Genomic DNA, 144,179 nt, shown 5'->3' with positions numbered 1-144,179 from the left:
TTTTAAAAACCATCAACTGTTCATGCGTTTGGGTTTGGTTGAGTTTGTGTGCTTTGTTGCTTTCATAGTTTTCTGGACAGGGTTTCTATATAGCCCAGACCAACCTAGAAATTCCTATGGTGTTCCCACTTCAGCCTTCTGAGTGCTGGGACTGCAGGCAGTGCAGTCTCCTCCCAAGTGTCTCCTCTTTTTGTGTCAAAAGAGCAGAGTTTCTGCAGAATCAGACCCCTGGGGTGGGGGTGGGGGACAACATTTAAAGTGCTAGAGAAGGAAAGGTTTAACAAAAGCCCAGCCCAAGCAGGAAAAATGTGAAGCGGCAAGCAGGGAACTGTGTCCCCTGTGTCATGTACCCCCTTTGGTCCTCTGATCTTCCAACTTGCTGGGAAAGAGATGGACACAGAAGCCATCTCTTGACAGGGTCACAGCCTCTAGTTTCCAGTCACAGCATCTAAAGGCTTTGGAAGACTTATTTGTAACTCAGTTATAAACCCTTGCCCTCCACTGATGGGAGGTTATTTTTAGTCTTGATGCTATGCTACATAAATATTCATGAGTTTGGCTGCAGAAATATTAATATGTTGATGATGCCGTTCCTCTCCAGACTCCGCTGGAGGTGACAGGAGCATCCTATACATGCTGAATTGCCTTCCTACACCCCCCCCCCCAAAAATCTGACCTCTGGATATATTGAGGTTTTGAGACAAAGGATTATAGATTTATATTTCACAAAGTCCCCAGTCATCGTATCTCTTTTAAAGATAGTAAACCAGATTCAGAGATGTTAAGGAACTGCACAAGAGTACCCAGTCACGAGCAAAACACAAAATATGACAGAACAAAGAATGTGGATTATAACTCACAGAAAATCAGATGTGGTACTGACAGGGGCTGATTATACCTTAAAGCGAGGCTGGGACTTGGACGTGAGGGCACGTGGCTATATATATGGAAGTCAGAAGTCAGCTAGCTTCTTTAGATATCAAGTCTCAGGGACCTTCTTGTCTCTGCCTCACAACCACTAAGACTGTAAGCCATGCCACCATGCCAGACTTCTTTTAATTGTAAGGGTTCTGGGATTGATTTTACGTTTGCACAACAAACACTTTACTGACTGAGCTATCTCTACAACCCAGGGCTGACACTGGTCAATTGCCACTGGCTAAGTCATACTGTTGGCATTTTGCTCCAGCTCTGAGAGGCCTTCCCACCTGCAGCCTCTGAATCCAAGAAGATGTGTTTCTTCTTGTCCTTTAAAAGCAAAGGAACTTGATAAAGAAGTTGCCTTGTAAAAAAATAAATAAATAAAAATGGAAAATGCCTACTAGACTGGAATCAAAACAAATCATTTTTGCATATTAATCAGGTGCCTGATTGAAACTACACTAGCTGCTTCAAGAGAAGAATATTAAAAGTAGATTACTGCTAATTTGAGCATAACTAATTTAAAAGACATACCTAGAAATAGACATATGGAGAATCTCTTAACTCTATCTACCACCTGCTTTGTTTGATGGGTACCTGGGTTGGGGGTCCTAGTGTCATGGCATTTATCCCTAGAGGGGAAGTGGTAATGTCAACTATCCCTATAGACACAGGACTGTGGATTTCACCAATCTGTCCCAATTCTGCCTCCAGAATAAGCAAAAGGAATCCAAAGGAAAGACCACAAACAGATCCAAGGATCCTGAATCCTACCTCCCGCAACCCTGAGAGGAGTCGCTCCCAGGAATAGGTTCCCATAAGAACAACCACTGACGCTGACTCTGGACAGCTCTTCAGCAGCTGTCCCCACTTGACTCCGAAGCTGAGGGTAAAGGGCAGTCAAGATCGTTCCAGCTCCATGCCTCTGTCCAACATGCTTCATACTCCAGGACCTCTGAACTAAGACAAGACAAATGTAAGCTTCTTCTGAACTCTTTTCCATCTTTTTTTCCTTTTAAAATCTATAGCTGGTAGTGGTGGCACACGCCTTTAATCCCAGCACCCAGGAAGCAGAGTCAGAAGAATCTCTGAGTTCAAGGCCAGCCTGATCTACAGAGTGAGTTCCAGGACAGCCAGGGCTACACAGAGAAACTCTGTCTCAAAAATCCAAAAAAGTATTAATTAATTAATCAAATATTTAAACTTATATTCAGTATGTGTGTCATTGTGTGTGTACATATGTGTGTGTATGTATAGCATGCATGCTTGAGGTCAGAGAACAACTTGTTGATTCTCTCCTATCATGTGGGTCCCAGGAATCAAAATCAGGTTATCACATTTGGTAACAATCACCTTTACCCACTTAGCCAACTCACTGGCCCAAATCTCTCCTTCTGCATTTCCTGCTTCACCCACTCCTCCCTTTCTTATCCTGCCAAAATTAAAAAACAAAAACAAACAAGCAAAATAAAATACCTCTGTGTTCATGTCAGTCTGCCTATGATCACTGCTCCCAGATTTCAACATCTTGAAGCTAAATGGCATGCTTTGAGGTGAATGACAAACTTGGACTAAATTCCATTTCTGGAAAAGACCAACTTAGATCAGCTCTCCCTGGAGAACTCACAGCTCAGTATGTGGGCTGCGTGAGGACAGTAGAAAGGGAAGGGAAAGGAACTGAGCTGACCTCTCTCCGGGGTAAGGGAAAACACAAGGAAGCTGTGGGTGTACTGCAAGGGACAGACAGCTGCCTGAGAAGTCTCCTCTCCATCCTCACCAACAGCAAAAGGCCCAAAGCTATAAACCAGATGTGTCTGCTCAGCTAGCCCCGTCCCTGTGAGATGTAGCTATGCATCTGAGAGGATGGCAGTTTACACACCTCCCTCATGTCCGAGGCAAAGGGAACTGTTCTATACCAAGGAGAAGAAGCCACCTGAGAAAGGAGGAAACGGAGAATGGAGGATCTCTCAACCCAGGTCTCAATGTCACCAAGTCCCAAAGATTGTTTTGGGACCAGAAAAATCACCCCTCACAATAAATCAAGTTGTTTGAGGTTCTGTTGAGTAGTCAGACCAGTAACCCAGCTAATGTGGTTCCTTAGGGTAGAGTGGAATTAGAGTTTTTAACTAGATGGTGAGTGAGAACATAAGAGGCTGCCTTAGCCTGAATCATCTCCAAAGACCCCAATGTGAGGACTAACCAAGTGTTTATCAAAAAACACTCCCAGGACACGGAAGTAGGCAGAGAAGTAAGAGAAATTGGACCACAAACAGCATCAGGCAACCCCTCTCCTAGGGAACTATGAGATCAGCACCTGAGGGAAGTCCTTAGGTCCAGCCAAAGCATGTCAAAAACATGGGCAAAGACCGGCCCTCACTGGTCTGGAGGTAATACAGGGCAAGGACTCTCTCCTCACTTAAGACTTCACTATAAAGCTCTGCCTGCAAGTCTCAGCCAGGGATGGAAGTCACGGATGGATCTCTGAGGACTGAGGTGGATGTCAATGTTACCAGTCGCTTCCTGTTCCTGCTACCACGTGATGGATTGTTCCCTTTCACACTATGAGCAAAACAAATGTTTCTTTGATTAAATTGCTGTTGCCAGACATTTCACATCACCCAAACAGTGACTAACACAGTCTTTCTCCACGGATTTTATTGTTATCTAACAACATTCCTACTTTCCCACCCACCCGATGGGCAATAAATTGTCTTCGTCTGTACCTCCAGGCACCCCACTGGGATGTCTTCTGGAAAATCTCAAGTCTCTGAAAGTAACGCACAATTTGAGGTGGTCAAAACTAATAAACCTCTGTGATAAGGTCTGGACTCAATATAAGTTAGACAATAATTCCAAATGGCCACCTAATGGCACCCTAGATCCAATTGATTTAAGGGATCTTAATACATACTGTCAGCAATCCGGTAAATGGGATTCTATATGTTCAGGCTTTTATCTATCTCAGCTCTAAGCCTTCTCTCTGCGCTGCCTGCTCCCCATCACAGCTTCTCCTAGCCATGAAACCTACCCACCCTCCGCTAGATGGTGCTACTTTTGATCCCGCTGACGAGCCACCATCCACCTGCGCCAGGTCTTTTGGAACTGCGAAATCCCAAACTGCAGTCTCGGTCTCTTCTTCTCACCAGGTCCTGGGGTCTACCAATCCGACCTCCCCAGATTCCTCCTCTCCCTCTGTGCCAGCTACAGGTTACTCCAAACGCCCTGAACTGGTGCCAACCTTTGCCCCTCTGATTACACATTTTAAGGCTACAGCCAAACCCCCAAGTTCTTCTCCTCTGAAAAAACCTGACTCAGCACCAGTCCTTCCTCTGAGGGAAGTGGCTGGAATTGATGGTCTGGTCAGAGTACATGTTCCTTTCTCGTTGAATGAACTTTCTCAAATAGAAAGTAGACTGGGTTCTTATACTTCTAACTCCTCTAACTTTATTAAAGAGTTTCAATACATTACTCAATCTTACAGCTTGATCTTCAATGATATTCATATGATTCTTACTAACAATTTACTTCCTGATGAATGCAGGCAAGTTTGGGAAGAGGCAAGAATGCATGCAGAGGAAATTCACCAGACAGACAAAAGCTATCCAATTGGATCTGAGACAGTGCCTGACCAGGACCTTCAATGGAATTACAATTCCACAGATGGTATTTTAGCCAGAGACAGGTTTGTTATATGCCTTCTGGCTGGTCTCAGAAAGGCAGCCTTAATGCCGGTAAATTTTGAAAAACTCCAAGAGGTTGTCCAGGATAAACAGGAAAACCCATCTCAGTTTTTAGAACGCCTGACAAAGGCTTTGTTACAATACACTAACCTAGATCCCCAAAATCCCGAAGGTAAGCAATTTTTAATGACTTATTTCTTTTCCCAGAGCTACCCTGACATAAGAGCTAAACTTAGGCGCTTGGAGAGGAGGCCTCTAACTCCACAGGTCTTGGCACTGGCCTTCAAGGTATACCATGGGAGAGATGAAAAAGCCTGAAAACAAAAGTACCACATGCTGGCAAAAGCTGTCCAACCAGCTCCATCTACCACCCCGGGCCACTGGCCTTCCGAGGTTCAGGTACCACCAGCTCCCTGCTAAAGATGTGGTCAACAAGGTCACTGGGCAAAGACTTGCCCCACCCCCCGCAAGCCAAAAAGACTATGTCCTAGGTGTCATCCTGAGGGACATTGGGCCATCGATTGCCCTCATGTCATGCAGAACAGAGGGCCATCCCGTCCAGAAACCCCTCTAACTGACCTCCTAGGCTTGGCTATGGACGAATGAAGGGGCCGGAGCTCCCTCCGACCTGACCTCGCCCATCACCAGCAGGGAGCCCCGGGTAACTATGTGGGAGATGGTATGTGGGAGGCCCATCTCTTTCCTTTTGGATACCGGGGCCACTTATTCGGTCCTGGTGGAGTTCTGAGGTCCCACCTCACCCTCGTGTCTTCCCTTAGTCGGGATAGGAGGACAGCCTTACCTTCCTCATCAGACCCCACCACTTAGCTGCACTTTTAGAAATATACCCTTCACCCATTCCTTTTTGGTAATGGCAACTTCTCCCGTTCCCTTATTAGGAAGAGATCTTTTAGTTAAGTTGGGGGCTTTAATTTCTTTTGCTCCCCCCCCCCACTCACCTGAACCCAAGCTCGCTAGCAGTTCCCCTACTTCTCCTTCTAGCCAGTCAACCTACTAACACTAACATGTTATTTCCTCTACCAGCTTCTCAGGTGGACCCCAGAGTTTGGGAAGTCCAGAACCCCTCTGTTGCTAGACATCATTCTCCTGTTGTCATCTAGTTACTGGACCCTACCAGATACATCACCCAAGCTCAATACCATCTCTCTCTCCAGAGCCTCAGGGGACTTAAGCCTATCATTTCTGACCTCTTAAGGAAAAAACTCCTTCGTCCCACTTATTCTCCTTTCAACACCCCGATGCCAGCAGTTAATAAACCTAACGGTACCTATCGCCTGGTTCAAGACCTCAGGCGCATTAATGCTGCAGTGGTTCCTCTCCATCCTGTCGTAGCTAATCCTTACACACTTCTTTCTACTATCCCTTCAGAAACTTCTCATTTCTCAGTCCTAGATCTAAAGGATGCATTTTTCTCTATTCCTCCTCTCGACACCCAGTCACAGAACATATTTGCCTTTACCTGACAGATCCTGACACCCACTTTTCTACCCAACTTACCTGGACTGTTCTACCTCAGGGATTCCGAGACAGCCCACACCTATTTGGCCAGGCTCTAGCTTCTGATTTACTCTATCTCTCCCTAGATCTAAAATTCTTTCTGTAGATGACGTCCTTGTCTGTAGCCCATCTTTAGAGATTAGCCAAGCAGACACCTCTGCTCTTCTAAATTTCCTTTCTAGTCGAGGCTACAGGGTCTCACCTTCTAAAGTTCAACTGTCTACTCCTCAGGTTACCTATTTGGGATTAACAATTATTCCAACCCACAAGGCTATTAACCTTAGATAGAAAGAATCTGATTCAGTCTTTAACTGTTCCTTCTACAAAGGAAGAGATTTTATCATTCCTAGCAATGGCTAGCTTTTTATGTTCTTGGGTTCCTTCCTTCTCCCTCCTCTCTCGACCCTTATATGAGGCAGCATTAGGCCCCACCCATGAACCTCTTCTCAAATCTGTTGCCAAGCCCTTTCAGAGGCTCCAACAGGCTCTCCTTAAGGCCCCAACCTTACATCTCCCTGACCTGACTTGCCCTCTTCCCCACTATGTAACTGAAAAGGAGAGATTTGCCCTTGGAGTCTTAGGTCATCAACTGGGACCTTCTTTTGCACCTGTAGCATACTTGTCAAAAAGACTAGATTTAACCATCCAGGGATGGGCACCTTGTATTCGTGCCTTAGCAGCTGCTGAACTCCTTATTCGAGAATCAAAGAAACTAAGCTTGGGGTCTCCTATAACTGTGTTCTCTTCTCATAACCTGTCACAGCTCCTAACTTACAAAGGCTTGCAGACTCTACCTCCATCCAGAGTTCTTTCTCTCCAGGTAGCGCAGTTCCATGCTCACCTTCCAATCGTGCCCTTCTCTTAATATTTCTAATCTTCTTCTCCATCTTAATACTAACCACTCCCTGTCTTATTCCTGTACTGAGACTTTAGAGCAACTATTACCTCATCCCTCACACATACAGAAGGGCACATTGCCTCAAGCCATTTAAGCTCCTTTCTATATGAAGAGACTAGAAAAACTGGCTATGCCATAGTGTCAGACACCGAGGTGGTAGAGGCACAGGCCCTTCCTGTACATACCATTAATCAACAGGCTGAGCTGATAGCTCTAACTCGTGCCTTTCAACTGGCACAGGGACAATCCCTCAAAGTCTATACAGATTCCAAATATGCTTTCCATATCCTCCTGTCCCACGCTGCTATCTGGAAAGAGCGTGGGTTACTTACCACAACAGGAGGATCAGTAACTAATGCAAACTATATTTTAGCCTTGCTAAAGGCCTCCCATCTCCCCACAGCTATTGGGATTGTCCACTGCAGATCCCACCAGATGGATGACTCTATTGTATCTAAGGGAAACAACCAAGCTGATGAGGCAGCTAGAGCTGCGGCCCTTAGGGGGCTAAACTCATCTCACCTTCCCCAAGACATCCTTACACTACAACCCACATCTCTAGCTCCACCCCCTGACACTCGCCAAACTCTATCCTATCTTCACCAACTCTTTCATCCTAACAGCCAAGCGTTAAGACCAACTTACAGCCTACCCCTGAAGACTTACATTTCTTAAAATCTATCACTGCTTCTTGTAAAATCTGTCAGATGTCAGATTCCAACTCGAGGTATTGTAGTACCCCTTTCCCTACCCATCAGGCTAGAGGTTCCCTTCCTGGAACTGACTGGCAACTTGACTTTACCCATATGCCTACTGTCAAGCATGCCAAGTACCTCCTGGTCTTGGTGGACACCCTCTCAGGGTGGATAGAAGCCTTTCCCACCACTAACAAAAGGGCCCAGACAGTCTCTGATCTCCTCCTCTGAGAGATCATCCCCCGATTTGGTGGTTCAGAACCGACGGGGCCTAGATGTCCTGACAGCTAAAGAAGGTGGTCTTTGCCTGTTCCTCCAAGAAGAATGCTATTTCTATGTCAACCAATCCGAGATAGTGAGAAACAAAATCCAAGAGTTTCAGTCAGACATAAAGAACTTCATAGATCGTGAGACCTCCAGTTCTGGCATTTTCGAAAACCCTATATGGAAATGGACACTCCCTTTTGTAATGCCTTTTCTAGTCATCTTCCTGGGGTTATTGTTTCCTCCCTGCCTAATTAATCTTGTTTCTACATTCCTCCAACGGCAAATACAAAAAATTTCTAACCAAACTATTAATCAGCTTCTGTTACAGAATTACCAGCCGCTGCCCACAGAAGAGCCGCTACCTGCAGAGGTACCTGATGCCAACATGTAACAAGTGGACCCAGGTGATGAAAGTCAGCTACACCCTGAAATTGAAAATGCCCCTAGACAGCAGGAAGTAGTTTAAGAGACACGGCACCCTCACTCCTTTTCATCATCGGGTTCCCCCCTTTTCTTTTCCTTTTCTTTTTAATGGAAGAAATGCAGGGATATTGGTACCGAGACCTGCGAGGCCTGTGACGTCATATAGGCGACAATTAGAACTATAGGCCTGTTGTCAAGGCAACAGCCGCTATATACCCAGAATTCAATGGCCCACCTTTACCTGTAATTTACGTCATCACCTGTATATAACTGGGTAGCGTTTCTCCCCCGCTCTCCCTTTTCTTTCCTTCCTTCTTGCCCACTACCCCTCTCCCCATCTTGAATAAAATCCCAAATGGAACTGTTTAGCCTGGTGTATCTCATTGCGGCCCACATCTCCACTGCATCCATGTGGCGGGCAGACAGGTGACCTGTGCTGCTGAGTAGACAGACAGACCTGTGTAGAAAAACCAACATTGCCAAGCCCTAGATTTAAGGATAACCTTTAAAATAAACAAAGGGCAGTTGTGCTACCCTATCGAGTGGATGCTGGGAGTACCAGGGTGGCAAAGAGAATTGTAGGTGTCCCAAACATTAAAGTGATCACGAAAAAAGAGTGGCTAGGTCAGAAGCACAGCTGTCATTGTTGAGGACTCAAAAGTAGCCAGAGCTGCTTTTGCTGTCTGCAGAGGGCTAGAAGGGGCTGCAGGAGTTAGGACATCTGGAACCTAAACCAGGGCTTCTGGGATGGACTCTGATCCTGACCCCTTGCTACAATCATGCCTACACCTGGACAACACTGCAGCTACCTTGCAAAAGCACTCTGATTCTTTCCCAGGTCACTGCCTGTGTAAGGCAGTCTCATTTTCCAGCTCTCCAGAGTTCCTCATAGTGGTGAACCCTTGACTATTTAAGAAAAAAATGAGCTCTCTCTGGGCTCAGGCCTAGGCCGTGGTGATAAGTCTCTGTGCACCAATAAGTGGTGATAAGTCTCTGTACACCAATAAGTTAGCATCCTTAATAAACACCTGATCCCCTAGGGGGCCTCTGGAAGCCAGCTACAATCGGGTATACTTGGTCCTTCTGTGGGAAGACCATGATGAAGAAATGGGTTGTTGGCATCTGGCACTGTAGTGTCTGCATGGTAACAGTATCTGGTGGGACCTGGACCTGCAATACCACTTCTGCAACCACAGCCAGAAGAGTGGAGGACCTGAGTTGTCCCTAGCCTATAATAAATGGGTTAATTTATGCAGCCAATGGGGGAGCAGTATGTGGTAATAGGACGTCTCATCTGTAGATTTGTTTGTAAGAACTAACATCCTTACTGTGTTAAATCCAACTTTCTACTGTTAAAGCCTTTGATTTCTTGTACCAATATTTTGGTATTTTCAACAAAGAGCTCCTGCACATTCTAGATTTTTACCTAAGTATTTTTTTTAAATGTGATTATAAATAGTATTGCATTTTGTCACTTGAGTTTCCATGTGTTTGTTATTGACATGTGAATTTCAAGTTCTCCTATAGGCTTCTGTCTTACTGAAATCATTTCCTAATTCTGAAAGGTTTTAGTTTTGTCTTTTCTGGTATCTTGTGTTTTTTGTTTGTTTTTTTGTTTTTTGTTTTTTACACAGAATAATGTATCACCTATAAATAAAGACAGTTTTAAATCTTTGTTTCCAATCTGTATTCCTCTCTAAAATTTTAAATATTTATTTTATTATACATTAATTTTATTGTCTATATTAAACAATATAATAAATTAATATATAATAAAATAAAAGGAGAAATCAAAGATGGATATAAAATTTGTAAGATTCAAATATTAGTCCAAGAGACGACACAGATGCCAGTCTCATCAAAGAGGGTGCAGGGCTGAGCCCTGATGGCCACTGATATTTAAAGGGCCCACAAAGCAGCGTATAGGTCTCCTAGTCCCACCGTCACCTCAAAACCTGAGGCTTCCTGACACACCAGTTCCTCCTAATACACTTAGAAACACAACTGGCAGCTTGCTGGGCCCACGGCAGCCAGCCGGCCCTTGTTTCCACTCCGGACAGGGATTTCCCAGCTCACTGTGCTGCAAGTTGCCCAGCCTTCCACTGGCTCAAGTCATCTGACAGCAGTATCTCTTAGGAAATTAAAGCATGAACCTGCACTCTGATGAGCAAACAGAAGGACTCCCCAAAGTCAGCCCTGGGGTACAATGAATGGCAAAGGCTCAAAGGGAGAAGAACCATGTCTTTCTTGCCTCCAAACTCAAGTCCGAGTCCTGCTTCTGGGGGCTGGTTCCTGGGTGATTTCAGGCAACATATTTAACCTCTCAGGAACCACTCTCCCATGTAAGTGGAAACAATGTTGCCTAACAAGGAGATTGTTTCCCTTCTAATGAATGGCTGCAGATCTTTCTCTGCCTGCTGTCCTGGAGACATCTACATATAGATACACAGTAGAAGTTTCAACACACAGACTTGTCTCTCTCTTTGTACTTCTCAAGATCACCTTAAGCCCTCTTTGGACTAACGCAGAATAACAGAGCGAGATTTTAGTAATTACACTGGAGCAGGAGGGGCTTCACTGCCCAGTTGGCTGGGGTCAGAAAGGAATCAGGAATTCAGAGTCAGATTTTATGGTTGCTGTGATCTTCCCACGTATGAAGGTTGTGACTTTGGCAATGTCTTTGGAGGCCTTTATGAAATGGAACTGTGAGTGCACACACTGAGCACTGTTAACAAGGTTGCCGGTCTTATTAGTACACAGGTCACTTGCATACTGATCGCATGGTGTTCTGCTGCAAACATGTCTGAAACATGAAGGCTGGGGAAGACGGTTCCATCCATACTCCAGCAGCACTAACTTCTAGGAGATTCGTGCTTATCCACTGAGGTCTCAAATGGGAATTTCTGCAAGTCTATAACATTTCAAAATGCCTTCCCTTCAAACCTAAAAACTAAGCAAGAAATGTACAGAACCATGGACTTCTCTTTTTAATTCTTTTTAAGTGTGGGCGAGCAAACATGTGTGCATACCACAGCAGATTTGTGGAAGTCAGAGGACAACTTCAGGGTCTCTCCTTCCACTTTGCAGGGCAGGGTCTCCCTTGTTTCTCCCACTGGGCTAATCCAGGCTTATACAGGGGTCCTGGGCTTATGGCTGCATGCCTCCATGTCTGAATTTGTAACGTTGCATGCCACCACATCTGAACCATGGGTTCCAGGGTTAAAAGCAACTATTTTTACCTGTTGAGCCAGCTCACCAGCCCTCTGCAGACTTCACTTTGTTGGGGGCTTTTCTGAGATAGGCTTGCTTCTTACGTTTTTTTTTTTTTTTTTTTTTTTTTTTTTTTTTTTTGTAATTCTTGTTTGATGTCCACTCCCAGGGCCTGCAGTAGGCTAATCATACTGAGGGTTTTGTCCGCTCTCCAGTCACACAGACCCTGGCACGACTCATAGAAATAGCAGATTCAAGATTGTTTCCTTCTCCCAGCCTGGTGGGTGGCAAACACCCACTTATACTGGACCTCAACTCACTCCTGGATCTCAGTGCACTTTCAGTGCAGACAAACCAGGTCGATAGTGTAGGAAAGGGTAAGTGTGACCCAGCTCTGAAACATGCTGGCTGGGAATTCAAGGATGAATGGAAGGGGCACTCCCAGACTCTTAGCACGATGAATGCTGGTTTCTCCTGTCAAAAGGCTGCTTGTAACAGCCAGAGGTCAGAGTTAGGGATGGGTGATGACCAGAGTAACACAGTATCTTCTGAACATGACAGGGACCAGCGCACTCAACCATCAAGAGTTTCTGCAAAGATGACAAGATTAGAGAGAAATGTTCAAGCTGCTGTTTCCAAGCATCTTTCTATAAACAGTGCAGCACAGATGTGTATAGTTTTTACTCATAATGACTGAAGGGAATGCAGAGCGATTTGTGTGGGGTGGTGAGCTGTGCATAAGCAGCCTGGTCTCCAGTGGAGCTCAGGCTTTGAACCCACCTACAAAGGGGTAACAGGTGTTTGGCCAAGGCCCTTGGGCCCCTGGCTCCTATCACAGCTACAGCCTTCCTCAGGCCCCTCCACCCTCCACCCCCACCCCCAGTGTGACCATCGTAGGAGCAGCATCAAGCCCTCCCACATGCAAATAAGGTTTCCCCAAGCTCTCAGATCAAGCCAATGAGAAGTACCTACTGTTAGACCCTGACCCACCCCCAAAACTGTATATAAGAATCCTATCCTATCCTATAAGGTGTGCGAGAACTACTCCATCATTCAAGAGCTTCTGTCATAAGAGCTGTAACACTTGGGAAGAGGTCTGCTCTCTGGAAACACTACCTGAAGCTCTGACACTCTCCTCACTGGATAGTTGGCCTCTGACCAGACTCAGCACAGGGTGATGGTGGAGACAGGTGGAGCCAACTGCAGCAGTAGAAGTGAGGGAAACGACTTTCCCTCCCTGATCACACACACTCCTCATTGCCGGAACTCTCGCACCCAGTTGGGTCAGAGATCTCCAGAGATATCCATGGAAAGCCTCCAGTTCACAGGCCCACAGTTTGCACCATGTTTTTCCTAGCACTGGATGCTTCAGAGAGATAGGGGAAAATCATGATCAAGTAAACAGAACTCTCAGGTCCAGAGAAAGCGTCCTGAAGCTGATCTGAGGAATCACCACGTATCCTCATGTATATACTTCAATCATGATGCCTCTCGTGCTTCTGCTCTTCACTGGACAGCCATTAAACTCTGTGACTGAGAACAAAACTATTTATTTATTTGTTTATTTATTTATGTGTAGCTCTGGCTGTCCTGGAAAATATATATACATATGCGTATGCGTATGCATATGCATATATGTATACATATACATACATACATATATATATGTATACACACACACACACACACACACACAAGCCCTGGCTGTCCTGAAATTTATTTATTTATTTATTCATTCATTCATTCATTCATTTATTTATTTATTTATTTATTTATTTTTAGCCCTGGCTGTCCTGGAACTCACTCTGTAGACCAAGCTAGCCTCAAATTCAGAAATCTGTCTGCATCTGCTTCCCAAGTGCTGCAATTAAAGACATGTGCCACCACTGTGCAGCTAACAATTTAAAAGGTCATGGAGCCACTGAGCTGACTCCGCAGGTAAGAAAAGGTATTTGCCCTTGCCGCCAAGTCTGATAACCTTTTAGTCTGTAGCACTTGCATGGTGTAAGGAGAGAATCTGCAAGCTGACAGCGGACCTAGACGTGAGCCCACACATAAGTGTGAAGAGGGAGTGTGGGAAGACCTCCTTATTCTATGAACAGCAGGGACAAGTTCATGCTCATGAAACACCACGGACTACACCCAGCAGCAAGCTTATTTAATAGAAGGTACCCTTTTATTAGGACCTCATTTTGGGATTTTGCCCTACCTGCAAGCTAACCAATTAGCCTGCCAATGCTTTATGATAGAATTGTGTAATGTAGTCCTCTGAACATAACAGCCACCATATTCATCAGATCAGCTGAGCTTGTTTGCAAGAGGCCTACAGAAACAAGCCTGTGGAGTGCTGACCTGTCATCAGAGAAAGAGGGCAAGGGTAGGGGGGGGGGGGGTCACTGGATCCTCGCCTGAATTTCCAACCACTCCTCCCAGCCATTTTTATACAGTTTTTTCCCTGACTGCATTATAGTCTCTGGATCTCCAGGGGTGCTGCCTTATACCCGCTGAGGAAGGTTAATGGAAGGGGGAAACTCTACCTATGCAGTCACGGGGACGCTGTCACCCATGCTCCCGTCAGTAACTAGAACTACTGCTCTGTGACTTATGTCTGAGGGAGACCCTTCTGGCTGACATGTGGTAGAAAAACAAAACAAAACATAAAGCCCAGGTGTCAGAGTGAAAATTCTGTCAAACGAGAGGTGAAGGAGACCCGATTAGGAGATGGGAAGGATGGAAAGATTTGGGGCAAAATGGAGCTTAAACCAACTAATCTTGCATGTGGACTGGAATAACATTTATTCCTGGAATAAAGGAAAATAAGTGTATTTTTAAAGTTTAAATAAACAAAAGGGAGATGAAGAGATGAGTGAACAGATAAGAGCACTTGCTGTTCTTCTAGAGGACCTGGGTTCAGTTCACAGTTCCCACATAATGGCTTACAACTGCGGGTAACTCTGTCCAGAGCTCTCTTCTGGCTTCCTCAGGCTCCTGAACACATATGGTATATGTGCACATAAAGGGCAAACACTCATACACATAAAATAAAAATTAAATATTTCAAAAAGAAACTCTTTACTCATCTACTTACAAAATAAAGTCATACATTAAAATATACAACAGAGTATTAAACTGCAATTCTGTGTAGTTAAACTGGTTTTCTGTCACTATATATTCTGAGCTTTATTCATTGAACAAAAGTAATCTGTATAAGAGGAAAATAACTCAAGTAATGTAAGCTTCTGCCCCATAGCTCATTTCTGGGGCCAAACCCTCCAAGGAAGTCACGGACAGCATGACATCGGACTCTGTCTTCTCCCAGCATGCCTTGCGTTGCCTGTGGTTCTTATCTCTAGTTGTACATAAATAATGAGTCACAGGGGCGTTTCCTTTCCTAGGCCAGCGCCTAGCTGCTAAAGATGCTGACTTAAATGGCCTGGAAAGTGGCCCAGATGTAACTATTAACTTATTCTGAGCGATTCAGCTGCACAGAAGGTCCTCTAAAACACTGGCAAGACCTGGCTTGGTTCTCCAAAACAGTGTTCTCTGCGTTTACAGAGGAGGGGAAACCATGGAAGTAACATGCAGAGAAAGAGGATCTCTGCTATCGAGGAATGCGGTGTACCATGAAAATCACACCACTTGACCTTACACTAGAGATTTATTGGATGTGGGGATGCAAATTAGCTGCCTCTGGGGCGGGGATGGAGACAGACAGGCAAGCGGGTCCCTGACAGCAGGCTTCACAGGGGCCATGGAGCATGCGCATAGGAAAACAGTGTCACATTGACCACCAGCGATGGAGGTGTGTCCAAGGTAAAAAAAAACTTAGAAATAAATGATAAAAGAGAGATCCAGCCACAATTCAGAGAGGAAAACTGAGAATTCCCACCATCTTGAAACAATAGTTTTATTCATTAGTTCTGAAAATCTGATCCTCAAGTGGAAGTCAACAATTCGAGACCATTCCTGATGTGGCTGAAGCAGATGTTTCTGCCAGGACAGTAAATCTTACTGTGGAAGTTTCCAGGCCTAGGAACTCTTATTCTGTGGCTCTACCATCTGGATAGAATCCCCACTCCATTTCAGGGGCAGCCTGCAGTTTGCATTCTTGCCTAGTGTGTGAATGGAAGGGAAGTGCCTTTGACTGGGCAGCCCAGGGGTCCTCTGCCCTCAAAAGATTCCCTGCGACCCCAGTCCTCTCTAATTGGCCCATGCTGGGGAGAGCGATTGAGACTAAATGGCTGCTTGCTGGGTGGCTGGGAGGAAGGGCTTGTCAGATTAGGTAGGTGTGGTGTTGGTCCCAGACCTGAAGGAGCAACTGCCACTCCGCTCTGGAAGCTTGCTCATGGCTTTGCCTTCAGCCTTGTCAAAGCAGGATCTTTATTTTGGTTTGCAGAACTGCCTCCACAGCCAACGGGGCTCTCAGTGGAGCCAGTCTGGGTGAAGGGACACTACAGCAGAAGCCAGAAGCCATAGAAAGGACCAAGTGGGAGGAAAACTCGGTCCCTGTGCTACTGCCACAAAGATCTAACATCTCCATCCGCCCGGCAACTTCTGGGGGAAAGGTTGTCTCCATTCTGACTTGCTGGTACCAAGACTTATACCTTGGGTTTGCTAATGGGAGACTAGGAAGATGTCTCTGGGACAAAGGGTTTGCACACAAGCACCAGGACTTGAGTTCTAATCCCTGCCACCCATCTAAAAGCCTGCTGTTGCCAGCACATAACTGTAACTCCATCACTAGAGAAGTGGAGGCAGGGGCCACTGAGCTCCTGGTTAATGAGCTCCAGGTTCAGCAAAAGATGCTGTCTCAAAAAAAAATTAGGTGGAGCTGGGCATATAACAGACATTTAATCTCTGCTTGGGAGGCAGGTAATGTCTGTGCGTACAAAGCCAGCAAGTTATAGGCCAACAAAAGCTACGCAGTGAAAGCCTGTCTTTTAAAATATAAGGAAGGAGGATGAAGAGATCACTCAGAGGTAAACAGAGCTTACTAAAATCCTGCAGGGGACCCAGATTCAGCTCCCAACACCCACATGGCAGCTCACAACTGTCTGTAACTCCAGTTCCAGGGAATCTGATGCCTTTGTCTCGCCTCCACAGGATCATGAATACATGTGATACAAAAACACACATATAGGCAAAACACTCATATGTGTAAAATAAAACAAGCATTTGAAAAAAGTTAATAGAATAAAGTAGAAAACACTAGAGGAAGGTAATTAATGTTACCTCTGGCCTTGACACACATGCACACACATGCACAGATCTATACAAACACAAACTATACAACACACACATGCACACACACATCGTGACAGAAAGCATTAACAACAGAAGGCAGTTTACTTCCTCTAGGAGAGTTCCCACAGGGGGCTTCAGGATCCCTGTTCAGATGTGGGTACAGAATGGCAGACAGGGCTCACATCCAGACATCAGCCCCTCGGCAAGTACAAATACTTCCCTCCATGCATGGTTGCTGCTTTCCTAGGCTGGGCTCTTGGACTCAACTCCTTCTACTCCACTCCCACATACATAGACAGACAGACACACACACACATACACAACACATACACAAGCATACATATACGAACACATACACATACAGACACACTGACAAATACACACATATACACACAAAGACACACACAAACACACGCGGATACACACACATATACACTAATACACACAAACACACACAAATATATATACAAACACATACAAACAGACACATACACACACAACACAAACATACACACAAACATGCATATTGGAACACATACACATATATACAAATGCACACACAGATACACACACACAAACACACAGAGACAAACAGATACACACACAGTCACACACACACACACACACACACACACACACACACGCACGCACTGCCACAGTACCTTTGCTCTTGTCTCCTTAATCAAATCTATACTGTGAAGTAAACAGAGTTTTGCAGAAATAAACATTTCAATCTACTACACCTTCCTCTGGCCCCTGACATGAACAACTTACAATGTGCACATAGCAAGACAACTTACTGTGGTTTGAATGAAAATGTGCCCCATTGATGCATGTGTTTGCACACCTGGATCCCAGTTGGGGGCACAATTTGGGGTGGTTATGCACCCCCTAACCATTAGGAGGAGCAGCCTTGCTGGAGAAAATATATCTCGATGGGCCGGCACTGAAGGTTTATAGCTTTGCCCCATTCCGTTCACCCAGCTTCCTGTATGAAAACTGTGATGTCAGCTTCCTGTTTTGGCCACCAGCTACTATGCCTCGCCTGCCATTATGGACTCTTCCTCTGGAACCACGAGCCTCGATAAACTCTTCGTAACTTAAGTTACCTTTGGTTCTGCTGTTTGATCGCAGTAATGGAAAAGTAGCTAATAGACTGCCTATCCAGATTACAAGCTAAAAGCAATCGCATATTGGGGATTGTCAATTGTGCACGATCCTTGAGTTACTGGGAGGCAGGCCTTGAAATCTTAACAGCCTAGCCCCACTTCCGGTCAGCTTTCGGCTTCCTGACTATTGATGCAATATGACCTGCCAATTCCCTCACCACCACCATGACCTCCCCATACCATGGACCGTGTCTCTTCTAAACTGTGAGCCAAACAAGCCTTTCCTCCTTTAAGTTTTCGCTTTTCAGGCATTAACAGATGTGTAAAACAAATACGAACTCTTTGAAACTCCGAAGTGGTGTTTGGTGTTTTAAGCTGCAAGGATCTTCTGTCTGTGTTTTAGCACATTTTGCCTCCACATCAGTAAACGAGATCAACATTGAACTTAACAGAGATGATTGGCCGCTGGGAAGCGCTCAAGCGTGTTGCGGCATGGCATGGCAGGGCGTGGCCTTATCTATTTTTAACAAAGCCAAACAAGGCCCCCACCCCTGTGCTACAAGAGCTCCTGGAGCTTCATATGCAAGGGTAGAACTATGCCCTGCATTGTACGAGTCTGAGCAGGGAAAGTGGTACAGGGAACCAAAACATCAGCAGGGAGGCTCGCTACCTACAGCACTGGAAAAGCCAAGCGTGTTTTAGGCGTCCTGGAAACATAGAGGCAGAACCGCAGGGCCGAGTTGGGTGATTTAAGGTAAAGAACAGTTTCCAAGAGCAGCAAATCTTTGCAAGTCACTATTTTTCCTCCCACTCTTAAAAAAAAAAAAGGCACAGAAGGGGAACATTTGCTGTTTTTTAGTGCTGAGAGCCGTCACATCTGCCCCTTGCCATTTGGAAACTGACAGCGCTGATTGGTAGCCGCCGCTAATCACTTAGTCCCCATCACTCCAAGAGAGAAGCCATTCCATGCAGGAGGGGCACTAAGCTGGGTAGCCCAGTCTTTCAGCTCCACACCTCTGACTGGCATTGTCCCTGTGGATGCTGACGCCATTGGAGGTAACCAGACAGTGAACTCAGGATTGGGAGGGAAGAATGGGGAAACTATGTGGGGTCCGCTCTGGGGACTTCCTGTAGCCTTTCTTCTGAGACTTAAGTCCTTGCTTACTCTATCCTCTTATCAAAGGAGGCATCGTGTAAGTGACTATTTTCTCAATGACCTGCACAACTTCCCTAAACCATAGGTGGTAGTCTATTCACTTGAGTGTGTGTATGTGTGTGTGTGTCGCTAGCTCCCCTCAGACAAAACCACACATGTGTCTATTTCAATGGTAACCTAAAGCTGTTTTTTGAGTGATTCAGCCTTTAACAGTAAGCAGATCTGCTCAAAGTTATTTCCAAATATACCTAAGTTCATTTCCCATCTCCTCCCTGGCCAATGCCCCTAGCACCTGTCAGAGGGCAAAGCAGCCACGAGCAAGGTGAGGAGAGATCTCAGTTCAGGTTTCTGCCACAGCATCATTCACTGAGTGGAGCAAAGAGCTCACAGTTCAGGCTCTTCTCCTTGACCCAAGTCTCTTTTCACTAAGATTTACCTAGTCGTTTCTTTAAATTTTGTGTATGTGTGTGTGCAGGAGTGAGTATGGTTACTTGTACATGAGTGCCAATACTGGGGAAGGCTGCAGAAGGCACTGGAGCTGCTGTAGTTACAGGCAGCTGTGAGCCCACTCAACATGGGTGCTGGGAACTGAACTCAGGTCCTCTGGAAGAGTTGCTTGTACACACTCTTAACCACTGAGCTATCTCTCAGGCTCTTGACTTGATTTTATTAACTTCTACTCTGATACGCTGATTCTGAGGCACTAGGGACTGAACCTCAGGCCTCTCAGACATAGGCAACTACTCTACCCTGGCCCTGATACTATTGACTCCAACAGTTAGAAGAGACAGAAGAAGGAGTGTGGGGGCAGTGATCTTAAATCAATTATCTGAGATTTTGTTAATCAGCTAGAAAAAAAAATAAAGTAGACCCAAAGAGAGTAAGTTAATGAAGTAGATAAAATTAATAGATGGTTTAAAAAATAGAGAAAATGGGGCAGGAGGAGCAGTTGGAGAGATGGCTTAGTGGTTAAGACATAGGCACAGTGTCAAGGGCACAAGACCTTGCTTAGTGGAAGGCCCAGTGGTGCAGCTTGTTTCACAGAAATCTCAGATAAAAGTGTATACAAGCAAGTGCTGAGGACAGAACTCAGTTAGCAGCGTGCTAGCCCAGCATGTGTGAAGCCCTGGTTCTATCCTCAGCACCACATAGACCTGGAGTGTTGATACACATCTGCAATCTCAGTACTCAGGAGTGGAGCAGGAGGACGGACCAGGAGTTCAAGGTCATCCTGGGCTACATAGTAAGTGAAAGTCCAGCCTGGGCTACAAGGATGGCACACTTCTTTGCTCTCAGGAGGCAGAGGCAGGCAGATCTCTGGGTTCAAGGCCAGCCTGGTCTACAGAGCTAGTTTCAGGATAGCCAAGACTACCCAGAGAAACCCTGCCTCAGAAAACTAAAAATAGTAATTAAATAAGTTAAAAGGTTTAAAAATGACAAGTGTATGTTGGCCAGAGGGGTTGAGGCAGAGCTCAATAGTACCAGGCTTAGCATGTGTGAAGCCCTGCATTCAGTCAGCTGTGTGAGGAGGGGAAGGAAAGAGGAAACAGAGGAGAGACAGAGAGAAGAGGAGAACAAAGTGAGTACAGTTCCAGAAAGCTCTTTGGTGCTTATGCCATTTCCAAACAGGACTGTATATTCTGGAAGGTGCAGAACATCAGCTGTAATGTGCTTGTTGATGTGTCTCAGTGAAGTTTATCAGAAACAGGAATTTAATTATTTGAGTTCCATCTATGGGCGCCTTAAATTAGGAATTTGACAGATTAGAATTGAGATATTTTCCATTCAAAAGCTCTTTGCCACTGGTCTGAAAGTGAGTCTCTGAGACTTGAGCAAAGATTTTGTGCAATGGTTCATGCTTCCTGGCATTCCGTTACGCACATTCCAGAAGAAAGAGGGCCCAGCCACTATATGATCCTTTTAAATTCCAGCAAGGAAGACAAGAGGCAGGCAGGGCTCCAGACCCACCATTTAGTATGAGAATATGGATGACTTTAGATGAGGTTCTCAGAGAGCTTTAAGTTGGTGTCTAACCACTAGAAAGGGTGTCACAAAATGCATCTACATCCCTGCTGACATGGTGACAGCCATCAGCACTGTGCCACTGATTAAAGAGAAACTTATGAAATTGCTTCTGGTCTTATCGTAGAAGAACAGCCAGCATTATTAATGGGGGAGGTCTTCCAAGATGCCTGGAAGATATCTGAAAGCCTCAATAGTACCATACCCTGAATATTCTGGGTTTTCCATACACCTACACATCTATGATACTGCTTAATTTCTAAATTAGTCATGGTAAGAGATTAACAATAACTATTACTTATAAAACAGGATAATTACCACAGTCTGCAATCAGAGTTATTTAAAATTTGTGAATTGTTCATTTCTAGAGTTTCCTATTTGAGGGTTTGCCATGGTAACAGAAACAAGAAGGCAAAACTGTAGCTATGCATGGGCTCTGTTCACATAGGGCATTAAACAGGCCAGCTCCTACTGAAGCAAACTGTGCTTTGATTGTTTAGCTACATCTTAGGTGTCTGAACATTAGTCCTGACAGTGAGGAGTACCCAAGCAGGAGCTCTGTAAGACAACAGAGATGGCCCTGATGTCAAGGGGCCTAACTTTTCAGCCCCTCAACATACTCGGCACACACTTGTGAGCTTCACGGCAGAGTTCCTCAGGATTTAGATGCAGGGGAATCTGTGGGCACTGGGGACCTCAGTATGAAACTCTTGAACAAGGACATAGTCAGTCTGCTGCCTGATGGCTCTGCAATTGTAAAACCATAGGGGACAGAGCCCAAGTAGGACGAGAAGTACCATTTAACCAAGAAGCATTTGGCTTCTTGTGCTGGGGCAACTTGTATGCATGTCGAGAGCGTCTGGATGTCAAGAGCGTCTGGGTCAGGGTCCCAGCTCATACATGGAGATCCTGGGTACAAAGTTCTAGAACAAGGTAAAATTGAGGAGCAGTCCTGGGCTAGAAACAGCCTTTGGCATAAGGATTAGCCTTTGGCACACTGCCATCTAGTGGCTACAAAGGAAAACTCACAACACAGAGGGAGGCTTGAGGATTCTATCTAGGTCCTCTCTGAAGAGCAGTGTGCCTGTTTTAAATAAATCCTCTGCCATTCCTTGTTTTGGAGTAGGACAACGGCATCTGTCCCCAAACTGATTTTGAAGATTAAAAACTCGTCCCATGCAAAGCTACACCTGCATCTGGTGATGAACTGAAGCTCACACCCCATCCCAACCTTGATTGTATATCTGCATTAGGGAGACTGAGGCAGAAAGGTTGAGCCTTCAAGGCCAGCCTGGGCTGCACAGGGACTCTACAAAGAACAAATGAAAATAATTTGAAACTAAATACCTACTGTACTTTAGAAATAATCCAACCTGTCTCTCCAGGCTCTTCTGGGTACACTGGCAGACAAAGCCAGACTCCCATTAAGCAAGTGTGGAGGCCACCAAAGTAAGAAGCTTAACATCTTTTGTTTTTGTATGTTTGTGTATGTGTGTATACATGTCCACATAAGTGGGGGTGTGTGGGGTACAGATGCATGTGTGGGGTGTGTTTGTGAACAGGTGCTGTGTGTACATATGCAGCTCCTCTGGAGATCAAAGGACAACCTCTGCTACCATTCCCATCAGCCTGGGATGTTTCTGTTTGTTAAGTCCTTCAGGGGACTTGTGCTGTCTCATTTCTGGTCTCATGAAAAGGCACTCGGCACTTATCTAGATGCTGGGCCTGAGGAGAGAGAGCAGCAGGTGTCTCCTCTCCATGCTGGTGAACCACAGCTTCCACCACAACTGCCTCTGTCTCCACCACAGCCTCCACCACAACTGCCTCTGTCTCCACCACAACTGCCTCTGCCTCCACCACAACTGCCTCTGTCTCTACCACAACTGCCTCTGTCTCCACCACAGCCTCCACCACAACTGCCTCTGTCTCTACCACAACTGCCTCTGCCTCCACCACAACTGCCTCTGTCTCTACCACAACTGCCTCTGTCTCTACCACAACTGCCTCTGTCTCCACCACAACTGCCTCTGTCTCCACCACAGCCTCCACCACAACTGCCTCTGTCTCCACCACAACTGCCTCTGCCTCCACCACAACTGCCTCTGTCTCTACCACAACTGCCTCTGTCTCCACCACAGCCTCCACCACAACTGCCTCTGTCTCTACCACAACTGCCTCTGCCTCCACCACAACTGCCTCAGTCTCTACCACAACTGCCTCTATCTCTACCACAACTGCCTCTGTCTCCACCACAACTGCCTGTCTCCACCACAGCCTCCACCATAACTGCTTCTGTCTCCACCACAACTGCCTCTGTCTCCACCATAACTGCCTTCTGTCTCCACCGCAACTGCCTCTGCCTCCACTACAGCCTCCATCACAACTGCCTGTCTCCACCATAACTGCTTCTGTCTCCACCATAACTGCTTCTGTCTCCACCACAACCTCCACCATAACTGCTTCTGTCTCCACCACAGCCTCCACCACAACTGCCTCTGTCTCCACCATAACTGCCTTCTGTCTCCACCGCAACTGCCTCTGCCTCCACTACAGCCTCCATCACAACTGCCTGTCTCCACCATAACTGCTTCTGTCTCCACCATAACTGCTTCTGTCTCCACCACAACCTCCACCATAACTGCTTCTGTCTCCACCACAGCCTCCACCATAACTGCCTTCTGTCTCCACCACAGGACACTCCTTACATTCCTGGTCACATCCTGAAGAAGTGTGTACTGTTCCTGCTCCTTGGATGGAACAGAAGGGGCAAGATACCTTTCTTTCCTCCACACCTGATGCCAGCAGGGTTCCTTCTGTCTGTCTGTATTCCCCTGAGTTACCTGGGCTTCTAAACAGTTTGAATGTCCATCGTAGCACCAGGGAAATAGCAGTCTTTCCCAAGGCAATGCTGGAAAGAGAATGACGCTGAACCCTCAGGCTTTCCCCTCACATCCTCCCAGCCACCCCACACTGATATGGCCTACATTTCCAGAGTCTCTGCTTCACTGTGAGTGCCAGGCTCCTATAGGCTGCTGCAGACAGAGTCTCCCCACTATGTCGTGAGTTCTAGCTCCTATAGACAGCGCAGATAGAAGGGCACATCTGTTGAAAGAAAGGCTCCAGGGCAAGTTCAGAAGAAACAAATTTCCTAAAGGATGTTATAAAATGAGACCCTTGGCATCCTGCCACAATCTAGAGCTGAGGACCCAAGGAAGGAGACTGGAAACAAGGTGTCTATTGTGATCCATATCTCGTTAAATGTGTCTCCTCACACTGGGGAAACTGAGGGCCTCTGAAGCCAGCATTGTATAGAAATGAATTCCAGATCACTTTTTGTTAAGTATTTATTTATTTACACATGTACTATGGTAAGTTATGTGTATGTGTGTATAGAGACTAGAGAAAAACATCAGACATGTAATGGCTTGAGTGACCATGGCCCCCACAGGCTCATACGTTTGAATGCTTGGTCCCCAGTTGGTGAACCAACATAACCAGAGCCAAAGATTGTGTGTAGATGCACATATGTGTGTGTATTAAATTGTGCTTTATTGAGTTTTCATTTCCAGTATTTCTGAGTTTTCACTCTTAGTCTCGATTACTCTATTGAATTTCTTAGCCACATTACTGGCTTTCTTATTCAGGTTTCATGTTGACTTCTCATCTGCTTATTTATCTGAATTAAAGAAACTTTTTTTTAGGATTTTGGTATCTCACTGAGAAGTCGTGTGCTTTTGGAGGAGTCATACTGCCTGCATTTTTGTATTTCTTGTGTTTCTGTATTGCAATTATGCATTGTTTTGTGGTGGATAAGTGTTTCAGGGGTCTCCTCACTTTCTTCCGTACTATTTACTTTATGAAGGAAGTCCTTTTGGGGGGGCAGGCCTCTCCTGGGTTTATGATCCTTACTACCACTTAGAAGGGAGAAAATGGCTGCAGTATTAAAAATTGCAATTTGGGAACAATCAAGGTATTAAAATGTAACAAAAAGGCAGACAACAGCATGAGCTGTCTCCTCAATAATGTCAGAAAGAAAGAACCAAGATACTAAGCAGGATAGGCCATGACTCTAAAGTTAATAAAGGTTGTAATTATTAAGCTGTCAAAAAAAGAAGTCAAGTGTGGCCATTCATGCTTCTGATCACAGCACTTGAGAGGTTGATAGGGGTCATAAAGCAAGGTCTGTCATTCACCCTATGATTCCAACGCTTGGGGGGTGGGGGTGGGGGGTGAAGAGGGCCAGCGAGGGCTGTATGGTGAGAGGTAGCAGCCTGCTGAGCTACACACACACATACACAGGGCACTCTCAGACAAAACAAAAGAGAAATGAGCATGATAACAAATAACTAAAGCTTTGATGTTAGTACCTATGAGGTAAAGAAGTAAGAGGTAAGTATAAGTCTTCAGAGAGGGTTCAGTGAATAAAAGTGCTTGCTGTGCAAGCGTGAGGACCTAAGTTCAAATTCCAGACCCACATAACAGCCTGACAAATACAGTATTAGTCATCTTGGGGTGCTCCTCATATGGGAGATAATTGCCAGGTAGCCTGACCTATATAGAACAACAAAAGAGAACCTGTCTGGAGAAAAAAATGAAGACTCATACCCAAGACTGTCCTCAGCCCATATTCAGGCCGTGGGTACCTGTTATGTTCACATGTGGCGATAGAGATATAGATATATATGCACACTTAAAGAAAAAACTGTTTAAAGCAATGAATGGAAAATCTATTTCTCTTATATGTGTGACAATGATCAGCTAACATCTCATTTTTAGAACTGAAGTAAACTATTCATTTGCAAATGTATGTATGTTGATGACATTGTTTCAGAAAAACAATGCAGAAGGATACAAGAAGAAAAAAAAGATTCTGGATGGTTCCAACCTGTTTGAGTATTAACTGAGAAGATATTTCAGACAAACATGCAAATATTAAAGAAAATATGTCCATCAGATTGTTAGAAGAAAGGAGGTGCTAAGCTCTGGGATCCTTCTTACTCCAGCTATTATCAGTAGTCTCAGCTACTCATAAGAAACAAAGAAGTTTCTATTCCTGCACAAACATCATGACCAAGAAGCAAGTTGGGGAGGAGAGGGTTTATTGAGCTTACACTTCCACACTGCTGTTCATCACTAAAGGAAGTCAGGACTGGAACTCAAGCAGGTTAGGAAGCAGGAGCTGATGCAGAGGCCATGGAGAGATGTTCCTTACTGGCTTGCTCAGCCTGCTCTCTTATAGAACCCAAGAGCACCAGCCCAAAGATGATACCACCCACAAGGGGCCCTCCCCCTTGATCACTAATTGAGAAAATGCCCCACAGCTGGATCTCATGGAGGCACTTCCCCAACTGAAGTTCCTTTCTCTGTGATAACTCCAGCCTGTGTCAAGTTGACACACAAAACTAGCCAGTACAGGTGTGTAATTAATCCACTGTAAAGGAGAGGATGGGAAGGCTGGCATCAGTACTTCCACATTACAGAAGTCAGATGCAGTTAGAGACCATACTTCCGGCCATGGAGACCTACCATCTCTGTGTTTGCAGAAGGTAATGGAGATGAGTTTGCTGTACCCCACAGAGATGCCGTTTGAAGTTCCAGTGTGCCCAATGGCTCAAGAGGTCTGGTTGAACACCCCAAGCAAATTCTCCATGCAGAAACCTTGTGCATAAAAGATGGTACTTAAGTAGTAAGTGAAAAAAAAAAGGGTGGGTGTGTGGAGGGGGAGAGGGTCTTATTAATGCTTAGTGCCTTCAAGAGACACTGTGTTTCCAGAATGTACTGGTTCCGTAAGAGATTAGGTAGGCAGGCATCTTGGTGAGTTTTTTGTCAACTTGACACCAGCTAGAGTCACCAGGGAAGAAGAATCTCAGTCTATAGGATGGCTGGGAGGCAAATACAAAATGCAAATTTGTAGGGCATTTTCTTAAATAATGATTGATGTGGGAGAGCCCAGCCCACGGGGAACAGAGCTACCCCTGGGCAGATGGTGCCGGGTGACAGACATGAGAAGCAAGCTAGTCTTCCTCCATAGTTTCTGCTTCAGTTCCTGTCACCAGCTTCCTGCCGACTTTACCTCATGATGAGCTGTGAGCTGGAAGCCAGGTAAACTCTTCCTCCTCAAGTTGCTTTTGGTCCCTTATCACAGAAATACAAAGCAAACTAAGGCAGTAGGTGCCGCAAGGGGCTGTGCTGTCGCCTCCTCATGACCCATCAATTTATGGACGGTTTCTATATTCTTCAAAACATCTGAGTCTCGTTTTTTATGGGTTGAGAGAGTAGCTTATTCGCATTAACCCATTGTGCAAAACGACTTGGTGAATGTTGAAAGTCTTGAAGGAGTTAGAGTAATAGGTAACAGAGGCGGCAGGGGCAGGCAGCTCTCCTGGTCACATGACAGCTATGCTTGTCCCACGATGCTTGTCTGGTAACGTGACCGCTGTGCTCACCCACTGGATTCAGGTTACTTTTAATTTTTAAAGGAAAAGGTAACATGGAGGTTATGAATTAATGCACACAGCACCGAGTGTTACCAGTCACTAAGTCACAGGAGAAGACCAGGGATGTGTGTCTCCCACTGAAGAAAAGACAAATGAACACCAAAAAAATGCATTGCCACCTATAACATCTTTTTAAAAAACTGAATAAAGTTCAGAAAACAAAATTAAATGACAAATTAATTACTTCCAAATAATTTAATCACCCAATCCAGTCTGTGGAGAACTTTATAGATCAAATAACTACTTATCTTCACATTATAACAACAGAGAGAGTGAGAGAGTGAGAGGGAGAGGGAGAAGTTGGTAGCAAACTATAGGTTTAGAGAATTTTTTTAAATTACATCTTTTATTTATTTGTATGTACATGTATAAGTGTACATGTGTAGGCGTGTGCATGACATAGCTCACAAGTGGAAGTTAGACAATAGTTTAAAATACAACAAACCCTTTTGCAAAGAAAAGGAGTATTTTTTTAAGTTCAGGTAGCAAGAGAATGTCACAAAGAACTAGAAAGTAATTAATCTTTACTATCATCTTTGTTTAATATATTTTATGTTTAAATAGTTTTTAAAGATTTCGTAATTTTTAATTAAATTTTTTATGAATTTCAATTATATGTGTGTTGTGTGACACGATTTACCTGGGGAGATCCAACACATTCATCTACTCACACCAGAATGTGAGCCCAGGAAGACCAAAGGGAATCTGAATTCCAAATTCCAAATCCAGATTCCACCAAAGTTCTATGTGGCAAATCAATTCAGATTTCTTTTGGGAGGGGAGTCTTACAGGAATATGGGTGAGGGGGTTACTTATAGAGCAGAAATGACTCAAAGACAGCTGCAGCACCAAAACACAAGTCATCATGGGTGACAGCTGGCAACCTGGAGCACACTACACAGCCTGCAGGAGCCTCTGTGGCAGGAGACTGTCCTCTTCAGGTGCCTCAGTTGACCCTTCCAGGCAGCCTGGCTTGTATCTGTCTCTTTCAGGCTGCTTGGAGGGTCTGAGTCTTCTTTGAGCTTGTCTTGTCTGAGTGAGTCTTAGCAGTTTCAGGGGCTTCCTATGGCTGTCTTGAGTTGTTTATTTCCTGCCTGAATGAGCTTCCCTGCAGGATGGAATGCTTTAGTCTCTGAGGAAACTGCTATCTTTCTGTACCCTCTTCTACAATGATCCCTGAGCGATGGAGGGGGTGACCACAGATGCCCGCCTGTAGCAAAAAAATTAGGCCATAGTGCCAGAGCAACCGGAGCATCACTGGTAGTTCTAAGTGGAAGCTGACAACAGTGATCAATAGATATAAACACAAATGTTTGTGTTTGACAGGCATATTCCATCCATATGATAAACAAGCAAAAGTCGGTGGCTTTCCCTCTAGGGCCAGCCACATGTTTTTACACTATGTTCCCATTGATGGATGTAAACATCTCCTTGTGGAGAGAAATTGGGCTTTATATCCAATCATATGGTTGTATGATTGTTGTATCCATAACCATTCTTGCCACCATTGCACTAGATGGCACAGCTTGCCTGGGATTTCCATCATGGACCATGCTCCCACCACCACCACCATTGCACTAGATGGCACAGCTTGCCTGGGATTTCCATCATGGACCATGCTCCCCCCCACCACCACCATCAGCACCCTTTGGCACTTTTGGCACTGCATGAGCTAGCTCATAGTAAGAAGATCTTGCAGGCTGAATTCTAGCTTTATTTCACCAAGTCCTGCAACCAATGTATGCAACGTCCTCAACAACAGGGTCTTATTACTCAGTTCTATAATACAACAAACTATTGTGGCAAAAACCTTCCCCCTTTAGGAACCCCTGGGACTTCCTTTTACAACAACCCCTAGAGGTAACTAAGACTTGCAAGATGCCCTTGTTGACTCTTTGTGAACTAATGCCTCAGACTAATGCCTTCACATGTCTCTCCAGTGGCTTTACAACTGTCTTAGTCAGGGTTTCTATTCCTGCACAAAACATCATGGCCAAAAAGTAAGTTTTGGGTGGGGGGAGGGTTTATTCAGATCACACTTCCACATTGCTCTTCATCACCATAGGAAGTCAGGACTGGAACTCACATAGGTAGGAACTTGGAGGCAGGAGTGGATGCAGAAGCCACAGAGGAATGCTGCTTATGGGCTTGCGTCCCCTGGCTTTCTCAGCAGGCCTTCTTATAGAACCTGGGACTATCACCCACCATGGGCCCTTCCACCTTGAACACTGAGAAAATGCCTTACAGCTGGATCTCATAGAGGCATTTCCTCAGGGGATGCTTCCTTCTCTGTGATAACTCCAACTTGTGTGATATAAAACCAGCCAGCATACCAATCTACCAATCACTGAGGATAGTACTATGTTATCTATATAACAAACTTTTCTCAGAGGATGGGCAGGACAACCCAACAACCTGAATCACAATCTCAACCAAATAGTGAGATCACAAAGATACCCTTGGTGAAGCACTCTGAAAACCTGTGTCATGTGTTCTGAGCAGTGTCAGGTGGCCCCAGAGTTTCACAACTAAAAGATATCAACGTGAAAGATAAGCAACATCTAATACCACACCGAAAGGTGCCATCCACTTGTATCATTTGCTTCCTCCACAGATCAAGGCTGGGTACCAAAGGGTGGATGAGGCAGTAACTTAATTAGTCCTCTGTGCTCCTCAGTCTGAGATGTAATATTTCCATAATCCAGAGTTCTTCCATTAAGACTACCTACACTTGCACCCTGACTGACACAGCAAGCTTGGTTTAATGTGATTAACCCTATCACCTAGATCTAGGGGAGAAAGTGTTCCTGCTCACCCCTGCTGCATCTGCTGGTGTCCTGGGTCAGAGAGACCCTGGCTTGGCACACTGTCTTCCCATTTAGCAACCCTAACTGTTAGGGGAGTTCCTAGCTGGGTAAACCATCACCACTTCCAGCATAACCTTTCCCCAGAGGAAAATGAACCCTCTTAGTCTGGGGGAGGGGAGATAATTAACCACCCTGGGACAGGCTTGATCAACTTCATCTGTACTGTTCTGTCTTCTGTGAATTGCCACTCTGGCTTTAAAGCCATCCAGAAGCCTCTTAGTTTGGGTCTCTCTTCTCCTCAGGTGTCGGCAGTCACTGGCCCATAAGAGAGGAAGGAGCAGAAGTCTCAAGCAGGATTTGGCTGCCTGTGAGTATGAAGGAAGGACTTCGGGAGACAGCTGCAGTGAGGCAGGTCAAGTTTATTGCTCCAGAGGCAGGGTGTATAAGGGCTCCTAGGAGTACTGGAGGGAAGGGCTGGTTGGTTATCATACAGCACCTAATTATCATACGGTGAGAAGCCAGCCTGGGACTTGGGTGCTGAGTCACGCATAGGGCCTTTCTTGAGATCCAGTCAGGGGTCTGTACGCAGAGACACTCTCCAAGTAACGTTAGGGAGAGAAATGGAAACCCCGCTGAGAAAGGGAGTCCTCCGCTTTGCACAGAGCTCTAGAGCTACGTGAGTGTGATTTCAGGGTTCCCCAACACCTTGACACACAGTTTGGCTTTCTATCAATTTTCTCCCGAGGAACTCCAGTTCAACACTAATCTTGCCACACTTATCTTTGGGTAATACCAGCCTCTTCCTCTGTAGCTTCAGTCTGCCAAAGCCTCTTTTGGCATAGAAAGCCTACTTTATAAAGATCTTGCCCCGACAAAAAGAGTTCAGTAAAGCTGCTGAGATCCAAACCAGCCTTGGGTCCTTACTGGACCCACCTTTTCTTTAACTCCTCTGTGAATGTGCTTCTGTATGGCCCAGTGAATTGGAATTCAAACACAGCTTTTCTAATTCCCGCTTCCTTCACTAGCACTTGGCCCCTGGGCCCTAGCCAGTCCATCATCGGGAACTGGCATCCCTTTCACACGGTCTCAGGTTAGGCAGCCCTTGCCTTGAGGAGGAACGGATGTTACATTATTCTGGTTTTATGCCTCCACAGTAGTCAACTGACCCCATCGACTCCTGTGTCCCATGACCTCACAAGCTACACAGTGACAGGCTGTTTCATTTATTGTTTAAAGGACTTCTCCAACCCCAGCAGGTCAGGTGCTGAATGAGTCCTGATCACCCCAGTCTCTTGTGTAGGACAACTGTTAAGGCCGCCATTGTTAGCTGAACTCCTGCTCACTGCTGCACAAGCTGTGAACCCTCACCTGCCCTCCTTCCCCCCTTGAAACATCCTCCCCGATGCTGCCAGCCACCCATGTCCCTGCCTAATGCTCAGCTCCTGAGGCTGTGTGACTTCCTCAGTGAACTCACTCCTAATAAACCTGCCTTTATCTGCTTTAAATCTAGCATCTAGCCTGTGTCTCTGTCACCCAGGGAGAGAAAAGGACTATCATCTTGGTGCCAAAACCAGGAGGATTTAAGCCCTAGCCCAGTAGTCTGGGGCCCCGTGTGTGGTGCCTGCTCCTCTCCCTCCCTCTCCACGCATTAGATTTTCAGTTCAGGGTTTTCTAGACATAGCCTAAGGGGTACTGGGTGCCTCCTTCAGATCCAGAACCCCTGGGATCACCTGCCAAGCAGTCGCTGATGCAGAGCAAACCCATCCATTCCAAAACAAAGACAGCCTTTACTCTGGGTAGCCTTGGGAATTGGGAGGTGTTCTTTCCAAGGCTGCCTCACCCCCCACTGCTCTACTAGAAGCTGTTCCAAGGGACAACTCGAAATAGTCTTTGGTTTCCAGAACAGGCTCGGAGATGGACAATGCCGAGTCTAACCTCAGTCCTCAGCCACCCCCGCGTTGCCTGCTACGAAATTTACCCAACTTCAATTTGTCTCAGACCTTGTGTCCAAAATGCCAAATTCATTCTCCTTTGTTCTGTGACCTGGCTTCAGGACTAGTCTAAGTGGTCACCAGAGGGCACTCTTGATTTTAACACTCTCCATGATCGTACTATTTTTCTGCTTGTTTGTGAGCATTTGGTTTGAACTCTTCTGTCCAGGATTTTTGTGACCCGCGCTCTTGACCCTCCCTCTGTAACCAACCTGAGCCTTCCAAGGCTCAGGTCCTAATAGTAAGGATGGTCACATTAGCATCCCCCTTGCCTCCGAGGACTCACACCCTAAAGCTGAGACCCTCCCCTAACTGAGCTCCGCCTACTCCTCCCCTGTCTTCACCACAGTGTGCTCACCTGTTGTTCTAACTGCAATGGCTGCTCCAAACCAAGCTGCTAACCTAACCACCCTGAGGCATGCTCAGAGCTCGGTGACTGTTTTCCCTTAGGTCATGTAGGGCTACTGCTACAACAACACCCCCCCCCCAGGTACAGCTGCTACAATAACCCCCCATGATAGGGCTGCTACAACAACCCCGCAGCCCCCCCACCCCCAGTGCCATGGATCCCAAAACTTGTTCCAACTGCAACACTTCAACAGTCCCACCTCCTCCTCACTTGCATGGCTCCAAAATGCCCCCTCGTTTCAGCCTGGAATAAGCAACAACGCAGTGTATGGCCTGTGATAGCAGCTCCCTAAGCCAAGGTCCTTGCCATTTCCCCCAACTCATTAACCCTTTCTTGTCCTGCCAACTGCCTTCAGCTTAAACCTAACCATACAGCACTTATAAACTGTAGTGGGTTTGGCCTAATGCTGCTTGTATTCTAATGCTAAGTTGGGGTCCTCAATATGGGTGCCCCAGAGATGAGAGTCTGCACAGTAAGCCACTGAGTGACCCTGATTCCATTTGACTGTGATTGGTAAGTAAAGATGACAACAGCCAATAGCTGGACAGAGGAGACATAGGCGGGGTTTAAGTTTTGTGGGCTTGGAGAGAGGGGACCACGAAGAGGAGGGAAGGAGTAGAAGGAGCTGCCATAGAATACAGAAAGGATGAGCAGGAGGGAGAAGGAGCACTGTGATGGGCTAAGGGCCAAGAGAACATGGCCCAGAGGGCTGCCCAGCTGGAGGCAAGTGCAACCCAGGTGAAATACAGTAGTGATTGATAGGAAGGTAGACTCTAACAGCCTGGAGGGCAGGCAGCAGCCCAGCACTGGGCTGAGGCTATTAAAAAATATAAAAGCTGTGTGTCTTTCATCTGTGAACATAAATGGTCCAAGGCAGGGTAGAAGCCTCAGGCCAGGATTTTTCATATTTTTTACTACAATAAAGTGTTAAAATAATCAAAATAAAATTAATTAACCATCACCTCATAATCATATTCATAATATGCCCATATATACTTATAGTTATGATTAATTACCAACATAGGCTTTATTTGGCCTCCTATATCTCATGTTATATATATATGAGATTCAATTCTCTCTATATATGTTGTAAGGGTCCATGACTCAATGAAGGATGATACCTCAGACTCAAAGAGCATGCAAAAGCAAAGAGCATGTATTCTACATAAATCCAGCATGCAGGGGACTACCATTTATCAAAATGGAAACTAAGAGGTAAGCTCATAGGCTCAGTTTAAAGCCGATTAGGGGAATGCCAGGGAGAGGTAGGTGACCTTTATTATGATTGGTTGGCTTGGTCTCTAGTGCTATGAATGTCTTTGGGATTGGGATTTGGGAAAGTCTGAGAACTTTCTAGAACCCTTGCTGGGACGGCCTGGAAACTGTTGCTGACTCACTCTATGGCTGCTGAAAGCTGCGCTTTTCCTGGGAACTGACCTGCCCAGACTTGACCAGTTCTGGGAAACGGAAACTTAGGCCTAGTCTCCTAAACTGCCCATTTGGGGCCTGTCATGTAGTCAGTCTGACTCAGTCCTCACAATGTAACTTTGATTTAACTAAACATACACACACACCTTGGATCCAACTCTCCTTTACAGAAAAACATATCTACTAAAAACACAAATGTTCTTGAACCTTGTGGCTCTCCTCTACCTTAGCTGGTGACCTCGCCATGATTAAGTGGCCACAGGGCTTGGGACTTCACCATCTTAGGATGACCATATGATATAAAGCAAGAATCACAAAACTTCTTATTCATGGACTCTGTTTATTTTTGTATCTGCTTTTAGACTAAGAAAACAACAAGTCTCAACTATTTTAGATCAATAGATATTTTTATATGATAATAAAAATTCAAACTATACTTGCTACAACATCCTGTATATGATTCAACTCTAATTTAAAAAATATTATATGATAAAAAAATTTTAATTATGAAGATCCATACATTCAAATTAACAAAGGCTAATTTAAGATATATGTCACTACTATGTCTTCACTAATTGTTCAACACCAAATTGCTAAAAATGCAGATAAGTAAACAGTATGTTTGATAAATACATCAAAATGTATAAGCTCTTAAAGTTTTCTCATGTTCATATCAGTATCTGTCTAGCTTCTTAGTCTTTTAAGGTTTAGCTATTTGGATAAATTTCTCCCTTTCACCCACAGAATGGCTATTTTTATTTCTTTACTCTGCTTATTTTCAGGATCAGTAAAGTTGCCAGTTTCCCTAAGGACCTTATCTACGATTAAAAGTTTTATCTTGGTACTAAAAGAATTTCAGTTCAAAGATCGTTATTTTTAAGGCTCAAACTAAACAGAATAAAGCTGAAGAATCCTAACCTTATATAAGCAATTAATTGTTAAGGATTATTAAGACATGCAAGTTAATAGTTACCTTCTAAATGATCATATTCTTTTTTTTTTTTTTATGGTCAGACTATGTTTAGCTTTTTTTTTTATTCGATATATTTTTTATTTACATTTCAAATGATTTCCCCTTTTCTAGCCCCCCACTCCCCGAAAGGCCCGTAAGCCCCCTTCTCTCCCCCTGTCCTCCCACCCACCCCTTCCCACTTCCCGAAAGTCCCGTAAGCCCCCTTCTCTCCCCTTGACCTCCCACCCACCCCTTCCCACTTCCCCGTTCTGGTTTTGTCCAATACTGCTTCACTGAGTCTTTCCAGAACAAGGGGCCACTCCTCCTTTCTTCTTGTACCTCATTTGATGTGTGGATTATGTTTTGGGTATTCCAGTTTTCTAGGTTAATATCCACTTATTAGTGAGTGCATGCCATGATTCACCTTTTGAGTCTGGGTTACCTCACTTAGTATAATGTTCTCTAGCTCCATCCATTTGCCTAAGAATTTCATGAATTCATTGTTTCTAATGGCTGAATAGTACTCCATTGTGTAGATATACCACATCTTTTGCATCCACTCTTCTGTTGAGGGATACCTGGGTTCTTTCCAGCATCTGGCAATTATAAATAGGGCTGCTATGAACATAGTAGAGCATGTATCCTTATTACATGGTGGGGAATCCTCTGGGTATATGCCCAGGAGTGGTATAGCAGGATCTTCTGGAAGTGAGGTGCCCAGTTTTCGGAGGAACCGCCAGACTGATTTCCAGAGTGGTTGTACCAATTTGCAACCCCACCAGCAGTGGAGGAGTGTTCCTCTTTCTCCGCACCCTCTCCAACACCTGCTGTCTCCTGAATTTTTAATCTTAGCCATTCTGACTGGTGTAAGGTGAAATCTCAGGGTTGTTTTGATTTGCATTTCCCTAATGACTAATGAAGTTGAGCATTTTTTAAGATGCTTCTCCGCCATCCGAAGTTCTTCAGGTGAGAATTCTTTGTTTAACTTTGTACCCCATTTTTTAATAGGGTTGTTTGGTTTTCTGGAGTCTAACTTCTTGAGTTCTTTATATATATTTGATATTAGCCCTCTAGCTGATGTAGGATTGGTGAAGATCTTTTCCCAATTTGTTGGTTGCCGATTTGTCCTCTTGATGGTGTCCTTTGCCTTACAGAAACTTTGTAATTTTATGAGGTCCCATTTGTCAATTCTTGCTCTTAGAGCATACGCTATTGGTGTTCTGTTCAGAAACTTTCTCCCTGTACCGATGTCCTCCCCAGTTTCTTTTCTATTAGCTTCAGAGTGTCTGGCTTTATGTGGAGGTCCTTGATCCATTTGGATTTGAGCTTAGTACAAGGAGACAAGGATGGATCAATTCGCATTCTTCTGCATGCTGACCTCCAGTTGAACCAGCACCATTTGTTGAAAAGGCTATCTTTTTTCCATTGGATGTTTTCAGCCTCTTTGTCGAGGATCAAGTGGCCATAGGTGTGTGGGTTCATTTCTGGATCTTCAGTCCTGTTCCATTGATCTGCCTGCCTGTCACTGTACCAATACCATGCAGTTTTTAACACTATTGCTCTGTAGTATGCTTGAGGTCAAGGATACTGATTCCCCCAGACTTTCTTTTGTTGCTGAGAATAGTTTTAGCTATCCTGGGTTTTTTGTTATTCCATATGAATTTGATAATTGCTCTTTCTAACTCTGTGAAGAATTGAGTTGGGATTTTGATGGGTATTGCATTGAATCTGTATATTGCTTTTGGCAAAATGGCCATTTTAACTATATTGATTCTACTGATCCATGAGCATGGGAGGTTTTCCCATTTTTTGAGGTCTTCTTTCATTTCCTTCTTCAGAGTCTTGAAGTTCTTGTCATATAGATCTTTCACATGTTTGGTAAGAGTCACCCCAAGATACTTTATACTGTTTGTGGCTATTGTGAAGGGGGTCATTTCCCTAATTTCTTTCTCAGCCTGCTTATCCTTTGAGTATAGGAAGGCCACTGATTTGCTTGAGTTGATTTTATAACCTGCCACTTTGCTGAAGTTGTTTATCAGCTGTAGGAGTTCTCTAGTGGAGTTTTTTGGGTCACTTAGGTAGACTATCATGTCATCTGCAAATAATGATAGTTTGACTTCTTCCTTTCCAATTTGTATCCCTTTGACCTCCTTATGTTGTCAAATTGCCCAAGCTAGTACCTCAAGAAAGATACCTTGAAAAGATAAGGAGAGAGGGGGCAGCCCTGTCTAGTCCCTAATTTTAGTGGGATTGCTTCAAGTTTCTCTCCATTTAGTTTGATGCTGGCTACCTGTTTGCTGTATATTGCTTTTACTATGTTTAGGTATGGGCCTTGAATTCCTGTTCTTTCCAAGACTTTAAGCATGAAAGGATGCTGAATTTTGTCAAATGCTTTTTAGCATCCAATGAAATGATCATGTGGTTTTTTTTTTCTTTGAGTTTGTTTATGTAGTGGATTGCATTGATGGATTTCCATATATTGAACCAACCCTGCATTCCTGGGATAAAGCCTACTTGATCATGGTGGATGATCGTTTTGATGTGTTCTTGGATCCAGTTGGCAAGAATTTTATTGAGTATTTTTGCATCGATGTTCATAAGGGAAATTGGTCTTAAGTTCTCTTTCTTTGTTGGATCTTTGTGTGGTTTTGGTATCAGCGTAATTGTGGCTTCGTAGAAGGAATTGGGTAGTGTTCCTTCTGTTTCTATTTTCTGGAATAGTTTGAAGAGTATTGGTGTTAACTCTTCCTTGAAGGTCTGATAGAATTCTGCACTGAAACCATCTGGTCCTGTGCTTTTTTTGGTTGGAAGACTTTCTATGACTCCTTCTATTTCTTTAGGCGTTATGGGACTGTTTAGATGATCTGTTTGGTCCTGATTTAATTTTGGTATTTGGTATCTGTCAAGGAAATTGTCCATTTCCTCCAGATTCTACAGTTGTGTTGAGTACAGGCTCTTGTAGTAGGATCTGATGATTTTTTGGATTTCCTCAGTTTCCGTTGTTATATCTCCCTTTTCATTTCTAAGTTTGTTAATTTGGATACTTTCTCTGTGCCCTTTGGTTAGTCTGGCTAAGGGTTTATCTATCTTGTTGATTTTCTCAAAGAACCAGCTCCTGGATTTGTTGATTCTTTGTATGGTTCTCTTTGTTTCTACTTGATTGGTTTCGGCCCTGAGTTTGATGATTTCCTGCCTTCTACTCCTCCTGGGTGAAATAGCTTCTTTTTGTTCCAGGGCTTTCAGGTGTGTCATTAAGCTGGTAATATATGCTCTCTCCATTTTCTTTTTGGAGGCACTCAGGGCTATGAGTTTTCCTCTTAGCGCTGCTTTCATTATGTCCCATAGATTTGGGTATGTTGTGTCTTCATTTTCATTGTGTTCTAAAAAGTCTTTAATTTCTTTCTTTATTTCTTCCTTGACCAAGGTATCATTGAGTAGAATATTGTTCAGTTTCCACGTGTATATGGGTTTTCTGTTGTTTTTGTTGCTATTGAAGACCACTTTTACTCCATAGTGATCTGTTAGGAGGCATGGGATTAGTTCAATATTCTTATATTTGTTGAGGTCTGTCTTGTGACCAATTATATGGTCGATTTTGGAGAAGGTACTATGAGGTGCTGAGAAAAAGGTATATTCTTTTGCTTTAGGATAGAATTATATATATATATATATATATATATATATATATATATATATATATATATATATATATGTTAAATCTAATTGGTCCAAAGCTTTAATTAGTTTCATTGTGTCCCTGTTTAGTTTCTGTTTTCCTGATCGGTCTATTGAGGAAAGTGCAGTGTTGAAGTCACCCACAATTATTGTGTTAGGTGCAATGTGTGCTTTGAGCTTTAATAAAGTTTCTTTTACAAAAGAGGGTGCCCTTGCATTTGGAGCATAGATGTTCAGGATTGAGAGTTCTTCTTGTTGTATTTTTCCTTTGACCAGCAAGAAGTGTCCCTCAGAGTCTCTTTTGATGACTTTGGGTTGAAAGTCAATTTTATCTGATATTAAAATGGCTACTCAAGCTTGTTTCCTGAGACCATTTGCTTGTAAAATTGTCTTCCAGCCTTTTACTCTAAGGTAGTGTTTGTCTTTGACCCTGAGGTGTATTTCCTGTAAGCAGCAAAATGTAGGATCCTGTTTACGTATCCAGTCAGTTGGTCTATGTCTTTTTATTGGGGCATTGAGTCCATTGATGTTAAGAGATATTAAGGAATAGTAATTGTTACTTCCTGTCATTTTTGACGTTATTTTTTAAATTTTATTGGTTAACTTCTTTTGGGTTTGATGAAAGGTTACTATCTTGCTTTTTCCAGGGTGAAGTTTCCCTCCTTGTATTGGTGTTTTCCTCCTATTATCCTTTGTAGGGCTGGGTTTGTGGATAGATATTTGGTAAACTTGGTTTTGTCATGGAATATCTTAGTTTCTCCATCTACGGTGATTGAGAGTTTTGCTGGATATAGTAGTTTTGGCTGGCATTTGTGTTCTCTTAGAGTCTGCATGAGATCTGCCCAGGATCTTCTAGCCTTCATAGTCTCAGGTGAAAAGTCTGCTGTGATTCTGATAGGTCTTCCTTTATATGTTACTTGGCCTTTTTCTCTTACTGCCTTTAATATTCTTTCTTTGTTTAGTACATTTGGTGTTTTGATTATTATGTGACAGGAAGTATTTCTGTTCTGGTCCAGTCTGTTTGGAGTTCTGTAGGCTTCTTGTATATTCATGGGCATCTCTCTCTTTAGGTTAGGGAAGTTTTCTTCCATAATTTTATTGAAGATATTTGCTGGCCCTTTAAGTTGTAAATCTTCACTCTCATCTATGCCTATAATCCTTAGGTTTGGTCTTCTCATTGTGTCCTGGATTTCCTGGATATTTTGGTTTACAAGCTTTTTGCATTTTGCATTTTCTTTAACTGTTGAGTCCATGGTTTCTATGGTATCTTCAGCATCTGAGATTCTTTCTTCTATCTCTTGTATTCTGTTGTTGATATTTGCATCTATGTCCCCTGATTTCTTCCCAAGGCTTTCTATCTCCAAAGTTTTCTCCCTTTAAGTTTTCTTAGTTGTTTCTACTTCTGATTTTAGATCCTGGATGGTTTTGCTTAGCTTCTTCACTTGCTTGTTTGTGCTTTCCTGTAATTCTTTAAGAGATTTTGTTTCCTCTTTCATGACCTCAGCCTGTTGACCAAAGTTCTCCTGTATTTCTTTAAGTGTTTTTTGTGTTTCCTCATTATTGGCTTTTGTATTCTCCTGGATTTCTTTCAATGATTTTTGTGTTTCCCTTGCAAGGGCTTCTAACTTTTGATCCATTTTCTCCTGAATTTCTTTAAGTATGTCCTTCATGTGTTCCTGTACCAGCATCATGACCAGTGATTTTAAATCCAAATCTTGTTTTACTGGTGTGATGGGGTATCCAGGACATGCTGGTAAAGGAGAATTGGGTTCAGATGTTGCCATATTGCCTTGATTTCTGTTAGTGACGTTCCTGCGTTTGCCTTTTGCCATCTAGTTCTCACTGGTGTTAGTTGGTCTTGTCAATGCTGGACTCACCAGTGCAAGCTGCCCCTTCCCAGGTGGCCTCTGGTGCACAGCTTACCTCCTGCACTGCCTGGAGTCAGGGTGCTGTTGCCCAGGCTGTTCAGATCCTGAAGCAGACACCTGAAGGCTCCCGCTGGCGCCCGCAGGATTCACTAGAGCACACCGACTTCTCCCCGCTGGCCGCCCGGAAGCCCCTCTTGCCTCTTGCAGGACTTGGAGATGTGGTGTTGCCGCCCAGGCTGATCTGGATCCGGAAGCGGAGAGATCTGAGTGCTCCCACCAGAGGCCTCAGGACTGGAACCTAAGCTCTGTGCCACAGGAGCAAGCTGTGCTGTGAGCTCCCAGACTGCCTCTGGGTGCACACCAGGTCTCCCGCACTTCCTGGAGACCGAGTGCTGTGGCTCAGGCTGTTCAGATCCCAAAGCAGGCACCTGAAGGCTCCTGCTGGGGCCAGCTGGATTCACCGGAGCACACCGACTTCTCCCCGCTGGCTGCCCGGAAGCCCCTCTTGCCTCTTGCAGGACCTGGGGATGTAGTGTTGCCGCCCAGGCTGATCTGGATCCGGAAGCGGAGAGCGATCATATTCTTTAATGTGTTCAGAAATGTATTTGTAATCACACTAAATACTAATGTAATTAATTGCAAAAATAAGCATTAGTCAGCCTCCTGTATGTGTTTTTAACGTTAAGCCTATGTAAAAGGAATTAAGCATTCTAGCTAGCCCATATAGAAGGCACACAATCTAGGTATTTTATTTACAAGCAGTAATCCTAGATGGAGCAGAACAGATCTATTCTAACATACATCCCAGTCATATGTCCCCCATTACTTGTTGTTTCTCCTGGCTACATGCTTATTGCTTCTCCCATGGGAGCCCCGCATCTAAGGAGACTGGCTGCTCAGAGCAGAATGACACCCTGTTTCATGCTAGCTTTCATGAGCTGCCGTAAGTCTTCCTGGGGCAACCCCATGTTTCAGAGACTCTGTTGACTGCTCAGAGCACCATGATATCCTACTTTATGCTAGCGCTTTATAACTCTTTGCTGCTGGGGACATGCAGCCTGTTCCCCAAGTGGTGGCCTCTGTGACATTGCCAGAGACCCCGCTAGTCTTTGTATTTGCTCGGCTTATAGCAGATTGTCCCAGTTCTGGGCAGAGATGCATCAAGGCTTGATGCATGGTTGGTGCCAAGGGCACAGATGTACCTTAGCTCGTGCTCTGCCTCCTTGGAATCATGTGTGCCAAACTAGCAGTGTGTTCTGACCCTTGTCCTGAACTATGCAAGGTTTGTAGAAAAAGCAGCATTACTAAGGAACCACCGCCCCCCTCACCCCTAGACGCCATCATGGCTTCTATCTTAAAGTGACGACAAGTCTTTTATCTGGGAATCTGAAGTCTTGATTTGGGTTATAAGTAAGTTCTTACCTCATGTTGGTTTGCCAAAATGTTGTGGTAAATATTACTTGGAGGTTTCTACCCCATGATAGCTTCCTTCTTCCCGTGTCCTCTCTTCTCTCCTCTTTGAAGATTACTATCTATATGGATTTATTATTCCTTCCTTTTTCTCTCTTAATTGGTTAGCCATTGTAGGGTAGAAGAATCCTGAGCTCATGGCCATGAGTGCAAGCCTGCTGGAGTAAGAGCAGCCCAGGCAGAACACGGCAAGTGATGTCTCGGGATTATTGACAGGGAAGTAGACAGAATAGCACAGAGGGCTGATATCTGCCCAGCTCTGGTGCTGGAAGGCTTATTATAAATATAGAGATTTTATGTCTTTTACTTGGGAACTAAATTATCAAAGGTGGGATAGAAACCTCCACATAATATTTACCACAACAAGTCTAGGATGGATAATTTAAAACAAGCAAAGTTTGTCTATGCATATATACTTTAGATAGATAGATTGGTCCTCAAATACTTCATGGATCTGCAGAATATGACATCTAAACTGTTTAATAAAAAAGCTTTTCATAACAGACATATATCAGCTTTTGGTAGTACCACTAATCTCCTCCAGAGGGGATAATGATCACAGAAGAACTTCCACCTGATACTCTCTTTAAATGTGATAAAACTGGATACCAGGCTATAAACTGCCCTTTTACCTCAACTGCTGACAGCATACTCTGAAGACCTTGGACAAGCAGGACACTGGAGAGTTGATTGTCCCACTTTGGCAAGACAAGGTGGGACAGTCCCCCATAAGTTTCTAGTCCATGGGAAGATCTGTCAAATCTTCTGGGCCTGGTGACTGAAGACAGATGGATACCCCATCAACCATGGATAACCTTGGGTGACCGACGGTCCAGGTAGCAGTAAGCCTCTGTCATCTTTAACAGACTTGTAAGCTGCTTGGTCTGCACTTCCTGCTTACTCAGGTGAAACTTATCCTTCTCAAGATTTCTGTTGGGTCTGAAACTAGATTAATGAATGATTTTTCAGTTTAACAGCAGAAACCAAGGTTTCAGCTTTCCTAGAGCTGCTACTACTAGGTCTAGGTCTCCTTTATTCATAGACTCAGGAAACTAGTTTCAAAGTAACTCTTTACTATTCCTTTATTTAAAGGAACTTGCTTTACAGTGACCGCTCCCAATAATAACCACCTGTCTCACGGTGAATAATTAAGATAGGAAAAGATGTAAAGTTTATGTAAGTTCTAAGGATACCAAAGCTTATGTTGTCAGGATCTAAGAAAGTGTTTTAGGGTCTAAAAAGTTGTTGTAAGGTTAGTAAACACAAATTATAAAGGTTAGAAGACATAAAAGCTTAAATAGTGATAACATTATTTAAGGTATATTAGAAAAATGAAAAATGCTTCAGATTTCCTCCCCTCTCTATGCTACCCGATCTCCTCTATGCTACTCCACCTCCTCTATGCTACTCCATCTCCTCTATGCTACTCCATCTCCTCTATGCTATTGTTGTATTAAGACTTCAAGCCAGGCGGTGGTGGCACATGCCTTTAATCCCAGAACTTGGGAGGCAGAGGCAGGTGGATTTCTGAATTTGAGGCCAGCCTGGTCTACAGAGTCCCAGGACAGCCAGGGCTACACAGAGAAACCTGTCTCAAAAACAACAACAACAACAAAAAAGACTTCAAAATTTCAAAGTTTTAATATTAACACATAGAGTTCTGATAAACTATTTAATATAGCTCTAGTAGAGTTCTGCTCATATTATCATACTCATAAGCTCAAGATTTTAAATTTCCTTTGATTATCTTTCAAGTATGGGTTTAAAATTACTTCCCGTTGTACTAAATTTATATACATCCAGTCTCCTGGATAAAGGAAAGAAGCCCTCTTTTCATGGTTTGTAGTAATACTAAAATCATGATCAAGCAAAGACGCCCAAATGGTATAAACAATCCCCTTATCCCTTATTCTGATGGCAGTCCCCTCTTTTGCCTAGCTTGTCCATATTATGGGACTGATTGTTGTCATTTGATTATTTTTTCTTCTAGCCCCTTACCTTCTCCCTTTTCTCCAAGAATGGATTCTCAAAGTCTCTGAGATGGCAGTTAACCAAATGTTCCTGCACCATACCTCCCTTTGAACTCCAGCCTACCAACTCCTGACTCCCCTTCCCCATATGGTCCCATGCTAGCAGGAAGTAACCAGATCAGAACCTGTGCTTCATACCTAAATAAAAGAGACAGAAAAAAACCTATCACTTGTTAGGTGATATTAGTCTGTTGGGTCATAGATTTGTCTGACCTCTGTAGGCACCAGGAATACACATGTGTTTTAGTCAGTGTTCTATTGCTGTGAAGAGACACCATAACCATGACAACTCTTACAGTGGAAAGCATTTAATTGGAATGGTTTACAGTTTCAGAGATTTAATCTGTTGTTATCATGGCAGGGAGCATGGCAGCATGCAGGCAGCCAAGGTTCTAGAAAAGGAGCTGAGAGTTCTACATCCAAGTCTGCAGGCAGCCGTAAGAAAGAGAAACTCTGGGCTTAGTATGGGTTTTTTGAAACCTCAAAGCCCATCCCCGGTGACACACTTCTGTAAGGGTTAGGCCAAAAAATAAAAGCCCCCCATTGTAGGGACTCTCCAAGCCACATAGACATGCCAGGTGTGAGTCACGATAAGGAACTAGGCTCAATAGTAAACAGTTCCTAGAAAAAACACAAATACCACAAGAACAGGTGGGGCAGAGCTATGTGTCCAAAAAGATCACCCCACACTGTTCCACCAATGAAAAGGTTGTTTAAACTCACCAATAAAGATTAGACAACTCCAACTTAGACTCCAGCCCTAATCAAAAACTGTATAAAAGATATATGCTTTGTAAGCTTGGGGTTGCTCTTGCCTGTATGCAGGGTGACTCCAACATGCGTTGGATCAATAAACCTCTTGCAGTTTGCAGTGATACCGGCCTCTGTGGTTTTTCTGAGTGAGGGACTTCTAATGGACTCTTAACACTTCTTCCAACAAGACCTCACCTACTCCAACAAGACCACACCTACTCCAATAAGACCACACCCCCAAACCCTTCTCAAGTAGTGCTACTCTCTGATAACTAAGCATTCAAATATATGAACCTATGAAGGCCATTCTTACTCAAACCACCACATGGTACAGAAACAGACAGACAGACAAAAACATCAATACACTTAACAAAAAAGAAAATGGTGTGTTAATGGCCAAAGGGAACTTCTGACCCCTCCAAACATAAAGATGAGGGTAACAGAAAGCTTTTCTGAAAGGTCGAATGTCAAAAAGGGGTGAATTGTAGTTTGCCAGGCACACAAACAGAGGAATCATTTTAAGAACTAGTGCATAGATAGGCTCGAGCCTATAGATGTGGATATGTGTTAATAAGTCTATTTCTCTTATCAGGCATATTTTATGAGTCCACAGCTTCAGTAAGAAGAACAAACACATTTATGGATCAGAATTATTGAAACGGTTATAAAACAATTTAAGTGGAAATGGAAATTAACTTCTTTGCAATAGGATGGGAAATCGATTAAACTATTAGAATTTGCATGTGTATAAACTATTATTTTGCGTTTCTGTTGCTTATTTATCACTTATATAACTTTGAAAGGGAAACAAAAGAGAAAGTGAAAGTTCCCATTAGTTCCCTGTGGTGGCTCAGGCCTGCAGTTCCAGCACTTGGGAGTCAGGCAGGAGAATCATACAAGCTCAAAACCAACCTGAGATACACAGTAAGTTCCAGGGCAGTCTCAAAACAATCACAAAGCTCGATGAATAAGCAACGATTGGAAGCTACCTGTTATATAGTTTTCTGTAATGGTGAATATTGTTTAGAGGAAATATTTACTGTGCTAGGCTTCTAACAACAAATTGTTCTTGTATAAGCAATGAGGAAGTTGCTCCTACCTTGAATGTACCCTGTGAGCTGACCTGAAAATGGACTACTTCCTGGAACAGTTGGGCTAATCTTAAAAGAAAAAAATTGCTGATTGACACAAAATATTTTACTGTCTCCATTATTCTACAAGGATATGGGTCACAGGACTGAACAGGCTAAACTGCTCAAGTCCGGCTCTCTATCAAATGCTTGTTTGGATATCTGAGACAGCTCTGGGATGCCTGTTAGAGAAGCAAGCCTTGCCTGAACCCAGATAGGATATGAGCTAATTTAGCTCCCAAAACTGCTAGTTTATGGTTTTTGCCTTTATAATCCTTAGAATAAATTCTAACTAGAATAACAAATATAACTGGGGCCTTGCCTAGAGAACTCTGGTCCTGGCCAGTCTCTTTTTAATAAAAAGCTTCTAATTTACTAAAACTAAAACTTAAGTAAGACTGGCAAATCTTTGAATGACCACCAGACCCACAACATTCCCAGTCTCTTTTTAATAAAATACTTCTAATTTACTAAAACTAAAACTTCAGTAAGTTTTAGGTGAATCTCTGAATGACCACCAGACCCACAACATTTTCCACCGAAGAACACTCTTCTTTGAGGTCAGTACTGATTAAACAAACACAGTCGACAGGATTTAAAATAACACACAAAAAGGTTAAAGACTCCATTCCAGTCTTTAAGCAAAGGAGGTTTGTGAAGGGTCAAGATGGGGCATACCAGGATCCTCTTCCAATGGAGAGGCATGACCTGACAAGCTGGTCAAAAGATATAAGGATGAAACCATCAATAAAATTAGAACAATGATGTTGTAGGTCAAAGACTGAGGGGCAATAAAGGGAAAGGCAGAGAAGAAGTAACAAACACAGAAAATAGAACCAAGCAGATTTGGTAAATCAACATGCAAGGAATCCAGAAAAACATCTAGAAGTTTCTGTCTGCAAACACTGGAGAAGCAACCTGTTACAGAAATAAATGGTATTTTGCATGTCAGCAGCTGGGGTACTTCTGAGCTATCTGGATAAATGTGACGGTATTGAGAAGTAAGCAACAACAGGCTCCCAGGGGTGTTGGTGGCAGTTAGAAGCCACTGGTAGACAACCACTGTCAGGGTGTGGAGGGGTGGGTGGGTGCTGAGCCCAGGCACCCCCAGATGTCCAGGTCTGGAGGAGGATGAGGAGGCCCAAGGAGGCGCCACCACAAACCTGTGCGGTGTGCACTCCGCCACCTCCGGGTGCAGCCAGGGCTCTTCGAGGGAGCATGTGGACGGGCGACCGCGAGGCCCTCAGCCGGTTGCCCCCAGCCCAGCCGTCCCACTTCCGCTTCCTGTTGTGTCGGGTACAGGGTCGGAAGCCAAGCCAGGCCAGGCCAGGCCAGGCCAGGGTGGGCAGTAGCCTGTGTCCTGCAGGGGGGGAGCAGCGGCCCCGGGGCGCCAGGCTTCCGGGGGAGGCCGACTGGGCGGATGCGGCCGCCCACGACGCCCCCGGGCCCCAGCACGGCATCGGGGCGCAGAGGCACCACCCGAGGCCTGAGGAAGCGGGGAGGCCTTCCGCTGACGCCAGAGCCAGGCGAGGGGGGAGGCTGCAGCCTGGAGGCCAGGGGGCGCGAGGAGGAGAGCAGACCGAAGCGGAGGATGGTGGCCCAGGCTTCTGGGAGAGAAGAGACCGACGGTGACAAGTTGGGTGAGACACCCGCGGCCTGGAAGGCCGCAGCGGGCAGAGGGGTCGGGCACAGGTCGGGCGACCCTGCTCTTGTCGCCTAGAGCCATGAAGGAGGTGGAGCTCCCGGTGGTCACCCCACCCCAAGCCTTTTTTCCTCGGCTGCCTCCATCTTTGCTCTACTGCTAACCTTTAGTTGTATTTGTGTGGTACTTTACCAATGCACTTGATGAGAAGAGGTGAGGTGGAAAGGTTTTTGTTTTGAGGTTTTTTTTTTTTGTTTTTTGTTTTAAATAAGTGTATGCCCATTTAGGAGCCCGTCATTATAATTACTGTCGAAGGAATTAATACTAGTGGTTTGTTTTAACTAGGGAAAATGATGCTATAAAAGGTTTTTCTGCTGCTTTAGAATTTATAGAGGTTTCTTTCTAGTTCTTAATTAGATCTTAAAGCGGGCCTAGGCGATGCACACCCATAATCTGCCAGGTGGGACAGGCTGAAGCAGGAGACTAAAGTTCGAGGTCAGCCTGTGTTATGCAATGAACCCTGTTTAAAAATTTTTTAATGCTTTGTATGAAAATCGGTTTGTATTTCTAAACAGCTCTTCAGGGAAATACAAATGGATGGCTTCGTAGATTTTCTGTTAACTGGTATTGCTTCTTTCTGCCCAGTGTAAAAAAATGTCTTCTGGTATTGTTTTCTTGTTTTGATCAGCCAAAGAGAATGGAAAAATTACTGAAGCTCCAAGGGATGATGATCCACAGCCAGGGACTGACCTGGTAAGAAAGACATCGATAACCAGTTCGGAATCTTTGCAAACAGAGGAGTGCAGTGAATTTCAAAATATGGCTTTCTTACAGTCTTTGGCTAAAGAAGAATTGGTAGAAGGTATTAAAAGAAGAATTCGAATTAAAAAATGTAAAAGTTTAGAAAATCTACCTTTCAAAATAACTAAAAATGAGGCAACACAAAATATTAAAGTTGAATTCCAAGATGAACTGTCTAAGAATACACCAAAATACTCTTGTAACAGCTTATCACCTGGAGTAGAAAAAAATTGCAATTTTGAATCTTCTGATTACAGTTTCCTCCATTCTGAAGGTTGTAATAATGAAAGCAGCTTTGAGGATCAACCTCATGGTGTATGTCTACACACAACAGAGAACTCTTTGAAGTTCAAGAAAGAAAACCTTAGGAATCTTGCAGAGAAAGATGACACAAAAATTACTTCTAAGCTCTTAAAAACTGAAAAAAGTGTAATAGCCAGTAAGTTACTGCTTGAAGAAAGTGATTTATATCAAAATAAAAACAATGGCTTGACTTCTTGTCTTCAAAGTGAAAAAAACAAATGTTCAGTAGAGGAGAACAACACTGGGAGAAAACACAGGAAAAAGATGAAGTTGTCTGAAAAAGAAGAAAAAGTTATTGATCTTCCTTTGTCTAATGTATGTAACAGTTCTGAATTGGTGTTGCAAGAAAACCAAATGGGTATGGAAGGGAAAGAAACAGAGACCTTAGAACCTAAAAAAAGTTTTCTAAAAGCTTTAAGAAAAATAAACCATAATACACTCCCTCCAATGGACCATTTGTGTTTCCCAGAAACAGTGGGGAAAACAACTTCTAGACATCACATAAATGCTGTGCTTCAGAAAACCCTTGAATCAAGTTTGAAAGAGGATATAAAAAATGCTTCAGAGTCCTTAGGATGCAAAAGTATGGAGCCAGAAGAATATTTTAAATCGATGATAAGCACTACAGTGAAATCACCTAGTGATAGCTATCATATGGGAAAGAGATCTCCACGGGGAGATTTGAGAAGCGAAAATGAAGAGTCAAAGGTTAGTTGTCGCAGAATAATACCAATGACTGGTAAACGAGTTTGGCCTTTATATTCTTGTGCTAGAATATCTGCCCAGTGTTGGAAAAAGACTTCCTTGTCAGATTTAAATTACTCGCTTCCAGGGTCACTGGAAAATGTTAGGCAACATGATTCTATAATACACCAAATGAACCAGACTCACTTATCTGACTCCAAACTGTTACAACCATCCTTAATAGAAAGAACCACTGAATCCTCAAGAAAAGAAATGTATGATTCTGATTTAAGTTGTTTGTCTTCAGTTTCTTCAGTAGAACCTACTTTGATGGAGATAAAAGAAGCTATACCCCATGATAAAAAGACAAAGTTAGAGGAACCCAGCAGAAATGGGACAGAGGTAGTTTCTAATGCTACTGAAGACACCCAGTTAAGTAATATAACTCAAAGTTTAACAGGAAATAAGAAAAAGAAAGGGAGTTTATCAAAACTTAATTTAACAGTGGCATCCCAAGAGAGCCAGGAAGCAAATAACAGCACAAATAAAACTGTTCATCGAAAAGCTTGTATTACTAAGCAAACACTTGTGGCTCCAGACTTGGTTAAAATATTAAACACAGGTCGGCTGACTAATTTTAAAATCCCTTTACTAAAGAACAAGACAGGAAAAAGAGAAGTAAGTGCTAGATCATCTGAGAGAGAAGCTTATAGTCCCCTAGAGTTACTTGACAGTTTATCTGGAGCAGAGGCAAAACAAAATAGGAATAAGGAAAATATCTGTGCAACTTCAGGACCACAGTCTTTGAATATACATAGTAGTGTAACTCCAGGGCAAGCTAGTTCTCATCCATTCTACAATACGAATTGCTGCACTTCTCCGAGCTTTACAAAGAAAGGTTATGATGATAAAGCATGTAATCACATCTCTGAACCGGGAAATATTATATCAAATAAGGAGTCTATTTCTATTAAAATTGAAAATAATACTTTTTCTTGTGATCTTGGGTATATTGAGCAAAGTTCCTTCTGCTCTAAGAAACAAGAAGCATTTGTGCCGATTTCCTCTGAAATTAGTGGTAGAAAAATGACTAAAAGCATTTCAGAACTCAAATTGGGGTTTCCAGATATTCTTAAAGCATATGAAGATGATGTCCTCTTGATTGATGTAATTCAAGATGACCCAGAGCTCTTTGGAATCTCCAGTGAGGGGGATCTCTCCTTTGCTTCAGAAGTCTCCAAGATAAGCCAGGAGCCCAGAGTATCTGAAGAACACCCCTCAGCAGACTTTAAGCATTTGCACCATCCAGGGGAAAAAGAACCAGGCGATTTGAGGTATGCATGTTCAAGAATACCTTTGGTTCAGATGATTGGTGGGTTTCAGAGCACACTTTGGTGTTGACATGCCATTTTTAATAGTTATGTTTTTAAATACAGCATATTACTGCTAATTCCTAGAAATGTTATGCTAAAGTTAAAGATAAATATTTCTTGAAACATATAAAGCAGATTAGCTTTTAAAATCAAAGTAATTTATAAAGTGACTTCTTCAGATGAGTTTATTTTCATAGAAATATGTATATAAGCTCATTTTAGCCAGTTTTACTGATGAATTAGCCCATTTTCTGTGGATTTCTTGTTAGATTTGTTTTTTAAATAATCTTTCAGGAAACAGAGAAGCCTTGAAATTTATTTGAAATAAGACTTGCAAGTAGACTCAAAAGTAAAATTAATTATCAGAAGAAAATAGTGTGTTTTCCACTTGATTTCTAAGATAATCATTTTAAATCATCATTGCCCTGACAGCACTCATTTCCTTGAAGCAACTTTGTGGTGGCTACTTTATGCTCAGGAGCATGGCCTGTTCTGACTGGTGCAGAATCTGTGTAATATCACATTTGACTATATTTGTATAATTCTTTAAGCTCTGGGTTGTATTTGCATGCTTTGTTTAAACACTGGAATGTTTCATGAATAGATAAAAAGTAAACATGACCACACTTTCCTTAAAGATTCAGTGACACATGGCTTACCTCTCTAGTATTTATAACTGCTTTTGGGACACTATACTCTTCCAATATTCTTAGTGCTTTTGGGAACTTGTAACTTATCAGCAAATTGAATGTTCTCTACTTTACTATGTAAAGAGTCGGCTCTAAGTAATGCCCATTTTAGAGATGAAAATAATGACGATAAACTGTCATTTGCCCAGGATCACACTACTAGTAAAGGAGACTGGGCTTGAGCCAGGACTTATCTAAATTCTAAAACTAATGTTTAAGATCTTTACCTTTATAGCCTGTCCTACATTTCATAATTTATTTTACCAATGAAGAGCTGTGTAATTTTGTACACAAATTTAATATTATCTGTGAAAAGAGTTTCCATCAGGATTGTGAGGCCTGAATCAAAGAACAAATGGGAAGTGTTACAGCATGGCATGGATAAGCAGCGAGGGGTGTGTTGACATTCTCACATTGTGGGAAGTGTTACAGCATGACATGGAGAAGCAGCGAGGGGTGTGTTGACATTCTCACATTGTGACAAATGCCTAAGAGAAAGTTCAAAGAAGTTTCAGAGGTTTCTTTCAATTTGTAGTTTTGAGCCTGAGGAAGCAGACTCTTAGGTTTATAGGAGCATGTGGGAGAAAACATAACTTACCTTTTGATAGCCAGGAAGCAGAGAGAGTTCAGGACATGATACCAACCTCAAGGGAACTGAGAAGATGGCTTAATATAGGTAAAGTGCTTATCATATAAGCATGAGGACCTGAGTTTGGATCCCTTGCAGCCACATTAAAACAAACAAAACAAAATACAAAACAAAACAACAACAAAAAAAAAGGTGCTGAGGTACATGTCTATCATACACACACTAAAGGTGCAGAGACAGGGTAACCTATGGAGTTCACTGGCCAGCCAGTCTAGCTGAATTGGTGAGCTCCTGGTTCAGTGAAAGACTTTATATCAGAAAATAAGGCAGAGAGTTCAAGAAGACACTGAAGAAAACACCAGCATTGACCTGTGGAATTCTCATATGTGTACACACACAAAATGTATAGACACACACTGTCTATACTGCACACACACTGATGACCTTCCTCTTCCAGCCAAGATCCATTTCCAAACTTTCTACCACCTCCCGATAACACTGAGTCTGTCAGTGAATTAACCCATTGATCAGGTCAACCCTCATCACCTAGTTACTTCTCAATGACGGGATCCAACTGGGGCCCAATCTTTGACCACACAAGCCTTTGAAGTAACACTTCACAGTCCACCCATAACAGGGTTCAGTAAGAGGTAGTTATTAAAGACTTTTTGAAAACATGCTATTCTGTAAGTCATTTGCAAAATACAAAGGAAAATTAAAACAAATCCTACATTTAAAAATAACATCTTGAGTGTGCACAGATAGTTCAACAGTTAAGAGCACCGGCTGCTCTTCTAGAAGACTCAGGTTTGATACCCAGCAGTCACATGGTAACTTGTAGCCATCTGTATCTCCAGTTCTGGAACATCCAAAACCTTCTTTGGGTCTGCTAGACACGCATATAGTACACAGACATGCAGGTAGGCAAAACACCCATACACATAAAATAGCAAATATCTTTGAAGTCTTGGAGATGGAGATAAACATTGTAAACTAAAGTGTGGAACATTTTCTTGTGTTTATTTGATTTGTGGGTATGGTGTTAGGGTACGTATATGCTAGGCAAACATTCTATCACCGAGATATACCCTCAAAAAATTTTTCTCTGGTAACTTTTCTGATTTCTTTTTACTTGATTTGTTCTCAGATAAAGAGCACCAGTTAACACTTTATCCACTCTTTGCCTTTCACATCTGCTTCTAAAAATTCAGTTATTAAATAAACTTAATTTTTTCTTCAGTTACTTAATAATTTTATTTTTGTTCTGCACTGGAAATGTGTTTCCCATTCATCTACAGTGCTGAACTAAACCTTAAAAGAGAAAGAGAAGCAGCTATAGCCAAAGGGTCTGCCGGTTGCACAGAAGGTTAAGTTCTAGAAGTAAACAGTGCTTAAACTATGGCTGTAGGCATAATCTCTGTTCCTTTTTCCTTTTAGTTACTAACTCGTGTGCTTCTTTTCCTGCTATGAGGGTCATACTCTGATCTGCCTCTGCTTGGTAAAGCAAGAGGCACAAGCCTGAGCAGACCTAATGATTGGGTGGTTAGTATTCCCAGACTAAGATGTTTATATTGTGATAGGTTGCTTATTTTGGGCAGTCTCCACAGTGAAGGATGTTTATATTTAAATCCAAAGCATTAAATGCATGTGAGAATTAATTCACCAGACCCTGCACTGGTGAGCTTGCAAGTGGTGATAATGGTTAAAATTGATAAAACTTTTGAACAATAACTTTTGAACAATGATTTGAGGATATTTGTGATAATACAGGATGGTTAATCTGTACTAGCACAAGTATTACATGCTAAAATGTTAGTTGTATGGTTGGTTGGTGCCCTAAGATGGAATATTAAGACTGGCATATGGAGGAGTTTCTGTGTTGCTAGGAATGGAAAGAGTTGAAAATGGCTGAAGCAAAGTTCTAAATACTAAGAAAAACAGAGAAGTAGGAATTGGCAGGAATAAGGCATCCTGCAAGAGCAAAATTATTGGTTCATAAATTCCAGATTGTTTCGGGCTTGGTAGGAGAAGAGGGATTTACTGACACAAAGGGAAAGGTGGATGTGAGCATGATTGTTAGGGAACTTATGAAGGCTTTTCCTCAGTCCCTTAGAGCAGGCAGCTAGGAAGCCCTGCATATTTGCAGAGCACTTGTACTACTTACTTGTTAGGACACCGCTTTGTCGAGTGCTGCTCATTTCTCTTTCTCCTGTTTTACCACTGGGCCTCTCAAGAGTAGGGAATGTCCATGCTTTATTTATCTTTATAAACCCAGCACCTCATGTAGTGAGGGCAAGAAGAGGGAGTCTGACTCAGTGGGTAAGAGTACTTGCTGCACAAGCATGACATCCGCCCAAGTAGGGATTCCTATTATTTACATGGGAAAACTAGGAAATGAGAAGCACCTGTAGCTGCAGCACAGGTGGTGGCAACAGGAGGATCTCTGGAGCTTACTAGCCAGCCAGCCTGACCAAAACCCAGCGACCTCCAAGTTCAGTGACATCTCCCTCTGGCTTTGTATGTTCATGCATAGGCACATGCACACACGTATCAAAGAATACTTTTTCAGTTTCTATATGAGAATATTACAGGCTATTTCTGAACAAACTACATTTTGAGAGAGAGAGATTGAGATTGTGTGTGTGTGTGTGTGTGTGTGTGTGTGTGTGTGTGTGTGTAAATGAAGACAGTGATTCTTTTGTAAGGCAAACCAACATTGAAGAATACTGGGAAGCAAGGTTTCATGAGTGGATAATGTGATGTTGAGACTGATAAGTTAGATAATAAAAATTTGAGTTCTATAGTATAGAATCATTGCTGATCATACCATCTATATCACTTGGGCTTAAATCCATAAGGAATCATAATAGATTCTGGAGCTGATTAATGGATACAAACTTCTAGGAGGGAGATATCTAGGACCACACAGAGAAAATAAAGGTCTATAGGCTGTAGATAGCTTGACAGTTAATAGTCTTTGTTGCTCTTCCAGAGGACCTAGGTTCAATTGCTAACACACATCGGTTCCCAGCACCCACACACACCTGTAGCTCTAGTTCAAGGTATCAGATGACCTCTTCTAACCTCTGCAGGCACCTGGCCACACAGGGCAGGCATGTGCATAAACATAAATAAGTTTTAAAGAAAAGCAAAGCTCTGGCTGTCCAAGAACTCATTTTGTAGACCAGGCTGGCCTCAAACTCACAGAGATCTGCCTGCCTTTGCCTCCCAAGTGCTGGAATTAAATCACTTGGCAAACTGTCTTGTTTTTACGCTAGGGATAAGCTGTGCATGCACACGCCTGAGTGTAGATGCATTGGTGCAGTCCTTTGCTATTTTCCAAATGCCTAGTCTATTTGTTAGGTCCTTCCTCAATAGCACAGTCAGGATAGCATTCTCACCATGGCGGCACACTTTTGAGTAAACAGTCCAGTGAGAACCTGACCCGTCCAGCAGGTCCAGTTATTCTAGGGTCCCGAAGGGGTACTACCTGAGGGTCAAAAGGTGGGGGGAGAGAAAGGAGGCCAGGCAAAGGGGGTTCAATTGTCGAGGCCTCATTTAATGTTCTGGGGTACACAGGTTTTAAGCTCTCAGAGGAAGTTCTCAAGGCAAGAACAAAGGAGGGAGGGGCAATCTTAGCAGTTTTAGCTGGAAGAGATAAGGGTCCTCTGGTGGAGACATCTGATGTTTGCATTGTCTGGAGCACCCCGCAGTTATCTCAGGATTTCCTTCCACCAGCAATCACGGGAGAGGCTCTTCTTTGTTTTACTCAGGACCTTTGCCCTGTCAGCCCTCCGGGCCGAAGTGAGGATCTCTAATGGCTTCCCACAAGAACCCAGGACAGTTGTGCTAGGCTCTGAACCCCACTGTGTCATTCCTTTGTCCTGAAGAACCTGGTGGCTTAGCCAGCCTCAAAAGCAAATGTTACACACACAGTGCTTCATGATTGAGTACTTCTGCTGGAATCTGGTGCAATGTTTGAATTCTGTTTGCTTTATAGTAAAGAAGTTGCCTTGCTGGACCCTGGATTGCTGAAACTGGAGATCTGTCCTTCCTTGTCAGCAGGTAAAATTTGATACTTGAAGAATATTCAGTATTGGAACATCTGTGTATCTCTATTCAGGCCCACTCATTGGATTCAGTGGAATGGGAGGCTTTTTGCCTAGCATCTGCTAGACAAATGTCACAGAGTTTGTCAGTTTTCTTCCATTTTAACTGATAAGTTGACAAATCATATTTTGAGATACATTATATTTTAGTTATTCAATGTATAACTTTGTTATGCATTCTCTACAAGATAGATAGTTGACCTCTGGAGTCTTCCAGGCTTTCTTTGAAATTGAATTAATATGTTTAATTTTACCATTCTTAAACAGTCATTGAAAGTCATAACTAACAGCTAATCATAATTTTAGATGCCCAAGGAACAATGTTGAACTTAACTTTTACTTTGACTCTCAAGTTTTAAAACTACTTTTAGAAGCAGCAAGATGGTTTAGTAGGTGAAGGTACTTGCTGCCTGGCCTTGCAAGTTGCCATCTGACTTCCACAACTGAACCATGACTGCAAGCACACAAAATAAAACATAAATGTGTGCCAGGTGTGGTGTGCACACCTTTACTCTCAGCACAGCAGTCAGAGGCAGGTGGATCTCTGTGAGTTTAAAGCTAGATTGATCTACATAGTGAGTTCCAGGCCAGCCAGAGCAGAGTTACATAGCAGAAATCCTGTTTCATAAATAAATAAATAAATAAATAAATAAATAAATAAATAGAATGACTATATATGTCAGGGCTGAGTGAGCGAGCAAGTGTGCAAGCTTGAGATGGGCCGCACTGTGTAACCCTGACTGGCCTGTAACTATCAGAGCTTTTGCCTCCAAGTGCTAATATTAAAGACATGCATCCACACAAATATTTTTAAATGGCTGGGACATAAGAAAGGTTCTTATATATCCCATTGTTAATTCTTTTTATACCATATAGTGCAATTATTTTTGTAGTAAGCAGGAAATTACATAATTTGCTGAAGTTCTAACTTAGTATTTGTCATGTTAGAGCTTGAGTACTTCTGAATTCTGGGATTTATGGAACAGTCTTTGATTGTTTAAAGTTTATGTGGTTGAATGTTGTTTCTTTCCAGCAAAGGAGGCTCAGCATGATCCTAAAGGGGCAGCCATCTCCTTAGAAGCTACTGAGGAGACTGTTGTAAGTGAAACCCTAGAAGACCGCAGTGAACAGGCACGAGCTTCAGACGCAGATGCAAAGGTACCAGAGCAGCTTTCGTATGACCTCACATCTTGGTCTTAGCTGGTAGAGTGCAGAAGCCCATCTCAACAGTGCTGTGAGGAGACAGACAGGTTCTTCTTACTGAGTAGGAGTACCACACCACTGGCCAGCTGACAGGTGTCTTGGTGGTCTATATAAACACAATGTAAATAGGGATTCGTGAGAAGGAGAAGGTGCTGTACAATTATTTGAGCTTCTTCATATCCTACAGTTACCATAAGCTTACATAGTCTTCCCTGAAAGTTCTGAATGTGGTAGCATCTATGGACCATGAGTGTGAGTATTGGTTATATATCACAGATGAGAAGCAACAGGAATTGTAGGTAAGCTTGGCTTGATGGTGGAACATATTGTTTATACCTAATATGGCAAAAAATCTTTGATATCAGACTGTTTGTTTAAATTTTCTGCCCAGGGGTGGACATGAGGCTCAAAGGCAAAGTGTTAGCCTGGCACTTGCAAGGCCCTGAGTTCATTCCCAGCCCTGCAAAAAAGCTCTGCCTGATAATGTTGGTGATTCTCTGACCCTTTTTCACAATGTAATTGATTCCTAAGCAACTCTTTCATACTCTTTCCCCTTGAATTGCTCTTCACTCATCTGCACAGTTAGCTGCCTTGTTTGCTACTTCACCATGGAACAGAAGTGGGAAAAGACATTGTTAAGTCCCTGCCAGTCTATTAGTCCACCTACCAGAGCCTCCTAGAGCCCCAGCCTCTCTTCTGGTGCAGGGGATCACCTCTTCACTGATGCCCCCACTGCCGATAAATCTGTGTCTTCATTTTCATCCCCCACTTTCTTTGCAGCTTTTTTTTTTGTATGTGGTTTACTGTGCTTTCTGTCTGCCACTTCCCAGATTTGGGGGTTTTAAAGTTTTTTTTCCAGTTTCCCTAATCTGCACATTATACAGTGACCCAGAGCCCAAACCATGACTCTGTTGTTCTCGCCTAACTGTACTCTTTTGCATCCAAGTCTATTTCATAAATGTATGTGCTAACTCCCTCACATTTCTATTCATAGCTCAGACTCCTCCAAACTACAAACCTGTGTCTTATCACCTGCTTGCTCACTTGGATGTCCAATTAGGCATTTAAAACTTAACACAGCAAACACACACACAAACACATACACACACAAACAAACAAAAAACAAAAAAACCCCATTTCCACATTCCCCTAACACCACGAACCAGCTTCCATCACAACCCCCATCTGTGCTAATGACCACAGCATTTTTCTTATTCAGTCTCAAACTTTCAGCTTTTTAACATTTTATCCTCAGCCCATATATAGGGTGTAAGGTTTTACCTTCACATGATGTGTAGAAATGGTCTGTTCTTTATCACCCCATCAAAAGTATACTGTACTATATATATGCTATATCTAGACAATAGTCTATATTGTATACTATGAAATGATTACAGTATCCCCCTAACAGACCTGTTTCTGACCTTGCCCTCTTATAAAGTATTCTCAGTTCAACATAGGTTTTTCTTGTGTCATTATTTCTTCTGCCTCAGACTTTCCAGAAGCTTCTAATGTTATTCATAGCCAATGCCACAGTCCTTAAGATGACCTACAAGGCTCTGTCTGCGTCTGCCCTGAACCCACCCCACCTCACTTCATCACCTCTGTGTTTCTCTGCTTCCATTTGTAGCTCTGACCAGTCCAGCTAGCTTGTTTGTGAGACATGCCAGGCTTTTTTTTTATGCTCCAAGACCTTGTACACACAGTCTTAACTGCCTGGGATATTCTTCCCCCAGAAAATGGTATAGCCCCTGCTCCTATTCTCTTCAGGTTTAGTCATACTGATGTTCTCAGGGAGAGCTTCTCTAACCAAAAGGTAAAATGCAGTGTTCTCCCTTATTTAATACCCACCTTCCTGCCGTTATCATGACCTGGTAGGTACTAGAGATGGAGTATCCCTATTGGAAATGCTTGAATCCAGAAGTATTTTAGATTTCAGAGGTTTTTTTTTTTTTTTTTAAAGAGTATTTTGTTTGTTTGTTTTTTGTTTTTGTTGTTTTAAGATTTATTTATTTCATGTATGTGAGTACACTGTCACTGTCTTCAGACACACCAGATGAAGGCATCAGATCCCATTACAGATGGTTGTGAACCACCATGTGGTTACTGGGAATTGAACTTAGGACCTCTGGAAGAACAGTCAGTTCTCTTAACACCCTGAGCCATCTCTCCAGCCCAGTTGCAGAATTTTTATAGTATAATTTGGGGTGGGTTTTCTTTTGAAATGTCTTTGTAGTTCAGCTCACCTCAGACTTGGCAGTCATCTTAGCCTCTGGGATTGCACCACCATGCACAGAGTCTTATAATGTATTGTAATAAGAAATATAAAGTCTGAAATGTTCCCAAAATATTGGAGCATCATTTTGGCACTCACAGAGTTTCAAACTTCACAGTGTTTTAGAGTTAGATTTTTCAGATTATGTATGCCTACCAAAATACATGTGTTTACTTTGTCTTTGTCTCCTCCTGCTTGGATAAAGCCCTATGAGAACAAGAATTTTCTTGTGTAATGCTTGAAAGTCTAGCTTGAAGAGCAGTGGCTGATAACTGATGAATGAATAGGAACTATGAGTACTGGGAGAGTGCTAGAGAAAGAAAAGATTCATCAACACATATTGCCATCATTAAAAGTTACATTTAGACTGTTAAACACATAGCAGGGATTGTCATAGGTTATCTGCTTGGTGGAATGAGATGTTTGGAGTCCCCAAGACTGCCCTCAGGGTCAGCGACATGACACAAGTGCTCACAGATGTTAGGAAGCTGTTACACCCATGGTTTTGTTGACAGCAGTAAAAGAATAAGTCAGAAGGGGAAGAGACACCCAGGGCAGAGTCCACAGCACAGTCCTCTGGGGAAAAGTGTGCAGCATAGCACAGGAATTCTTACATGGCATGACGTCTGAAGATCTTAGAGGTTACCTTCCAGAATCAGGGCCAGGAGCTATCTTTTAAGTGAAGGATAACCCAGACTTGCTGAGTTAACCTTTACTGTACATGAGATTTGTATTGTGATTTCCTTTTACAGAGGAGGGCACCAAGTCAGGGTGTTAGTGACCTTTTCTGAGGTCACATGTGACAGTCCCACAACTCTGGCAAGAGCAAACTTAGTCCTTTTAAGGGCCCAGATGGTACTCTATCACTTTATGGCCATTGGATTAGTGTAGCAGCCATTTAACTGCCACAGTAACACAGAAGAAGCCGTAGACATTGTGGGTGTTGCTGTGTTCACAGACCACTTACCTACAAAGAAAGGCAGCTACAAGCACTTGGCTCCAGCCCTTCCTCTAAATCGTTGCCGTCTAGGCTGGGGAACTGTTAGGTCATGATAACCTTCAAAGAAGCAACTTTTGATTTCACTGATTCTCTTTTGCTTTTTTCTTACCCATTTCACTCTGGTTTATATTTTTCCCTTTCTTTGACTTACTTTGGATTTAGTATGCTGTTTTATAGTTTCTTAAAGATGTATTTTTTTTTACTTAATTTTATGAACTTGCTTATGCCTGTCTGTAATGTATAACATGTCAATGCCTGGTCCCTATGGAGGCTAGAAGAAAGCATTGGATCGGTAGATAACAGTGAAAGAATTGTGAAGGAAGTACATATCAACATCTGAAAGCAAAGAGATTCTCAGGGCAGAGTTCCAACTGTGACTTGTCCTGTGGACCCTGGGAGCTGAGCCCATGTCTTCTGCAAGAGCAACAAATGTTCCTAATTACTGAACCATCTCTCCTTTTATAGTTTATTTTAATAAATTTATTTATTTAGCTCTTTTTCAAGGCAAGGTTTCTGTGTGTGGCCCTGATTGACCTGGAACTTGTACTGTAGACCAGGCTGCCCTCAAACTCAGAGATCACTTACCTCAACCACTGGAGTGCTGAGATTAAAGATGTGTGCCTCCATGGCCTGACCTCTTTTATAGTTTCTTAAAGTTATAGCTAAGGCCCCTGATTTAAAACATTATCTAATGATTAATTTATTTAGTACTGCCAATTCACGCATCCCACCTTAAAAAAAATAATTGTAGACCTATCAGCAATGCTAAGAAAATACATAGAATGTGCCCTTTACTTCTCCTGGCGGTCATGCCGCAGAACTGTAGCACACTATGGCAACTTGGGGGCGAGTGGAGTCTTATATAGGAAGCCCTTGCCTTTGTGTGTCCATTTGCAATAATACAGTTGAACTACAGAACATCCCTCTCACCAAAACTGTCTTTCATATTAACCCTTACAGCCAGTCCTACTTCTTTCCTGCCCCCAGCCCTCCCTAACCCTTAACAAACACTGTTTCTATTTCTACAATTTTGTCATTTCAAGGATGTTACACAAATGAAATCATTTAATTTGCAATCACCTCTAATTCAGGATTATTTATTCAACTTGTTTGATACAGCAGTAATTTGATATTTTTCTCCTTAGTAGTGTTCCACAGCATAGGTGTACCACAGTTGGTGAACTGTTCATTTGCTGATAGACATTGGGGATGGCTTTCAGTTTCAGATATTACAGATAAAGCTGCTGGCTGCAGATATCCTTGCTTTTGTGCACCAAAGCTTTCATTTCTTTGGGCTAAGTGGACTGTACTTGGCTAAGCTGTGTAGTAGCTGCCACTTTATTTCCCTGCAATAGGAGACAGTTGAAATCTATGTTTAGAAATTTTAGTTTTAGCTAGGCTGTTGGGAGTCTCCCTCTAATAGGTATGTGTTGTGGTCTGGATGATAATGACTCACAGACCTATATACTTGGATGCTTAGGCCCCAGATAATGAACTGTTGAGAAGGATTAGGAGGTGTAGTCTTGTTGGAAGAGGTGTGTACTTCTTTGGAGAAGATGTGTTGCTGGGAGTGGGTTTTGAGGTCTCAAAATCCCACACGTGGCCCAATCTCTCTGCCCACCCGCCTACCTGTGGATCAGGATAATGTAAACTCTCAGCCCCACACCTACATGCCACCATTCTGCCATAATGATAATGGACTAACCCTCTGAAACTATAAGCAAGCCCCCAGTGAAATACTTCCTTTTTATAAGAGTTGCTTTGGTCATAGTGTCTTTTCCTAGCAATAGAACAGTGACTAAGACAAAAATTGATTCCAGGAGTGGAGTATGCTATGAGAGACCTGACAATGCTGGACTAGAAAAGCAGTTGATGTGTCAAGTGGAGCTCACTGGAGCATCCTAGTTGGAACATGGATGTCAGTGGTGCTGAGGACAGTGTGAGCTGGGAGGGCCCAGATCAACAGGCTTTGGAGAGGAAGAACACTTAGAAAATGGCCTAGAGATCATTCTTGTTATATTTTGGCAAGGCATGTGCCTGCTTTCAACCCTTGTCCTAATAATTCTCCAGAGACTTAGTTAAAGAGTTGTGAATTAATGACATTGGCAGAGGAGATTCACAACAGTCTTGTGTTGACCCTGTCATGTGGCTATTAGTAATTATTCTTATGCAGATCTACAGTGAGAGACCAGGGTAAAAAGAAATACAAAAGCACAGTTGGAGGAGATAGGAGGAGAAATGTGATGCTGGAAGCCATTAGATTAGCCAAAGAGGCATATTAGATTGCCTCTTTCCAGGGATCTCAGCTTTACTTTTCAGTCTGACTTTGCCCTAAACTCTGTCTTCTGCTTGTTTGTGTCAGTAGGGCAATTGTTTTCCTCTCAGAGTTCTTCTGACTAGGGCATGTGTAATGCTGTTCATTTCCTATGATTTTCAGGCATAGGTTTAAAAATATTCAATGTAGAGGTCACAGTTTTCTGCAGAAAGGTTAACCTAAAAGGGAGACTGCCACTCCTCACAGTGGGCCGATCATAGTTCTTGTGAATTTTACAAACAGTAGAGTGCCATCCTTTATCTTACTTTCCTATTGCTGACTGTCTCAGCCACTGTTACTGTTGCTGTGAGGAGACACTATGACTAAAGCAACTGTCATAAAAGAAAGCATTTAACTGGGGCCTTGCTTACATTTTCAGAGGAGTAATCCATTATCATCATGGCAGGATGCAGGCAGGCAGATATTGGGCTGAGAGCTTTCATCTTGATCTGCAGGTAGACATGTAGGCAGACAGAAGAGGCGGAAGGACAGAGAGAGAAAGGGGGAGAGGGACAAACAGACAGACACTGCTGTGGGCTTTTGAAACCTCAAAACCCACTCCCAGCAACACACCTCCTACAAGTCCACACTTCCTAATCCTTCTAATCCTTCTCAAACTGTGGCACTAAATCTGTGAGAGTCATTCTCATTCAAGCCACCACACTGATGTATAGCGGAGATTATTCTTCAGTGTACGTAGAGAGGCCACGTTCTTACAGTTGTGTAGTTACTATGGCTGTGCTTGAATAAGTGGCAACATCGATGGACATGTTGTCTGTTTGCGATCTAAATATTGTTGCACCGTGCATCCTTGAGCATACAGTATCCTGCTTATATAAAAGCATTTTAATTAATCCCTAGAGTAGATTATCAGGTCATCAATGTAGAGATGACTGTGACCTGTCCTTCCCACAGTATTGCTGAGAGTGCTGTTTTCTTCTCATATGCATCAACTAGTTACATGATTAAACTTGTCCATCTGCTTATTTTTACAAATGGCTTTGTTTTAGTTTTAATTTGCATTTCTTTTGAATCTAGTTTTGCATTTTTCAGCATTTTAGAAAAACATTGTAATTTTTCTGTGAGCTTCTATTTTTTTGGGATCTCAGCTGTTGTGCATTGGAGTCCTATACACAAAGTCCTTTTCTTCTACTAGACCTTGAAATATTTTCCTCTGTTTTTCTCTGGTACATTCAAGTTCCTGATCACAGAGCTACTGTCAGAATTTGTTTTTATATCTGTTAGTCTTAAAGGAACCTGAAAGACATCTGGCTTTACAATGACTTGACATCATTCTTATTTTCTGTACACTTAACTAGCTGGGTCTACCATTTATTGAAACATTTTCTCAGAAATTTCAAATGCTATCTTTAACATACTGTTTAAAAAAAGTGTCTCAGCCAGGTGGGGATAGCGCATGCCTTTAATCCCAGCACTCAGTAGGCAGAGGCAGAGGCAGGTGGATCTATGAGTTTGAGGCCTACAGAATGAGTTCCAGGACAGCCAGGACTTCACAGAGAAACCTATCTCAAAACAACAGCAACAGCAACAAAAATATTTTTTCCTGTGTGAGTGTTTGCCCTGCATATGTATCTGTGGAGCCACATACATACCTGGCTCCTGTGGATAGTAGAAATGTGTTGGCCTCGCTAGAAGTAGAGTTACAGAAGGTGGTGAGCTGGCATGTGGATCCTGGGAATGGAGCCTTGGTCTTCTGGGAGAACAGCTAGTGCATTTAACTACAGCCCTGTCATTAACATTTTAAATATTATGTGTAGAACTGAACTTTCTTTCCTATCGACGCTTGGTGCATGCTTCTTTAGCATACTGTCGATCATTGGGAAAACAGAGGCAGTAGGAAAGCCTGCTCTAAAGCATACTGGGATGTGTTATAAACTTAAAGCATTTTTGATTCCCTTTCATATATTCTCAGATGCTTTAAGCTTAAGATGAAAATAGCTTTCAGTGTGTGAAAGCTTTCTGGAGAATTAGGATTTTATTATCAACATTTTCATCTGGGAACATGACACTTTCCACTTGATGCTTTGTTTTGTTTTATGAAACTGAACAGAGGGCCTCATGTTTGCTGCACATGTGGTTTAACACTGAGCCACACCCTAGTGCTTTCTACTTGTTAATGTTACATTTATTCAGTGTTGTCTGTCTGTTTGTCTGAGACAAGGTCTCATCTAACCTAAGCTGCCCTCAAACTCAGTAAATCACGGAGGATGGCCCTACACCATAGCTAGTGATCCATCCGCCTCCACTTCTGAGACTGTAGGTGTGGGCCAGCATACCCGCCAGCATACCCAACAGCAGGAGAAATTTTTAAGTCAATGCTGAGCATTTTAAACTATGTAGAGTGAAACTGTCTTCAGGCCATCTAATAGTTAACGTATATACCACGTGTTTCTAGTAAATCTGGGAGGCCTCATGGTTTAAATGTTTCATAGAAATATTCACTTCTACTTCCTTAACCATAATCTCTTTACAGTGCATAAATTCAGAAAAGGCAACTGTTATGGAAGAACAAGAGAGCTCTCATGAAGTTTGCAAAAGGTCTGTAATATAATTTTTAAATGTAAAAGTACTTTAAGTTACTTTAGAGCTGGTAGTAAAATGGAGTCATTCTTTTATTATTTGTGTGTGTGTGTGCCTGTTTGCATTGTGCAGTTGCACATGTGTATGGGTTTGCATGCACACATGGATGTGCATGTGTGAACCAGAAGTCGATGTTAGATATCTTTCTCAACACTTCTGTCTGTACCTTAAAGAGAGAGATGGGGTTTTCACTTGAGCTCAAGGCTCTCCACCAATGTTTTCCTGGCTAAGCAGCTTGCTCTGGTGACCCCTGCCCACTTCCCAGCCTGTCTTACACATTTGCCCAGCATTTATACAGTCCTCGTGCTTGTAAAGCAGCTCTTTACCTGCTGAGAAGTCTCCCACCCCTGGCTGTAAGCTATTGAGTCGTTAGAAACAGTGATAGGTGTTGGAGAAATGACTCAAGTGCTTGCTGTTCTAAGAGAAGAGTCCTAGTCGAGTTTCCAATAGTCACACTGGGTGGATTACAACCATCTGTAACTCCAACTGTAAGGGATCTGATGCCCTCTCCTGGCTTTTGAGGGCATCTTAACACACACACACACACACACACACACACACACAATGTTTTAAAATTCACGATAAATTCAATAGAAAAGGATGTATAACTACACGAGGGTCATAATAACTGAAATGGTTAGTACTAAGAGAATACACTTGCTATAATATATGAAATTGCCCAATTTATTTGTTATCTAAACCACCTTCCATCCTCATTTAGCTGCTGTGACAAGGCACACCCAAGTCAGTCCAGTTTTGTTTGGGTTGAGATTTTCATGTGTGTATCCTATGGAAGCCAAGTGTGCTTCATGGCTGTCTTAGCTAAGGCTTCTATTGCTTTGAAGAGACACCATGACCAAAGCAGTACATATAAAGGAAATTATTTAATTGGGGCTGTCTTACAGCTGAGAGGTTTAGTCCATTATCTACCTGGCAGGAAGCATGACAGCTTGCAGGCAGACATGGTGCTGGAGAAGGAGTTGAGAGCTCTACATCTGAATCCACAGGCAGCAAGACTGAGTGAGTGAGTGAGTGAGTGAGTGAGTGAGTGAGTGAGCCATTGGACCTGGCTTGAGTTTCTGAAACCTCAAAGCCCATTCCCAGTGACACACTTCCTCCAACAAGGCCACACCCACTCCCCCAAGGCCACACCTCCTAGTAGTGGCACTCCCTATAAGCCTATGGGGCCACTTTCATTCAGACCCCCACAATAGCCATTGTGTGTCTTCAACAAGAACAAACACTGAAAGCTAAGTTTTCTTTAGGGAACCATTTTTCCTTACCAACTGAGGTGGTGTTGCTGCAGTCAGAAGGTTTAGGATCAGCTGGGCTTTACTGCGGGAACCATCCTACATCATCCAGTCAGCATCCCTGAGCTGCCTTTCTGCTGCTGCTCTGGCTGTCTTATTAGGAAAGAATGTTGTTTATGGGGGGACCTCAGATACAGGAGACAAGTGGAGATCTTCTTTTAATTTTTTAACTTCTCTTAATGCTACTAAATTTCAGCTGTTATAATTATAATCCCTGCTTGTTACTGGTTTTTCTCCTCTGCCACAACTTTTCCCATCCACAAGATAAATCAGTTAAAAAGCTTATTATAATTGTTTCTAAGATTAAAAGATTATAGTATCTGAATATTGGTATCTTTGTCTTAAAAAGTCAATTATTTTGTACCTTTTAGACATCAAATTATTTTTTATATAAGTAACTTTCAGAATAATATTTTAATGAAGTGTGTTATATAGGATATTATACACTAAAGTGAAGATAAAGTTGTTTATATTATCAGCCTGGAATTTGTTTTATGGTTCTGTTCATGGAAAACTCTCAAATGTGTATAGGATTATTATATTTACTTATCCAGAAAAAGAATTTATATAGTAACCCTTCTTTATTCACAGAGGATAGTTTCAAGACCATGTAGACACCTAGAACTTCATATAGTATCAAACTGTATGGCATGGTGTGCTTTCTCTTATTGTACATTCTATAACTTAGAATGTATATATATGTAAGAGATCAACAGTAATAGAATTATAACAGTATGTTATATGAGTTCTGATACTGGCCTTTTCTGTCATATCTCATGATGATGTAAGAAGGCAAACTTCATGCTTAAATGAAAAGATAGAGTAAAACAGCAGTGGCCATAGTAGTGTAGAGTTGGGTGGTTACTGGAGAATTTCTTGAATGCAGGCAGTATAACACACTGACAGTTGGCCTTGTACCAATGCGGGTAAGTAACTGACCAGTGTCCAGCCTCACTGATCAGAGGATAGAACATATCCCTCACAGTGTGAAGCAGGACAGCCAGATGTCATCCTTCTCTACAGGACAGGATGCAGTTTAAGACTTCGTAATTGTTCTTGGAGCTTTCCGTTTATTGTTTTAGCACCATGGTTATCCTGGGCATCAGACCATGAGCTGTGAATGGGAGTTGTGCTCTGACACACTGACCCCATTCTGTGGTCAGGAGAATAAGTAGATGTGCTTTTGTCTTTAGAATACATGCTTTGATTTTCCTTGGACCTTTTATCAGATATAATAAAAGTACTTCCCGTCAAGCCCAGTGGTATATTCCTCAAGTTCCCAGTCTCAGGAAGCTGAGATAGGAGGGTGTCTCAACCTAGGAGTTTAAGTGAGGACAGGACAGGATGGTTATATTCTGTCTCAAAATGTTTGGTTTTTCTTTTGGTGGTGTGATAGTTGTGGTGGTTTGGACAGTTGCTATAGTGTTTGTTATTTTTTTTTATATTCTTTCTCTCTCTCTCTCTCTCTCTCTCTCTCTCTCTCTCTCTCTCTCTCTCTCTCTCTGTGTGTGTGTGTGTGTGTGTGTGTGTGTGTGTTTGGGGGTGGTTAGATCTTTGGTTTTACTTTTGAGACAAGATCTTGCATATAGTTCACACTGGTCTCAAGCTCACGGCCTTCCTGCTGCCTTAGTCCTACACTGGAGTCACTGTGGTGTGACATACCACTCTGTACTCATTGCTTTGTCACTGTAACAAAAAGTGAGTCAGAAGGAGCTTGAGGGAAAGAGGATTTGCTCTGTCTCATGGTTTGAAAGGATGTATTATGGTAGGGGAAATATGGCACAGTTCATTGCAAATGAATGCTGGCAGGGACTCATCATGTCGCAGTGGGTCAGGAAGTAGAAAGCTCAGGCTATACAGCTCTCAAGGCCTGTCTCACAGCCACTCACTTCTGTCCCCTACCTCCTAAAGGTTTCATAGCTTCATCAGCTGGAAACCAAGTATTCAAACACACGAGCCCCACGGAGAACAGTTCACATTCAACCCATGAAATACTATTCCTATCCCTACCTCAACCATTCAGCAAGTGTTGGTCTTATGTTAAGAAGACAGGACCTTGGGCTAGCAAGATGGCTCTGCAGGTAAAAGAGCTTACTCCACAAGCCTGACAACCTCAGTTGAGGATCCAGAACCCACATAAAATGGAAGGGGAGACCCAACTTCATAAAGTTATCCTCTCATTTCTACAAGCTCACTATGGTATGTGCACCCCTCCCATAAATTAGTAAGTAAACTACAATTTGAAGAAGATAAGAGCATTCCATTGGAAATATTGAGGAATCATAATGTACCAGGTACAGAACACAGCACATACGTAGCAGCAGGTTATATTTCTGATTACTTGAGTCTCGTTCCTTTACTATTTTATAAATAGGATGATATTCTGATTCGGTTTTTCTGTTCATACAGCAAAGATTCTAGAAATGTGGAGGCCATTGCTACTGAGTGTCAGTTAGCAGCCCTGGGCCCCAATCCTCTGTGCTCATCAGCACTTCCTGTGAATCTAAGCAGTCAAGATGTAGTGCCAACACCCTGGATAAACGGTAATGCCTGTTTTCTTATTGAGTTCTTGTCAGCTTGAAGGACTTTCACAGAAGACATTGCTACTAAAATAAAAACAGCTGTATCTATGTGACAGTGGTATTATGTGAAATATCTAAAATACTCATTTTAATTAATTACATTTGTATATGCTTAGGATTTATGTTATTTTTCATAATGCACAATTCTCCAATTCTCTAAACAGAATGAGCTCTGTTGAAGAATGCATTTGGAAGCTTAAATTTCTTTACAGGGCACACATCTCACTCTTGGTGAACCTTCCCACTCCTCACTTCATGCTACCTGGTATTACAGACATGTGCAGCAAACCCACATAGGTTGTGTGTTTTATTCAACCCTTCTAACTGTCATAATTTAAGTTGCTGTAAAGTTATAGGCAGCATACCACCAGCCTGTTCCAGATTATATCCAGATGCTACAGAGATAAAATATAAATAATTGAAATAAAAATACTTGTGCTGAGGAGATGGCTCAGTGGGTAAGTGCTTGCCTCAGAAACATAAGAACCTGATAGCATGTATGGTGACACATTGCTTCAGCATGTAGGAGGCAGAGGTAGGTGGATCTCTGTGATCCTGGTCTGTCCTGATCCAGCCTGGTCTACATAGCAAGATCCAGAAGAGCCAGAACTATATAATAGAGAAACTCAGTCTCAAGATAGAGGGAGGGAGGGAGGGAAGGGAGGGAGGAAGAAAGAAAAGAAAAATATAAGGGCCTGAATTCAGATGTGTAGCATTCATGTAAAAGTTGGGTGTGATGGTACATATCTGTCAACCCAACATTTCAGGAGAAGAGTGGGGTGAACCCCAAGGGCTCACTGGTCATCCAGTCTTGCTGCAACAATGAACTTCAGGTTCAGTGAGAGACCATGTCTCAAGTACATGAACTGAGGAACTAGACAGTTGGCTCAGCAGTTAAGAGCACATGTTGCTCTTGCAGAAGACCAGGGTTCAATTCCCAACACCCACATGGTGGTTCACATCTTGGAGATATATATATATATGTATATATATATATATATATATATATATATATATTGTTTTACTTTCTTGAACATCAGACACCAAGTTGGTATACACACAGACATCTAGCTAAAACATTCATATACACAAAAGAGAAAACAAAAACATGAAGTAGAAGCTGGGCATGTAGTTCCTGTACTCCAGAGGGAAAGGCCAGCCTGGTTCACATAATGAGCTCCAGGCCAACAAGGGATGCATAGTAAAATGGTGGTTCAAAATCAGCAGCGAAGAAAAATGTGGTAGAGACTGTTAAAATAAGACACCTGATGTTAACTCTGCCATGTCATGTACATGCAGAGGCAAGCACACTTGTACACACACACTACATAGAAATTGTCTTTAGAAAAGAATGCTTTTAAATGTCCTAGTTCTTGTTACTGAAAGACAACATTAGGCCGAGAGATTGTTCAGCATCCAGATTCACTTTCTGTTCTTTCAGAAAACCTATTCAGTTCCCAGCAACTATGACTAAAAGCTCACAACTATCTGTAACTCTAGCTCCATAGTAGCCAACACCTCTGACCTCTGTAGGCACTGCCCTTGGCTGCATACTCACATGCAAACACACACAATACACACAACTGAAAATAATAAAACTAAATTTTTAAAAGACACTATTAAAGAGAACACTCTAAAGAATATGGTGAGTGCTGTATTAGTCAGCATAAAGTACTGTGACAAGTACCCACAGGCTAGGTACTATGACAAGTACTACAGGCTGGTATTGTGACAAGTACTACAATCTAGGTACTGTGACAAGTACTACAGGCTAGGGATTTAAAGAGATATTAATTCTGATGGTTGTGGAATTCAAGATCCTGGCAGGTTGGGTTTCCGAGGACCGTCTTAAAAGGCCACCCTCTTTCTCTGAATGTGCAAGGGGAGTGCACTTTGTGGTGTCTATGCTTATATGTCCCTAGCCTGATTGAGGATTAGGGGTTTAGGCTATGAACCTCTCAAAGATCCAGTGAAGTTCCTAGTATGGGTTTGGGTGATATGTTTAATTGGACTAGGACTCAGGGCTACTTAAGTCCCTTAAGACATTATCTGAAGCTTATATCTGTGCTGGGCTGCCTGCAAGTGTATGCCCGAGTGTGTGGCACACGCACACACATGTACACATGCACGCACACACACCACGCGCACACACACATACCACACACACACATACACACGCACAAACACACACACACTTATTTAAATGATGTAGGGAACAAAAAGATAAAAGAGGGAGTTGGAGAAGTAACTTGTGGTAAAAACACTGGCTGCTGTCACAGAGAACCAGGGTTTGATTCCATGTCAGTTCACAACTGTTTTTAACTCTCCCATTCCCATGGGATCCAACACTGTCTTGGTCAGTGTTCTGTTGCTGTGAAGAGGCACCAAGACCAACGCAATTCTTATCAAAGAAGGTATTTTAATTGGGGGCTTGCTTTACGGTTTCACAGGTTTCGTCCATATCAGCCTGAGCCTGGTGGGTAGTGTGCAGGCAGACATGGTGTCAGAGTAGTAGCTGAGAGTTCTACATCCCAATCTATAGGCAACAGAAAGAAAACTGGACCTGGTATGAGCTTTTGAAACCTCAAAGCCCTCCCTCAGTGATGTGCGTCCTCCAGTAAGGCCATACCTCCTAGTCCTTCTCAAAGAGAATCATTCCCTGCTGACTAAGCATCAGAGCCTGAGGGGCCGTTCTCACTCAAATCTCCACAGACACCCTCTTTTGGACTCAGGGCAGCAGACATTACATGTGGTGAACAGACTTATGTAAAAATACCTATATACATAAAAACAAAATTACTTTTTAAACATTTTCAAGTAAAGAGTATGACAGTCCGTCAGTGTCCCTGCACTTGTTTGTAATGCTCTTTTTACTTCTAGATTTCAGATTTCCAGGAAGACATTCTGTCCTACCACTGCAGAATCCTGAAACTTGTGAAATATTTAAAAGAGAGAAAAACATGGGGGTAAGTCCCCATACTTAGGGAAATACAATCAGAAGGGTCCATCTCCTTTTTAAACAGTTGCAGACATCCAGATTTAGGGTGGGCATTAGGGAGGAATAAGCTGCAGAGACTAGTTCACCACTGACAGTTTGAAACAGAAGGAGCCTCTGAACTGAAAGCTGGGAGGAGCAGGAAGGACCGTAAACTGGGAGACACTGGATTAAATCCAACGTTACCATTTCTCTTTCCTTTGTTAGTCAGAAACCAAGGAGAGTTTTGTTTCTAATACATGCATCTGAAATGCAATGTGTTCTATGGTTATAATGCACTTTCTGTGAAGGAGGGGTTGGGAGAGAGAGAGGAGCCCTGTGTAAGCATTTAAAGGCACATGGTTGGAGCCGAGTGGTAGTGTGCATACTTTTAATCCCAGTGGGAGGCAGAGGCAGGCACGTCTCTGAGTTCAAGGACAGTCTGGTCTACATAGTGAGAGCCCGTCTCAAGGAAAAAGAAAAAATTATGAAACAGAATAGTCATAATCCTGACAGAATCTTTTATATGAGAAGTTGATAAAGTCACACATAAATCATGCTGAACTAGTTTTTACATTAAAGCTTGGACTCATATGTGCCCTCACTTGATTATGTCTTATGATTAACACAGAAAAGGTTTTTTTAATCTTGTAGGTGTTCCAGAAGCCCTTAGGGTTGGTGATACCCCACAGATACTGCAAACTTCATTTTAACACATTGCGTGGCTGTGAGCGAGCACAGTGCAAGTTTGTCCATGTGCCTGAGCAGGGGGATGAGAAGGTAAAGCCCTGTCTGAGGCAGAGCCAGTCTCGCCTCATACATTTTATCTGACTGTTCCAATGCTCTGAGAGCATAACAATTTTCATCTGGGCTTATGCTTTATATAAACTATATGTGTGGGTCCATACAGAGTCTTCTGTATTTATCAGACTGATCTCAAACTCCTGCTGCCAGCCTCCCAGACTAAAGATGCATACCATAGTGAGTGGCCCTGACATCTAATTATTAATGTTTCTTTCTCCTTATGCTGTAAAAATTAATATTCTATTCTACAAAATTATCAGTAACTACCAGCAAGCATTAAGGTCGATGGACATTTGCATTGTTCCCTATCTGGATAATAAAACAATGATACTATTGGTTCTCTTTTCATGTTTCCTGGAGAACACACACAACAGTGTCTGGAAGGTCTGGCTGCATCTCATCCTTGCTAGCTCTTGGCATCATCACAACCATAGTGGCCATTCAGCTGGCCATGGTGTTACAGACCTAAAATGCCAGAACATGGGAGGCAGAGGCAGAGGGATCAGTCCAGTATACATTTTAAGCCTGTGAATTAATTTAAACATCAACTCTTATTATACTACTCTAAACTCATTACTTTTTGCTTGTTTGTAAAGCATATGAAGGTAATTTAATGTTTTATGACTTTTGTAGATCTGCATGGATGTGTTTAAGAAATACATAAGTGTCAATGAGCAGCGTTTGCTGCATCGAGCAGGTATGGAAAAACTGAATTGTAATTACACATTCCTTTGAATGGCCTCACACAGTTAGTCCAGGAAGGTGAGTGGGCAGTGAAAGCCTGGCAGCCTGGCATGTGGTCCCTGAGTCTTACTTACCTGTGGAAGGGTAGGGCCCCATCTACAAAGGTGTCTTCTACTCATACCCCATTGCATGCATCATACACAGACATACACAATAATGCTTAATTAAAAAACTGCTAGCTAGGCATTGGTAGCACATGCCTCTAATCCCAGCTTTCAGGATGCAGAGGCAAGTGGATCTTAAAGTTGAAGGCGAGCTTTGTCTACAGAGTGAGTGCCAGGCCTGCCATGGCTACACAGAGAACCCTATCTCAGAAAACAGTAAACACACAGCTAAAATGTATTCTTAAACTTAAGTATAAAAACTGAATGCCTTGCCTAATATTGGCTCTGTTGGCCTTAGAAATGATTAATGAGAAATATTTTATTTTCGTTAGTTTAAAAACTATGTTCACCTAACGACATAACTCTCTTACATACTCGTATTTCATGACTTAGAAATTTCATGTGTCTTGCTCTCTGTGCAGGTCGACTTTCCATCCTGAATCTTCCCCTCCATCCTTCTTTTTCCACATTTCCCCTCCTTGCCCAGGCAGCCTCCTATCAAGTCCCATACAGCACTACCAACAGGCTCGGTCCTCACTGAGAAGATGGCTCCCTCCGTTAGCCTTTGCCTGAGTCCTCAGCTTCACCCATCCCTGCCTCCTCTCCTCACCACGCTAGATTATAAGCCCCAAGAGGATAAAATCCAAAGTTTCCATGCATTTGTTCCCTGACCCAGATCCTAAAGCCATGCAGTATGGTAGTTACAGAGCATTACAGCTCCATACCTGTCCACATCAGCCTTAGCCTCTGAAAACATTCAAGGGCACCCATGTCTAATATGGAAGTTGGTAAACTAGAGGCAATAGGACCTTATATGAGAATATGAGAATTTACTTGTGATCTAGGGACTATGATGGCCAAGGAGAAGTTAGGATTAAATGTAAGTAAGTTTTCAAGTTTCAGAAATCATTCCAAAGCTGTGAAAAGAGGCTGACATGAGTGGGTACCATGGGAAACTCCCAAGATATAAAACTGTAAGGATCAGTGGCCACAAGGAAAGCATCTGAATTGTGTGTGTGTGTCTGTGTCTTTGTGTGCGTGCCTGTGCATGCACATGTGTACACATATATGTGTATCTGTAGAAAGGCGTGCATGTGTGCGTGCATGTATGTGCACACTGTATGTACAAGTGCATGTGTGCATGTATGTGTATGTGTGTGCATCCATGAGAAAGTATGTGTGTGTGTGCATCCATGAGAGAGAGGGAGAGTGTATGTGTGTGTGTGTGTGTGTGTGTGTGCTGTCACGTCAAGGTAAGTTCCAAGGGGCCTAAAGAGACGCTTCAGTGGTTAAGAGCATGCACTGCCCTTGCACAGGACTTGAGTTTGGTTCACAGCACTCATGATGGGCAGGTGATAACTGCCTGTAACTCCTGGCCAACCAGTGCCTCCTCCAGTACTTCACTCATATGCATAAGCCCACACACAAAGTTCATGTATACATAAATTAAAAATGAAATGGGGCAATAGTAGCATATGCCTTTAATCATTACCAGCACTCAGGAGGCAGAGGCAGGCAGACCTCTGTCAGTTTGAGTCCAGCCTAGTCTACAGAAAAAGTCCAGGATAGCAAAGGCTACAAGTTTTCAAGACAAACCCTGTCTTGAAAAAAAAAACAAAAAACAAAAAACTAGAATGAGGGTGGAGAGTTGGCAGTGGTCAGAGAAGCCAGCATCCACATCAGAGGTCTCACAACCATCTTAACTCTACTTCGGGGGGGGGGGGGGGGTGATGCTTCCTCCCAGTCTCTTCAAGGCACCAAGCACACACACGGTGCGCACAGATGCTTGTAGGCAAACACTTGCTCACAGGAAATGAAAATAAATCTTTAGAAATAAAATTTAAAAATTAAACTCTTACACAATATTCTGCGTATAGTTGTTCCTCTCTGCCTCTGAATCTCAGTGAGTAGTTTCTGAAGATACAGCATCCTTTTGTGTAAGTGTGCTGCGCCCTCATCTTCAGTAAATTACACATCACTTCTGACCAAACTCACCTTGGCTGTTTTCCTCTGATCTAGGATCCCGTCCAAGGTCTAGTTCTGTCTGTAGCCTCTGGAAAAATCTGGTCCAGTAATATACATACAACATACAGTTTGGAAGCACTAAAGAGCGTTAAGTATACCCACAATGCTGAGGGGTCAACAGCATGGTTCACTCTGCTTTGCAGTGGAAGACTGACAGGAGTTCCGCCAGCTATTTACAAATACATGATATTGTTTCCTACTGGGAGAGTTGACAACATCTGGGAAGGAAAAGCCAGTAGTTTTAAAAACATGTGCTCCTAATTTAAAAAAGAAGAGGTTGGGGAGTTAACACCCCAGCATGCCTAACTCTCAGTCAGGAAGCACCAACTGCCTTACATGGTAGAAGCTGCGAATGTTTAAACCTTCCAACCAGACAAGGAGGATCTTCTTTTTAAAAAAATTTATTACAGTGTGTGCGTGAAAGTGTGAGGATGTGTGTCTCCACATATATACAAGCCACAGCATACAGGGGAAGGCCAGACAGCAATTTTCAGAAGTCAGTTCTCTTTTCTCCATCATGTGGGTCCCAGGGATCAAACTTAGGTCTTCAGGCTTAGCAGCAAACACTCACTGAAGCAACTAACTTGCCCCAGGAGGATCATTTTGAAAGAAAAAAATTTACATTAAAAATTTTTAAATATATTAAAACAAGAACAAAGGGTACATGTTGGTAAACAGTGCACATACACTAACCAACTTTCTAACTACTCTTTTAATAAATCCTAGTCCTCCTAGTTTTAGTCATGAATGATATAGTAACAGATATCTCATGTTAGCAGTTCATTTGCTTTTATACAAACAACTGTTAATACAAAAACAGAATGACTGTAAAAACGTATCTGTAGCTGGGCTTAATGGTGCACACCCGTAACCTTAACACCGAGGAGGTAAAGCAGGATGATCACTGTGAGTTCCAGCCTCACCTGGTCTGCACAGCTCTCCACAGAACAGAGAGGTTGGAGACTGAGCCTCCTGAGGCTTGCTGACAGCGTAGCCTGGCTCGCTCCTCAGTCCACACGCAGGAGGAGAACACTGGCTCCCAGAGCTGTGCACACATAACCACACTCATGTATCAAAAATAAGCAAATGTAATTTTGTAATTTTTGTGTTCTGTAACACAGTTCAGAACACAAACACTATCTGTATGTTCTTAGGGAAAACACGTGTAACATATAAACAGCGTTATAACAAAGCTGACCGTTGCTACATGATAGTTTTAGTTTGGGATTTGGGATTTTTTTTTGTTTTGTGTTGGTTGGTTTCAGGTTTTTTTAATTTTTTAAAAATTTTTATTTATTTATTTATTTATTTATTTTTGTTTGTGTGATTTGGTTTTTGGTTTCGTGAGTCAGGAGTGGTTTCTGTGTAGCTCAGGCTGTCCTAGAACTAGCTCTGTAGACCAGGCTGGCCTCAAACTCAGAGGTCAGCCTGACCCTGCCTTTCAAGTGCTGGAATTAAAGGTGCTAGCACCACCCAGATGTTACATGATATTTTTAAACCTATTTAACTTTTCAGTTTTGTTGAACGTTTTCATTAGCTAGTGACTTTCCCAGGGGATATTGGGTAATTAAGATAGTAATTTGTGGTGGAAATAACATAAAATTAAAAGTGTTTTTGCTAAGGAAATTTTAGCTAAGATGTGCAGATTTGGGCTAAAATTTTGGAATGGGAACAATGATAAAGCGAACTCAGTCAAGTTTAGTAAAATTAATGTGGAATAAAACTGAAAATGGTTGAGTGTTGTACAGAAAATAGATTAAGGAATTAGATAGACATAAACTACTTTCTTAAAGGAAATGGATAATTTCTTAGTCCATAACAATAAACTGAAATTTTAAAAAATGCAGGTCAATATGTTGACAAAGCAGTGACTACTAAGTGTCAGAGTAGTCCTCACCCTTCACCACATTACTGCGCATCTCCCTGTGCAAGCTGCAGAGCCTTCTGGGAGTCATGAGTGTGGTGGTTCACTGTGCAGCATCACACTGTGCATCACACTGTGCACACTGATCACACTGTGCAGCTCACTTCACACTGCACACTGATCACACTGTGCAGCTCACTTCACACTGCACACTGATCACACTGTGCAGCTCACTTCACACTGCACACTGATCGATCATACTGTGTAGCTTGCTTCATACTGTGCACACTGATCACACTGTAGCTTGCTTCATACGGTGCACACTGACTACACTGTAGCTCACTTCACACTGCACACTGATCACACTGCTTCACACTGTGCACACTGACTACATTGTGCATTTCACTGCACACTGATCACACTGTGCAGCTCGCTTCACATTGCACACTGATGATACTGTGTATCTTGCTTCATACTATGCACACTGATCACACTGTAGCTTACTCATACTGTGCACACTGACTACACTGTGTAGCTCACTTCATACTGTACACTGATCACACTGTGTGCTTCACACTGTGCACACTGACTACATTGTGTTGCTCACTGCACACTGATCATACTACACAGTGCACTTTACACTGCACTTGACACTGTGCACACTGATTACACTGTGCAGCTCACTTCACATTGTGCACTGATCACACTGAGTAGCTCGCTTCACACTGTGCTTCACACTGTGCACACTGATCACACTGTGCAGTGCACTTCACCCTGCGCTTCACACTGCACACATCACACTGCAGCTTACTTCACACTGATCATACTGTGCTTCACACTGTGCCCACTGATCACACTGTGTGCTTCACACTGCACACTGCTCACAATGTGCACTTCACACTACACACTGATCACACTACACACTGATCACACTACACACTGATCACACTGTGTGCTTCACACTGTGCACACTGATGCTGATCATACTTGACTTCTCATGTCACCGCCATTCACCATTTGGACTTTTTGCTTTCATTTTCATCAAATATTTCTGACATTTCTGGTCCCTTTAAAGGAATGAATTTATATAATGCCTTTACAGAAGACTCATCTACTTTCAGCAATATGGCTGTCTTAAGAGCAGCAAATGACTAATTTTTTTTTTTTTTTTTTTTTTTTTTTTTTTTTTTTTTTTTTTTTTTTGCTTTCAGCGTACATATTTCTGGAGTACTACAGAAAGTTTCCCCCAGGAATACACTTCAGTTTACAAGTGCTAAATGACCTCCTGATTTCTTTACTCAAGCATTGTTTATTGAAAGAAGTATTTCAGGTAGTGCAGCTCAGCATAATGGCTAAAATGCTGGTGAGTAATCTGGTCCCTGATCACCCTGTCTGTGCTCATCATATGTGTGTGTGTGTGTGTGTGTTTAAAGTTAGCGCTTCCATTCATGCCTGCCATATACTCACCAGACAATGTGTTTTTCAGTATAAATAGATTTGTAAAATTTAAGGCACTGAGAGACATGAAATTGAGCGTGATTTTTGTTTCTTCTTTCAGCCTGCTCTGAAAATATTACTAAAAATATTTGAGTATGTAGCAGCTATGAAGTTAAGGAATGCTGTACCTGCTTTAATTGAGATTTTTTGCAAGGTATGATTTTATTTTCTTTTATCTCTAATAGGGAATAGCAAAAGAAGACCCTCTACATAATTCATTCTGTCTTATCAGTGTTCTACTTGTTGAAGAATTCGTAAATGTCCTTTTTTCTCCTGAAATAGTTCAGAAGCACTCTCCTTCTAAGTATTCAAATGACTGCTTTCTTATTATATATTATCTTCATCTCTATTTCTTAAATATAACTAAAAGAATTCTTTCTCTGAAATTCTTAAGATCACAACAAAGCAAATCAGTATATAAATAAAAACTGTAACTAAAAGTAGTTAAGAATTGGTTTTAAATTTGGCATTAAGCAAAATGAGAAATAAGAATTTTAATGTTACCCCAAAAACACACTAAAAACTAAATGTGTATGTAAGTATGTGCATTCGTGGAGCCTAGAGGTCAGCATCACTTTCCAGCTGGTTTAGGCCAGGCTGCCTAGGTATCAGGACCCCAGGACTCCCGTCTCCCTCCCTAGACTGGGATCACAGGCCTGGGCTCCAGGACTCCTGTCTCCCTCCCGAGCACTGGGGTCACAGCCTGGGCTCCTTGCTGAAGACCCACATCCAGGCCCTCGTGTGTGTAGCGAGCCTTTTTACCAGCTGAGGTACAGCTTCAGCTACCAAGTTTAACTTTTGTTGAATGCTTCAAAATACCTGATAAGCACCGACCAGCACTGGATGAAAACAGGTGTGGTGGCAAATATCTGTACTTCTAGTCCTCCAAAGGTAGAGGCAGGGGAATCAGAAGTAGTGTGTTTGAGGCCAGGCTAGGCAACATGAGATCCTGCCTTTAAAAAAAAATATTTCTCAACCAGAGCAGTTAAAGAAAACAGAATGTCTAACAATGATTTGGTTTATCTTGGGACCAGGGTGTGTTTTGTAGAGGTTTTTGGTTCCACAGTTAGTATGAAAGTTGTTTAATGTAGTTTCAGTATCTGGGGACTTTCAGAGTCCAGCAATGGCAATATAATATTTCCTTGAATGTTATTGCTCCTGATTCTAGCAATATAATATACAATATACCCCGTCCAATATACTACAGACCATGGAGAAAACAGAAATTCAGAGTTTATGTTCATAAGTAGGCTGTTAAGCTAACCTAGCTTGTTAAGACATATTTATACTTATCCTGGTTTTTGAGCAATTTTAAAGGATAAGATTTTATTGTATTTTTTTTGTCTTGTTTTGTTTTTTGAGATAGTGTCTCATCATATAGTTCTGACTACCTGGAACTCACTACAGAGACCAAGGTAGCCTCAAACTCACAGAGAACTGCCTCTCTCTCAAGTGCTAGGATTAAAGATGTGAGCCATCATGCCCAGCTGAAAGGTAGCTTTGAATGAAACCAGTTCCCAGGCAACTAATGTGTTCTTCCACATGTTTTCTAGTTGGTTCTGTCCTTCTGATCACACATCACAGCATGGTAGGGAGTGCAGAGACCAGCAGGTGTGGCTTGCGGTGTTAGAGGAGAGAGCAGTGACCCTCAGGGTGCTTTCTGTATTATGTTTTAAAGTTCCATAGCTTTGGGAGGGAAACTGTTTCCCTTTTTAAAAATAAAAATGACCATGCATTACATCCAGAGGAGCTAAAAGACATTTCCAAGACTCAAGTTTGTAATAGGCAGGAAGCAGATTTTTACCAAAATAGTTTCCAGTTTGTTTAATCAGATGGCTTAGAAAGGAGTCTAGAACCTGCTCAGAATTCACTATTGAGTTTAAGGCAGTTTCCCTACAAGTCAAAAAGAGGAGATCCTTGGTGAGTTTCTGCTATTGCTATTCCCTTTAGTAAAGGAAACTATCTGATTTTAGCTTTAAGTTCTTAACGACCAAATGGCACCTCACATGAAAACCAACTTCTCCACTCTCCTGCTGTTTTGTTATTCCTTCTGTCTTAGCTGGGGTATCTATTGCAGCCATAAAACACCATAACCAAATCCAACCCAGGCAAGAGAATGTGTGTTTCAGTTTACATAGCTTAATAATAGGCCTTCAGAAAGGACACTAGGACAGGAAACTGGAATCAGGAATAGGATCAGAAGCCATGAAGAAGCTGCCGACTGACTTGCTCTTCGTGGCTTGCTCTGCCTGCTTCTCCATACAGCCCAGAACCATCTGTCCAGGAGCAGCACTGTCCACAGTAGACTGGGCCTAACTGCATTCATCACTGTTAAGGAAATGTCCCACAAGTTTTCCTATAGACCAGTCTTATGAAAGTATTTTCTCAATCATAGTTCCCTGTTCTCAGACAACTCAACTTGACAAAACAAACACATAAACAAATATAACCAGGACACTACCTCAACTTTTAATCCCTGTTATTCCTTCCAAATCTAGATGAAGGAAGTCATACATTCCCTCAAATATTAAAAACATTTTGAGGGGACTTAGGACAGGGCTCAGTGGGTAAAAGTACTTGCCATGAAAGCAGGAGGCCCTGAGTTTCAGACTCAGAACATACATAAAGAGCTGGGTGAAGTGCTGATTCTGTAAACATGACACTATTGACGTAGGGGACAGAGACAGGAGAATAGCCCAAAAGCCAATAGGAACAGCTAGTCTAGGGTACACAAATAATGAAAGATAGCCTGTCTCCAACAAGGTGGAAGATGAATTTACTGTCAGAAGTTGTCTTCTGACCACATGCAGCCATGGCAAGTATGATCCCCAAATCTCACACACACAAATATTAATATATATATATATATATATATATATATATATATATATATATATATATATATATATATATATACATATACATATAAGTATACATATCACAAAATAAGTAAATAGTAAAATATAAAGATCTCAATGTTCAATTAATTTCTCAGTAGGATAATAGAACCATAGTAGATCCTGAAGAAGTATCATCCATACACTCTCAGCTGAGTCAGTCTCCCAGTCATGGAGTAGCACTCCGTGGCCTAGTCACAGGACCTCTAGCAGAATTCACCGTAACTTCAAGGCTTCCCAACGTCTTAAAATAACTTTGGGATATCTGCCTTCCGTTCATCCAGTCTCAGACCACAGGCATCCAGGTACTTTAGTCAGTGCTCTCCATCCAAGCTGAGGTACATGGAAATGACAAGAAGCGGGACCTATGAGAACTGAGGGGGAAAGTCTCAAAATTAAGTAGATGACTGCATTCAGACCATCAGCTATGCATGTTGTTACTTTATTAAGTATTTTTCAGTTCTGCACTGGCAAGGGCTGGGGTGAAGCTCAGGACAAACTTCTCACCATTTACCATCAGGGATGATGTGTCAATGCCAGACCAGAGCTACAGTGGGACAGACAGTACCAGATAAGAATTACACAACAAAGTAGTTGAGACAACCCAAGGATGGAAAGAAAGTTCATTTTGATATTCATAAATATTGTTCCCATGTTTGCTGAAAATTCTGAGGACATCTTTCTGTGGTCCTCAAATACTTGATAACATTACTTCAAACTTTGCTACTAAGTTTTGATATTTCGAGTCCCCTGTGCCTGTGTCTGACTCCTGCTGCCTATGTGTTAGTTTTTTCTCATATACTGGCCTCACAGTTTTTTCATATTTTTACAAGAATGACTACTGTTTTTCTTCTTCTCCTTCTCCTCCTCCTGCAGTTCATTGAAGCTGGGATGGTACCTGACCCCGAGCACTTGAACTACATTGTTAAGCTTTTACACCAAGCACAAGCATCCCAACAAGAAATATCTGCAGTTCTGGAAGCCAAATCCAGGTAAGACAGGAGACTGTCAGGTATGTATCTTGGTGGGGACCAAGAGAGGTAAAATCAGAGCTCATCTCAACACTCCTGTCTCAGGGGCAAGTTTGTCACCCATTATAAGCCTCTTCCTGCCTCTGACCACAGCTGACCTGAGTCTGATTGTGTGGTCCCTCATTTAGCCATAGTGTCCTCTGAGGGCAAAGAAGCTTTTCTTTGCTTACATTTGCCTGCTTACTTATTTAATTGTGCTTAGTTTGCACCAGTGTGCATGCAAATCATGCTCGATTTTGTTTTCTCCCTGGCTTGCTCTTGTTAGCCTGGTGCGCTCACTTCCCCTCATTCACCATGTCTACCCAGCTCATGAAACCCCAACCATTGATTTAATCTCTGGTTTAGTATACTGCCATAGGACTTGGTGTCCTTCAGGAGAACATTTGCCTGGCATGTACAAGGTTCTCGGTTCCATCTCTAGTAATGTAAAAAGCAAACAATAGACCTGTATTGAAAAATAGGAAAGCAAATCTTGTTGGGTTGGAGAAATAGTAAAGTGCTTATTACATGAGTGTGAGGATTTGTGTTTAGTCTCTAGCTGATCATAGATGCTTGTGATCCTAGTGCTGAGGAGACAGACAGGTAAATCACTGGGGTCAGCTGGCCATCCAGCCTTGCTTAGTGAGTTCTGGGTTTAGTGAGAAACCTAGTCTCAAAAACAAGGTAAACTGTGCTGAACCCTTGCTTGGCCTCAAAGACTTGAACCTTACTGGGGTGGTGAGAGAATGTAGAGAAGACAAACAGATACAGACAGAAGTAGCTTGCTTCAAGGAGGCAGACAACTAATCTTAGTAGGAACAGTCTTTGGGTATAAACATCCCAGGGAGAAAGCTGTGGTAGACATTTTCTGCAAGTGCTACCAACATATGGCCCAGAAGAGGTTTCCCATTCCCTCTGAGTCACCCTTGAGTCACCTCTGCCATGCTTCCTCTACTCCTTACAGGACAGATCCTGAGGAATGACACTTCACACACACACACACACACACACACACACACACACACACCACACACCACACATACACACACACACACACCCCATACACACCCCATACACACATGCCATCACACCATACACACACATACCACACACACACCACACACACACACCCCATACACACACACACACACCCCATACACACACACATCCCATACACACACACACCCCATACACACATGCCATCACACCACACACACACACACACACCATACACACACACACCATACATACACAGTTATTTCTTTAAAAAAAAAGGCATAGACATAAGTTGTAAATGGTCAGGAATGAAGGGGTCAGTCAGTACAGACCATCCTGCCACTGAAAAGATTGCTGAAAACATTAACTATGTGTGAACTCAGCAGCGAAGATGAAATGCAACAATTTCTAGGTCGTAATACTTGTATAAAGTATAGAAGAAATTTAATCCACAATTTAAAAGCTTCTAAAAATGCTACCCCGATGGCCAGATAGTTTCTCTTGAGAAGTCTACTCCTTTTTTAAAGATGAATCCAAGTGAATTTACACATAATTCCAGAAAATGGGAGAGAGTAATTTTTATTGACCTATATTTCTTTCTTTCTGCCATTGGTTTGTTTTGGTTTGCACCCAAGGGGTCTCAGTATGTAGTCAGTGCAAGGATTCCTAATCCTCCTGTCTCTATCTTCCACTTGGCAGTATGTGCCACCATGGTAAGTGTATCAACATTTTTGAGCCTGGTATTATCCATATTTTAAAAAAAAGTGGGCCCATCATGGTGGCACACACCTTTAATCAAATCACTCAGGAGGCAGAGGCAGAGGCAGATGGATCTCTGTGAGTTTGAGGCCAGTTTGGTCTGTATAATGAGTTCCAGGACAGCCAAGGCTACATAACGAAACCCTGTTTCAAAAATTTAAAATTAAAAACCAAAGTGGGTACAAGAAATTAAGAGATGCTAGGTGTGGCAACTCAGTACCTGTAATCTAGCACTTGGGAGACAAAGGCAGGATGATCAGGAACTCAAATCTAGCACAGGCCACATAGAAGGAACTCAAATCTAGCCCTAGCCAGCCTGGGCTATATGATACTCCGTCTTCAAGCTGTGGAGCTGGAGCAGGACCCCAGCAGCAAAGAGTACTACTGCTCTTCCAAAGGACCCAGGGTTGATTCCCAGCACCCATATGGTAGCTCACAACCATCTGCAACTCCAGTTCTAGGAGATCTGATCCTGTCTGTTGGCCTCTGATGGTACCAGACTCTCATATGGTGCACATACATGCAGGCAAAACACACACACACACACACTTTTAAATGTTTTTTAAGAGCTATAAATCAGTATCTTTTATGATCTTAAAAAGTTCTTGACATATTAGGAATGGAAGACAATTTTTTTAACTTGGTAAAGAGAGGACTAAAGTGGGATCCAGCTCAAGGGGAGCTCCCAAGGCCTGAGTGCTCACAAAAAGGAACCTATCATGACCGTACTCCAAAAGACCCAACAAAAAGTGAAAGAGTCAGATGCAGATAGTTGTACCCAGTCAGTGGACAGAAGCTGATGGTTGAATGAAGGAAAAGCTGGAAGAATCCCAGGAGGTGGGTGATCCTGTAGGAGGACCAGCAGTCTCAATTAACCTGGGCCCCTGAGATCTCTCAAACACTGTACCACAAACCAATAAGCATACATCTGCTGATATGAGGCCCCAACACATATACAGCAGAGGACTGCCGTGTCTGGTGGGTTCAGTCAGAGAAGATGCACCTAACCCTCAAGAGACTGGAGGACCCAGGGAGTTTAGAGGTCTGGTTGGGTGAGGGCTGGGAGCTGGGACATCCTCATGGAGATGGGGTAGAGAGAAGCTATGAGACGTGGAACAGTCAGAGGGTGGATGGGGGGAGGGGGAGAATAAAATCTGGAGTGTAAAAATAAATAAAAGACAAAAAAAAAAAGAAAAACAACCAACAGTCATACTTGAATAAAGACAGGGTTCTTTTCAGGACTGAGAACAAGACAAGACACTACCTATACTTCCATTAAAACCATTTGCCCATGCCTTCTGGCTCACGTGATAAGAAATGAAAATAAAAGATGTATAAATTGGAAGTAAAATAATATCCTGTACTTGTAGGTGGCATGAATTGTAAACCTATGTGACAAAGAGCCCTAATGAACGAGTACAGCAAGGTTGCAGAATGAACACCAGCCCACAGATCAGCCATGTTCCTCTACAACAGCAAGGAGCCTAGGAATCACCATCTAAAACAGCACTATTACATAGCTCAAAACATGAAATGCTAGGTACAAAGTCTATAGAACATACTCGCATTGTATGCTGGAAGCCATGAAATGTTGAAAGAAATTAAACATACTGTTTATGAATCGAGAGACAAAATAAAGATGTCAATTCTCCCTAAGTTGGTTTAATTCAATTCCAGGCTATTTTTTTTTTTGTAGATAGAAAAATAATTCATTTAGGTTCACATAGTAGCACATACCTGTAATACCAGTACTTAGAAGGCTGAAGCCAGCCGGGCAGTGGTGGCCCATACCTTTAATCCCAGCACTTGGGAGGCAGAGGCAGGCAGATTTCTGAGTTCAAGGCCAGTCAGGGCTACACAAAAAAAAGGCTGAAGCCAGAAAGTCAGAAGCAGGGGCCAGAATTTGGCTCAGCAGCTAAAGGCACTTGTTACAAAGCCTGATGAGCTAAGTTCAATATCCAGAACACATGGAGAAGGAGAGAACTGACTGCTGCAAGTATGTTGTGGCATGAACATGCCCACATATAACATACGGCCACATACATAAGCATACTAAATAAACATGTAGTTTTCAGAGAATTTGACTGTAAAGAACTTGGAGGGTGTCTTCTGTGCACTAGGACATTGGTGACGTGGGGATGAAGTAAGCATAACCAACTCTCTCTCTTATGTCATTTGAAGGTTGCGAGTGAGGCAGCTGAAAAAGAGCTGGAAGTGTGACTTAGACTCAGCCTTGAGCAAAGTGGAGGTACGCCATTTGTCTTCATAGGGACTGCTGGGCTCCAAAGCCATAACAAATGTTTGACCAGTCCACTTTAGGGGTAGCTATAGAAACAGCTCTTAGAGAAAATGCTACGGAAGACAAGTCTAGTAGTTATACTTTAAAGATTAATATTTTGAAAGGCAAACATCAGAATTTGTAGGGCTGTGGAATGAAGACAAAGCTTTGTAGGAGATCTTGTTCCTAGTGTGTACATAGCCCTGGGTTCTAATTGGACTACCCAACACACACTAAGCTAGGATTGCTATTCTAAGTTAGTCCTAAAAGTTACTTCCATTTCAGAGTTAGCATGTGTCATAATAAAGTCAGTTTAAAGCTTGATCTGTAATCCAGTACTGGGCAGATGCTTGGCTGACTGTCTGCAGATGGCTGTAGGTCTGAGCTGATGGGACCCAGGACCACAGTGCAATCTCCTGGCATTTAGAATAAGAAGGGGCGTGGCTAGAGAAATGGCTCACCGGTCAAGAGCTCTTGCTACCTTGCAGAGGATCTGAATCCAGCTCCTATCATCCACGTCAGGTGGCTTACAACTACCTGTAACTTAAGCTGTAATATATGGCTCCGTCCATTGACCTCCAAATGCACCAGCACACATATGTGCAAGCCCAAACATAGACACACACATATAGCTAGAAATGAAGCAGAGTAAGGAGGGGCCCTGAAGATGGCTCGACTCTGCATGTCCGCTGTGCTCCCTCTCATCATAGGCTCAGCCTTGCTCAGATGCTAAATCTTTGACACAACCTGTGTACTGCCACAGAAAGCTTTTCTTAGTTTGTAATTGAAAATAAAAGACAGTTTACTGAAATCTCTTCTGTGGGCCCTAAATTATAAATGGCCAAATAATGGTAAAAGCATGCCCCCTCCAAAAGCAGTACAAGAATAATATGTTGCTACAGAGATGCTCACGCACCCTGGTGTTGGTAGTTCTCACAGCAGTTGGTCTGTGCGGTCAGGTCCTGCAGCATCTGAGTAACCGAGTAGTTAGTTACCTGTTCACAGATTGCTGTGGTAAGAAAAGTGCAGGTTCAGTGGTATTGCTTGTCACGTTTTCAGTTCCCACTTATTCTAATAAATTACATGTGCCTTCTTGTGTGCTAGCATGTGCTTGCAGAGACCGTAGAATTTTTACTTTTACTCTTCCTCTTCTTTCCTTTTTTCAATTTTTAACAATTTCAATAGACTTGTAAAGAAAAAGGTGACTGGACCAAATTGGGAAACCTGTACATTAGCATAAAAATGGGCTGTGAAGAATTTGCAGATTTCCAGAGATTCTGTGCTTGTGTTGCTGAAACACTCACAGGAGATTATAAAGAAGAAAGGCCAGGTGTGCCTTTTTGTGAATTTGCTGAAACAGGTAAAATGTTACTCTTTTGTTTTGAGGATTATGTGGTTCTTGACTGGAGGGTGAAACTCTCCTCATGCAGAGGGTTAGCCCTTTACAAGTTTCAAATAGGCTGAAATCTGGACTTTTCCATCTACTTACTATGTTAGGTTATAGATATAAGGACAGAAACTGGTTTTTAGTATCAAAGTTTTTATAGAACATGAATGTATTTTCTTTCTATTTAGGTTAATTATTATGATGTAGGGACACCTAAATATTTTTTATACCACTGATGTTTCTACTATTTACAAAAAAAAATATTGTGTAGCCTTTAAAAAAACATTCTCAGCCGGGCAGTGGTGGCGCACGCCTGTAATCCCAGCACTCTGGGAGGCAGAGGCAGGCGGATTTCTGAGTTCAAGGCCAGCCTGGTCTACCGAGTGAGTTCCAGGACAGCCAGGGCTACACAGAGAAACCCTGTCTCGAAAAAACCAAATCTCCCCCCCCCCAAAAAAAGACATTCTCTTGACATTCTCAGTATGCAACCTGACTTGGCCTTATGTCTTTAATCTTTCTGCCCCTTCCTCCAAGTGCTAGGATCATAGAAGTAAGACACATGTGGGGTCACTACTGTGGCCTCTATCAGAGAATAGCAAACTTTCTGAAAAAGGCCAGAGAGTAACTCTCCTAGGCTGCTCATGCAGCCCATACGGTTTCAGCTTTTAAATAATTCTTTGAGAATAAACCCACTGTTGGGCTGGGTGTTGTGGTATACCCCTCTAATATCAACACTTGGGAGGCAGAGGCGGGTCGATCTCTGTGAGTTCAAGGCCAGACCCCTATACAATGTGAGTTCCAAGACAGCCAGGTCTATATAGAAAGACCCTGTCTCAAAACCACAAAACAACAAGGCACTATTAACTTTCAGGATGGATTTATTGATGGGACAGGTTTCATCACTAGGTCTGTGAAGTGATGTCAGTAATTCTGAGTCATCTTAAGTGACTGTCTCCATTTCTTTCCATGTCTGCTTTATGTTTCAGTTAGCAAAGATCCACAGTACAGTGAGGTGGATAAGACTTTGTTGGGAAGGATCGGAATAAGTGCCGTGTACTTCTATCACAGACTGTTGCTGTGGTCCAAGGTACTTTGTTATATATTAGTTTGGTTTGCTACAGAGAATCTTACTTTTAAAATTAGGAACAGAATATGGAGTAATCCTTCAAATCTAAAATTTTCTAATAATCACTTCAACCATGACAGACTTAAACCCTGACTACTTAGTGAGTTCTTTAGTTTTCACAATTGTTTCTACACCAAATAGATGTGGAAAGGGGGTGATGAAACACAGGTGTGCACAGGGGTGACAAGACACCATCTGCTCTATTGGATTCTGGAGACCATACTAAAATATTTTTATTTGAAAGTTTTGAATTTATAATTTGACAATTTCTGAGTTGTCATTATAATCTTGAAAGAGCACAAAGTATTTTTCTTTTCTTTTATTTATTTATTTGTTTGTTTGTTTAGACAGGGTCTTTCTCTATCTTCCTGGCTGTCTTGGAATTCACTATATAGACCAGGCTGGTCTTAAACTCAAACATATTCCTGCTTCTCCCTCTTGAGTACTAGATTAAGAGGCATGCACAAACCATGCTCAGCCTCAAAAGCCTCATACCTTCCTTAAGATTAACCCAAGGTTTTCACAATCATTAAGACTCTTAAGAAATCACCACCTGAATACTCTGAGATACCATGGTGCCACATGTCTATGTGTGACTCTTAATAGAGCCCATTATGCAGAAGGTCTGGTGATTCATTTAGTTGTATATGTGCATGCGTGTGCATCCATGTGTACATATATGGATATGATAGCATGCATGTGGTAGTCAGAAGACAATTTACAGAAATTGGTTCTCTTCTGCCATTAACGTAGTCTGAGGGATCTAACCCAGGTCACCAGGCTTGCCATCAGAGCCTTTTACCCTCAGAGCCATTTCATCAACTTTCAAAGCTACACTGTATTTATTACATCCTATAGATTTCCCTGAAATGATCAATTGAATTGTAGACTCAGTAAAAAAGTCCATGAAAATCCAATGTGAAGGGAAGAGCCGAGGATGGAATCAACGGAACGTGAGATTAAGTATGATCACTGTTAAATTAATTGTTAAAGTTTAGGTTCTGTTACTCAGGTTATTTCAGAATTGAATGGCTATGTGGTAACATTTAAGCATAGGTTCACTTGTATATATGCAACATACATGGATTAAAAGAATTTTTTGCACCCAAACTGGCTGAACAGAAAGTCTATGGTTCCAGATTTAATGCTCCATGGTTGCTGCGTGGCAGGATGGGCCCCTCTGTGCTGCAGGGTCTAGGGGAAGGCAGTCATAACATTCATTTCGTGCATGCATGCCTGCACACTGGAGACTGTTGAACAAAAGTCTTTTTGACAGTGTACACATTAAGCTAAAATGTCTAGACTCTTCTGACTTATTTGGTTATTTCTTAGATCATTAAGACATTGGTGAATTTTTCTGTCTTAATAAAAAAATTAATTATTGTGCTCAGAGAATTGATTTCAAATGTCATCTTACTAGGGGATGGTTTGGTGTGTGTGTGTGTTCTAATTTGTTTTAACTTTGTTTTGGGGGAAGGAGAGAGGAATCTAAATACCCTTGACTGTCCTAGAACTATGTAAACCATGCTGGCCTTGAACTCACAAATATCCCTCTGCCTCAGGCTCCTGGAGGCTGCAATTATAGCCTCCAGGCTATAATTATATGTTTTCAATTTTAATTTTTCTTAATTTTAAACATTAATTTAGTGTGTGTGTGTGTGTGTGTGTGTGTGTTTATACATATGGATACGTGTATATGTGCTTGCCCATGCTGGCACATATACATGGGTTGATTTCTTCTGTCACTATTGCACCTTATATTTTGAAACACTGTTCCTCAATGAAGCTAGCACTCTATTTGAGCTAGACTGACTGGCCAGCAAACTTCAGGGCACCTCCTGTCCCTGCCTCCTCAGCACTGGGGCTCTATAAACACGCGCTACACTACCCAGTGTTTACATGATGCTAAGGGTCCAAGCGTACGCCTCATGCTGCATGGCAAGCACTTTACCCACTGCGCCATCTTCCCCGTCTTGCTTGATATAGCTACAGTGCTGGGGAGCAAACTCCAAGTTTCACACACACAAGGCAGCACTTTACCTGGCTGGCAGTGGCACATGCCTTTAATCCCAGCACTTGGGATGCACAGGCAAGCAGATTTCTGTGAGTTTAAGGCCAGCCTGGTCTAATTAAAATTAAGATATTTATTATTGAACTACTAATAGGGATAGTAGTAGGCTGGCCCCTAGTTTAAAATAATAATGCACACCCAAATTCTTATGTCTAAACCAAAGACAATCTTCGAGTAGAATCTGTCAGATAATTCATATAATGAGATAAAAAAATAACTTTTCAGCTAACAATTTTGGCTCCACTATACTAGCATTTCGTTTAAATTTGGTGACGAATTATCTTCATTTTCAACAACTTTCTAGGATCTCAGAATAGTAAACTATAAAAGGGATAGAAACACATAATAGCTTGCCATATTAACACATGGAAGCCTTTTCCTAGACAATGAAATCTTTTTGTTTTGTTTTGTTTTTGCTTGTTTACATTTTGTTGAAATGGGGCCTTCCTATAAGACCAAGCTACCCTTAAAAGTAGAGACAATAGTCTTCTTGCCTCTACTTCCTAAGTGCTGAGTATATGGGCGTGAGCCACATGCCCAGCTCCACAGACAATCTTAAGGGAAGACAATGCATAAAAAAAAATGAAAGGAGAAGTACTGATACAGAGGGGGCTATGTTGGCTAATATGAGGTAAAGTTCCTCTCATTTTCCTTCTTTCTACCTTTGTGACCAAACAGGAAATGCTTGAGCAAAGTCTTGTTGAAATTTGACAACTGTCAGTCTAGCTTAATAATTAAGACTGGTAACTGTCTCCTGCATATTACCACTGATTTTGTGTCTCTAACACTGTAAATTAATGATAGTGTTCTTTATTTTTATTCCAGGGAAGGAAGGTCTTAGATATATTATATGAGCTAAAAATACATTTTACAAGTTTAAAAGGACTTACAGGACCTGAAAAAGTAGCACCAAGATGTCAAATTGTAAATGTTGCAGCAGAGATTTTTATCAAAAGTGGGAGCCTAGATGGGGCCATTTGGGTCCTAAGGGGTAAGTTCTGACATTTATATGCACAGTGACCTGTTACTCTTCTTGTAGCCCTGTCTTTGTAATTGCCTTAGTTGACACTGAGCTGAATGTGATAGCTTGATTTGAAAATCAGTGAGTATAAAGACAGGAAAATTCAGTATGGTATAACCTGACTCAGAAAGTGGCTTTAACTTAGCCTTGGTTGACAGAAGGTTGTGATAAGGCCTAGTTGTCATAAAAATTCTGAGTCTGAAACTGTTACAATTCTATAGATTTTAAAAATGTTACTAGAAGCTGGGCAGTGGTGGCACATGCCTTTAATCCCAGCACTTGAGAGACAGAGGCAGGTGGATCTATGAATTCAAGGCTAGCCTGGTCTACAGAGCAAGCTCCAGGACAGCCAGGGCTACACAGAAAAACCCTGTCTTGCAGAAAAAAGTAATTAGGTATGTTAATAGTTTGAAATATAACATGCCAAATTAAATTCAGGTAATCCCGCTTTAGAAGGCAGGTTCAGCTACAATGGGAAATCTTGGCCAAAATACTTCATGGTCCCTGTGTTAACATGTGTAGGTAAAAGTGCCTTCAGACAAGGTACTTATTCCCAACTGTGATTACCCTGAGAAGTGTCATTGTCATGTTGTGCTTGTTTTATCTTTTGGGAGAATCGGAATGGATAATCAACACACCACTTTGGCCTTGTGATAGAATGGATGTGCTTAATCGGCATAATTTGCTCTGCACCATTGCACATGAAATCCTGGGCAAGAATCTTTACAAACAAACATTTGAGGTCTTACGGAATCTACCAGGCTTTCAGAATTCTCAAGGTACATTTTAAAAGTCTACCTTAATTATCTTAAAAAAACTGATTTATTTTTATTTTATATGTATGAGTGAGTGCTACATACATGTGTATTACACGCATGCCTGGTGGCTACAGTGACCATAAGAGGGAATTCCGTGCCTCTGGTACTTAGATCACAGTCAGTTTGTGAGCATCTTGATGTGGTGCTGGGAACTGAATCCAGTTCCCTGTAGGAACAGCAAGTACTCTTGGCCGCTGAGCCATCTCTCCAGCACAACCTTCACTTTTTGCCAGTTAAGACAATTCTCCATCTCTTCTGGTTAGGCTTTATGTTCAGTATTTTTTAATGAAATATTTTTCTATAAAATATGCTCTACATAAACTAAATGTATGCTTTTAAAGATGCTTGTCTGTGTTCTTTGTGGTCAGCAGCTCCTGTCAGCACACACTTGTTCCGTCTTTACCTCTGTATATTATGAACATGCTTCATAACTTATTCTACATCTTGGCAATATTAGAGTTAGTGAGTTCTCTCAAAGGTTAAAATTCAAGCTTTAAGATAAGAGGATGGAGTCTATGAACAGACACTTTGGTGACAAGTTCAGAAGATGATACAAAGGATGCAGAGAATGATTTAGGACCTTTCCCAGGTCTAACCGTGCCATCTTCCATTGATTGATGGAGATGCTGTTGTGGGAAGTGTCTTCCTACTAATGATGCTTCCTTTACCTCAGTATCCCTAGCACTATGTCTGCTATCCAGTATGCCCTTAGTAGACAGTGGTGTTGATAATGAGGCAGAGCGGGTGTGGACATGCACAGACAGTTGTGCTGCATTTTAGAAGTCCATAAATGACAAACTAAAGGAGTCTCCTTCTTTATCTGTACAACAGGGTGAGGAGTGATGTAATAAGTTTGGAGTTTTAGGAAAGTGTTTAAGAAAATATAAAAGTAAAGAGATGAATTTTCTGTAAGGGTCTGGACCACTTAAGAGATCCTACGGTGACATGGACCCAGAGTGTAGGTCATAAACAGCTGAGTAAAAGAATTGCCCTACAAATTAATGTGACACCCATTCAAGGATTCTTTTGAATGAACATTAGAAGCAAATATATTTGAGTCATGAAAAACTGAAGGCTGCAGTATGAGCTATACAAACAGACCGTGAAAAAATTCCAAGACTTCAGATTCAACGCAGTTGAATTATGTAGTCCCTACCTAGGGACTAAATGCAGAGAAGCTAGTGCAACGTTTTAAGTCTTTGTCAAGCTTTTTACATCACCATTATAAAGCACACAGTTTTACTTTTGCCTAAAGGATTTTTGTTTCTTACTTGGAGAGTATGAAAGATAATTGTACTTCAGTGAGAGTCTGACTTCTGCAATGGAGAGAAGGGGCTGGGGCTATCAGGAGGGGGGAGAAAGTTGGAGATTATTGGTCTTTGTCATTAATCACTTTCATTTTATTGTATCATTGTTTTCTTCATTTCAGAAACAATGGGGGTTTCCCAGTCTAGCCTTCTTTTTAATGAACTTCTGGATGCCTGCATAGAAAGTAACAGTCTTGGCATATCATCTTCTGTAGCAGAGTTCATGGTTGCCAAGAGCATCCCTATAGACTTTTCCTTCCTCAGGAGACTGATCACATCCTTAGGAAGGAGTTGTCTGTGGCTCAAAGCCAGAGCCCACTACAAAAGTAAGTTCCATGGAAATGTTTTAATTAATATGTTGGTTTTGATTGTTTTCTAATCCAGGATCCATCTATAACATTTAAAACTAAATTTTTACATATGAAAAATCATATTCAGAGGCAGTAGTCTGACAGATCTATGCTGTCTTTTGAAACCTGTTTTTTTGGCTTTTGTTTAAAAGTGTCATTTTTTTTCTTGGCATGTTATCAATTCCAGTAAAAGGCAAGCAAAGGAAATAAAGGACAAAATTTAAAATAGTTTGATATATCTTAAAACACTTTGTAAAGGAGTTGGATGGATTGAAATTTAAGTGTTTGGGTGTCAGACACCCTGACTACCTCACCGGAACTAGAAGTGTTTTCTCAAACTTCAGCTATGATCACTTTTAACAAGTGATAACTTTTCTTCCCAATGAAATGGGAAAATAATTAGGTTGCATTATAGGTAATAAGTTTAAGTGTTTAATACACTTTGTAGTTTTTGGAGGGTTCTTTAGGTTTTGATTTTTTTGCAGGGTCTCACGTTTCATGCATGTACACACACATAGACATAAAATAAAGTTTAAATATTAAAATGTTACTGGAACATCTTTGGATTGTTCAATTATAGTTCTCAGAGATTAGCACCATCATCTACACTGGGGTGGTTTCTTGAAGGAAAAGATAACCCCAAACATTTTAAACAAAATCTACATACAGATTTAATTTGATCTTGATAAACTATATATAATATTGTCCATGTGCAGTTGGATAGTTAATCCTAAGAGTATTAACTATCATTTCTAATAATCAGCCAAACAGTTTTAAGCTAAGTCAAAACTGTTCTCTAGAAACATGAGGTTTGTAGACATGAGCCAGTGACTGTGTCAGCCACAGAGAGGGTGGGGCTTGGTTTTGTTCTTGTGAGCAAAGAAGAATAGGAACAGTGGCAGCCACATGACCTGATGGCCCCTCTAAGGAAACTCAGACCGCCACAAACGTGTTTGACAGAAGTGGCACTCTCTCATTATGCTCTTCTTCTGTGTATTTGTAATTCAGTGTCGACAGTGGCCATAAAAGCATAAAGCTGTTCGTAGACCAAGTCCTGTTAAGCGTTAAGACCTAAAACAGCTGTTCTAGTTATGTTCCCATTAGGGAGTTTTTCTTTTGTTTTGAGATAGTCTCACTATATGTAGCACATCATCCCTCCAGCTTAGTCCTTCTGCATTAGCCTAAGTCAGTCACAGGCACATGCCAGCATACCTGGCTACCTTAGTAACTCTGGAATTATGTCATATATGTTACTCTCAACTTGAAAAACATGGGCACTTGCTGCAGTAAAACTCAAAGGCCATTTTTCAGAGTTTTCTTAGAAGAGCTGTGTCAATTGTACCAAGATGCTTATGGTCATGGAAGGTGTAATAAATCTGTGAATGTAAAAAGCTCTCCTGACCTGTAGTGGCTGTCAGCTGCAGACAATTAGAAGTCGTAAGTCTTAACCCAAGTCTTCCCCATTGCACTTTGGTGACGTGTGACCTGTTGTTTGATTTTCAGGTGCTCTCTCACTGGGTTGCTACCCACCAGTAGAGGGGAACTTATACCGAAAACTTCTATTGGTTCCTTCTTACTTATCTGAGATTGAAATGCTTTTAGCTATCGAGATATTTCTGGTGTCTAATGCTGGTAGTATTCAAAGCCCAGGAACTCCCACACAGGTGCTACAGATCGTTTTGAAAAGGTGGGTTAATAGAACTCCAGCCATATTCTGAACATAGATGCTGCACTATACCTGACCTATAATGTAATGTGTGCACGTTATATTTATTTACACTCTGTATATGTAAACTTGGCTAACATTTAAACTGGGAAAGAACAAGACCTACCAGGGGCTTTAAACCAAACAAATTAAGGAGCTAGGGGTGAACTTCAGTGATTGAGTGTGTCCATGCATGGGAACCCTGGGTTTGATTCCCAACTAAAAAAAAAAACAAAAAAACAAAAAACAAAAAAACAAAAACAAAAAAGCCCAAACAGGTTAATAGCACCCATTGGACACTTGAGTGATCTCAAAAATGTTAATACTTGTCTTAAAATATGGATCTTCTTTAAGTAGCAACCTTTCTTGTGTTAAAGACCTTAAAGGGTCTTTATCTAATATCTAAAAAAAAATTAGCTATGAATCTTTTCTTTATTGCTTATAGATCCACACAATCTGACATAAATGCCATGCCAGTGTGGACACTTACACAAAGCTTATCTCTCAGAAATTCCCGAGTTTTTCATCTGTAGAATCTTAATATTTAAAAATAAAATTTAATATAAAACACATTTTAAAAATAAAAAGGCCACTTGAGTGCCAGATTCTCCCAGAATGAGTGATCCAAGAGAGATAAGGCTAGGAAAACGCTGGTGCATTTTGTGACTTCTCTCCAGAAAGATTGTGAAGGTCTGGAATTTTACCCGTTTGTGAACTGGTGTGCCACAGGCCCATGAAACACAAGGTTCCTATGTTGGAGACAGGGTGCATTCTCGCTGGGGAGCCAACAGCAAGCAGCCACATGGTCAGCTTATCATCCCAACGTCCTACTGATAGCACACGGGGACCCCTGAGCGTGTGCAGGTTCCCTGACAGGAAGGCAGGCCCGAGCCTCAGGAGCCCAAAGCCTGCTTTCCATTTTCTCTACACTGCCCAAGGCTGTTGGAAGCCTGTCTTTTGCTCCAGGAGAAGCCACTTTTGTCTTCCAAGTTTCTTCACTATTTAAAGTTGCTTGAAAATTGGAACAAGGAATAGTCAGTGTCTCTAACACAAGCTCCCCAAATCCAGTTGGCCTGTGGCAGGCTGTTCCCTAACGGCCCACACTCAGAAATGCTGGCTCTGCTTTCTGCAGTTTGTCTCAGAGTCGTGTGGTATAGCCCACTTACTAGAAGACATCCTTTTCCTTGCACCTTCTTTTAAAAACCCATTGAAACTAGCCTTTGTTCTTACAGCTCTACTTTCAGTAAAGGGTGGGCTTCCTTTATTTGATACCATGCACTGTGGGGCATGAGGTGTCTAGGTTTATTCTTAGAAGAATTTGATTTTCTTCTTGCACCCTGTTTCCTATATTTGGAGCCTCTCTATTCATTGTTGAGTGTGAGGGTAGTCAGAGCCCTAGTCCATAACTAGTGACATACCTAGATCTTAGTTTTATGAAGGCCAGTGTGTTTTGGTGTGCTGAGCCCTGCCTTAGGTTACTAACCTCTACAGGCTATCCATTTTCAGACATGGGGAAGCTGCCACCTGTACAGTTTTCCAGTCTGTGGGCTCTAAAGTGCCTCGTCTGATTTAGGAGGCCGTAGAAGGTGGTGCTTGGATACTCATTCCTATTCTGAAGCATGAGCCTCATTTAGGTCACTGAGCAGCCTACCCTGGTGTTGGTTTGGGTAGAACCATTCTCAGAACTTGATGCTCACTGACATGCAAGGTATTGAGAGCAAGAATCAGTCTCATAGTTTATATACTTTTAGCTATTTCCTTTCTCCACAAGAAAAGCTACCATAAGAGTTCCATGCCAGTAAGCACAATCACACTTGATGGCAGATGGAGCTCAAAGAAGAGTATAACTCTTAATAGTACCCATCAGGAGCAAAGAAAACCATAAACTCCACAGGTTGTCACTAAATGTTAGCTGCATATTAAGTACTTGCTTGAAACTAGAAACAATACCAAGAGAAATCCAGTGTGATTGTTAATCATTCAAGCTGCATTGCACTTAATGCTAACATGTACAGCTTAATATTTATAGCTACTAGCTTTGAAAATACATACAGGGAACTAGCTGTGTCCCAGATCAGTGTTTGTCAGACTACCAGTTGCTACTGGGTCCTAATATACAATGCCTCTTATACTGTAAGCCATGGTTCAAAGGCTTAGAATCACTGCTATTAGATGCCATGACAGTTTAGGAACAATAAATGCAGATGACTTTCCTACAGAAACCACACTGCTGCCTCTGAGAATGTCTGCCCTTGGGTTCACTTCACAGATGTGAAGAAAGCAAATCTCGAGGCAAGGGTGACTATCAGGCCGCAGCAGAGAGACTGATCATGGCCGCCCGCATATCGGACCCCAGGCTTTTCATTAAGCACATGACCGTCAATCTCAACAAGGAGCAGGTGTACAGCCTGGAGCACTGCTCGGCCCTCAAGTGGCTCAAGGAGAACATGAAATGGGCTGGGAAAGCATGGCTTTTCACTAGCCATTAGTTAATAAAGGGTTGTTGGGTTTTCTTTTTAAGTTCAAGTAATCATTGTTGAAAATAAAGGAATAAAAATAACTCATATGCAGCATTTGTATCTTCTTGACACTAGAAATTATCAAATAGTTTTCAAGCAAAAAAATCATTTATGTGCAATGGTTTTATTAACAAAAAGTTTTTTTTCAAATTGCTTTTTTACTTAAATGTAAAAGGACCTAAATATGGAAAATTCCTTTTTAATAATGTAATTCAGAATGAAAAGCCACATGCTGGGTGCATTTAACATCAGTCCCCACAGGTGTTCAGTGTGGTAACTAAGAATCTCCAAATGCAATGACCAACTTTCACCTAATCAGGGTCACTACCGCTGGAATAAAAATGACAAAAAGATACTCGGGGATAAATGGTTTATTTGGCTTGTGCTTCCATATCATAGTCCCATTGCTGAAGTCAGGGCACCAACCCGAGCGGGATAGGAACCTGGAGGCAGGAGCTCATGCAGAGGCCATGGAAGATGCCGCTAGTGACTTGCTCAGCTTGCTTTCTTATGGACCACCAGCCCAGGGATGGCACCACTCAGGGTGGGCTGTTCCCTCCTACATCAATCACTAAGAAAATGCTTTCCTACAACATGATCTTAGGTGTTTTCTCAATCGAGGCTCCCTTTTCTCCGAGGACTCTAGCATGTGTCAAGTTGACATAAACTAGCAGCACAGACTTAAAACACTAGTCTAAATTACCCTCAAAACAATTTCCTTTTAGTATGTCTTATATGATTATGTGTATGTGTGGAAGGAGCACACATCTGTGTGGAAGTTTCAGGGCAGCTTTTTGGAATCTGTTCTTTCCTTCCCCTTTATCTAGTTCTGGTGATCAAACCGAAGTGGTCAGACTTGTGGGTCCGATAGCAAACACTTTCATCTGCTGGTTGACCTGGCCAGCACAGTACTGTATGCTTTCTGATGTGACTAATGTGTTAGGTTAGACGTTGCTAAATAGAATATCTTAAACAAATATGCCAAAACGTAAATATCTAACAAGGATTGTCCCAAAACACTAGGAAGTTAAAACTTCAGAAGCTGTCAGGTGGTGGTGGCCTACACCTTTGATCCCAGCACTCTGGAGGCAGAGGCCAGAAGATCAAGGCCAGCCTGGTCTACACAGAGAAATCCTGTCTCAAAAAACAAAAACTTCCTTCAGAAGCCATCTTCAGTATCTGTAGCCTCTTTAACAAAATCCTCATTCTAAATACTACTGTAAGCCACAAATTCAAGTCGTTTGGGGGCGGGGAAGAGGGGAGCCCTAAATAAGGTAATAAATGGGACAAGTATTCAAAGGAGTTCTCAAAATGGGTAGAGGCAGTGTCCTTAAATCTCAGCCTCACAAGGGCAGGAAATTAAGTCCCGGCACTCTTAAGCTTGAGTGACGCGTAGCACACACAGAGACAGGAGGTGAAATTCGCATGGGCAATTATAAACCACGCTCCCGCAGACAAAAGACAACGACGTGGGCCGGGTCTTCAGGCGAATGAAGATCCGACAGAAGGGGTGGGATGGCTTCTTGCTGGTTGACTGAGCGGAGAGGCAGCATAGCGAAAAGCAGTTTCTAGTCCATCATTTGCAGGTCTGAAGATGGGTTACAGACATCCAATAAAGCAGTAAAAAGCCCATGCTGACTATACTGAACATTTAAAAACAGCCTAGTAGCGTGATGCGTCACGCCTGTAATCACAGCACTTCGGAGGCTGAGGCAGGAGAATTGCTGCAAGTTCAAGGCCAGCGCGGGTTACAGCGTGAGCCACTGTCTCAAATAATAATGGATAAATCCAGATAGTGATCGAGGCAAAGTCAAGTGGGAAATGTAAGCCAGAGGAACGGGATCTCTCACACTCTGCTGCACCTGGGAAGCCTTCCAAGACTACCAACGGCTGTTCAGCGGGCACAGCGTCACCAGAGCGCCCTGCACAGCTCCGCCCCCTCCCCAGCCCGGGCCGCGCGTGCGCGCATTGGCCCCGCCCCTGGCTCCACTGCCCCTTTACCTTTGCTTATCGGCCTCCCACCTGCCTGCCAATCATCTTTCTCCCTCAGACCTAGCCGGCGGGAAGAGCCGGCCCGTGTCTCCCGAAGCTCCCTTCGGAAACCCGCAGATAGCGGGGTAAGGACACGGACAAGTGCGGCTTTGAAGCGGGGAGGGAGGCCGCCGAGAGCCGACGTCCTGGCTGGGAGCCGCTTGCCGGCCTTGCGCAGGCGTTCTAGGAGGAAAGGTCCGCCTTAGCCAATGAGCATGGTTCGTGCGGCCTGCAGGCTCAGAGTGACGGGGGCCTCCAACCACGGACCCCGGCCTGGGCGCACCCGAGACAGTGGGCGAGCCCTGTCAGGAGCTCCTTGCTTAGCGAGAGTTGCTCAGGGACTGCACACTTGCCACACAGGCCTGGCCTGTGAGTACTGCTGAGGCGTAGGCGAGGCTGTCAGGTGGGAGCTGGGTTTAGGCTGCTGCTGGGAGAGCCTTAGGGCTGGTGGGGCCCTGGGAGGAGCTCCACCCCAAGCTGCGGGCCTATCAGTTCACCTCTAGACCTGTAATCAGATGTACGGTTAAATACACTCTTAGAGGAGAGTCTATGGGGCATAGATTACTCAAGTGTAGTCCATGAAGTGGTGCACTACACCACTAAAGAGCTTAAAGAGTGTGCGACGTGTGTGCGGATGGGATTAAGATTGCAGGGTCGTGGTAAAAGGAAACAGGACCAGACTGAGTTTATCAGTTTGAGACCACTGAGTGGAGATTCCAGATTTAATATGGAGCTCATATAGTTTTTAAAAGGTGTCAAAGTTTGGTTGGTTGGTTGATTGAAGCATTTGTCTAAAGATGGCCTACTGAATAGGAGCCTGACATCCCTTGGCTTTAGTATCGATGAAGGAATTTTAAGTTCAGCGAAATTGCTATGCTAGAGTGGATACTCTGTGGAAAACCTGACCCTCCGTAATGGGAAGGCCCAGAAGACATGCCGTATACTTATCCTATAAGATGCAAAAATGGTCTGGGGTGGGGTAGGGGGAGCAACAGCAGGTTTGAAGAGTTTTGTCGTTACTCTTTGTCTTGTGCCAGATCTTAGGGTTCAGTGGGTTTAACTGAACCGTGGAGTAGCACCAAGGCCTGTACATCGGTGAGGCTGGGCCAGAAGTGCCTGTATCCTTCGTGAAACCGTAGCGTTTGTAGTTATGACTTAGCTCTCCAGCAAGATACAAAAGGAAAGCTAAAGAATTAGTTATCCAGCCAGGCAATGGTGGAGTGCCACTAATCCCAGCAACGGGAGGCAGAGGCAGTTGGATCTCTGTGAGTTCAAGGACAGCTAGGGGTGTTACCCAGAGAAATCCTGTCTCCAAAACCAAACAAATGGAACTTGTTATCCATTGATGCAGCTAATCCTGTTTCCTGAGTTTGCTCTTGTTGCTTACTTAGTACCCTACTCTAAGTAGAAAGCCTAAAAGCATTAAAAAAAAAAAAATCCTGGTCTTTGGGTGAGAAGGTGCATGCTTTTAATCCCAGTACTTCAGAGGCAGAAGCAGGTATATCTCTCTGAGTTGGATGCCAGCCAAGTCTACAAAGTGATACCTGTTTCCAAAAAACAAACAAACAAAAAGAAAAAAGAAAAGGTAGGTAGGTAGGTGTGGTTTTTATTACTTGAGAGAAGAATTTTCTTCTAAAAAAAATTATAAGATAGTTACAAAGGAAAACCATAACTGAAGAGAAATTAGTGTAAAGTTAATTGAAATAAGCTACTTTCAAATACAGATTGTGCCAAAGGGCCAAAACTCAATCTTGATCATTTCTGTGCTTGTCAAAAGTAATGGACAGAGGCAGTTAGATCTACATAGCAAGTTCCAGGCCAGCCTGAGCTACATAAAGAGTTGCAGACCTAGAGGAAAGGAAGGACTGTAACAGAAAATAATATCACTATTAAGTAGATTCAGGTAGTCATTTATACTGGCTTGTAATTGAATTTTATCCTTCTATATCTACCTTCTGTCCACACAGTAGACCATTTCTTTAGGACAAGTCTCTCCAGGGTGCCCTCCCCACCCTGTAGGTGTAGCCCCAGGAAGTCTCCAGTTACTCTGCAAGTCTGAATCATTGCATTTGCTACTTTGTTTTATGGTTATCTGCTTCTGTCTGTGTTCCTGCTTCTCTACCCTTTCCTCATAGACTAAGTTTAGTGAAAACAACAATTATCTTAGTGGCTCAGTGCTTTACCCTAATGCAGAAGCATTAATGAAGTGGTAAATTAAAGACTCAGAATGCCTTCTGAGTCTGATGATTAAGGAGTGTCTCCTGTCCATCTGTAGTCTACCTGAGGTTTTCTCTAAATGGAAGGGCAGTGTATCCTGTGGAGTACTGACAGCAGTCATGAGAATTTGTCTGCAGACAGAACTCCTGCAGCTGACATAGCTACAGTAGGCTGTCAGAGCTAGTATCACTAGCGTTCCCCAGAACCTGCCCATGTTCTGAAGCAGTGTATCTTCAATCCTCTAAGAGTCTTTGATTCTCTGTGAAGCTGACTGCAGCAATGGAAGAGACAGACTGAGTTCTTTCAGGGATTTTACTCAGTTGAAGCTAAGATCTTGATTTACACTGCAGTAGAAAACATTTTTTTTTAGGTTAAAACAGTATGAAGACAGGTTAGAACTTATTAAGAAAAGGCTTTCAGTTAAGTATATAGTGAAGGGTGTATACAGTTAAGGGTGCTAACAGAAAACATCTCTCTTCCCACAAAGGTAGTAATTATCAAAAGTGTTCATATTAAATATGAATGACTATAGCCCAGGAAGATGGATTCAGTTTTCTCTGAATAATACAGTTACATAGAAGCAGTTACATGGGCTTTTAGTCACAGAACAAAAGAAAGTCATAAATAGCTTATGGCACTCTTCGATAATGTTATAGAGGATAGGAAGTTGGAAGAAGGAACATACACACACACACACACACACACACACAGACTGTATCCCCTCCTGGAACTAAGCCAAAATAAACTCTTATGTTGCAGGGTTTTGCTTTGCTTTTTATCACAGCAACAGAAAAATAACTAAACCATATCCTCACACATGTAAAACGTTAAACGTTTTATTAGGTTAATACTTATATTAGTCAGGTTTCTCTAGAGTCACAGAATTTATGGGGTAGTCTCTATATAGTAAGGGAATTTGTTGATGACTTACAGTCTGTAGTCCAACTCAATGGTCAGCAGCAGCTGTGAACGGAAGTCCAAGGATCTAGCAGTTACTCAGTCCCACAAGGCAAGCAGGCTAAGAAGAGAGTCTTCCTTCTTCCAAAGTCTTTAGGTAGGTCTCCAGCAGAAGGTGTGGTCAGATTAAAGGTGTGTCTACCACGCCTGGACCTGGGAATTGCTTTGTCCCAGATGACCTTGAACTCAGGGATCTCCCTGTCTTAATCTGGGATTCATAGACAATATGCCTCAAGATCTCCATGCTGAGATCCAGGTCAAAAATTTGTATCCCTGAGTCTCCAGATTAGGAGCACAGGTGAGCCTTCCAATTCTGGATTGTAGTTCATTCTAGATATAGTTAAGTTGACAACCAGGAATAGCCACTACTTTAAGTATTTCGCTTTGAGGATGGTAACGTGATGGTAATACGTTTTTAACCTTTCACTTGTTCAGTTCTTCTCTTCGCTTCATCCATTAGGCAATTAATGGATGCTTGGAAGTTGGTCTGCTTATTCGGAAATGTTTTGCCACCTGAGGCCTTTGAGGAGGTAAGCTCTGTTGTCCACTCAGTTTGTTTTAGAGGAGGGTCTGTTATGTATTGAGCTAATTTCAACTTGTTTTTCAGATCTCAAAACTATCATTTTATGGTTTTATTTTAGGCAGGAACAAAAAGAAAGAAAACTAATATGAGAGGCCAAACTGTCTAAGGCTCCATTCAAAGCAGGAGACAACAGACCCTAATAGAATAGTTCTATATGAAACATAAAGAGGAAAAATAAATTAAACCTCTCCCAGGATGGTATTATGTTCCCAATCTGCAGAGCACATACTTTGATGTTTTAGATTTAAAAGAAAAGGACTATAATAATTCTACAAATTCCTCCTCTTGGTGCACAGAAGACATGCAGCACATGTAAATAAGCACAGCTTGGATAGGTGTGAGTTTGTGGCACAGAGGAAGTTTGAGAGTTTATAACTCATGTAAACGTGAAGACTAAGGAAGATCATTGGAGCTTGGCTGAGGGTTCTCTGGAAGAGATGATGAGACAAAGTCTCATTTAGCCCAGGCTGGCCTCAAATTCATGATGTAGCCATGGCTAGTCTTGAATTCCTGCTCCTTCCCCCTCTACTACTGGAGTTACAGACTTCTGCCACCACACTTGACTACAACTTTTTATAAGGAGTATTTGAGAGCAAGTTAAAAAGATTGATTAAAGACTCAATAATGGGTCTTGCCAAGTAGGAACTGTGGAAGCCATCAAAAGTGCTTGTATAAGAAATACAGTTCCCCCACCCTGGCTCTGCACCCCACCTGGGCAGCACAATAGATATGACCTTGGTGGGGAATGAGGTCAGGCAAGCAAGGGATAGCTGGTCCCATCATTCATCATCACTGGGGTAGCCTCTCCACTCTGTCTGCGGCAGGTGGATGAGCTAGCCCTGAGGTAATGAGAGTGGGAGTGCTGGCCCTGCCCCCTCACTGGCTGCAGCATTCAGGAGAGTAGGCCCTGTACCTCACCTGGGCAGCACAGTAGAGCTGGCCCTGCCCCCTTGCCTGATGTGGCATTGGGTGAACTAGCCAGAGCAGTCATGGAGAGTTCACCTTGGTGGTGTGGCAGCAGGTGAGCTCCTGGGGGACCAGCTCAGCTACCTGCCAAGCCCAGATCCATGGCCTTGTGTTGGTCCACCCCAAGATCTACCCAATCCGTGATCTGCCAGAGCATGTGAAAGAGCCTGTCCTGCAGAGCCAACATTGCAGGATCTCCAAGACGCAAAGCAAAATCAGGACATCCAAGAAGAATCCCAGTGAGGATGCATTATAGATAGTGCAGCAGAAGCCAGAGGCCTTGAAACAGACCAATGACTCATCGCAATGAACATTTGCAAGTAAAGCTGTGTGGACAAAAGGGTGTACTGTGTGACATTATAGCTTCCACAACGAGATTTTTTTTAATGCTATCTTATTTTCTTTCGGGGGGGGGGGGTGGCAAGTTGCAAGGGCAGAGGCTAGGTATGAAGGGACAGGGAGATGAGTGGGATTGGGGTGCATGATGTGGAACTCCCAAAGAATCAGTAAAAAGGTTTGTTTTTTTCAAAAGTAATAAGTTTTAAAAAGAAAAAAATGAATGGCATATAGTATTGTTTGGGAGAAGACAGACAAGCAGGCTAGTGAGGAGGCTATGCAAATTGTGCGAGCGATAACAGTCTGGTAGCAGAGGCAGTAGACAGGACTGATTTCAGGAGACAGTATGAAGAGAAGCTGACAGGCTAACTTGAGAACAGGTGTAAGTGGTGTGACCTCATTTGGGCTTTGTGCTTTGGCAGCATTGAGAAAGGACATTATGCCACAGAATCAAAAATAGCAGTGTGAAGGTGGGGGATCCCAGTGCCCTTAGAGGTCAAATCAGGGAGATCTCGAGTTTGAGCCACCTAAGGATAAGTTAAGGAGAGGAGATGAGTAAGGGCTGAACTGTCTTCCCTGCTGTTCTTCTGTCTGTTTGAGACAGGTTCTCAGTGTGTATCACTGGCCAGGATCAGACTCAGGTTTTGATACTTACATGCCAACTGAGCAGTCCCACTAGCTGCCTTATTAGTCAAACTCCTTTACTGGACCATCTGTATGCTTACTTTATAAAAGGCTCACATACATGCAAAATAAAACAGAAGGTAACCTGAAAATATACTGGTGTTTTCCAGACTGTTAAATCTTTGGGCTGGAGGGATGGCTCAGAGGTTAAAAGCTCATACTGTTCTTGCAGAGAGGATCTGAGTTTAGTTCTCAGCACCCACATAAGGCCACTCATAATTGCTCATGTATATCCAGTGAACTCCGATGGTCTCCAGATACCTGTGCATATTTGGCATTCAGTCACACAAATACACATAAAGAAAAATAACAATCTAGAAATCTTCAAGTTCTATAATCTCTTATCATTTTAACAGTATAAAACATGCCTGATAGTTTGTTGAGACTCAACATGCCTGATAGGTTGCAAAACGTGACCAACACTTAGACACTTCTATTTAGAATAATTAGAATGGAAATGTAAATTGCAATATTCAAAGATAGGCACTGTGAAATTGCTCCCCAAGAATAATAAGTCAGTCATTTCCTTAGACTAAAATACTGTAGTATTATTTTCATTGAAGAAGATAAACAGTACTTAAGAACATCCCAGACAGTTTGAAACACGACTTAAGAATGGGAATGTCAAGTTGTCTGATTAGAATTCTGTTACCACTCTGCTAATGAGGAAACTAAAGGACATCTTCCTCTTGATACTGAAGATCTCAGGGCATTCCCCACTGCACTGGAAAAAGTACACTGATGTAAATTAAGGAAAACAAAACAGAACTTCAAGGAGAAAAATGTCTTCTGCGGTGAGGCCAGCTCCCAGAGAGCCATGGAGGGAAGTGCTGCTCTTCCCACTACTGCTCATGCTGCAGTAAAGGGCTTAGAACCTGACAGATTGCAGCAAATCAGTCTCTGCCTTGTTCTTCAGTTTTCCCCTGCATGGTACATTCAGGTTGGCTGCACCTTCTGCATGGTGATGTATGGTGGATGTATATATGTCACAGAGAGTAATCCCTGTGTTTCTGATAGGTTCTGCCTGAGGAAGGTCCTCCCTCATTGGCTTCACTACTCTCGAGCTCTATCAGGGGCAGAAGCCATCAATGCCTTGAGGCCTTTCTACTTTGCAGTTCATCCTGATTTCTTTGGACAGCACCCCAGGGAAAGGGTAACACTTATTTTTTTAACTTATTGTCTATATGTCTAGTTGATTTACCTTTGAGTCAATATAATGCAGAAAGTCCTGTAAATTTGGGTTATTCTGTCATGATAATGGTTGACACAAAAGCAGTACTAACTTGAAAAATAATAAAGTTTCCAATTAGTAAATTTAGTGAACGTTTGTAATAGAGCAGTTGAAACCATTGTTTATTCAAAGCTGTCATTATTTATATAAACACTAAAGTTGCCACATAAGTTGAAGAGTATAATAATCATGTTTCTGCACTAGTTTTTGGAGTAATATAAAAGACTTGACAGGAAAACTTTCTTCACCTGATGGAGTCTTTCTTGTAAGGATGCCCTCGGCAGATTGTCAGCGCCTGGAGACTTCCCTGCATGCTGTGTGCTACTGAACTTGTGCTACATGTTTTGTACTCAGGGGATGCAAACTGGCAAAAGTCCTGGGGCAAAGTCATAACCATCAATATTTTTAATATCAGACAATATTATAGAGCTAAGTACATTAGAGTCATTTCATTGGTCCCTTTGTGGTGTTTGTTTGTTAACACTGATCCCTGATTTAACCTGTAATAATAAACCCTGGGCACCCGGCTCAAGTGAACAGCCTGGTAGTGGCATGCAGCACACCTTGAACATTGCTGCACTTCACTGCTGGGAATGAAAACCTGCTGTAGTCCTCACTGTGGAGCAACCAGGAGCAAGCTCACTCTCTGCCCTGTCCAGCTGCCCACTGCCAGCCACTCTTCTACATTAGTAAACCTTGACTGAATAGAACAGCTTTTCAGAGTTGTGTGAGTCCCAGCCGGCCACTGGACCTGAGTGTGGTCTTGGGGACTCACTCACCCAGTTGCTCTGGTTGGTCATGTGTCTTCCCCTACCTCAGGCACTGTGATCTGAGCACTCACCCTTTGCCAAGCCTTTGTGCTCTCTGCTCCCTCACCTTGACCTGTCCTGAGAGATGGCTTATCTCTGCCTCTCAGGGAGCCCCTCCCAGGCCACTGGCAGCTTCTACTCTACCTTCCTTTCCAGCAGCTCCTCTTCTTACCGTCTGTGTCTGTTTTCATGCTGAGGTGCCTGGCTCCTCAGGTATTAGGTCAACTGTTTGTCCTCTGTCGTCAATGAAGGGCAGGCCCATAAAGACTTCTCACTCTTCTGGCCATTTCCCACGCAGCTCTGGCTCTGGCTCACCAAAACCTCGCCCTCTGCTGAGTGCACTCAAGGCTCCAAGTCCAAGATTTCACACTGGCACCCACTTGAGTGTGGTTCTTTGCTTTTTAATACTCTAATTTTAAAATATGGGCTATTATTAATAGATTTCAAAACTCACAGATCAATACAAAATTCCCTTTAAAATCTCAGTCTGGCCCTAATTTCCTTTGCCTCCATTCCTGTTCATTTGCTGCAGATCATTGTGTATACTGACTCCCACAAGTCCCTTCCACTATTTCTTCTAGCAAAAATAACATCAAAAGTAACTTTGAAGATTTCAGTTTTATTTTGGGTAGAGTTTGGGTTCCATTTTTTATTTTGAGATAGGGTGTCACCATAAGCCTCAGACTACTCTCAGAACATTCCCTCCTCTTGCATTAGCTTCCCAGAGGGTTTGTGATCAAGATCTAGCTCTTTTGTTTTGTTTTGTGGTTCATGTCTGTGCATCTCTATCACTTCCTTTATGCTTCTCCTCTTTTGGGGACTGTGTAATACTCCAGTAATCAAGAAGATGCTGTTCTTATATACATCAAAGAGCACATTATAACCTTAACTAAAAAAATAACCAGCTCTTATCTGGTTATTTGTCTTATGGCTTCATTTACTACATATATATAGGAATTTTCTTAATTCTTCTATTTTTATAAAAATGCATCTCAGTGGTCTGTCATGGAAATATTATTAGACATAATAAATCCAGTGATATAATCACTGATGTATTGCTTTGGGATAGCAGTCCTAGCTAAGCTTGTTTTACTCCTACGTGATGAAGGACTGACCACCTTTTACCCTGATGCTTTATATGATTATGTGATGCTTACATGTTCTGTGTCTCCCCTTCAGTTATCCACTGTGCACTGCGTAATGTGGAGCTAGCCTTTCCTTTTATCAGGCAATCTGTGAAATCCCAACATTCTTTAAGTATTTATATTCAGTTATGTGTCTATATATGTGTCTGCATTTGGGTGAGTGAGTGCATTGCCCGTGGAGGCTAGAAAAGGGCATTGGATCCCCTGGAGCTGTAGTTACAAGCAGTTATGTATGCGCCACCACATGGATACTAGAAACTGAACCCAGGTTCTGTGCGAGAACAGCCAGTGTTCTGACCAGTAAATCATCTTTTCAGCTCACAATTTGTTTTGTTTTGTTTTGTTTTTTAAAAGGCAGCATCTCACTGTATAGCTCTGTTTTTGTTTGGTTGGTTGGTTGACTTTTGTTTTTTGCTTTTGTTTTGTTTTGTTTTGTTTTGAAACAGTGGTCTGGAACTCACCGAGATCTGCCTGCTTCTACCTCCAAGTACTGGGATTAGGCTTATACCACTAGGCTAGGTTCCCTCAACATTTTTTAACAATAAATTACTTAATATCTTCAATATATGTAAAAGCCACATAATAATTTCTTCTTTCTTTACTCACATGTAAATGCCCCTTTTTTTTTTCTAGGAAGTCAATGAAAATTCTCTTAAGAGATTAAGTGTATATTTAGAAAATCTCCAGAAACCAGGCTTCAAATCTCTAAAACCAACTCAGCTTACATTTTATATAAGAGAAAAAACAGCCCAGAATTCCTCTGAAGGCCAGGAGCCTGTCAATACTACCGGTACGTTGTTTATTTCTATTGTGTCCCTGCCTGCTTCATGTGAAATGTGTTCATTAATTCGGACATTGCCAGAATACCTTTGGATTTGAGCCTTGATTATTGACAACTATCATAATTGTTTTTCTAGAATTAGATTTTGTTCCTGGCTGGATGTGTGTCATTTTTGTGTGTTTAAACAATTGTTTTCCGAAGTATTCCAGCCAAGTGTTGGTTGGGGTGCATGCCTTTATAGTGAGTTCTGATCCAACCATGATGATGGATAGCCCAAAGAGAAGCCAGGTGATGAAGAGCAAGAAGTCAGCAGGGCGGAGTCTGGACTGACACACATACACTGTTCAGATAACCTGGGAACTAGATACCTGAGGATGCCCAGTTTAGACTCCTGCTTACCTGGTCAGAGTCCTTCTCTTTGGAACATTGTCACCAGCACTGCCATTTGCAAGAACCACTTTGGACCTAACAGTTAAAAAATTAAAATTAAATTGTTCTTTTTTCATTACTGAATTTTCATTAACAGTTTGGCATTCCTAAGACATTGATGGGTTTTTTTGTCAATTTCATATGTAGATGATATATTTTGGTCATTGGAAACCTTTGATACTCCTTCCCATCCCTCCCATTTCCACACAACCTTTTCCCAACAAGCACTCTCAACTTTCATATCTTCTTTTTATTGCTTTGTTAGGGCATTTTCTTTTTCTGTTTTCATGACAATACATTATATTCTTAAAGACCTAAGTCATTTTTCCAGCTCTGGGTTCTTTTGGTGGTCCAAGTGGAAGTTAACTTTATTATCAGAGTAAGCATTAAAACAAGATAGGATTCGGGGCTGGTGAAATGGCTCAGTGGTTAAAAGCACAGACTGCTCTTCCGAAGGTCCGGAGTTCAAATCCTAGCAACCACATGGCGGTTCACAACCATCCGTAATGAGATCTGACTCTCTCTTCTAGAGTGTCTGAAGACAGCTACAGTGGACTTACATATAATAAATAAATAAATCTTTAAAAAAAAAAAAAAGATAGGATTCAGTAAGAGTTTCACTGAATTAATGCTTAAACAAGTAGCTGTAGCCAGCCTTGGCTGAGCGAGGTCCAGAAGTCCTCCACTGCCAGCCAGTGGTTAACTGAAAATTATTCATTAGCAAGAACAGGTGAAGCAGAAATTAAAAATGAAAGGAAACATGATTTTTAGAAAGATAATATTAATACATAAAGCATTTTTATATACCAGAAGAAATCAGAGTATCTCCCTTACAAAATGGACTATAACTCAGATAACAATAAAAGAAGCCAAAATGATCAGGTGCTGGTCTGTCTGCTGGAGACCCTTTACATTAATATTATCTGCACATGGTAAGAGTATTTCTGCAGGCCAGGCATGGTGGAGGCAGCAGCAGAAGGATCTGGTGAGTTTAAGGCCAGCCTGGGCTACAGAGTGAGTTACAGATCAGAGCTATATAATGAGACCTTGTCTCAAAGAGAAAGAGAAAAAGAAAAAAGTTTCTTCATGCTCTGATGTGGCTATGTAAATTCAGACTTTCTTTTTAGTTCTGGGAATTGAACTGAGGTCTCACATACATCAATTAGCCAGTGCTTTATGCATGAGTGGCATTATTCCCAGCTCCACAGAAACATTTACAGGGCACCTTGTAAGGATCTCACCCAAAACAGCAAACCTATTCTCAAAAGGAATCCTAAGGAACTAAAGACCTGTCATACGGGATAGCAACCTATGTGATAAGAGTCAATAATCAATGAATTGAAAAATTAATATGGAAAGCACAATTTATTCCTTGACTTAGTTTAAATTTTTTATTAGATTTAGTCTTTTTTTTTTTGTTTTTGTTTTTTAAGACAGGTTTCCTGTGCGTAACAGCCTTGGCTCTCTTGGAATTCACTTGATAGACCAGACTAGCCTCAAATTCAGGAGATCCACCTGCCTCTGCCTCTTGAGTGCTGAGATTAAGGGAATGTGCTGCTATGCCCAGCTAGATATAACAATGTTTTAGTGGAGTATTTTGCCTGCTTGTAGGTCTGTATATCATAGGCATGCTTGGTGCCCAAGGTCACAAGGACATCAGATCCCCTGGAACTGAAACTGCGAATTGTTGTAAGGCACCATGTAGGTGCTGGAATTGAACCCAGCTTCTTTGCAAGAGCAAGTGCAGAACCATCTATGACCACGACTCTGCTTTTTTTTTTTTTAAGGATTTATTTATTTATTATATGTAAGTACGCACCGGCAATGGTGGCGCATGCCTTTAATCCCAGCAATTGGGAGGCAGAGGCAGGCAGATTTCTGAGTTCGAGGCCAGCCTGAAGAGAGTGAGTTCCAGGACAGCCAGGACTATACAGAAAAACCCTGTCTCGAAAAAAGAAAAAAAAAATTCTAAGTACACTGTAGCTGTCTTCAGACACACCAGAAGAGGGCATCAGATCTCATTACAGATGGTTGTGACCTATCATGTGGTGCTGGGATTTGAACTCAGGACCTCCAGAAAAGCAGTCAGTGAGTACTCTTAACCACTGAGCCATTTTTCCAGCCCCCAACTCTGCTCTTTAAAGCCAGAACTTATGTAGTGACTCTGTCACAAAGAGTCCCCCAGCTTCTGCCTCCTGAGTGCTGGGTGTGCTCCTGTTTAAGCTATTGAATTAGCAATTTTAAGTCTGAGCCTCTTCTTCCTGGCCTTCAAGGAAAAAAGTTTGAATTTTCCTTTTCTCCTGCAAATAGTCCTCAAAATGATCCTATTAAGAAAAGTGTCTTACTTTTACCTGTTCTGTATTATGTACGTTTGTCAAGCAGAGTATATCTGCAGAAAGGAATTAAGCTCTGTCTCTAAGAATACACATCTCAGGAGGGTTTAGGAGATAGTTCAGTCAGCAGGGTACTTATCATACAAGAATAAAGACCTGATCTCAGATTCCAGCACCTACATAAAAAAGCCAGCTGTGACAGCATGCTGTGTGATCCCAGCACTGGGGGTGGTGGTGGGGTGTGACAGGAGGATCCCTGGAGCCCAGGAGTCAACCAGCCAGCTTCACCTAAGGGATTACCCAGATCCCTCAAAATAAGGTGGACTGGGCCAGAAGACCAATACCCGAGGTTGCTTGACCTCCATAAACATGCCCATACACAGACACAAAGGTGCATACACCAACACACACAACAAGGAAGGCAGGCTGGCAGGCAAAGCACACTTCAACTCACGTGGAATGTTGGAAATTACTTTCCAGCCCATCACTATTGGAAGTGATAACTGTGTTGAATTGTTAAGTCAACTAGCATGTAGCTGCTGAAAAGAATAGGCTCATTTCTACACATAGATGTGGAAGGTGTTGGGCCTACCAAATGAGAGTAAAACCACCAACCCAAGCTTTGTTTTGTGTCAGACAGGGTGTGAGAAAATAGCATTGAACATCTGAGACAGTGGGGTTTTTATAGCCCCCAAACTGCAAGGCTGGGACTTTCCAAGGGTTGGGCAATTTGTGGTTATGTAGGAAATTGGCTATCTCAAAATCAGCAGAACATCTTACCAGGGTGAAGGTCAGGGTATAGTCAGTGTATGGGGTGTGGAATGACTCAAATTCGGAAAAATGTATCAAGACATAGTCAATCCTAAGTTTTATAGAAAACAAGAATGAACTTATTTTAACCTTGTAACAAGAAGTCAGGCTAGTCTACCAAGTTAGGTGGCAAAGGTTCAAATACCCATAGCGGTACCATCACTACTAAAATAATAGACCCATAGTGGTACCATCACTACTAAAATAATATACCCATAGCAGTACCATCATTACTAAAAGAAACAATTTAAAGTAACTGTGTTTGTCTATAAATACACATGTGTATAAACATGATAACATTAGCACATATGTCATAATACAGTTCAGAGAATAGAGAAAAGGTTTAGTCTGCACTAAGAGAGGTTCTGCGTGGGAGCCTGTAAGTACTCCACAGATGAGCCCTCAAGTATAGCAGGCACTGGCCGTGTGCCTCTGAGCACTTGAAAGGTTGCTTGTGTGGTCAAAGAATGCATTTTAAGTTTTATTTAAATGGTTTTTTATGGTGGTAGTGGTGGTGGGTTTAAGAGGTGGTTATTGTTTTGAGAAAAAAAAAATCTTAGCCCAAACTGGCCTCAAACTCAACATGTAGCCAAGAATAACCTTGAAGTCCCATTTATCTGCCTCTGCTCTCACAAGAGCTGGAGTTACAGGCCTACACTACCATGCCCATCTTAGTTTTAATTATTTAATTAATTTAATTATGAATATCCACATTGTGTGGTTAGGTACATGACTAATACATGTTGCTGGAAGACTGTACCAACAGTTAACAGAGGTTATATCTAGTAAAGTTATGAGATTATAAGCCTTTTAACAGACTTTTACTCATGTGTATATGTGTGAAACTTTACAATGAGAGTGTGGTAATAAAGTTTTTGTAGCCCAAAATGGTAGCACAGTTTAATCCCATCACTCAGAAGGCAGAGGCCAGCAGATACCTGTGATTTTGAGGCCAGCCAGGGTTACATAGTGAGAACCTGTCTAAATTATAACTAATAATAATACTTAACAGAATTTAATTTTTTGTCAGGGCTATGGCCCAAACCTAGGGCTTCGTGTATTCTAGGCAAGAACTCTGCTACTGCACTATATTTCCTGCTCTCTTGTGTGATTTTCAAGCTTCTTTTCAATTTTGGGTGTTGGACTTGGAGAAAGAGGTTCAGTGGTTAAGAACACTAGCTGTTCTTCCAGGGGACCTGGGTTCAAATCCAAGAACCCATATGGCAATTCACAACCATCTACAACTCCAATTCCAAAGGGATCTTACATCTTCTTCTGGCCTCTCTGAACACCATGCATACATGTGGTGCACATAAATACATACATACATGAGCACACACACATAGTACATTTAAAACATGTTTTAAAGATGAGCTGTGCGCACCAACACTAGGTAGATAGCCTGGGCCCCCCAGCATGCCCTGCCAACGCAGGTATCCCCAATACCCTGCTCTCTGCTAGAATCTTTGTGATGGATGTAGGAACACTCCCCTCTCTTTAGTGACAAGATTGACCACAAGCAGAACTGAAAATAGTCTCCATACCCTTTTCAGCTGGGATGGCACCTACTTCCTGGTTTCAAACTAGAAAGAAATCCATGGAAATGAAAATTCTGCTGTAGAGTTTGGAGAGGGAGAGGTTTTTCATTTGTTGATGATTTACCAATGGGGAGATTTTAATGGCTAATGAAATGTTTTTAAAGATTCTAATTTTAAAATTGTTTCATGAAAAAAATGATTCTAAGCTAAAACAAGTAATCATGTGTATTAATTGTCTGGGGGAATTATATTCTCTAGGATTCCGAGCAGTCAGATTTACTTTGCACAGCAGCGATCTGCTAAGCACAGTATTGTATATTCTCAACTCCTGCAGTTTGCCTGTTGAACACGTCCAAAGCTTGAACACTAATGTGCATTCCCAGCCTCTCAAGGAAGCCACAGGGATGCCCGACAGACCCATCAAATGGCATAGGTCCTATTATTCCTTTACTGGGTTCAAGGACCCTGACGAAGACCTCGGGCATGTCTCAAGAGTGGAAACAACCCTAACGTAAGTAAAAGGTTTTATTTAAATAGCCTTATGTAATTTCTGTTTAAATGTAGTTCTGGTTTTGCAGGAAAAGAAATTTTAGTAATATATTTGAGGAAATATATTTCATGTTGCTTAAAGTTGAAGAACCACTTCCATTTTTTTTATTATTTAATGCCAGATACATGCATAAGATTTAAGTTTTTAAAATCAGCTCTTTTTTTTTAAAAGATTTATTTATTATTATATGTAAGTACACTGTAACTGTCTTCAGATACCCCAGAAGAGGGCGTCAGATCTCATTATGAATGGTTGTGAGCCACCGTGTGGGTGCTGGGATTTGAACTCTAGACCTTTGGAAGAGCAGTTAGTGCTCTTAACCACTGAGCCATCTCACCAGCCCATAAAATCGGCTCTTTATACGTTGGACATTTGCAGTCTGTGTGGAGAGTTCAGAGGTAATTAAGTTTAATAATCCATACTTACAAAAAACACACCAGGTGTAGTAGCACATGGCTGTAGTCCCAGCCTTTGGAAAGTAGTTAAGTAGTGACGAAGATGAACAGATCAAGGCAGGGCAGTCTGAGATATGCAATGAATCCTTGTCTCAGACAGACAGACACCTTCATAAAATATCATCTTGAATAGATAGTTGAAAAAGATATGAGTAGGGCGTGTAGTACTTTCTTTTATGCAGCATTTGGGAAGCAGAGGCAGGAGGATCTCTGTTCCTTTGAGCACAGCTTGGTTTGAGGCCACAGTTGAGTTCCCAGGTTAGTCCAGGCTACATAGTGAAACCCTGTCTCAAAAAAGCAACAGCAACAAAAAATAGATATGAGATACTTGGTGTAGGTCAGGGTTTCTATTCCTGCACCAACATCATGACCAAGAAGCAAGTTGAGAGGAAAGGGTTTATTCAGCTTACACTTCTACATTGCTGTTCATCATCAAAGAAAGTCAGGACAGGGATTCACATGGGGCAGGAAACAGGAGCTGGGGCAGAGGCCATGGAAGGATGTTACTTACTGGCTTGCTTCACTAGCTTGCTCAGCTTGCTGTCTTATAGAACCCAGGACTACCAGCCCAGGGATGGTACCACCCACCCACCAGGGGCCCTCCAACCCTTGATCACTAATTGAGAAAATGCCCCACAGCTGGATCTCACGGGAGGCACTTCCCAACTGAAGCTCCTTTCTCTGTGATAACTCCAACCTATGTCAAGTTGACACACAAAACCAACCAGTACACTTGGCATACTTTGTTTAGTAACCTGCAGTTAATGTTTTAATAACTTTATGGTTTTGTTCTTATTTTTTTATTAGAAGATATGTTCATAGCATTATGTTAAGTATAGAAAGCTGTTTGTAAAACACTATGCCTGTTATGAGCCCATTTTTATAGAATATATTTTATGAAGTAAAAGGACAGATGATTTATCAAAAGATTAGCATTATATATTTCAATATATCACTTTGGTAATTTTGCGTGATCCTATTTTTGTTGTTGTTGTTGTTGTTGTTTTATTTCTTTGTTTTCTGAGATAGGCTAACAGCTTGTATAGCCCTGGCTGGCCTGGAATTCCCTATGTAGACTAGCCTGGTTTTGAACTCATAGAGGTCTGCCGGTCTCTATCTTCTGGGATTCAAGGCCCAACCAACCATGCTCAGCCAAGCTAATGCTCTCTTTTTTTTTCTTTTTCTTTCCATTTTTTAAGAGTAGATTCCTTAAAGCCAGTTCCATGCTATTTCAGCAGTTGTATCCAAAGAACCCAGTGACTGACCGTAACTTAGGACATTATCCTCTGCTGTCCGCTGCCACTGAACCTCCCGTGTATTATCTGCTCTGACACAGTCCCCCTTGTCATCTGACCACATTCCCCCAAGGTGAAGAGGAAGTTAGCAGAAAGGGAGACAAGAGGGCAGTGTGGCATGAGTGTGTGTGGGCAGGAGTCTAGCTGTGATACCTGTGTGTGGGCAGGAGTAGCTGTGATACTTGTGTGTGTGGCAAGAGTGTGTGTGGGCAGGAGTGTGTGTGGGCAGGTGTCTAGCTGTGATGCCTGTGTATATGCATGTACATGCCTGTGTATATGCATGACCTATCATCTCTCACATATATTCCATTGCCTAGATTTCTTTCTGCAAACATGCCAGAGGGAAATGGAGACATGAGAGATGCTTTAGTGATGGGGCAGAAGTGAGGGCAGGTGTGACGAGCAGCTCTGTCAGGTAGGAATTGTCACATTCAGGTGCTAGTTTAACAATCCAGAGGCGAAAGTGGACATAGACACCTTCCTGGTACAGCCTGCCAAAAGTCTACATCTGCTTTAAGAGCATGCTGTTTGCTTACCTTAACTTCTGTAAAGATGGACCTGGTGCTGAGAGTGTTTGACCTACAGGATGTAGAAGAAATGAGATTGCTTAAGTCAAGAAAAACAAAAAACAAAATGCAAAAATGAAAATATTGGACCTTGCTCCAGCTAAGGGTTTACGGGTAGAGTATTAAAGAATTTGTTTCAGACAAGCATTCCTTCTGTGGCTCTGTGGAGTATGTTGTAGAGGACAGTTCTGGTCCTGAGTGAGCTAAGTGAGCATGCATTATTTAAACATTGTCCCAAGGACCCAGAACTAAGTTCTGGCTATCTGGTAAAATAATGAAAACAGACATGTAGTGGGGGTACTTTTCACCCTTGTAGCTGTAAAATAGAACAGAAAATAGCTTGAATTACTGAATTAGCAAAAGTTATACTAAAGTATCATGTCTAAAAAAAATTATACACACACACACACACACACACACACACAGGGTTAATAAGCTTGTTGCTGTAACCCTGTCTATTTGAAAAGTGTGCTGATTTATATATATATATATATTACACACACACACACATAACACACACACACACATAACACACACTCACATATTCAAACACACACACCTATAATGGCCTGAAGCAGACATCCATGTAACTACAGCTGCAAAACGCAAACACTTTGGAAAGAACATTGTACCATAGTTCATTCATTTGCGTGGATCTTTGCTCCTTTTTCCAGTGGTAATTTAGAAACAAGTGTCAAATTTGAAATCAGATCTGCTAAGTTGGGGTTCTACTGCTGAATTCTGTACAGGGTCCCCAAACAAACCCATATGAATGTAGCTTTTCCCCTGTGTGAAGGAGCAGCCACACCCCCAAAACAATAGGAGGAAAAATTTAGAAGTATGTCAAGGATTATCTTTTTGTAAATGAAAATAAATAATAATAAATTTTAAAAAAACAGACTGAAACCAGAAAAAGATAATTCAGAAATATTCTTCAGGGTTTCATGTATAAGCCAATTTTTTCATAATTCTTCATTTAAATATTCAATAATCTCCCCATCTTTAATATGATATACTTTATTTTATTACATTATCCTAGATAGTGAGTTCTCAAGAATAGGGCATGTGTCTGTCAGCACTGCGTGCTACATGTTTGCAGAACCTACCCAATTCCTTAAATGACCTGAATTTACTGACTTTAGAACTATGAAATAAATATGAAGGTGGGAGGTGTAGCCCAGTGCAAGAGTACTAGGAAAACAAAGTAAGCCTTGGTTGGAGGAGACATGTGATGGGCTGGGTGGTCACTAGCAAATTCAGGGTTCCATATGGAAATCAGAGGCATTAAAGTCAGCCTGGGTGGTCAATGGGATTTAGCAGTGCAGGTGCAGCCGCTCACCTAGAGCCCTCCTGTTAACTTCATTAGCATGTACTAAAAACACTACTTCAGAATTTGCCTTTATCTTGTGAGCCACTGTGATGTGAATTCCCACTCTCCTCAGAGCCTGCTCATTTTTCAGACTACTGTGGCTTACTCTGTACCCTTAAAGAGAACAGCTTTATAAACTACTGTTTCAGGAAATAAAGTCAGGGAAAATTGATCCCTGTTCATCAGTCCTGTTTTCAGTAGCTTTTTGTCGCGACATGATGGTAAACTTGTCATTAGTTAAGTAGAATCTTTCTTAGCTTCTTAGATGAAATTAGTAATGATAGCATTATGATAGATGCTTAACCTTACTCAAAGTCCTCTAGATGGTTCGAGCATTGACACCTCAGTGACATACGTGGGCCCATTAGAAGGCCTTATAGAGTTTGCGTTTAGCTTTAAGCAAGCGTAATTTTATGGGAGAAGGACTAGGCCAAACACGAGAGGGCAGTACTGTAAGAGAAAGAGCCCTGAAAGTGGACTGCAGTGTAGACTGATCACTAGATCTGTGACCCCTGTGCTTCCGTTTTGGTTTTGTCACAGTCTCACTAGTTATCTGTGGCTAGGCTAAAACTCACTATGTAGCCCAGGCCGGCCTTGCACTTCCAGAGATGCAGCTGCCTTGCCCTGCAGAGTACTGAAATTAGAAATGTGTGGCAATCCCAAAACTCACTATGTAGGCCAGGCTGAACTCAGAGATCTGCCTGCTTCTGTATCCCATGTGCTGGAATTTAAGGTGTGCACCATTATGTTCAACTTTGGAATTCAGAATTCTTTTTTTTTTTTTTTTTTTTTTTTTTTTTTGGATTTTTTTGGATTTGGATTTTTCAAGACAGGGTTTCTCTGTGTAGCCCTGGCTGTCCTAGAACTCACTCTGTAGACCAGGCTGGCCTTGAACTCTGAAATCCGCCTGCCTCTGCCTCCCAGAGTGCTGGGATTACAGGCTCAGAATTTTTAAAAAGGGTTATGGGCAGGATAAATTGATATGCCAGGTAGTGACTCAAAAACTACTGAGCACATTTTCCTAGCAGTAAGGACCACTTCCCCATCCTGCCATGCAGAACCCTTCATGATCTTCCCCTTCTTCTCTTCTGTCACATCTTAGACCGTCTGATCTGTATGTGCTGGTTCTGGAGGTGAATTTGCACGATCAGCGCACCCTCCCTTCTTACCCACACTCCTCAGGTTCAGGTCTACATCAATTCATGAGGCCTCTCTTTCGTTTTGTGGCACTCATTGCTCCTTCTACTAAGTCTTCTTTTACATGAAGACTTTATCATCCCTATATTCCCAGCATACCACCATATTGGATATCTGGGATAAATATTTATTTGATAAATGTATAATGATTTCATTGTTTTGCAGGTTTTAAACTAGATGCATCTTAATGCTTTAGCTCACATCTAAAATGATTGATGGTAGCACCTTCTGTGAGGGCTTTGTCAGGCACATGTAAGCTCTCTACCCCATACTTCAAGTATCCCCTGTGAGGAGCTCTGTGAGTGCTCTGTTCACTCTTTAAACTGTTTCTCTCAGCTCCTGGAGCTTTCTCTTGTATAAGTATGCCTGGGACCCACCCACACCTTGGCTCAGTCACCTTCTCATTCTGTGAACACACGAACACACACATACGAACACACACACACTGCATACACTACTTTTTCAGCTCCCCTCCCCAGGACTCCACCCATGTATCTTCTTTCTCTAGACGTCTGTTGAACAACTAAAGACTGCAGGCAATAACAAGTGTGCCTGTGTCTGGCTGTTCTTAGCACAGCAAGTGACATCATTGAGGAAGGGCTTTGGGTGCCTTCACTACATCTCCTGACAGCTGCCCCTCTCTAATCCTCAAAACATTCTTTAACATTTATTTTTCCTCATAAGGTTTTTGAATAAAATACTGTAAGAAATAAGAATAAGAGAACATCTTTTCTACTGAACCTATTTTATTATGAGTTTGATGAAGATGAATCAAGACTTCAGCTGGGCACTGAGCTGGGGAAAAGGAAGTGGAGCCCAGGGTGGTAGAAAGGCACACCTGGGTGTGCTCTGGGAACTCTGTGGCTAAGGAACTGGAACGACAAGCTTTGCTGACTAGAAGGCTGGGCAAAGAAGAAAGGGTTGTCTTTGAGAGTGTAGGGTACTACAACCCAGTATTAAAATTAAAGGCAGAATGAAGTTCTGCTGGGTTAGAAGCCACACGTTGTCTTGGAACTCCTTCCTCAGCACACATTACCTCTCTTTTAGCGCTGTGTACACCCCATGTTGCTCAGGTCTGCATGGCTCTCACTTGTGCCCTCACCTGTCGAGTGGCTGTACAGAGTAAAGAGCTACTGCAGCCAGCAACAGTAAACAGATTTAAAGGCTTCCAAGAATCTTCACATTCTTCATAATTGTTTCATCTCTAGAAACTAGTGATAGATTTGGTCTGATTAAAATTTAATTTTTTGCAGTACTTGAAGAAGTTGCCATAACAGTAACATGATTCAACAAGGGTAGGCGGCCTCTCGAAGTAGGCTTGTTAGAAGTAAAGGTCTGGGCTGGAAAGATAGCTCAGTGGTTAAGAGCACCAACTGTTCTTCCAGAGGTCATGAGTTCAAATCCCACATAATGGCTCACAACCATCCTTAATAATGAGATCTGATGCCCTCTTTTGGGGTGTCTGAGGACAGCTACAGAGTACTTACATATAATAAATAAATAAATCTTTAAAAAAAAAAAAAAAGTAAAGGTCTGAGCCAGGCAGTGGTGGCACAGGCCTTTAATCAGCACTTGGGAGGAAGAGGCAGGCAGATCTCAGGGTTCAAGGATATCCTGGTCTACAGAACAAATTCCAGGACAGCCAGGGCTGTGTTACATAGAGAAACCCTGGGTCAAAAAAAAAAAAAAAAAAAAAGATCTGACAACTCAGCTTAACAGAGGACTAGTTTAAAGTGTGTTTGGGACTGTTGGTTGGTTTGTTTTATTTTTGTTTGCATTCTTGGGGATGGAGCTGAGGCCTCACTTGTTCTAGGCTTGTCCTCTGCCTCTGACCCCTATCTGCAGCCATATGTATGTGGTACTGGCAGAAAGGTAAAGTATTTCTTCTGTTTTGGGTCTCTAGGTCCTGGTTAGGTAGCAATGGGAAAGGTGCTGTTAAAAAGCTGAAGAGCAGTCTGCCACTTAGGAAGGAGCTGGATCGACTGAAGAGCGAGCTATCTGAGCTTCTGCAACTTTCAGATATCAGGTAATAAAGAAAACGCCCTAGTTGTCTTAGATACTGGCTTATTCCTATGAAGAGACACCATGACCAAGGCAGCTTATAAAAGAAAGCATCTAATTGGGAGCTTGTTGACAGTCTCTCAGAGGGTGAGCACGTGACCATCATGGTCTGCAGACACATAGGTATGGCATTGGAACAATAGCTGAGACCTTAGGTGTTGAGACAACACCATGTGGTAGGGACATCCTGGGCTCTTTAAACCCTGAAGGCCACCCCTAATGGCACACTTCCTCCAACAAGGCCACACCTCCTAATCCTTCTCAAATAGTTCTACCAACCAGTGAGCAACCATTTAAACATACAAACCAGCCTATGGAGGCCAGTCTCTTTCAGACCCCCACACCTGTGCACACATGCAAATATGCAGGAATGAGTGTAGCTCAGTTAATAAAGTGCTTGCTGAGTATGCAGGGGGCCCTGGGTTTCATCCCCAGCACCATAAAAACCAGGCATGGTGGTACACACCTGTAATCCCATGATTAAGTAGGGAGAAACAGGATGATCAAGAAGATGAGCATCTTTGGCCAAATGACAAGTTCCAGACTAGCCTGAGACTAATGAGACCTTATCTCAAAAGTACTTTTTTAATTAAAAAAGTAATGAAAGTACAAGAGTTACCTAGTGTTAATACTTTCCAGTAGTTAAGTATTTGCCTTTTTAATTTCTCTGATAATCTAATATTTTTCAATTGTCATTTTGTGAATATAATCAGACATCTGTAAGAATACTAAGATGAATTTTTGTTTAAAACACAGAAGTAAGATTTAAGTTCTGATATTTTGGGCACAATAGTTGAATCTTTTATTACATTTATTTGTGTGTGTGTGTACATGCTATAGCATATGTATGTAAAATGGGTCATTTACAGAAATCAGTTTCCCCTTTTCCACCATGTGCATGTGTGTGTGTGTGTGTGTACATGTTACAGCATATATATGTAAAATGGGTCATTTACAGAAATCAGTTTCCCCTTTTCCATTATGTGTGTGTGTGTGTACATGCTACAGCATATGTATGTAAAATGGGTCATTTACAGAAATTGGTTTCCCCTTTTCCACCATGTACGTGTGTGTGTGTGTGTGTGTGTGTGTGTGTGTGTGTGTGTGTGTCTAGGAAATATGGAGGACTGAACCCAGGTATGCATTCAAAGTCTATGCTCTAGCATCATGCTCAACTCCAAAACCCATTCTCTTATTTTAAAATACAAACAACATTTTGTTTTTTATGTCTTTGCAGTGCATTGACATGGCAACAATGCTTTTACTCCTGTGTCTTAGTAACTGTTCTATTGCTGTAAAGAGACACCACGGCCAAGGCAACTCTTACAAAAGAAAGCATTTAATTGGGGGCTTGCTTATAGTTTCAGAGGTTTAGTTAATTATTATTATGACAAGAAGCATGGCAGCATGCAGGAAGACACTGAAACAGTAGCTGATAGTTCTGCGTCATGATTGGTAGGCAGAGAGAGACACTGAACCTGGCATGGGCTTTTGAAACCTCAAAGCCACACCCAGTGCCCTACTTCCTCCAAGCTGCACCTAATCCTTTCAAATAGTGCCAGTCTCTGTTGGCTAAGCATTCAGATCTGTGAGCCTGTGGGGCCATTCTTATTCAAATCACAACACCTGATAATTCATTTCCCTTCCTTCCATCCTTCCTTCCTTCCTTCCTTCCTTCCTTCCTTCCTTCCTTCCTTCCTTTCTTTCTCTCTCTTTCTCTCTTTCTCTCTCTCTCTCTTTCTCTTTCTCTCTCTCTCTCTCTTTCTTTCTTTCTTTCTTTCAAAAGTTGCTTTATTTAAAAATCCACTATTTCTTGGGGCTGGCAAGATGGCTCAGTGGTTGAAGGCACCCGTCACCATGCCTGATGACCTGAATTCCACCTCCCAGATCCCACATAAAGGGGGAAGGAGAGACTTGATTCCACAAAGTTGTCCTCTGGCTTCCATAAACATAGACATGTGCACACATATACACATTATGCAGCTACATACAGACCTCATGCTCTCACACAGTAATACACATTAAACGTTTACAGATCATCTAATACCAAGTATAGTATAGTAGCACACTTCTGTAATACCCAGGATCCTCATCTCAGGCTCAAGTAGTTTGAGCTACATCGAGAGATCATGGAGGTTTAAGTGGGGGGGGGGGGGGGGAGGTTGGGTGGAGCTGGAGAGATGGTTCAGTGGGTAAAAAGTATTTACTATGCAAGCTTAACAACTTGAGTTCTGTCCTTAGACCCTAAAGTGGAAGGAAAGAACCAACTCCTGCCAGTGTCCTCTGACCTTGTGGCCATGCAGTGGCATAAGCCACCCCCCCCCACACACACACACACAGCAATTAGAATAATAGGAATGATTGTTTTAAAACTTTAAGAGCAATAAACACCTTGGAACCGTAAGATCAGTTAAAGCATGATGCACATCCACTTCGGGAAGCAGGCAGTTGGAGTGAGAGCCCGTTCATCCTCTGAGGTGCTGCTGTTAATGTCACTGTGTCATTGACTTAGGTGGCAGAGGGGCTGGGGAGTGGCCCATCGCTGCAGCCAGCTACACAGTCTTAGCCGCCTAGCACAGCAGAACCTGGAGCCACTTCAGAATGCAAAAGGTAACTGTTGTTGACGCTCTTTCACGACTGCATGTGCTACAGTACGCCCCTGTAACATTGTAGTGGCTGACTGACTTTATCAGAGCTAAATGCTTAAGAGGGATAGCATACACCTTCAATCCCAGCATCCGAGATACAGAGCGAGGCAGGCAGGCCTCTGAGTTCCTGAACAGCCAGGGCTACACAGAAAAACTCTGTCTTGAAAAAAAGTTTTAAAGTTTAAATCTGTTCCTTTAAGATTTATTTATTTATTTATTTTATGTATGTAAGTACACTGTCACAGCCTTCAGACACACCAGAAGAGGACATCAGATCCCATTACAGATAGCTGTGAGCCACCATGTGGTTGTTGGGAATTGAACTCAGGACCTCTGGAAGAGCAGTCAGTGCTCTTAACCGCTGAGCCATCTCTCCAGCCCAAATCTGTTCTTTTAAATAAACAGAAATATAATACAAGCCTCTAGGATCTAGTGGATGTAGTCCTGAGTGTATACACTAAGTTTCAGTAATTATTTGCACAGTGTTACAAGGACGAATCCTCTAGGCCATAACCGAGGGTTTGTGTTTTATCGTCAGGATGCACCGTTGTGTTCACAGACCGCTCCGGTATGAGTGCACTGGGCCACGTGATGCTGGGAACCATGGATGTCCACCACCACTGGACGAGGGTAAGGGGGAGCCAACAGCTAGCAGGCCTTTCTGACTGGTGCTTTCCTGCCAAGCAACAGTAGTATGCCAGCAGGCTGCAGCACTTGAAAGGATAGCTCCAGTTTTCAGTCTAGTGATATCGCATAAGTAGTACATGAAGGAGAAGATAGCTTTCTTTTCTACTTTTTTATTTCATGTACATGTCTGCATGTGTGCACACAGAAGTCAGAGGGCAGGCTGTAGAAGTCATTGGTTTCCTGCCCTGGGCTCCCGGGATTGGGTCGGACCCTCACACTTGAGCATGTGCTTTTGCTCTCAGATCATCTCACAGGCCCATGTGCTAGGTTTAAAACCCTGAGACTGGGTTATTTACTGAAAAAAGCTGTTTCTAGATGTGATGTATCAGCACACCCCATTAATCCCTCTGGCTGGAAATCAGACTTGCCCTTAGTACACACTTGTAATCCCAAACTATGAAGGTGAAGGTAGTTTGTAGAAGGAAGCTCCCATGTTTGAAAGAAATGTCTAACTGAGTGATAGAGTGATAAATCAAAGAAAGATTTGACAGAATAGGATAAGCCCAACTCTCATGAGAAGAAAGAGGAAAAGGAAGCTGCTTAGAGGGCAGTACCGAGAGAAGGAGAGAAGGAGGGAGAGGAGAGGACAGGAGAAGAGAAGAGAGGAGAGAAAGGGAGTTTTACAGAGACAGGTTGAAGAGAGAACAAGCTAGACACAAGTGAAGGCAGAATGAGCCAGAGAATAAGAAACAGCCATAAGGTTAGAACAGATTGTTAAGAGTTAGTTTGAGGGGCTGGAGAGATGGCTCAGTATTTAAGAGTGCTGACTGCTCTTCTGAAGGACCTGAGTTCAAATCCCAGCAACCACATGGTGGCTCACAACCATCTGTAATGAGATCTGATGCCCTCTCCTGGTGTATCTGAAGATAGATACAGTGTACTTTCATATAATAATAAATAAATCTTTAAAAAAAAAAAAGAGTTAGTTTGATGTCAAGCACAGCAATTCAAGGGAAGCTGAGAGAAGCCAAATCAGCTACTTGAATCAGTAGCTGAATTGAACCAGCCAGATAGAGTTCAGAAAGAGCTAGAAAGGGTGAGCAAGTCTCAGAAGCTAAAAACATTCTAGGCCTAAATTAGATCACACAGAGGCCAAAGTTTCCAGGACTTGGTCTAGGTTAGAGACGGAGGCAGTGAGCCTCCGAGACAACAATTACTATAGGCGAATATAAGTTAGTGTTCCCCAACCCCACACTGGTCCATACTGCTGAGTGGGAACAGCAGCACACAGTGACGATGAGGATGCAGAGGGCTGGCTGTCCTGCACTGCTGGCGTGAATCCAGTGGACAGACACTCTGCAAGGAACACAGCATCTGAAAGAACTAAAGAACTTAAGGACCATGCTTGGCATGTGACCCAAAAGTTCACTCTTGGGCATTTATGCTGGAAAATGAAAAACTGTCATGTAGAAATTAATGCATAAATATTCATAGTATCCAAGAGCAGAGGAAATCCTCATGTAGTTGAGTATAAGTTCTGCTCAGAAATGAGGACGAGGCCCTGTTAGGTGCAGAGGCCAAGGTGGGAAGTCAGTGTCTGGAGGGTATGTCCTGTACACAGGACAGAAGAACGGTGCTGTGGCTGCCTGCACATGGGGATCAGCAGCAAAGATAGCTGGCCACCGACAGGACATGTGGCAGATGCGGTAGTGCAAGTATGATCTCACATGGGTCTGCACTTGTGAAAAGACAGTATAAACAAACCACACTAGTCAACAGAGTGCTTACAGCCTTACTAGTATGTCTGCACTCACATTCAGAGACACGCACCTCTTTCTGTTATAGAAATGCAGTGCACACTGAATCCACAGTTCTCAAAGAACCTGATGTACTTACTGTATACACATAAGTAACCCAAAAAGAGAGTCAAAGCAAGAAGTGGGATGATTTTTTTACAAAACAACCAGTAGATGATGGATTGTTATAGAACTCTGTAATTACCCCCGTGATAGACTGCCCGATGCTTTCTAGTCCTCTTAGCCTTGTACAGAGCCCATCTTTCAGTAGACAACCTCTGTCCTTAAAATCCTCTGACCCTAGCTCCTCCCTCCCCTCAGGCTCTCCTCTTTCCACTCACCAGCAGATGTGCCTGCTGTGCACCAGCCACGCTCAGCTTCCTGTTGGTTTTGGACACGATCTTCCTCCGCCCCCTGTCCCCCAGTCATCTTACATCCATGTCTCTAAATTCTCTTCTACTCTGGTGAAGTCCGAAGTCTTGGCAGCCTCGGGCAGCACTTGAGCTCACAGTCTTGCTTTGTTTTCTTGCCTCTGGAATGTGAACTGCAGCAAATACAGAAAGCCCTCACACCCTACATGTGCAGTTGCTGCTGGCACCCACACAGCAGGTACCCAGGAGTGCTTTTCGCGCTTGTCAGTTGAATGTGAACTGAGTTTAACCTCTACATAATGCTTAGGATGTGGGATGTATGCATGCACGCACAAGCCCATGGCCTGTCAGTGCCTGGGGCTGACTTTTACTTGGGGTTTCTCTTTCTGAAGCCGCTTCTCAGTTCCTGTCTAAGACCGCCCAGTCTGACAATATGTTTTGAATATTAATGTTTGCAGGATTATATTGTCTTCTTTTACTGTATTTTACTTGAATGTGCCATCTACAAAAATAATTTTTAAAACTTTCTTATTTACTCAGGCAGGAGTTGCACACCCCTTTAATCCCAGCACTCAGGAGGCAGAGGCAGGAGGACCTCCAAATTGAAGGTCAGCCTGGTCTACCAAACTAGCTCCAGGACTGACAGGGCTACACAGTCATTAATTTTGAGACATTAAATCCTGCCTCAATAAAAGAAAAACATTAAAATAAATTTTTAAAGGCATCTCATTTATTGGACTCCTAAAGTTATGGTAATATAAAGCTGATTATGTCTCTTTTTTTTTTTCCAATACTATAGCTTTTTGAAAGCTTGCCAAGTTATTTTGACCTTCAGAGGAGAATGTCAGCCCTAGAAGACCAAATAAGCAGTCTTCTAGGGGGAATCCAAGTGGTTTACATCGAAGAGTTCCAGCCGGCACTCACGCTGGAAGAGTACTACTCTCTCCTTAACACCTTCCATAACCAGCTGCTGAGGAGCGGCCTGCCTCCCCATCCCCAGAACCTGAGCGGCTTGCAAATGATCCTTAGCAGGTGAGCATCAGAACTGCATGGGATGTGTGTGCTTCAGCTCTTCTGTTTTCTGTTTCAAATGAATGGTTAAGAGTGGATACTCCTTTTGTAGAGGATTCAAATTCAGTTCCCCGGTGCGGATATCAGGCAGCTCCACACCACCTAGAATGCCAGCAGCTCCAGGGGATCCAGTGCCTTTAACTCCTCAGGCACTGCACTCGCATATAGAGACTGAAACACACACACACACACACACATATATATATATATTACATATAAAATATATAATAATATATTATTATATGTATAATGTGTATTTTTATAAATATACTTTTATATCATATATAAATTATATATGTGTTATATAACTTTGTAAACTTATATAATATATTATGTAATTATATACTATTTATTACTTATATATAGTTATTAATTATATATAATTATATAAAATATATCCTATATAATTATATATCTGCTATATAAATATGATTATTTTATAGTTTTATACAATTATATATGATATGCTATATAGTATATAATTATATATAATATTTATTTAAATATAATCATTATATAACATATTGTTTTTATATAATTATATAAAATTATGTGTTACACATTATATATTAATACATAATAAATTGTATTATGTATGGCTTTATATGAAATTATAATATTATACAGGAGGATCACTGTAAATTCAAGGCCAGCCTGAGCTAAACAGTGTAACCCTATCTCAAAAACAAAAGAAAGTCACCTACTTGTGAAAAGAATTGTGTTCACAGCGCAGTTCTGCATATGTGGAAAACCAAACTAACAGACTGAAGAGTGGATCTCTAGAACATTCTTTGAAGATATGGCCACTGCTCAGGGAAGTCAATCATATAAACATGAGAAGTTAGGTGAATAGCTAGTGTGCATGCTTGTGCGTGTGTGTGTGTGTGTGTGTGTGTGTGTGTGTGTGTGTCTGCATGCGTGCGTGTGCGTGCTTTTTACCTGCACTTTTGCTCTGTGCTATTAAATGCAATCTCAAGTCCTCCCTGACACACAGACTGACTTGTCAGTCGCTGCCGTGTGTCTCAGAGAACAGTAGCATGTCCTCCCCGACACACAGACTCACTTGTCAGTCACTGCCGTCTGTCTCAGAGAACAGTAGCATGTCCTCCCTGACACACAGACTCACTTGTCAGTCACTGCCGTCTGTCACAGAGAACAGTAGCATGTCCTCCCCGACACACAGACTCACTTGTCAGTCACTGCCGTGTGTCTCAGAGAACAGTAGCATGTCCTCCCCGACACACAGACTGACTTGTCAGTCACTGCCGTCTGTCACAGAGAACAGTAGCATGTCCTCCCTGACACACAGACTGACTTGTCAGTCACTGCCGTCTGTCACAGAGAACAGTAGCATGTCCTCCCTGACACACAGACTGACTTGTCAGTCACTGCCGTGTGTCTCAGAGAACAGTAGCATGTCCTCCCTGACACACAGACTGACTTGTCAGTCACTGCCGTCTGTCACAGAGAACAGTAGCATGTCCTCCCTGACACACAGACTGACTTGTCAGTCACTGCCGTGTGTCTCAGAGAACAGTAGCATGTCCTCCCTGACACACAGACTGACTTGTCAGTCACTGCCGTGTGTCTCAGAGAACAGTAGCATGTCCTCCCTGACACACAGACTGACTTGTCAGTCACTGCCGTCTGTCACAGAGAACAGTAGCATGTCCTCCCTGACACACAGACTGACTTGTCAGTCACTGCCGTGTGTCTCAGAGAACAGTAGCATGTCCTCCCTGACACACAGACTGACTTGTCAGTCACTGCCATCTGTCACAGAGAACAGTAGCATGTCCTCCCTGACACACAGACTGACTTGTCAGTCACTGCCGTGTGTCTCAGAGAACAGTAGCATGTCCTCCCTGACACACAGACTCACTTGTCAGTCACTGCCGTGTGTCTCAGAGAACAGTAGCATGTCCTCCCTGACACACAGACTCACTTGTCAGTCACTGCCGTGTGTCTCAGAGAACAGTAGCATGTCCTCCCCGACACACAGACTGACTTGTCAGTCACTGCCGTGTGTCTCAGAGAACAGTAGCATGTCCTCCCCGACACACAGACTCACTTGTCAGTCACTGCCGTGTGTCTCAGAGAACAGTAGCATGTCCTCCCTGACACACAGACTGACTTGTCAGTCGCTGCCGTGTGTCTCAGAGAACAGTAGCATGTCCTCCCCGACACACAGACTGACTTGTCAGTCACTGCCGTGTGTCTCAGAGAACAGTAGCATGTCCTCCCTGACACACAGACTGACTTGTCAGTCACTGCCATGTGTCTCAGAGAACAGTGAGCATGTCCTCCCCGACACACAGACTCACTTGTCAGTCGCTGCCGTGTGTCTCAGAGAACAGTAGCATGTCCTCCCCGACACTCAGACTGACTTGTCAGTCACTGCCGTCTGTCACAGAGAACAGTAGCATGTCCTCCCCGACACTCAGACTGACTTGTCAGTCACTGCCGTGTGTCTCAGAGAACAGTAGCATGTCCTCCCTGACACACAGACTGACTTGTCAGTCACTGCCGTCTGTCACAGAGAACAGTAGCATGTCCTCCCCGACACACAGACTGACTTGTCAGTCACTGCCGTGTGTCTCAGAGAACAGTAGCATGCCCTCCCCGACACACAGACTCACTTGTCAGTCACTGCCGTGTGTCTCAGAGAACAGTAGCATGCCCTCCCCGACACACAGACTCACTTGTCAGTCACTGCCGTGTGTCTCAGAGAACAGTAGCATGTCCTCCCCGACACACAGACTCACTTGTCAGTCGCTGCCGTGTGTCTCAGAGAACAGTAGCATGTCCTCCCCGACACACAGACTGACTTGTCAGTCACTGCCGTCTGTCACAGAGAACAGTAGCATGTCCTCCCCGACACACAGACTCACTTGTCAGTCACTGCCGTGTGTCTCAGAGAACAGTAGCATGTCCTCCCCGACACTCAGACTCACTTGGACGGGTGTTCTCATCATCAGTGTTCCTATCAGTCTAAGGTAGCTTTTCGTTCTTTTTTTCTTTCTTACTTTCTTCCTTTTTAGCTTTGTTTCTTTGTTTTTTTTGTTTTGTTTTTTTGTTTTTTTCCCTGAGACAGGATTTCTCTGTGTAGCCCTGACTGTCCTGGAACCTGGACCTAACTTTATAGACCAGGCTAGCCTCAAACTCAGAGATCCACCTGCCTCTGCCTCCCCATGGTGGGGTTAAAGGCATGCCCACCACACACAGCTTAAGGTAGATTTTGATGATTACTTTTCTTTGTTTGTTTTGTTTTTTGAGTCAGGGTTTCTCTGTATAGTTCTGGCTGTCCTGGAACTCACTCTGTAGACCAGGCTGGCCTCTGCCTCCCAAGTGCTGGGATTAAAGGCATGCGCCACCACGCCTGGCTGATGATTACTTTTCAGTCACTTGCAATTTAAAAAAAAAAGCATTATCTGTGGAGGTGGTAATATTGCCCTTAATACATGCTCCATTTCAGTGACAGGTATGCACCAAGTTTGCATGAACTTGGGCATTTTAATATCCCAGCTCTCTCGGATCCAGCGAGCCTGCAGTCATTCATGAGAACCAAAGCCCAGCAGGCAAGAGAAAATATGACAAGAAGGGAGAAGTAAGTACTGTCCACTCCAGGAGGCTCAAGGCCCACTTTGATGCATGAGGCCTGACTTTCAGGCAGATAATAGAGAGTATTGCTTGCATTTTATTCACGTGTAGGTGTCCTCTCTGTTGGTATCAGTAGAGACCAAAGAGGGCAATTGGACCCCCCGAAGCTGCAATTACGGGCACTTGTGAGCCACCATGTTGGTGCTGAGATTTGAACTTGCATCTCTGGAAGAGCCACAAGTGCTTGAAAGGACTGAGCCATCTCTTTAGTGCAGTCATATTTAAATTTTAAAGTGTAAGTAGTTGTAGTTCATAAGTACTTGTTACCATGTTGTTTGTACTTTGAACCACTTGACAGCCAGTGCTTTCCTTCTTACAGGTTTGAAGCTGTAGAGTTGTGTCTAGTATAGAGGAGAAAGTGTAGGAGTGAGTCCATGTGACAGAATAGGCAGACAGATGGACAACAGGCTCAGACAGTTGAGCAAGAAGGGATGAGCAGCTTAGGGCAGGCACAGCCCAATCGAAGCATCCCAGTAAGGAAGGACGGACGGTCGGATGGATGGATGGGCGGGTGGGTGGATGGATGGATGATGGATGGATGATGGATGGATGGATGGATGGATGGATGATGCATGGATGGATGATTGATGGATGGATGGATGGATGATGCGTGGATGGATGATTGATGGATAGATTGATGGATGGATGATGCATGGATGATGGATGGATGGATGGATGGATGGATGGATGGATGGATGGGTGGATGGATGATGGATGGATGATGCATGGATGATTGATTGATGGATGGATGGATGGATGGATAATGGATAGATGGATGGATGATGGATGGATGGATGAATGGATGGATGGATGATGGATGGGTGGATGATGGATGTATGATGGATGAGTTAGATGATGGATGGATGGATGATGGATGGATGATGGATGAGTTAGATGATGGGAGGATGGATGATGGATGAGTAGATGATGGATGAATGATGGATGGATGATGGATGGATGGATAGGTGGATAGATGATGGGTAGATGGATAGACAGACAGACAGTCAATTTCTTCATTTAGTCACTAGCAGTGGCTGAAGGAGGTATATAAAAACTTTTAAAACTATGCATTATTGGTCTGGAAAGATGGCTCAGTGGTTGAGAGCACTGACTGCCCTTCTAGAGGACTCACGTTTGATTTCTAGTACCCAAATGGTAGCTCACAACCATCTGTAACTCCAGTTCCAGGATTCTATCACTTTTTTCTGTTGTCTGAGGGCACCAAGCACACAGGTAGTCCACAGACATGCATTTAGATAAAACACCCAAACCATTAAACATAATAAATCTGTGAAAATAGGAAAAAGTTGTGTATTGTTTTTATCTCTCTGATGCTAAAAAGATTGACTAAATTCTTGAAGAATGAAAATAAATCGCCAGCACTTGGCTCAGGGTAGCTCTGGACATGTCTTTTCACATCACTGTCTTGTATGGACAGTGTGCCATCACCCCAACAGTTAAGAATATGTTTATCAGTGGTACCAGGAATAAAAAATTAAGGAATTTTTAACTTAAAAAAAAAGAATATGTTTATCTTCTGTCTTCTATTTAGTAATAACTTACAGTAGCTTTTTTATTTAATAGGTTAAAAGTTATGGAAAATGAATTGATACAGGCTTCAACAAAGAAATTTTCTCTGGAGAAGTTGTATAAAGAACCCAGCATTTCTAGCAGACAGATGGTAGATTGCTGTAAGAGACTCCTAGAACATTCGCTGCCCTATCTGTATGGGATGCACCTCTGCGTCTCACATTTCTATTCTGTTATGCAAGATGGAGACCTGTGCATCCCATGGAACTGGAAGAAAGGAGAAGCCATGAAGTAACACAGATATCTGTTTTATTTTCTGAAGAATTGAAAAACTGTTGAATTTGTTTAAATTCAGTTTGATATAACATTAGTATTTATATGTTAGAACAAAGTGTCTAACTGCTGCTATAAAAGTGGGGTGGGTTTTATTTTTAGTGATTTTATGCTAAGAAACTTGTTTTTAAAAGGTTTTATCCCCCTAGATTTATGATGCTGATGACTAGGCAAAAGATACTAAAAGGAAAAAAAAACTATTTTAAAGATATGCAATAGAAGGTTCTGTAAGAGTCATATATTTTTATATAGTGAATGTGAGTGTATATTAATTGGTCTCATTCAGTATAGCTCTTTAGGACTGGAACTCAGTTTTTACATGTAACACAGTTTAATGTGCACCTTCAAAGTTACGTCTCATAGACGTAACTATGTAGACAGTAATAAACAGTTATTCAAAACAGATGACTGATGAATAGCAAAAATTAAATAACCAAATTAAAAATTAAATAACCAAATTTTGCTTAAGAGAAAAAATTTTAAACCATATTGAATATATACTATTAACCTTATTTGGCTGGGCAGTGGTGGTGCACGCCTTTAATCCCAGCACTTGGGAGGCAGAGGCAGGTGGATTTCTGAGTTCGAGGCCAGCCTGGTCTACAAAGTGAGTTCCAGGACAGCCAGAGCTACACAGAGAAACCCTGTCTCAAAAAACAACAACAAAAAAAACAAAAACAAAAACAAATTGTCTGATACTAGTTTACTAAAACATCAGTGACAGAGAACTTAAATACATGATTTCTTCTACCAATTAAAATATCTGTAGAGCATATTCTGGGTAGGCACAGGCATCCCGAGATGAGTAAGATGTACTATTATAACTTAGCCTGAAGCTCCTTAGGAAGCTTTCTTTATTGCTTCAGCTGTGGCTCATTCGCAGCTGAAGCAGGGCCACCTGTGCTCAGTGTCTTCTGCAGTGAGAAGCCTGCTCCCTGTCCAGAGCAGACCCACAGTGCATTAGAAAAAAGCAGATGCTAAAATCAGCTTTTCATGTTTTGGGTTTTTATGAATCATCAGTAATTTAAACAGTTCAAATTTATGTTCAAATAAGAAGTAGTTTATAAAAGGATTGTGTGTGCCATTGTGGCTTTTGACCCATGCTAATGTGACAAATGTTGCTGTAAATACTCTCTATAAGAAACAGTCCTTAAGTAGATTTGGTGGCACACATCTTTAATCCCAGCTCTTGGGAAGCAGAAGCAGATGGATCTCTGTGAGTTTAAGGCCAGCCTGGTCTGTAAAGTGAGTTCCAGGACAGCCAGGGATGTTAAACACAGAGAAACCCTGTCTGTGGAGGGTGGAGAGGGGGGAGACAAACATGGAATTTATTAGAAAATTGCTTAGATTGTGCCATGTCTAATATCAACTAACATGGAATCTTGTATAATGTGTGTTGCACTGGATTTGTCTCAGAACTAATTGTTTCATAATAAACTATGCCTTGGCCACCACATAGCTGCTTTCCATATTTTCCAACCATTCAGTTTCATGACTTTAGTGGCAGGAAGTTATTAGATGGGATCCTTTGAACTTCATCGGAGATGTATGTCCTCTCTCTACCACAGAGGGAGGGTGCAGGTGACACCTCTGGTACGAAATGGTCTCCTAAGAGGCCTGACACTTTGGAGGGTGTGCAGTCACTTGATGGCATCAAAGGCAGACCTGTCCCAGTCTCAAGCCCAGAGTGTTACAGTATTGTTTTTCTTGAGACTGGCCTTTTATGTAAAGCATTGTGGGTCACTAGGAGCTCCAAATGGTTGCAGCCCAATTGTTAAGGGGTAGGAATGCTGCTTTCATTTTGGCCTTTTGTCTCTACATAAACTACCTATTTCCTTTAGAGGAGTGTTTTCAGTCTGTGGTGACACCTTGTAAAACAGCTGCATCCAGTCAAGAACCAGTGTAACAGGTCCATTATCTCTCAAGTCTTTAATGTCTCTACAGACCAAGACACAGATCTGAGCATGCTCTTGTGTCCTTGGTAGCTAACCTAAAGCTCTTCCTAGCTGGGTACAATTGCACCTGCCTATCTACCTCCTCATGAGTCAGAAGAAAAAGAATAGGAACGATTTGACCCTCCCCAGAAGAAGTTTTCCTAATTTTATACAGGTTGTATTTACAGCCAACTGAAGCCATCCTGGGAGTGGGAACGGGTGCTATGGTGTCGGCAGGACGCTGGGCATGCTGCCAATAGGTAGCTGCGATCCTTGTGCTCCGGTAGGAGGTCGTCCAATGCTGATTATTGGCAGCCTCTGTAACCCCCCCCCCCTTCTAGCAGCAAGCAATGACAGCTGACATCTGCAAGCAGTAGATAACAGCCAGATTCCAGCCTTCACAATGCTTCCTTGTCCAGAGTCTTCATCACAAGAGGTACAGGGAGGCATGTTCGAGAGAAGCATTGTCAGGCTGGAGAGATGGCTCTGTGGTTAAGATCGCTAACTGCTCTTCCAAAGGTCATTGAGTTCAAATCCCAGCAACCACATGATGGCTCACAACCATCCATAATGAGATCTCTTCTGGGGTGTCTGAAAACAGCTACAGTGTACTTACATATAATAAATAATCTTTAAAAAGAAAAAGAAAAAAAACATTGTCAGGCTGGAGAGATGGCTCCGTGGCATTAGCTGCTCTTTTAGAGAACCAGGGTTCAATTCCCAGCACCTACATGGCTGCTTATAACTGTCTGTAACTCTAGTTCAATAGGATATGACACTGTTCATGCCTTTGTGAGCACAAGGCACAGATGTGGTGCATAGATATCTAGATAGATGATTAGATAGATAGATAGATAGATAGATAGATAGATAGATAAGGCAGGCAGTCAAACATGTATGCACATTTAAACATTAGTAAAGCCAGGCGGTGGTGGCACACGCCTATAATCCCAGCACTCTGGGAGGCAGAGGCAGGTAGATTTCTGAGTTCGAGGCTAGCCTGGTCTACAGAATGAGTTCCAGGACAGTTAGGGCTATACAGAGAAACCCTGTCTCCAAAAACCCAAATCCAAAGATCAATCAATCAATCAATCAATAAATAAATGAATAAATAAATAATAAACGCTGGGAATCCCAGCACTGGGAGGCAGAAGTAGGTGGCCTGGTCTACATAGTGCAGATGGTGAGAGAGACTGAGGAACTCTGGCATCACAAGGGCTTGTCCTAGGCGCAAAGACAGTAGGACACTGCAAGCACAGGCCTGAAGCTTGTGGAGTGCTAACCCAAAAAAAACAGGTTCCAGCTCTTTTCCACTCCAAGTGCCTGGCTGTGCCCAGTGATTTGACTCCAACACCAAAACTGCGGTATTCACCCTCAAAGTGTCAAGACGGCTGAGGAGGTAAAGGAAGCCATAGAAGGCAATCTGAAAAATCTCGGAAGTTTGTATTGGGTCTGAAAGCGATGTTTTGCGGATTCCTGTTAACTTGTGCTTCTGGGGTGGGGCTGATGGGACCTTCAGAGGGCGCTGCAGGTGTAGCCGGGCGACCGCTCCCTTGGCACTCCCTAGCTCAAAAGGAAAACCGGTTGTTTCCTGTCAGCATGTTCCTTAGCTTGCAGGGCAGGGCCCAGGGCAGAGAAGGGCTGGCTGGAAGCAACTGGGCCAGAGGAAGGGACGCTCCCAGGTGGTGCTGCGTTGGCAGAGCGCCCCCTGATGGGGACTGGGCACGGGGCATGGCCAGGTCGGGTAGAAGCAAGTTTCCTGTCCAGGGGCCTCTTCCAGCAGCCTCAGGGTTCACTGGGGCAGCTGGTCTGGGAACAGCTGCCGCGCAGGGCATGTTCCCTCGCAGAGACCCAGACCTTGCCCGACACGTCTCTCCAGAGGTTGCAGGTGTGGTCTCCTCCCCTGGAGGAAAGGTGATTTCTCCAGTGATCTCGTTTACCCAGACAAAAGAATCTAGAGATTTCTTCTCCTGTTCAAGCTGACTCCTAGACATATCTAAAACAGAGAAAACGGGATCAGGTGGCACAGGTAAATGCTGTTCTTAACTTTTGAATAGTATTTTCCGATTTTTTTTTTTAAAGACAGGATCTCTCTGTGTATCCCTGGCTGTCCTGGAGCTCACTGTGTAGATCAGACTGGCCTCCAACTCTCAGATCCACCTGCCTCTTCCTCCCAAGGGCTGGAATTAAAGGTCTGTGCCACCATGCCCAGATTAATTTTCTTTTTTCTTTTCTTTTTTTTTGGGGGGGGGGAGGGATTTGTTTTGTTTGTTTGTTTTTTTCCGAGACAGGGTTTCTCTGTATAGTCCTAGCTGTCCTGGAACTCACTCTACTGACCAGGTTGGCCTCGAACTCAGAAGTCTGCCTGCCTCTACCTCCCAGAGTGCTAGGATTACAGGCGTGCGCCACCACCACCCGGCCAGATTCATTTTCTTTATTAATGATATAGAAGGGTTCTGGGGTACCAACATCCCTCCATGACCTCTACTTTGGCTCCTGACTTGAGTTTCTACACTGACTTCCCTTAGTGATGGAGTGTGTCCTGAAAGTTGTAAGCTGAAATAAACCCTTTCCTCCCCAAGTTACTTTTGATTATTGTGTTTTATCACAGCAGTAGAAACCTAAATAAGATGTACCGATGCACTAAACATATACAGACATTTTCTTGTTACTCCCTGAGTTCCACAGCATTTATATTACACTGTGCTGTAGAAATGGTTTTGAGTATTCAAGATGAGAATACACTGCATATAAGTACCATCGTATTTCGTAGTAGGACTTCGAGCATATACTCACTCAGTGTTGGCTGCACTTTCTGGTGCCGATCCCAAGAATGAAGGACAACTGTATCCTAAGCATATCTTACCTATTTTCCTGACCTAGCTTAGTTATCTATGTATGTACAATTTAAAATGGAAGGTAAATGATTAAATTTCTAATTTTTTACACAATAAATTCTGCCATGTTCTTTGAACAATTCCTTAAGTTCATTTTAGAAGGAAAGCAACAATAATTAAATGACTATAGCTTAAAACAGTTTGACATGAAAAATAGGGCACAGGGCAAAGACAGAAACAGAGTGTCATGGACATGCCTACAAATCCCAGGATTCAAAGGACTGAGGGTGGAGCTAAGAACAGCCTGGACTACAAGGCTAGTTCAAGGCTACCAACCAAGAAAAGCCCTCCCATCACACTCTTTCCCCTATTGCTTTTGCTAAATTTTATAACACATGCTCTTGTATAATCAGCAAAGTGACACATTAAAAAAAATGACCATGTATTTGGAACCTGTAAGTTCCTTACCTGCCACAAGGGGATCTGTCCTGGTTTGAACATGCTTGGCCCAGAGAGTGGTGTTATTTGGAGGTGTGGCCTTGTTGGAGTAGGTGTGTCACTGTGGGTGTGGGGTTTAAGACCCTCATCCCCAGCTGCCTGGAAATCTTCCACTAGCAGCCTTGAGATGAAGATGTAGAATTCTCAGCTCTGCCTGCACCATGCCTGCCTAGATGCTGCCACGCTTCCTGCCTTGATGATAATAGACTGAACCTCTGAACCTGAAAGCCAGCCCCAGTTAAATGTTCTTGTAAGAGTTGCCTTGGTCATGGTTTCTTTTCACATTAGTAAAACAATAAGACAGAAGTTGGTACCAGGGACTGGGGTATTGCTATGATAGGCCTGACCATGCTTTTGTTTAGAACAATGTGGATTTGGGGATTTTGGATTTGGAAAGCAGTGGAATGCTTTAAATAGCACTTAATGGTCCATCCTAGTAGGAAAATGGAAGACTTTGTTGCTGAGAGTTAATTTGAACCTTGTAAACCTGGCCCAAAGGGTTTCAGAGGAGAAGAATTTCAGTATGCAGCCTAGAGACTGTTTTTGTAGTATTTTGGTGAAGAATTTGGCTGCTTTTTGCCCTTATCTGAAGAGTCTACCTGAGGCTAAGGTGAAGAGATTTATTATGCTAGTTGCATTGACAAAGGAAGTCTCAAAAAAGCCCAGCAGACTTTGTTCTCTGGTTAAGTCTCATGAAGAGCATTTGAACAAGCATAGCAAGGTTGGAAAGGAAAAATATAAAACATATGGTTCCAGTATTAAGGAGTACCAGGAAGTGAAATGGAGCTGAATCCCGTGTTCTAGGAGATAGCAGATTAAAGGAGTGGGATTGTGGGCAAGAGCCTACCCAGCTAAATTGAGATCCAGGCATGGTGGTACATACCTTTAATCCCAGGAAATAGGCATCCAGAGCTCTGAGTTCAAGGTCAATCTATAGAGCAAGATCTAAGACAGGCAAGCTTAGGCAGTTAAGAAGTTGGAAAACAGAAAGCTAGTGACAATGTAATAGAACAAGGGGGCCATGTTCCAGCTCCTGCAAGCAGCAGAATTTACCATCTTTGACCATGTGGCTCTGGCTTTAGAGTCCAGAATAGAAGGAACTACTGGAACAACTGATGCTAGTTGGCTAGAGCTCAAAAATTAGCAGTAAATAAGAAGAGACCTCAGCATCACTGAAGTGAAATCATCTGAGAGCACAAAGAACCTGCGTTCCAGAGATAGCCAAGGTTGTACCTCATGCTACAGCTGTTAACAGGAAGTGGAACCAGCCCAGGAAAAGAAGTTTGTTGCAGTCAACAAATATCTGAAAACTGCTTTAATATCAGATATGGAGATGCTAAGTCTGGAGTTTTTCCAGCTGGTTTCCTGTCTTGGTTCAGGGATTTGTAACAGTTACGTGATTGGATGGATCTCAGAAGAGACTTTGAACTTTTAACATTGTTGATTCTGCTATAGACTATGGGGTCTTTGGAAGTTGGACTAAGTGTACTGTTTAAATTATGCTATGGCTAGGTATGCCCTCATAGACTCACGTATTTGAACAAGCCTGTGGGGCCAGAGAGTGGAATGTGGTGGTTTGAACATGCTCGGCCCAGGAAGTGGCACTATTTGGAGCTGTGGTCTTGTTGGAGTAGGTGTGTCACTGTGGGTGTGGGCTTTAAGACTCTTATACTAGCTTCCTGGAAGTCAGTCTTCCACTAGCAGTCTGCAGATGAAGATGTAGAACTCTCAGCTCTGCCTGCACCATGCCTGCCTGGATGCTGTAATGTTTCCTGCCTTGATAATAATGGACTGCACCTCTGAACCTGAAAGCCAGCCCTAATTAAATGTTGTCCTTTAAGAGTTGTCTTGGTCACGGTGTCTGTTCACAACAGTAAAACTCTAAGACAGGTTCCAAGCATAATTGCATTGTGGACCTTATAGAGCCTTTTCCCCATGCACTATCTAGGTGGCTCAGTCTTACCACTTGAGCCCTACAAGAGCCATTTTGCTGATTCAGAGATGGAGAAAACAGATGTAACAGGAAAATAGTGCAAAGGTTCCTCCATCTTGTATTCTTGTTGAGGTCATTTTAGGTTTAACTAAAATTTATATCTGTGATGGAAATTCCTCTGGAAAATTATCCAACTCTAGTCTAGGAATCTGAGGTCAAGATGCCCAGGCTAATTTTTCTTAGCTTCTATTAAACTACCTGTTTGTGCAAAAACCTCCCCCTGAAGCTGTCAAGCAAGATTACAGGATGTAGTTTTGCCTTTAAAAACCCCTTGCCTTAAATACCCGGGCTACATTTGGGTCCCAAATACCTGAGTATAGTCCCAGCCAACTGGAATCAAGACATTCATTTGGCTATAAAGTATGTCGGAGTGGTCTTCTCTCATGGGCTCCCCATAATAATCTAAACAAGAGAAGGATTTAACTTACTGTTACTAACTTGAAAATGGAAGGAGCTAAGTAGAAACAATGAAGAGGAAACTATTAAAAGTTGACTCTTCGAGCTGGGCAGTGATGGTGCATGCCTGTAATCCCAGCACTTGGGAGGCAGAGGCAGGTAGATTTCTGAGTTCGAGGCCAGCCCAGTCTACAGAGTGAATTCCAGGCCAGCCACGGCTACATAGAGAAACTCTGTCTTGTAGGGGGGCGGGGGGGG

General features: G+C 42.6%; 2 protein-coding genes across 8 annotated transcripts; both read left to right on the top strand.

Annotated features, from left to right (window-relative positions):
* Positions 1-47,573: 47,573 nt before the first annotated feature.
* On the top strand, positions 47,574-99,854 carry Topaz1 (testis and ovary specific TOPAZ 1). The gene is made up of 20 exons (XM_052189256.1): positions 47,574-47,793; positions 48,484-50,917; positions 56,235-56,299; positions 57,377-57,501; positions 65,630-65,694; positions 69,456-69,589; positions 72,509-72,594; positions 73,257-73,382; positions 74,040-74,103; positions 79,355-79,506; positions 79,702-79,794; positions 83,414-83,529; positions 87,484-87,550; positions 88,766-88,940; positions 89,954-90,054; positions 92,990-93,155; positions 93,800-93,964; positions 95,433-95,636; positions 97,164-97,347; positions 99,635-99,854. Exons 1-20 carry the CDS (start codon positions 47,574-47,576, stop codon positions 99,852-99,854), a joined length of 4,962 nt encoding a protein of 1,653 aa, XP_052045216.1.
* Positions 99,855-101,914: 2,060 nt separating this feature from the next.
* On the top strand, positions 101,915-137,717 carry Tcaim (T cell activation inhibitor, mitochondrial). 7 transcript variants are annotated; one of them, XM_052186899.1, is made up of 11 exons: positions 101,915-102,001; positions 105,550-105,619; positions 108,676-108,811; positions 111,477-111,633; positions 116,993-117,245; positions 124,070-124,192; positions 126,740-126,837; positions 127,414-127,505; positions 130,469-130,701; positions 134,216-134,347; positions 135,985-137,717. In XM_052186899.1, the coding sequence occupies exons 2-11, from the start codon at positions 105,561-105,563 to the stop codon at positions 136,223-136,225; spliced, it is 1,524 nt and encodes a 507-aa protein (XP_052042859.1). In that variant the 5' UTR covers positions 101,915-102,001; positions 105,550-105,560; the 3' UTR covers positions 136,226-137,717. The 7 variants fall into 7 exon arrangements, with proteins under 7 accessions (XP_052042859.1, XP_052042861.1, XP_052042865.1 ...); XM_052186901.1 differs by having other exon boundaries at positions 101,940-102,001; positions 105,525-105,619; XM_052186905.1 differs by lacking the exon at positions 101,915-102,001 and adding an exon at positions 102,037-102,318 and having other exon boundaries at positions 108,599-108,811.
* The last annotated feature ends 6,462 nt before the right edge of the window (positions 137,718-144,179 follow it).

Source organism: Apodemus sylvaticus, chromosome 7 (genome assembly GCF_947179515.1).
Source record: "Apodemus sylvaticus chromosome 7, mApoSyl1.1, whole genome shotgun sequence".
NCBI classification, from domain to species: Eukaryota; Metazoa; Chordata; class Mammalia; order Rodentia; family Muridae; genus Apodemus; species Apodemus sylvaticus.
The sequence above is the reverse complement of the archived record's forward strand: the minus strand, read 5'-3'. Positions and strand labels throughout refer to the sequence as shown.

What these genes read in the sequence shown, in the direction of transcription:
- Topaz1 (XM_052189256.1), top strand. Translation starts at nt 47,574, where the DNA reads ATGCGGCCGCCCACGACGCCCCCGGGCCCCAGCACGGCATCGGGGCGC. An exon ending in CTGAGCAGGGGGATGAGAAG is followed by an intron (nt 73,383 to 74,039) that starts GTAAAGCCCTGT and finishes TGACTTTTGTAG; the next exon opens with ATCTGCATGGATGTGTTTAA. An exon ending in GCGTTTGCTGCATCGAGCAG is followed by an intron (nt 74,104 to 79,354) that starts GTATGGAAAAAC and finishes TTTTGCTTTCAG; the next exon opens with CGTACATATTTCTGGAGTAC.
- Tcaim (XM_052186905.1), top strand. Translation starts at nt 105,557, where the DNA reads ATGGATGCTTGGAAGTTGGTCTGCTTATTCGGAAATGTTTTGCCACCT. An exon ending in AGAGTGGAAACAACCCTAAC is followed by an intron (nt 117,246 to 124,069) that starts GTAAGTAAAAGG and finishes TTGGGTCTCTAG; the next exon opens with GTCCTGGTTAGGTAGCAATG. An exon ending in CTGCAACTTTCAGATATCAG is followed by an intron (nt 124,193 to 126,739) that starts GTAATAAAGAAA and finishes TCATTGACTTAG; the next exon opens with GTGGCAGAGGGGCTGGGGAG.